At 44.2% G+C, this 144,179-nt stretch overlaps 1 protein-coding gene across 1 annotated transcript; it reads right to left on the bottom strand.

Moving 5' to 3' along the window:
* Nucleotides 1-6,425: 6,425 nt before the first annotated feature.
* On the bottom strand, nucleotides 6,426-68,817 carry BBIP1 (BBSome interacting protein 1). The gene is made up of 3 exons (XM_078643770.1): nucleotides 68,607-68,817; nucleotides 45,854-45,926; nucleotides 6,426-8,506 (listed from the first exon to the last, which is right to left on the bottom strand). Exons 2-3 carry the CDS (start codon nucleotides 45,897-45,899, stop codon nucleotides 8,337-8,339), a joined length of 216 nt encoding a protein of 71 aa, XP_078499896.1. The 5' UTR covers nucleotides 45,900-45,926; nucleotides 68,607-68,817; the 3' UTR covers nucleotides 6,426-8,336.
* Nucleotides 68,818-144,179: the final 75,362 nt, after the last annotated feature.

Here is a 144,179-nt window from a genome sequence, read left to right on the forward strand (position 1 = left end):
ACAGATATTTGTATTTCTTTTAAACACGAACAACATTTGAGGCCACTGTTTCTCTGCTCCATTCAAAATGTGGCAATTTTTTCGCACTATAGTTTGGACCTTGTTGGAAATAGGGGTGTATGTAGTGATACACACCATTCTGTCCTCTTGTTTTTCATGGTTTTCAAGCAGGGCATCCGGGTTAATATTCCTTGCTCCCGTCACTAGTTTTTTAGGGTAGTGGCATGTGACCAATTTGTCCTCCTGGATTTGTGCTTGTGTATCATAGACGTCCAGGGAGGAGCATTTTCTCCTGATGTGAAGGAACTGGCCTACGGGCAGGTTCTGTCTGAGTCCCTTAGGATGAAAGCTTTCGAACATGAGGAGACTGTTTTTGTCTGTTGTCTTATTGTGGACTCTTGTTTTCATTCCATCGTGATGCAGTGTTATAACTAGTTGCAAGAAAACTGCTTTGTTTTTATTTGGAGTATATGTGAATTTCAAATGTTCATCCTTTGAGTTCACCCACTCCGCAAATTCTATTGCTTGTTGTTCGTTGCCGCGCCATACTATCAGGACATCGTTGATGCATCTGCGCCAAAGTCTCAGTTTTTGTCTGTAGGGGTTTCCTGGGTTGTAGATGTGGTCAACCTCGAACTGGTGCACATAGAGGCATGCCATACTTGGGGCAAAAGTGCTCTCCATAGACGTGCCCCATATCTGATGTTATATTGTGTTCTCGTACTCAAAGAAGTTTTCTGTGAATGCCATTTCTGCGCATTCCAGAATAAAATGCCTTGGGGTCAAGAATCGCCAATCCCACTCCTGTAGGATGTGTTCAACCACCATCAAGGTCCGCCTTTGTGTGATTCTCGTGTAGAGAGCCTCAATGTCCATCATGAAGATTCAAATCTACATCGGGTTGATTTCCATGTCTCTAAGTAAGCATAGGACATCTTTCAGATATGAAGCTGATGCCTTCATGATGGGTTTGAGGAACCAATCACAAAACTGTGAAAGTGGTTCTAGTACTGAGCCAATGCCCAACACTATCGGCCTACCTGGTGGTGAATCTTTGTTCATGTGTATCTTTGGTAGCATATAGAATCTTGGTGTGCGTGGGGTGTCACCCACGAGAAACTCTGCTTAGTTTTTTGTGATCCAGTCACTCAGCAGGCCCTCCTCCACTAAGGGTTTGATCTTGTTGGTAAGTCTTGGTGTTGGGTCGGTCTTGGTGATTTCGTAGTTGTTACTATCGGACAGGAGTCGGATGCATTCGGTGTGGTACTTATGTAGCATCCACTTCTTACTTCTTGTTCAAAGCCCATAACATGGGATGGACTGTGTAAGGGGTATGAAGGTAGACTTTTTTCTGAGACCAGTGTTGTTGACTCACTGATCCAGTTGGATTCTTGGTTTCCAAAAAAGCTTTTCAATTTAAGCCTTCGAAAAAATTGTGCCAACTCTATATGTAGTGAAAAATGGTCACTTCTTGGTACGAATCCCAATCCTTTTGAGGGAACCGCATCTTTATCTGGTGAGTGTATGGCTGCTCAGATATGTTGGTGGCTACCTGCTCGTTGTCAGTCTTTGGTCCTTCCCTTTGCTCCTCGTCACCACTAAGTTTGGTGTTTGGTTCCCCCAATGGACTTTGGCTGGTCGTCTGGGATTTTTTTTCGTCTTCCTCTGCCTCTGTATAAAAAAGGAGGTGGACCCTGTTGGAATAAAAAACCTTGTGGGTAAAAGGGTTGTTGGTATTAGCCGAATGGTGGCGGTACTGATTGTTCCTGATAAGGTTCCTGTGGTCTCCGTGTGACCCCCTCATCACTTCTGTCACTGCTGCTCACCGGGCCAATGTGGCAGAAACAGGTTGACGACACTGGTGGTGATGGGGTACTAACTCCCCACATCCCTACTCTTGATTTTTAATATCAAGTAAGCACCTAATAAATACATGTATTTTGGTATTTACATTGGTTTTTAACCTTTCACTTCTTCACGGGCCCCCAATTAGCTTTTAGAAGTGCCTCCCTATCTCCAGGTGTAAGCCCGCTCTCTACCAAACTCAGTTCTATAGATCGAGGGCTGCCAATGATGAAGCATGACACCGGTGGTGTGCGAGGACAGTCCTTCACATTTTTTGAGATTCTCAGCACCCCACTTAATCAAGTGTAGAGCATTTGCCTTTGTGTATAGAATTAGAGATTTATTTAGGGTGGCTTCTTTTGTGTGTGCATAGTGGGCGATATTAGCCATATTGTTGTGGTCATCTAGAGACTTCTTCAGTAGAGGAGTGATAGTTCCTGTTTTGAGGGTGTTGGGGAAGACACCTACATTTGGGGAAACATTTATCAGACTGCAACATATACTGGTCAACAGTTTAAAATTGCTTATAATGAAATAAGCAGGGAAAAGGTCTTTCCAATACAAAGTTGGCTTCAAATCACTTCTAATCTTTCAAAGAAAATCCTCAGTAATTGATAAAGGCACATATTGCTGACTTTCCTGGTGGTATTTAAAGAAGCCCATTGAATTTTCAGGCTGAAATGTATTTGATTTAAGAAGAGTATAGCATAGACGGCATACTATGAAATAATGTTGCTTATGCGAAGTTGCAGCCCTTGAGGTGTATATTATTACATCTTTGTCCTGCTTCCTTGTCCCTGTCCTAAGTAATGAGATGCCACCTCATTACTTAGGACAGGGACAAGGAAAAGCGGAACTCAGCTTAATTAAGTGTATTGGAAGTATGCTGAGCATTAAACTCCCGTGTCTCAGAACTGATAGTCAACTTGAATTCTTCTTTATTTCAACAGGTTCTAGAGGCAGTAAGGCAGTGATTCTCACAGCAATAGGTCTTTTCATTCAATCTGGTATGGTCAACATGCTTAAAAGGGTAAAGACAGACCCCTTGTCGCTGATCGAGTAATTTTTCCTCTACTGGGGTACAGATCTTATTGCAGTAGAAATGCGTTCATACAAGCTTACCTCACAGACCAGGCCAGCTTTTATGCAAAAGAAACGTCAGGTGGGTGCTCAATTTGAATTCAATATTGCATTAAAACTTTGAAAGACTCCAATAGGTAAAAGGGGCACAAGCACCCAACTGTAAACCTACATTACAAAAGGTGCAGTGATTGGTTTCCTTGGTGATGGTAAGAGTCCCAATTCTGTCAGCTGGATCATTATATCAGATCCTGATAGCCTCTAACCAGTTGGAGGTTATTGCAGAGTTGATCTCTTCTTGCCAGAGCGGAACATAGGATTGAGGAATGGGTAGACACTTCATCTCGTCGTGAAGGATTTTCACAATGTCCTTACCCTTGGTCCCAGATCTCTGTTCAGATGTTCCCTCTTGTTGGCTGCAGGTTTACATATTGAAACTGGCTTCATCCAGGGAAGATGTACAAGAGGAAAACTTCATGTTCCATTGAAGGGGATGTGAATTCAACACCACGCAAGCCCTGACTTGTATTAACTGATGGAGGAAGGAGGAAGAGGAGTGACAACAGTAGAGTCACTTGTAAAAATAAAAACAAAGAAAACAACGCACCTCTGCCTCATTATTCATATGAAACACTCATGTACATTCAGGTATGCTTTCCCTCCTTCCCTACCGCTCCCTCGCCCCCTTTTCCAGGAATTGAGGATGCCCAGTCATGACGGACTACAAAGACCTTATCATTCAGAGCCAGTTAGAAGTATCTCCTTTTCGTGCTACAAGTATGACTGTTCATCAGGAGGCCCCAGCCATTAGTCGTGCAAGCCTCCATATTTGGTACTCCAAGGAGTACCACTTTAGATGGACGTTTACAGTCCAACAGTCTAGAATTCTGCTGGAGAGCAACACAAAATCCCTGACAACATTTGTTTGGGGAAACATGACATCTTACCTGCTCAGAAAAACATAGCGAGTCTGAGGAAACAAAAAACTAAGAGCAGGACGGCATATGGCTACGGCACTAGGACATTTCGGCCCTACAGGAGATCACTATAAGATGGATGATTCCAAAGTATACATTTGTGTTCTAAAACAAAATTTATTACAGAAGGGTAGGGGGTAAAAGCAAACTGGAAAGCAGTCAATTTTCCTGACCCGAACTCCTCCTCCTATTGGGGAGGACACTCTGAATATACGAGAAACAAATCACGTGAGGAGAACCACAACCTTGTAGAGATTATCAACAGTACAATATAAGCACATACATTTGAAGCAGTCACACTAGCTTGCAAAAAACCACCACCACTTCTACGAAGGTGATGCGCTTGCTAGAACAGCGTGCTCTATGGCACTCCTGTAGACATTATAACACACATTTACAAATAGCTGGGAGATGCACTGTACATGATGCTACAGATATCAGCAAAAACTCGACATAGGGCCGCTGAGAGGGATAGTTAGTGATACAACTAGGCAGAGTACCAAACAAGACTATATATAGCTGTATGCATGTATAGAGGTGTGTGTTCTAACAGCCTCATGCCCAGTTCCAGTTCTTAGAGCCAAGAGCATTTGGAAAGCACATAACCTATGTTACTGTAGGCAGGAAAGAAATGGCAGGATCGTAGAGATTTTTTTTTATAGCAAGATCAAGGACGAGTTTGTGAAAACTTTCGATTTTCTTTTTAATAACTGCTTTTTGTCGCAGTGGCCTGCTTTCCTTGCTCAGCAGGCATGGGTTTGTCTTCACCTTTTCCTAAGGACTTTGAACCATTGACATTTTGGATGGTCGAGCAACATCCGCAAGCCCTTGGCGACACTAAAGTGGAACGCAGATATTTGCAAATATACAAATGGTTTGCTCCTATATTTTTCTTTGTAAGTATGGCTCGACAGCGGAGCTGTCTGGACAGAATTTGTTACAAATTCTTTCAAATATACGATGGGTGATCTTTGGCTCCACTCACGCCAGACATATTGGAATTGCCAATGCTTCTTTCTTTCTGCTAAAATGGCATACCTACGCTCTCACACTCCACTCTGTGCTATGGTAGAGCTAGCCTGTCTGTGCCAAGGTTTCATGGCAGGGTTTGTGAGGGGGATTTTATGTTGTATTAGCATACAGTCAAATTGCCTAATCTAATACTCCACTCTGTGCTATTGTAGAACTAGCCTGTTTGTGCCCAGGTTTCACATTTTCATATCAGTGGTGGTAGGGGGGTGAGGTGGTGGGGGCGTTCTATGTTGTATTAGCATACAGTCGAATTGCCCAATCCAATAATGCTCCTGTGTTCATCAATGAGTATTTGTGTCCAATCGATAATTCTCTTTCACAGGGGTACATTAACACCTTATTGGAGTTTGTGTATTTTTTTCCATGGTGTGTTTAAATCCAGATATAAAATTTTAAAGTCAAGTAGGTTTACTTGCTTCACACGTCCAACATGGTTAGTACAATACGCAGAAAGGCTGTGTGCTATCTACAGTGCCAGTTTATTTGCTTGTCATTTGATTCTAGATTGCCTCTTGGTGATTCCTGGTAGCTCTGTCAATGAACTTATGACGGTAGGATGTATTTCCTTGAATTAAATGAAGGGAACACATTATTTCTCATTCACACAAAAAGCACATGCGATTTGACAAGCAATCTCTTTAAAGCCTTTCTTTTGTAAAGAGCTCAAGTGGTCTCTTGTCAAGCGCGAGTCTTGCTTTTTCTGTGCGCTCTGGTACGTTTGGTTTTGCTTTTCCCATTATAGATGAAGGACAACAAGTACCACAATGCACTGGAATAATGTAATATGGACTCATTAAGAACGGTGTGTGTTGTGTAAATGTGTAATGAAGGTTGTCTAGCCGACTTAGTGACACATAATCCTTAATTTGCAATATGCTAGTTGGGAATATTTGCGTTTTCTAAACGGTAGCCCCGCCAACAAATGAATGTATAGCAGCATTCGTTTCATTAGCTTTTCAAGTCTCTGGAATAGGGTTTTCCCATCAAGTAACACAAGTTGTCAGTGATACTCAAACATACAGAGTCCTGTTGATAAGGGGAGAGTGCATGAGTTTTTATTAGTAATGTGATGGTGTCAGGTGACCTTCCAGGAATTATTGTTGGTAGCGAAATCTAATGTGGTACATGTCACAATTTTTGCTGCTGGGGATTCTTGCTGCTAAAAGAGTCACTCGGCTAAGGATCTACTTTTACGCCTCTCGGGACATTTCTGCTATGGCTGGATGACATTTTTCTGCTTGGATCAATGACACATAAGACTGTCACACGTTGGTCCAATGTAAACAGTTGTAAACAATGTAAACAGGAACAGGACAAGAAACTGGGCAGTCCTTGAAAATCACCCTAAGGGGCAGTACTAAAGTGTACTTACACTGACTGAGGGCACTGCTGGGGTAAGTAAGCTACTACACCTTTAAGCCTTTGGTCTAGTGTACACAAAGCTTCAAATAAAAACATTTTTAAAAAGGAAAGCAAACACATACACAACTATCAGTTAAAAATCTATGCAATTTAATTTTAACTTTACATGCAAGACCACTTATGATCACGGACAAAAAATGAACATTGCCCCATGAGGAGGGAAACAATTTATATGTGGAATGAAGGAAAAAAGTCTGATTATTAAATTACATTCTAAATACATTTGAATGAACTAATGCATTAAGAAAGGACAACTTTTTCAAAGAGGTCCGAGATACATGGGTAAATAACAAATCTGTGAAGGAAATTCTGGACATGAAATACTCGCACTGTAGTTATGTACATTTTATTGACGTGTAAATCGGAAGTGTAAGCTAAAGAGCTTGAAAAAAATTGGCAAAACAGAAAAGTAAATTAAACAAACATGTTTCAATACCGATCTTATTGAGCATTATTTAAATTATTACATTGAGATTATATCAATCCATGCGAGGCTGTTGGTGAGTAAACTCTCCTAATTGGGCTCCAATTTCAAAGTACGCTGTCAATTTGTACAACTAAAAAGTGAAAAACAAGATGCCAGGGTCTGTCCGCATGCATATTAAATAAAAGTTTTAATAAATAATAAAACACTTTAAAGATGACATAAGGGATAGTACATGAACATTTTTTATGTAAACAACCAGGATAGTGAAACCGTTGTAACTAAAACATTGGAATGAGGGGGAAGACGGCCTAAACAGGCGTCGAGTAACTTGTGAGCTACCGCTAGCTCTCCAGCTACCTTTAAGTGGCTCTCCTATGTGCAGCGTAGTCAACTACATAGGAAGCTTATGCTCGGTTGAAATAATATTTGTATACCAAAATTTAAAAGCATGTGTTCGGGGCTGAGGGGTGGTGAAAAATGGTTGATTTTTCAAAATCGACTTAACCTCTTCAGCGCGACCGCGATTCCCCCTCCGGTGCTGGGCCGTAATAAAAACGGGCGTGGTCATGACGGAACGGTTCCGTCATGAGCACAGCTCAACCGTAGCTCATGACGGAACCGTTCCGTCATGAGCATGGAAGGGGTTAAAGCAGATATTGGAGTTTTAAAAAAAATGTAAACCGTGTTAGGAATATTTATGACTAATATTATTAACTTTGTGCCAGGGGCATTGCATCTATGTCTGTTATGTATTACCCATGTAGAGGCATTTCTTATTGAAAGAGCGTGTTTCAATACTACTAGCATCTTTGCCTGATACACTGAAGTGATCACTGCTGATAATCTTTGCCTATGGTGGCAACTAATGTCATCTTGTCTGGCGTGGTGGCTGTCACATTTCTAATAATATTTCTTACTCAAGAGGATATTCACTGAACATAAGAAGCTCTTATTACAGAAAAGGTTGGAGACCCCTGGCTAAAATATTAGTGGAATCTCAAAAGATAATGATACATTTTCATCCTCCAACCAACCTTCTTATTTCACTGACTGATTTAAAGTTGAACGTGTTTAGCATCATTTTAATTAGCTCGACAACTCTGCATCCTCTACAAACATATAAAACTCTGCAACTGTGATATGTAGCCTTTATTTGATCTTATCTGCAATATACATTTTCGCTGGGAATGTATATTTTCGAGCCCCATTGTACGTTGCCAGTTACATTGGAAGAGGTATATACGGGTGCATTAGTAACTCCCGATTGCGAGTTCTGCACCCACTAATACTCTAGGTTTTTCTCTACAAAGCTACGAAGGAACGTTCACATCCTAGCACGAATTCTGTCAGGTTCTGATGAAAAATGCGCAGAGAAAATAATGCAGCACTAGAGCACCAGTAACCTCAAATGATTTGCATTACCGGCGAACGTAGAATCAGGGGAGTGGCGTCTTTGCTTGCAGATAAAAAGTGCTTGCACAACATTCATGCATCTAAAAACCTGATACCACACAGCTGTCCCAATTTCATAACAGATGTTTTAAATTCGGAATCTATTGCTGAGTGAGCTGCAGCTGTTCCCTTTGAGCCAATTCTTGTTGACGAATGGTTTCCTGAGCTTCTCGTTGCATTTTCTCCAGTTTTTCTAGTGTGACCGATTTTAAGGGAAGCAGTTTGGGTTTACACAGCACCATGGCTGGCACGTCCTCCACACAGAGCTGCCCTGGAGTTTGAAGAAAACAGAATAAAACATTATTACCAGATGGAACGTATACATTTTCCTTAGGTGTACCTAAACTGGACATAGTTGACAAAAAGGTAAATGATCTGTTTCATTGTGGGACTAGTAGCAAAATTCAAGGTAAAGAGCTGAATATCTGAAAACTGGATTTTCTATTATCATTCTATTATCATAATCTTATGCAGCATCAATCACAAAGCGAATGTTCCTCCAACACAACCCATTAAACAACACGGTTCACAACCATTCATCACAGTTCCAAGATGCCAAGTATTTAACAATCACTAAACTCGCAACAGCACTCAGTATCCAACAATGGCATTATTCTGGCTGCATCTATCCTTCGCCTTACAGAACATACCATCTACACCACCACTGCCAAATAGAGTAAGCGCTGACACCTCAGCATCACTTTCATAAACCCACACCAATTTTCCTAACCGTCCATTAAGAATAAATTAACTTAAACATACCACACTTAGACGCGCACAAGGTTGCAACAAAGCCACAATAATCGACTGATGGCCCTTATTAGCAGAACAATCTCCTCAGGCTACGTAATGGATAACCTTCCAAAAAGTAGCATAACAAAACAAACGCAAAGTCTTTCAGCATACACATGACTACACATAAAAAAATACAAAGATCCGTAAAGGGATGGGACAAATCTTACACATGCTTACACAAAATAAAATACAAGGCTCCGTAAAGGGATGGGGCAATCTTGATCACCCCTGTACCAGTAAGAATGTTACTAAACAGTAAATTAGGGTGGGGGCGTGGCCAAGCTGCCGGCCAAGATGGCTGCGTAGCTTTGCAGCTCTGGCAGCATCCCCACCATCCTGGCCACATACTGACCCTCGTGGTACAGCCACATAATCAGACTAAAACAACACCAGGGAGTGGATTGATATGATGAAAAAGGCGAGGGCACTGTAATACTTGCCAGAATGCACATCTGCGCCACTGTGGCCTGCCTGAGGCCTGGTCCGGCCCAAAAACAATTGAGCAGGAAGGCACCAACAAATCTGCCCTCCTGGAACTACGCCACATGCCCGGGCTGCCCTGGAGGAGGTGGCGGCTCAGGTACTTGAGGACCAAGACCTTTAGAGGAGCAGGCTTCTGGCGGACCGGGCCTGCTGCTGCTGGGGAGCCCGGAGGAGCGGAGGCTTGCGGTGTGAGAGGGCAGCTAGGGAACACGACTGCGGAATGACGGGACGGAGTCCTCTGAAGGAGCTGCAAGTGTGCGGGAGGAATTGTGTGGCTCGCCGAGTAACCCGGAGTGGAACTGCACCACAGACGACAAACATAGGCCGAGTTAAGACTGGCCTGTGCTCTTCCCGGAGGCTCCGCAGTGACAGGGACAGTGGGTGAGCCAGGTAACGGGTCGTGACCGGCCTGCTTGCCTTTTGGCTACCTGTGCCTCGCCTTCCCCCCTCCCCCCAATGCACTAGCCCTGCATTGTGCCTGCGGCCTGAGCTGGCGAGTTCACAGCCGTGATCAAGTGGGATAGGCCCTGAAACTTGGACACAATCAACAAAGAGAGAGAGAGGGTTCAAGGGCACTCTTAGTCCCCAGTCAGTAAGCAAATAAACAAAGGAAGAGTGTCCGTTGGAGAAGCATTTAGAACTGATTGTAGCACATAAAATATGAGGCCAGATGAAAGTGGTCAGATGACTGGACCAAATTTCAAGAAAAAATGCTGGATTTTTTCAGGAAACCCTCACTCACCCTAGTGGTGACATGCTTCATCATCGGGTCCACCGGGAGAGATCGAATACCTCCCCGGTGTGCTGCGACGCCAGGAGACTGCGGAGCAGGTTGTGTGAGAGTGAAGAGTGAAAAAAGTTAAGTGTGGTTAAAAATGTCTAAAGTTGTACCAAAAAATCATTTATTAACTGGTCAACCCGACATAATAAAATTGACTATGTGCAGGGAAAACTAGCCAAATAAAATATACTGGTGTTTCCCTGTTAGGGGAAGGTCAACATGTTTCTGCCCTTTGTATGTGTGAATTTACAGGGCTTTCTTCAGGACCAATAAGCGAGTGTGTACCTTGACAGGTGTGGGCGCGCTAAGGCCCACCCTGCCAAAGGTTGTGAAAGTTAAAAATAGCACTATGTGTAAAATTGGTGCATAAAAATTACAAACCAGTAGGCTTGGGGAATTACCTCTGTTGCGAGGAACCTAGAAGTCTGTGAACAGATAATTAGACAGACAAACAAAAACACACAAAACATAGAAACATAGAAATCAATCAATATTGATCCTTTATCATGGCCATTATTCCAATATAGTGGCGTGATACGTGCTAGCAAACCTATCAATGGCCGTGGCCGAGATGGATGAATTACAAAGTAATGGTTGTGCCCAAAGCCGGAGTGATGGGCCTCAACTAGCGCAAAGAAGTGTCATCCAGCGCGATATGTTGCACATTGGTGAGGCAACAAGTGTGTAAATGGAGACTTACAGTGTTAAGTCCAACCGTGTGGGAAGACGGGCGGCTGCCCGTGATTAAAAGACTACTTGTAGTAGGGCGACGGAGAAAAAATCCCCGAGGTGTAACGCGGAAAAGCAGGGCTACAGTCTAAATACCAGTAGCGCTGCTGGCCGTGATCTTGAGTACTAATTAAGCACACAAAATACCGGAGCGTAAAAGTGAAACAATCCTCACTTGTACATAAAGTGAACCACGCCCCATAGATTCAGGAGGGGGGTGGGAGCGACAATGGCACACCCTAATCAGGGGAGGAAAACAAAACACAGAAGGAGGATTAGGAGACCTGGCAGGATCTCAAACACATAAACTTATCTTTAGGAAGATGTCCAAAGAAGAGATCTTACGCCCGCAACGCTCTGCACCCTCTCGGCACCTAGCTGTCCCCCGCTGGATCTCGTGGATCCTGAGCGAAGGGCGAGCCCGGCGTTAAGAGGGAGGGGGCAGTGCGTCTGCCAATCAGAAGCGCTGAGACTAGAACGAGGCTTGGAGTGCAAGCCCCGTGGTCTCGCGAGCAGACCGCTCAAGGCGGGATTCTGTTAGGGAATGAAGACGAGGCTTGACCAGCAAGCTTATCAGATGCATGTGAAAAAGAGGCTGAGAGAGCGAGAGACCGTCTCTATTTCTATTTCACAAAGATCCACGAGATCCAGCGGGGGACAGCTAGGTGCCGAGAGGGTGCAGAGCGTTGCGGGCGTAAGATCTCTTCTTTGGACATCTTCCTAAAGATAAGTTTATGTGTTTGAGATCCTGCCAGGTCTCCTAATCCTCCTTCTGTGTTTTGTTTTCCTCCCCTGATTAGGGTGTGCCATTGTCGCTCCCACCCCCCTCCTTAATCTATGGGGCGTGGTTCACTTTATGTACAAGTGAGGATTGTTTCACTTTTACGCTCCGGTATTTTGTGTGCTTAATTAGTACTCAAGATCACGGCCAGCAGCGCTACTGGTATTTAGACTGTAGCCCTGCTTTTCCGCGTTACACCTCGGGGATTTTTTCTCCGTCGCCCTACTACAGGTAGTCTTTTAATCACGGGCAGCCGCCCGTCTTCCCACACGGTTGGACTTAACACTGTAAGTCTCCATTTACACACTTGTTGCCTCACCAATGTGCAACATATCGCGCTGGATGACACTTCTTTGCGCTAGTTGAGGCCCATCACTCCGGCTTTGGGCACAACCATTACTTTGTAATTCATCCATCTCGGCCACGGCCATTGATAGGTTTGCTAGCACGTATCACGCCACTATATTGGAATAATGGCCATGATAAAGGATCAATATTGATTGATTTCTATGTTTCTATGTTTTGTGTGTTTTTGTTTGTCTGTCTAATTATCTGTTCACAGACTTCTAGGTTCCTCGCAACAGAGGTAATTCCCCAAGCCTACTGGTTTGTACTTTTTATGCACCAATTTTACACATAGTGCTATTTTTAACTTTCACAACCTTTGGCAGGGTGGGCCTTAGCGCGCCCACACCTGTCGAGGTACACACTCGCTTATTGGTCCTGAAGAAAGCCCTGTAAATTCACACATACAAAGGGCAGAAACATGTTGACCTTCCCCTAACAGGGAAACACCAGTATATTTTATTTGGCTAGTTTTCCCTGCACATAGTCAATTTTATTATGTCGGGTTGACCAGTTAATAAATGATTTTTTGGTACAACTTTAGACATTTTTAACCACACTTAACTTTTTTCACTCTTCACTCTCACACAACCTGCTCCGCAGTCTCCTGGCGTCGCAGCACACCGGGGAGGTATTCGATCTCTCCCGGTGGACCCGATGATGAAGCATGTCACCACTAGGGTGAGTGAGGGTTTCCTGAAAAAATCCAGCATTTTTTCTTGAAATTTGGTCCAGTCATCTGACCACTTTCATCTGGCCTCATATTTTACGTGCTACAATCAGTTCTAAATGCTTCTCCAACGGACACTCTTCCTTTGTTTACCTGAAACTTGGACACCAGAGACCATCTTTGTTATTGCATGGGGCCGTAATTATTCCAGATGCCACAGCCTGGTCGCACGCCTCAATCCCCCAGTGGTATCCTAGGACCCGCTACTTGGTATCTCTGAAGATGCGAGGTGGCCGGCGTACACCACTCCCTACATGCCCTTTCATTGCAACACTACCTACAGTGCTTCGGGTAGTCTGACCCGGACCTCCACTGAACCCTGTCCTAGGCCCAGCTTATGGTTCACGGAGACCCTCCTAAACAGCGCTGGCTGACTTTTGACAAAACCTAATGCCATCTCGGAGGGAGGGGATGTGCCTGATGCCACTATGGCGGCAGCACCTGGCACAGATGCCATTATGGCTGAATTAAGATCAGGGTTCAGAGCCATGGATACCTGCTTTGACACCTTAGACAAAAGGCAATTGGCGAGAGTCTAGATCAACATGAAAGGAGGCTAAACGTCGCTGAAGGCAGGATCTCAGACCTGGAGGATGGAGCGGCACAGTCGGCCAAGAAGCTGGACTCTTTCTGGAAAAATTAATGAAAACAATTGCTTTGAAGAAGAGAGACTTGGAGGCCAGAAGCAGGTGAAACAATAGCTGTACATTGGGAATATCCGAATACTGGTCACCTAGATCGGTTTATTGAGAGACTATTGAAGGAACTGTTTGGTAAAGACTCCTTCACGTCTTCCTCCGTGGTCAAGAGAGCCCAATGCTCCCTTGGACCGTGACCAAATCCGGGGTGCCCACCGAGACCGCTTATTGCCTGCCTGTTGAATTTCAGAGACCGTGGTATGGCCTTGCATTGGGTGAGAGAGAAGGGCAGGAGAAGGGCCAGTTCAAGTGGCAGGGTACTCTTTATCTCAATTTCTTGACTCACAGGTATCAAGCCCGCAGGCTCGCCGTCAGACATCCACTCCAGTGCTAGGGTAGATCTCTTTTCTACTGTCAGAGATACTAAGTCATGGTGAAGACACTGCTATGTATAGACTGCGACTGATCATAGGAGTATACTGAACGTCCACTATTGGCTGGGTCTACAACACTTGGTATACTATAATGGTTTTTTCCTGTTATTCCTAAAAGAAGTTGAGACCCGACGTGGTATTGACACACCTCTTGTGTGGTACACACATGAGCAGATCTGATACCGCTTTCTGTTGTGAGGGATAATGTCTTTCTTATTTCTGTTGGGGTGGGGTTTTCCCCGGGGTAAAGAGAACGGGGATGGGTGGGGGTAGGGGACAATGTTGTTTGTTGGGAATGTCTGTACTTATACCATTCACAGATAGTACCATACACCTACCACAACCACATATACCTTTACACCTATCACTTAATGACTACATACAATGAGGTACACCCCTTTGCAGACATCACTTTAGTAACATGGTACATTCTGGGGCTTAATAACCAGCACAAGGAAAAACAGTTTAACACCTACCGGTACAATATCTGCAACAACATCAGGCAGACATCGCCTTCTTACAAGCGAGGCACTAACCCCCACCCCACCCAGTCATCGCCCAGTTTTGCATCCACATTGGGTCAACAGTTATAGTTCATATGCCAGGGTAGTGTCTATACTGATACATAAACAATTGCCCTTCCAGCGGTCTCAGCTTCGCACTGACACAGAGGGAAGGTACCTATTGGTAACAGGACAGCAACCGGGGCACTGCATCCTATTAGTAAATGTACACGTTTCTAACCCTGATACCCTGGACTTTTACCTACACCACAGGCACAGACTGATATGGTTGAAGCGAACCATATATGTATGGGGGACTTTAACATATTACTCAACCAAGGATGGGATAGCACCGCACATGCTCCATACACGAAGCCTCACGCATGGCGTACTCTACAGGAACTTTGTGATGTATACACACTAGTGGACGCCTGGCACCAGCAAAACCCTCTCCAACCTGCAAACACATATCTCTATGTAACATAACACATGGACCCGCCTCGACTACTAGCTGCATACGTCTACCCTCCCCCCTAGGTGAGCTCCATACCGCATTTCCTTCATGCACTCTTCGACCATTCCCCTGTCATGCTAAAGCTACACATCCCCATGGTGGGAGGTGTCGAGAGACAGTGGAGATTCCCTGGGCAGGCACTTCAGGACGATTTACTCCATTCGGAACTCCGTATTGCTATTTTAGAATGTTTTGCAATCAACAAGGGAACTCTAAAATCTTGCGCCACCCTGTGGGAAGCCTTCAAGGCATATTTGAGGGGGAGTCTTCTTTGTTGCCTGCCTTTTACCTGCCAGAATCAAATGCCTGAAATAAATCCCTGGTGAGACGAGGGTCCCAGGTACACGCCACTCAGCTACACAGCCTGCATTGTCACTTACACTCTGGGGAAGACTGCAACCCCCAGAGTGCACCACTTCCTGACCCAGGTGCCGCAAGTGCCGTGAGTGAGGAGGAGGCGGGGTCATCGCGCTTATAGCGCTGCCTCCCCCCCCGTGACACGGGAGTCTTCTTTGTTGCCTGCCTTTTACCTGCCAGAATCAAACGCCTGAAATAAATCCCTGGTGGGACGAGGGTCCCAGGTAAACGTCACTCAGCTGCACAGCCTGCATCATCACTTACACTCTGGGAGAGGACTGCAACACCCAGAGTGCACCACTTCCTGACCCAGCTGCCATGAGTTGGTCCTTTCTCTATTTTCGATATTGGTAACCTGTGCAGTCCGTCTTTCAAATTACTACGAACCTAGGGCTGTTCCACCTTTAAGTCCTCTATCTAGCTTACCTAGAGTTCCAGGTGTATCCATTTATCATCCACGGACATAGTATATATACCGTCGGAGTTTTTTCGGACTCCGACCATCTTTCCGCTGCTTCGACTGTGCGGCGGACTCGTACGCTGCAACATCGGACGTCTGAGGGCATTATCCTGCCTTTACTCGGTTTTTAAAGGTAAGCCTCGCTCGAATAACTATCGTCTATTCTTAGGCTTGCAGACCAAAACCATCTTTTGCCGTTATATATTGCGTGAACAAACATTTATATTTTCACTATGTGTGCTTTGACTCTCCAGTTTCCTATCATCATAAGGAGGCTCCGATGATGAGACATTACTAAACAACTTCTGAGTAATCCATACACTGTTACCACCGAGTCGGATTCACTAAACGGCTTCACCGCTTAAGGTAGATATTTTGTATACTAGAATTTCGACGTCTTGGCCATATAATTTCTTTCGATCCCCATATGAATTCATTTTAACATAGTTGTTCCTTTTTTACTTTTGCTTTTAGAATCCCACATTTGCAAATTATTTCCCGTCACTGTTGATATTTTACAATATACAGTTTCTCTGCAGCCTTTGGGCGACTGATACAACAGGTTTGTATATCTTGAACTTTGAATCGCCTTGTTTACATCTTCTACCCGTTCTTTCACTTCTCTATTTCGTTGTTAACCGACCTCATTGACAATATAGATACGAACGCCATTATTAGGGGCTGACATCGTTGGGTTAACAGCCTCTCTAATTTAGTATATTAGGGATTAACAAATCGGGACTGACCGCTTGGGAGTCCAAAAGTTTTATTGCTGGCCAAAGATAGAATGAGTGTTCTTCGTCATGTAATATGATACTTTTGACTACGATTACATTATACTTATAAAGCCCCCCCTTTGCCATGCCTTCCGGTTTCACGTTCCGGATGTCTGTGTTTATCAATGGAATGTCCACCTTTTTATAACATTAGTTCTTTGCTCATATATCCCAGAATTTGCTTACTACAGGATCTGAGTTTCTGTTTTTTATTATTTTATATATCCTAGGAAAACAACTGTTGTGGCGATTTAGGTATTTTTCGAAACGCCCAAGAACTGATCGTTTGCATCCTGCATACAGTTTTGGTCAAACCTCTAATAATAGTGAGTAATTTGACTGGCATTTTATATGTGTAGCTCTAATAAGCATTTATGTAAAAAAAAGAAAAGAGTTCTCACAACCATTATGAATGTCAACTTACTACAGTCATCAATATTATATCTGTGAATATCGATTTTAATTATTTCAACGTCATAAATTATATATTTTTTCATTATATTGTGTATCAGCTTTGGCTTATTTGACTAATTTGTGTTTATTTTTTCAATTAATTCATGTAACCTTGAATTCATCATCTCCTCCCTTAGTTTTTGAGTATGGCACAATCTCCATGTTTATGTTTTTATCAAATTGGTTATGGCAACAAGATATCGGATTTGATATTTTGACAGTGATTACTTAGACCTTGGTTTATTCTTGTTTATGAATACACATTTTAGTGTCTTTTATATGAAATGTATAAACAGTGTAACATGAAGTATAACAGACTGTCTTTCCTTTTTTTATATGTGTGTTTCAGATATCACTACTCCTTGTGACTCCTGAAGAAGGCGTTTTTACGCCGAAACGCGCGTTGAGTCTCACTCCTTTGACTTTCACTCGCCACAGTGTGCATTGTTATAAAAATTTGTGATATGAATTTGTATTTGTGTATTTTGAATAATAATGTATGATATGCATGTTTTTTAAGCCCTTTGTTTACATCGTGCGGTGATGGTTATGCCATCTACTTGTATGATTTTTAACTGTTGTCATTAAAAATATGATCATTTTTAAATCTATTTTCTCTTACTTTAAGTTTTTGCTGTCATTATATATTACTTGTTTGCCATTTGTGTTGACTGCCTAGGGTTTTTGTTCACACACCAGCTGCCATGAGTGCCATGAGTGAGGGGGAGGCGGGGTCATCGCGCTTATAGTGCTGTCTCTCCCACCGCAGCACGGAACAAACGCAGGAAGACGCACGGACCAAGGGCGGGCCCGTCTGTGCCAGTCAGAGCCTGAAAGGGACTGGGCTGGGCCAGCCCTCTAACATCTGTATTTTCCAGGTACTCCATCTGTAATGAGTTCAGTAAATTTCAAGTTAATCGTGACTGTACTTGCATAAATAAATAGTCGCAAATTAGGGGTGGGCTCCGGGGTGCGCGCTGAGTCTGCCCTGATGCATGAAATTGCACTAACTGAACGGAGGCTATCCTTGGACCAGCAATCCCTTTATGCACGACAGCCTGACAATTGTACAGACATTGCCTCAAGTAACGGTCCGGAAATTTATACTGTTCCTCGACCGATTGATAACGTTGCTGATTTACCGGGCCTTATCACTAACAATAACCCATATCTGTTGGCTCAGGACATGAGTCTTAATACAGAGCAAGAGCCGGAGATACAGAGCACCGGTGTTAGTACTAGAGGACAGCAAGCAACGAGAGACCAGTGATAAGAAGGGACCAGACCAGGGAACTAGAAAGAAAATGTGTGGCACAGAAACAAAATCAACGAGCAACACACAAAACAGTTTCCAGACTAACCTCCCCGATTGTGAATAACAAAGCTTGTTCCTCTATGTCATTATTCCCTAGTAACGCCAAGGCTAATAATGGCGGGAATGGTTATGCTGCTTGGTCAAATGAGGATGATTTTTGTTAATGTTTGGGATTATTGATTACTGACCTCCTTGCTCCCTTGGTACAGAAGTTGGGCAGTATTGAAGAAAGATTAATTTCACTTGAAGATATAGCAGCATCTCCTCAATTAACTAGCTCTGCCGTTGGCGATAATAATGGTATAGGTCAGGGCCTATGCTCCTCAGGGGGAATGGTCCTACGGATAAGGGTACAGCTACTTTAACTTATTGCCCAAATCTTAAATGTAGTCAGATTTGTAGCCAAGACCTGAACACTCAATTGCCTTCTAACACAAGCATTGATCCTCTGACAAGTGCACATTCTCAGACCATTCAGAATGACCGGGGCCATAACTTCTCAACGATACAGTTAGTAACATAAAAAAATCCCATCCCGCCCAATATATTGGGGGGGGGGGAGAGAAGATCTCAGGGAAACATGAAAGCAGATTTAGGTTCTTTAGCACACAAGCAGTGTAAGGCGTACCAAGCCTCGCCATTGGGGTCTTAAGCCTCCCGCCTGAAGCGACCCCGTACACAGTGGTTTTAGCAAACATCCCCCCAAGTGCTAGGTAATGATTTTGAACACTGGTCAACTCTAGGAAAAAAAGCTGGTCACTTTCTTAGTACTAGAATAGGGCTAAATAATGCTCCTTTTGGTGAATTCAAAATGTCACGAAGTGTTTCATGGATTGGTAAGTCAAACAAACGATTGCAAGGCGATTGCATCGTTTTATCAATTTGATCTCCAAATGTAGTGCGGCACATTCTTGATAGAGCAGGAACTGGGGAGATCAATGTAAACGATATTAATATCCTCACTTTGGGGCTTTTCTATCACCCCATGACTGATGAACAGTGCTATCACCAGCAGCCTTTACTTTTCAATAGCAGATCTTCTCATTATACTGTGCCAACCAGCAATCACTTTGAAGCATTTAAGTCCTTAGATGCAATTGACTGACTAACCAATCAAGAATTCAGTGCATCGTATAAAGAGTATTTGCCCAGCCTAGCCCAAGGGTCTATATGCAGTATGCCTGAACCATCTATTCCTGACAATGATGTCAATCCCACTATTGCAAAGAGCTGGCTTAACAGTGACACCACACCTAGACATGGAGAACCTCGGCATGGGCCGTTAGATAGTGATCACCATCAGTTATCATTGCCATGTGCCACTCAGTTAACTATAATAGAAGGAGTTACAAGCGTAAAAGTAATGCAGCCTGTAATGCACCATGATATCAATCTTGCTTTGCCGAAATTACCAATGTATATCCAGGATAACCTAGGAGAGGAATCCCTTCGTAAACTTGTATCCTGGAACATAGCAGGATTACTCTAAAAATTGACAAATCCAATTTGGTGCGATTTTATTCGATGTCAGGATATCCTCTGCCTCCAGGAGACATGGGCTAGAAACCCGCTACATATTAACAGGTATAGAACTTTACACACCGAGGCAAGAGAAAGTAAAGGCGATAGGTTAAAGGGAGGTCTCTGTACATACATCGCAAAAACACTCTGAAATTTAGCAAAATTGAATCTAGGCTAGATAATGATTATTATCAAATTATTAATATTAAGATCGACAGCAAGTGATCAATAAATCTGATTAATCTGTACAATAACATTGCCACGCTTGATGTAGAAGGTGTTTTAATGAGTTAGTAATTGAAGTTCAATCTCTATGGCGTAAAAGTGTCCATGATACTAGGATTCTGTTTGGAGGAGATTTTAACTGTGGTTTATTGATGACTGTGGCTTATTGATGACTCAAATGTGTGTGGATTCGATGAGGAGGAAGGGCTCAGTTGCACGCATTTTACTCATTTAAAAGTTAGGGAGCGGTTAAACGAGCTGTTATGCACCCTGGACTTAGGATTTGTAAATGAAATGTGCTTGGAACCAGTATCAATGGGTTACACTTTTAGTGGGCGGGGTTTATATTCTACAATTGACTTTTTATTGCTGTCCAATCATATTCAAATTCATATTCATCTTTATTTCGGCACAACTTGGCCAGAAAAGATTTGCAAAACAACGATACATTCATAGAATACATATCATGAACCGTTTTTGATACAGAGTGAATAAACATGGTTAAAAATACAGTGCTAATGAGGGATAAACATTTTGATTAAAAGTTACAGAACTAATCCTAGGGAGGCATTTAGACGGGAAACTGGGAGATAAAAAAGTCGTATATATACAATAAAATTAGCCTATCTATCAGTCTTCCGTTAAACATACAGAATAAGAAACACTTAAAAACAAGTTTAGACAAATAGGGTTACAGTGTGAATTGGATCATTTGAAGATTTTCCTTATAATTTTAAGCCTTTATTCATGCGTACAAAGTAGATAGAGAGCAGAAATCTACTGACACCGAATACTATTGTTCTAGTCGTATCAGATTTAATGATTCTCAATGCCTCATTACATGATCTTATGCCCAAAAGAATGCATAGGGGTTTGATCCACTTTCTCCTAGCCTTCACATAGGCCGTACAGAAGAAAAGGATATGCTGGTCGTCCTCTTTGAAAGTTCCTTGGCACATAGTGCAGATTTCGCTAGTCATTTGGTCATCTCTGGCCAATCGCTATGCCTCTCAAATTAGCTCATTTCACATCGGAGATATATCTCCGAGTGACCATTTTCCACTGTGTGTAACTCATAAGGGTTGTTTAAAAAGTACAAAAAGGGTTAATATGGTTCCACAGCCTTTGGAGTTACTTGTATTGGATCGAACGAATGGTTATGCATTGAAATGGGCTATGGTTGATCCGGATTGTGTTTTAAAAACTGTGGTGACTAAGTGTAAAGATGAATTTGATATTTGTACAAGCGACCTAGCTGGCCCAAGTAGCATTTTAGAGGCTTTTGAGTCAATATCTAACACTGTGAGGGAGGCCCTTTTTTCATAAGTCCAAGAAAGCAAAACAAACGGGCTAGTTTGATTACCAATGTACGAAAGCACACACACATTTAAAAAAGATTCTCCACACTATCCCAAGAGATCAGGAGTCCACTAGGGTGGCAAGTAGAACGTATAATCTAGCTATTAAGGTGAGAAGAGATAGCCTGAAAAGGGAAGCCTGGGAGTCCCTCCATTTGGCTGCTATAAGTAGGGACAGCAGTGCTTTCTGGAAGGTAGTAAAAGCACTTTTTTGAAACCAGGCGGGGGAGATTGCCATTCCAGAGGAACAGTGGGTTGAGCACTTGACAGAGGTTTTTAGGGGGATAGGTTGGCTTGAAAACAAATCGAATTACACTTTATTAATTAATAAATCACTTAGTTCTGACCTTAAATTCACCCTAGATGAGGTGGTGACGGCAATCTCCAACACTTGTGGAGGAAAGGCGCCCGGACCAGATGGTGTCCCCAGCGATCACTTTAAATCAAACCTATCTCTTTGGGACCCAATCGTTACGCAAGTAGCGAATGCTAGTTGTCACATTCCATTTCCAGCAACCTAGACAGTCAATTATAGTCCCAGTTTTAAAAAAAGGAAACCACCAAGACCCTAGATGTTACAGGCCCATTTCGTTACTTGACTCAATGACAAAAATCCTAGGTCGTGTAATTTTAGTAAGACTAAAAGCCTGGGCATCAGATAATGATATTCTTTCCGATTTGCAGTATGGATTTCGTGAAGGAGTGAGCACTATTGAGCAGTCTCTTAACCTTGCCTTATTGGTGGGAAAATATGTTTGTGTGATAAATGGTAATTTGTTTTTAGCCTCTGTAGACCGGACAGCTGCTTTTGATTCTGTACGACACATCAAACTGAGGGGGATTTTAGAAAAGATGTGTGGACCATCAAATTATTCACTTTTTAAGGCCGTTTTATTGTAAAGCTTAAACTAGAGTCCGCTTTGATGTTAAGGGTGGGACCACAACTCCAATCCCAATTCGTAGGGGAGTCCGTCAAAGATGTGTCCTCGCACCATTCCTTTTTAATTTGTACATAAATGATCTGGAGGGCGCATTACTTGAGCAAAACGTCGACTACCCTAAGATTAACGGTTGTTCAATCCCTGCTCTTTTATATGCAGACAATGCAGTTTTAATGTCCAGAACCCAAGTCGGTCTACAGAGAGTTTTGAATGCTTTTAATGATTTTATGCAGAACCTAGGACTATCAGTGAACACGTCCAAGACTTATAAGATGTGGTGTTGGGAGAAAAACATTTCGGGAAATGTTTATTGCGGATCAAAAGAAAGAAACAACAAAATCCTTCTCATATTTGGGTGTTATGTTCCACCATATGCTCCACCAAGACGACATGTGGGCACAGGAAATGAGATCTAAAAAACTTAGTTATATTAACACTATATCCTCACTCACCCAGTTTTCGAAAAGTTTAGGGAAAAGACCACCAGTGGAACTTTTACAAAATTATCGGGCTAAATGTATTTCTACCGCAACCTATGGGTCCGGGTTCTGGGGTATTGCAAATATCAACTCTTTACAAGTAGTGGAAAATATATTTTTAAGATATCTAATGTCTGTACCCAGAACAACACCTACCTACATTTTTCATGCCGAAATGGGATTATCGTATCTGACTGACATCATTAAACTTGAGCCAGTCTTATTGTGGCATCGTGTTTGGACTAAAGAAGAACCCACATTTAACAGGGATATTTTACAAGATATTTTAAAATTGGAAAAAGTTTTAAGGATCCCTTGGATTTATTATGTTGCAGAATCTGGATCATCCCAAGTATTTTACTGTCCCTGAATCCCTGCAATCAGTAAGCAGGAAGGAATTAAAAAAAATAAGGTACTGCGATGTTGGAAATGAAAAGGTTGACAAATAAAATATTCAAGCCCTCTTTATTGGATAATCAAATGATTTTAAGTGTTTTCAAAATACAGCCCTATTGGGCCATAGTTCCAGCAGGGTATGATAGGTTTTTACTAACAAGATTTTGACTCTGTATATTTCACAGACTCACCAGCATTCCTAATATGAATAATTGGAGTCGCACTTTGATAGCCTGTCCTTGTGATGAATGCTCATGTCAATCCACTATCCATGTTATCTTTTTTTGCGGTTTCTACTCTGAGATTAGGAAAGTGTGGATTGGACCAATATTAAAAATGATGGGACTTAGGACTTGCCGACCTGCGTATATTGCACTGCAATCCCTGGATAATGCGGATATGATCTGGAAAGTTGCGATGTTTTTGCAAAGGGCGGTCGTCTTCAGGAAGAGCATAGTGTTTTAATTACATTTGTTTTTTAAATCTGTTATCCCCGATCATATCCATGTCTTTTTAACTTTCATGTATGACTGATACTAATGGAGTTATATTATTTATATATTGTCATTTTGGTTATACTGGTTATGTACTGCTTTTATGACTGCACAGTTTTACAATCGAGTAAAGCTTTGTTTGAATGGGGGGCGGAGCTCGCTCGCAACCAGGATGGCTGCTTGAGCCTAGAGCTCCCCGTCTCGACAACAATCCTACAATTATCTTGCATGCTGACCTGCATTTGAAGATCCCTGGTCGCGACCTGGCAACGCTGACTTCCTGCGGACTCTGGTGGGAGCGAGTCTGATACCCGCGTTCCCTCCGTTGGCTGAGCTGCGGCCTCTGGGGCCTGCGGGCGTGTTCGGCGATTGTGGGAGGCGGGCCGACGTCAGTGGCGCGGCTGCCCGAGATCACCGGAGGAGGCCCTGTCGCCTGGGGAGTCCAGAGAGGCACGCACACACTGCGCCTGCTGGCGGTGCCTCCCCTGCATTGGAGGCGTACTGGTTCCCTGACGCCTGGTCCTTATGGACCGCGAGACCGGGAGCGAGCTGCAGAGTGCGCCGCTGCGGCGTCTGCGGGGACCGGAGAACGGACGGCTTGCCCCTAGGGCCCAGGGTGCCGCGCCAGCCATTGAGGTGTGGGCTGTGATGGAGCCCGGAGGGTAGCAACATCCTGCGCACCCCTGCCCGTACGCCGCAGACTGGGAGAGCAGGCCTGAGAGTGAGAGCGGAGGTAGGGGACTACGCTACGCGTCCCGTGGTCCTGGAGGTGGCGTCGTGACACCGGCTGCGGCCTTCACGTCTTCCCCGCGACCTGGAAAGCCCTGAGTCTGCTGTGGAGGCTGCAGTGGGTATCGCTGGGCCTACCGTGTGCAGGTAGGGCCCCGGTCTGGGGCGTGGAGAGCTGGAGGAGCTGTGGCAGGCTGGGCCAACGTGGAAGTCCTCGGCGGCGCTGGGTGCCTAACACGGCGGCCCCACTTGGGAAGAGTGGAGGGCTAGCACCGGTGGCCACGCGGATGGTGGTGTGACACGGTGGAGTGTTGTCCACGCATGAGTGCACTGCGAAGGCGGCTGGGAGGCGCCCTGCGTGACCTAGGTGCACTGTTGCAGGGCCAGTGACTTTTTGTGGCCTTGGGAGTGACCGACTACCCCCCCTCATCCCCCCCATGCAAAAGGGTCTTGGCGTTCTATCCTTGAGGGACCTTGATGCTCTGAAGGCCTAATAACGAAGTGGTACTGCGCCCACATGTTGCCCCGGCAGGCTTGGATGGGGACAGCAATATCCTGAAGAGCTGAGGGGCGATCCTGCTGGTTGGTGCCTTGGGGCAGGAGAGTACTGCAAGACGGCCAGATCGATCTAGAGAATTGCCACTTTGAGTTGGTGCCCGCGATCCGGACGCGTGGCGCAGCGGCTGGCCTCGGAGCTGCACATCTAAGTTTTGGACTACAACGCATAGAGTGGCTCTGCCTGCGCCGGAAGGAAATTGAACACTGGGCCTGGTCAGGATGGGGCGCACTGATAGGACATAGACCAAGTTGTCCTTCGATACTAAAGCACCAAGCCTGGTGATACTGCGTCGGGGAAAGACCAGGGAGAGCGGGAGCCGAAGGAGGAACTCCCCCCAGCAAGATATCCGCGGCCTACTAATAGCAATGGAGAAGACCCTGCAGGGGGGAATAGCTTCATTGGGCACCAAAATGGATGCGCTCACCTACCGCATGGACCGCATGGCAGAGAGGCTCGACAAGCATGCGGAGCGCCTGGACATGTCTGAGCGCAGGCTCACCGAGGTGGAGGAAGCCCAGACCACCTTAGACACTGATAATAAACAACTGAGTAGAGCGATGCATATGCTCCAGGACAAGACGGAGGATTTGGAGGCCCGCTCTCGGCGGTGCAACCTTCGCATCACGGGTCTTACGGAGACCACGCAGACCAGAAATATGGAAATCTTCATTGAAAATCTCCTAAAGTCCCTCCTTGGCGATTCCGCCTTCTCAGCCATGTTTGTGGTCGAACGAGCCCACCGTTCTCTCGGCCCGAGACCAAAGCCAGGGGCGCCACCGAGGCCTATCATTGCCAAGTTGCTCAACTATAGGGACCGTGACGTGGCATTACGACTAGCGAGGGAAAAACAGCCACTTCAATACGAGGGCTCGACCTTCTCACTGTTCCCTGACTTCACTGCGCGGGTGCAAGAGGCGCGGCGCCAGTTTATACCGATGAAACGACAGCTACGTGAAATGGGCGCGGATTATACAAAGCTGTATCCTGCGAAGTTGAGAATAAACAAACAGGGGAAATCCATGATCTTTACGGACCCTAAGGCCCTACAAAGGGCCCTGAAGGATTGGCGGAAGGAGAGCTCCTCCCCGTATAGGGCGGATGAAGCTGTGGGAGGCTCAATGGATGACCAGGACTAGCTGTGACTCTTGCAGATAAGAAACATGCTTTGCATAGTATTGTGCGGGGCGGTGGGGGGATGCGGATGCGGGGGTGGGATGTGGTCAGAATGCTTCTTTGCTCTATCAGAGGGTTTAAGCCATTAGGATTGTGAATTGCGGGGGGGATGGGGGTTGTGCAGCTGGGTGCTAGGGACGCTGTCTAGACATAGGTGCGCACCAGCGGGAGAGCCAGGAATCACAGATGTACATTATTTTTTTCCCCAAGATTGGGTATGGCCTGCTACACTTACATACAGTAATGTTCGGCTGTTATAGATTCTTGAGGTCTGCAGGTCATTTTTTTGGCGCACTATGATGTTTATTGGTGTCTGAAATGAGTGCAAAGTTAATATTGACCAGCTTGGAGTGCTCCATGATAGTACTTTTGGTTACACGCATAAGGTTTTTTCATGGAGACGGGGGTGGGGCGGGCAGCTTTTTGATTTGGCCTTACAGAGAGCTTGCATATTGTTGGCTACCTTTGTCCCTGTGTGTATCCCACTGAGTTTGGAAAAGGTTTTGTTTAGTTTTCAAGGGGTTTTGAATTTTTGGGGAGGAACTGGGAGACTACGGAGGCTATGATGGGGAGAGGGGTTGCTCGCGGCCTAGTTGGGGATGGGCAGGCGTGGGTGGGAGTGGTGGGGGAGGGGATGGGATGGCGCTGTGGAGTTCTATTGACGCGCCGAGGGGAATGTTTGCAGTTGGAGGGCGTTTTTTGCAGATTACCTCACATGACTAAGGCACGATACAATGTTAGGATGTTTGTGCAGGCATTTTTACTGGAACAAGCACACAGACCGCCGTAGATAGGATGACCACACCAGGGGACAATTTGGACACTTTGACGCTGATAATCTGGAATGTTCGGGGTCTTAACGACCACAGGAAGGTCTGGAAGGTGTTGCAATACTTTGCGAGACATGGTTTTGATGTTGCATTATTACAGGAGACGCATTTACACCCAGACAGCCACATTCGTTACAGGGGTCTTGCGGGGAATATTCATGCAGCTGGGTTTACATCACATGCCAGGGGAGTGCTCACGTGGGTCAACCCGAAGACACTCTTGAGGATGACGCCTCTAGAGACTGACAGAGACGGACGCTACACGATAACGAGGTGCTGTGGCAGGGGCATGGAACTCTGTATAGTGAACACCTATGGCCCCAATTACGACCACCCGGACTTCTACTCAGAATTAGCAGCCAAGGGAGGGGATGTACTCTGGGGGGGCGACTTCCACATGACCAGACAACCACACATTGATAGATCAGATGGTCCCGATCGTCGTCCCTCGTGTTCTGCTAGAGTAGCAAATGGTTAGGCTGGACTTATATGACGTGTGGAGGCACAGACACCCTTCCCAAGGTGGTTACACACATTACTCGGCCCCACATAACATGCACACCAGGATAGACTACTGGCTTGCCACAGCACATCTAACCAGGGCCATCCAGGCCTGCACTATACTACCACGTACATATTCAGATCACTCTCCTATATTACTGACGATAGTTGCTCTGGCGAGGCGTATCCCGCCATTTGCCTGGCGCTTCCTCCCATACTTATTGCTGGATGTCTCTTTCAGGGAAGAGCTGGCGACGGCCATTGAGACATTCTTTGAAATCAATGTGGGCTCTGTCGATTCGTTTCAGACTATATGGGAGACGTTCCAGGTGTATGTCAGGGGGATCACCATCTCAAAACATTCGGGCGTCCTCAAATAGATTAGGGGCAGGCTTCGCACTTTCGAATCCAAACTAGCGGAACTAGAACAGAAACACTTACACGATGGTAGCGAGACCCTCGCCCATGAATTAGCTCAAACGTTGCGTGAATATAACGACGAGGCCGACTCTGAAGTCAAACATTTAGGTAAATATGCAATAGCCAAATCGTACGGTGAGGGTGAACGCCCTGGCACGGTGCTTGTGCAATTGGCAAAGCGGAGCAGAGGCAGGATGACGACACCTGTAATGAGGTCCCCAATGACTGAGGAATTGCTTCCAGACACACGTTGCGGAGAGTTTCCGGGAGTATTACGCGACACTGTATGCCTCGAGAGGTTCGCCCCAGAGAAGCGCATCCTTGATTATCTTACCCACATAGAGCTTCCCTGGCTTACTAACACGCACCGCGAGTTCTTGGCACGCCCGATAGAGCGGGAGGAAATCGTGTGGGCATTATCGGCAATGAGGGCTGGAGGCGCGCCGGGAAGTGACGGCCTCACAGCCGCCTTCTACAAGGCTTACTCGGAATTACTGATTCCACATCTGCTCACCCTTTGCGAGGATATGGCAGACACGGGCACGATGCCGCCTACTCTGCGTGAGGCTATACTGGTAGCAATTCTCAAACCCGGAAAGGATCCGGGGGACTGTGCTTCATACCGTCCCCTGTCGCTATTGAACGTTGATGCGAAGATATTTGCTAAACTAATCTCCAATCGCCTCGCTCCCATGGTAGCCGCACTGGTGGCCCCGTACCAGGCTGGCTTTGTCCCCACTCGTAATCTCCCGTATAACCGTAGGACGGTTTTTGCGGCGTTCCAGCATACACGCCCGGAGGTTCCTGCGATTGCGGTCTTTCTCGACATGCAGAAGGCCTTTGACTCTGTTGAATGGCCTCTTCTAAGACAGGTCTTAAGCCGCATGGGTGTAGGAGAGCTGTTCCTACAGCTGTTTGCCATGCTGTACACCTCCCCGACTGCTGGAATACGCATAGGCTCTCTCACCACGGACCCCATACAGATAGGGAGAGGCACGAGGCAGGGATGTCCCCTTTCCCCTATATTATATGCGCTGGTTGCCGAACCGCTTGCCTGCGCCCATACCACAGTCATAGAGGCATCCGATTCCCCACATATAACTTGATCGTGTCCACGTATGCGGACGACACCCTCTTATATATCAGAGATCCGGAGGTGCACTTGTTGGCGGTGCTCCACGAAGTGGTCCTCTTTAGCTCTCTCTCGGGCATCCATGTGTAAGGATTCACGAGCTGTTTCTGCAGGAGTGTCAGGAACCGTTGACAAGCCCAACCCTTCCCCCTACACCTCTTGCGTCTATCAAACCCTAGAACGCAATGGTGATATGGAGGGAAAGGAGGGAACAAAACAAGGAAAGCAAAAGGGAAGAACGGACTCCACGGACAGTTCTCCAAAACGGTTGGAAACAGGAACTAAAAGAAAGAAAAGGGTCAATGTACAGCAGGAATCACATACAGTAATATCTTGGCCTTTCTATATGTGTGGTTACGGATTTGGGCTTCTGGAATCCCCGAACTATGTCAATGTCAACAAGGTATGTACAGGAATCGGTTGGCCTCTTCTTCGGGAAATTTCTATTGATGTGCCTGTGTAATGAAGATACATGTATGTCACCTCTTGTTTCAGTTACAAGCAAAGTGTATGTGTAAAGGAGAAGTCGGGTCTTATCCTATCAGGTTCTCGGTAACTTAAAGGAAGTAAGTTAGTCTAGGAGCTGAATATTCCATATTATAGCATCTGCAAAAATAAGAATACCTACATAAGTACTCTAGTTCTCTATCTGACTAACTGTGAGAGGGATGTATGACGTTACAACGCAGGCTATTACAACGCGGTTTTTACATCGCATACCATTACAACGCATAGCGCTTTTGGGTGCTGGATAGTGAATAGTTTAATTTACTATTCCAACTCCAGTCCCCGTGGACACTAGGGAAGGTTATTGGATAGTAAATTAACCTATTCCCTATCCTAGAGCGCCCCCCAGCGCAATGCGTTGTAATAGTTTGAGTTGTAATGACCGCGTTGTAATGGTAGTGCGTTGTAAAAGTTTAGTTGTAAGTGATGTTTACCCTGTGAGAGATAGTAAGTAAAAGTGCGCAAAAGCGCGTTACCGTAATCTTCTCCTTCCCCAACCGTGACGGATGCCAGTCTCCAAAATCAGTGAAAGTCCAAAAATAAGTAAGGGGTAAATAAGAAAGGGCATAAAAAGGGTCACTGGGCGGACTTCGACTACCACAATGCCCCAGGACAGACCAAACACTAGCTCTGCCCTGGTCCGGCTGGCCGACGGAACAACAAGTCCGGCCGGCGGGCGGAACCGGGAGTAGCAGGTTGGTCTCCTGAGGAATAAGGGGCAGAAGACAGCCGGCACTAGGATGGATTTACTGGAAACTCCGAGTCCGATCCAATACGAAGTACGGAGATGGAGTGGGAGGGGCAACAAGCCTCTCTAACGCGAGCTTGATGCTTGCTCAGAAAACAGAAGTACCTCTGTGAAATAGAACGAGGTTCCAGCACCTCGTTACTCCCAAAGCACCGGCGCAGGCAGCAGGAAAGGTAGCAAACAGAACCCAAGTACAAACACCGGGGTAAATGGCCAGAACGGAAGTGACGCGACGCAAGGATCACGGTGCACTAGAACGCGAAGCACTGGTGCGAGGGGGAAGTCAGACTTTAATTCCGGCCTGACCACCTTGCACATGCGTGTTACCCGGCGTCCATCTTTGTTTTACCTGCGCGAACCGATCTGAAAACTGGCAGGCGTGACACCATGTTAACTGGAAGAAGTCCCTTATGTTCCCGCTCACGCAAGCTACACGGCCCTTTGACCCGGAATACGCCATCTAATGGACTACGGACGCGGTACGGTACTTGGGGACCCGCTTACACACGGATTCGGAAGTGGTCCTACGGGAGAATTATGGGGCGGCTGTCTCGAAACTAGAGGAGGATGTTGAAAAGTGGATATCTCTACCACTATCGCTGCTGGGGCGGATCTCGCTAATGAAAACGGTCGTGCTGCTGCGTTTTTTGTTCTTATTTAGCAATATTCCAATGGTGTTGTCGAGCCACTTCTTCCGACAGCTACAATCGTTAATGGTACGGCTGGCATAGGCGGGGAAACAGCCTAGAGTAGCATGGAAAATACTGGTGCGTCCGTACGTGACGGGAGGACTGAATGCCCCTCATTTGGAGCTTTATTATCGCGCGGCGCAAAGCGCACACGCTTACCACTGGATATATGTCCCAGCGGATATCCCACACATACGTATTGAATCGATAGTAGCGGACCCGACGCCCTTGCCAGCGCTGTTGTCCAAACCTCGTGACTGAAAAACAGGTCTCCTCGATTCCCTGAATGCAGTTACCCACGTGTGGCATCACATGATGGACATCCAGGCGTGCAGTCTACTATACGCCCCTAAGGCGCCCATGGATTGGTGCACCTGGCTGTCTCCATGTAGGGATAAGGGAGATGTGGAGGCTCTGAGAGGGCTACATATACACACCATGGGCGATCCGTTAGCTGCGGGAAGAGCTTGCAGCTGGAGTAAGATTGAGACAGATGACAATCCCCATTCCCTGCTATCGCGCTTCCAGTTCCACAGAGTGAGACACGCTCTCAGGGACCTGCTAGGGGAAGATATGGAGGAACCCACGGTAGTTGCAGCTTTCGACTACATTATCTATGCTAAGACCCCTACTAAACTAATTACCTAATTGTACCGCATTGCCCTCTCTGAGAGAACGGCGGAATATGTCAAGCCGAGGCTAGCGGGGCAGGCTGACTTGCGTATAGAACTTGGGGAAGAGTTATAGCAGTACTGCTGCACGAGCACGAGAAGGATATTTCTGAATGGCGCCATAGGCTGCTGCACTTTAAATACCTAAGCAGAATTTACTACACCCCTGATAGATTACACAGATACGGATTGAGGGACAGCCCTAATTGTGAGAGATGTGGGGATCAACTTGCTGACTTTTTGCACGTAGCTTGGTCTTGCCCGGATATCCTAACATTTTGGCACTCAGTGTACAAAGAAGTAAACGAGATTACGCAGCTGGCACGGACTCCTGACCCATTATTAGCCATACTGGGATATCCCAAGCCCTTACACCCGAAAAATAGGAGACTGGTCGATAAGGCATTCCTTCTTGCTAGAAGATGTGTTGCCTATAACTGGATGTGAGGCCCGGGCCCCACACTAGCACAGTTGTCCAGGGAAATGACGTATTGCAGTACGCAGACGGAGCTTTATAGCAACTTACTACCTCCTCGTAATAGGCCCAAAAACTTTTGGTCCCTGTTTCTCGATAGAAGTCATGCACATGATGCTGCGGAGGAAGAGGACGATAATAGTCCGACGAATGGAGGTACCCTGACTGGGACAATGGACGCCAATTCACAGACTGACTAATACTGACTCACCATGGGTTGGGAGGAGGAATGGTCCTTGGTGGAGTGGCCCACAGGTGTCCCCCTGGACGGTTGGGAGGTTGGCAGCTCATTCACAATAACTGGGTCCCCCGATGCATGGTATTACGGTCTGGAACTTTTGTCATGTACTAGTGATGTTTTTTAACTATGTGCTCCTAACATTGTTTTTATGAACACAGTCTGTATATCTACTGCTGACGTTGAATGCCAATGATTGTGATGGTTGTTTATTTAAAAAAAAAAAAGATTCATTTGAATTTCAATTTTAGGGGGGTTTGCACTAGACCAGTATCCATCTTCTAGCCAACAATGTGCCTCCCTGATGTCCGACTTCAAGGAGTTGGCTGACAGGGAAGCCCACTACTTGGGGAAATAAGCAACAGCCCGGAGATACGGGGAAGGGGAAAGACTGGGACGCACACAGACCAGCCAATCCTATACATCCGCCCTTCGACAGCATGCTTATCTCAGATGCTCTAGGCATACAGAATGAAATACTTGCATACTATTCCGATCTCTATACGTCCTGGGCGTCGGAGGATGCCGCTGATAGAACTCAGTACCTGGAGGAAGTGGCTTACCAACACACATCAGCAGTTCCTTGCTGAGCCGTTCACAGTGGTGGAAATAAAACATCCATGAACGGCTCAAAAGCGGCGGACCTAGATGGATTCAATGGAATATTTTACAAAACATACAAACACCTGCATGCCCACACCTATTGGAATTATACAGGGAGGAGTTATAACATGGTATACTCCTGCCTACTCTTCGGGAAGTGGAGATTATTCTACTCAAACCTGGGAAGGACCCGCAACAATGTGAATTTAATCGGTCACTTTCTTTACTGAATCTCGATAATAACATATTAGCAAACGTGGTAGTGACCAGTCTTTCACTCCTCCTGGGGCAAATCAGATCACCTGCCCAGTCGGGATTTGTCCGGCATTGGTCGACAGATTTGAACAAGCACTCCCTTTTAGGGTATTACACAGAATAGATCATTTAGTAGCAGTAGCATTCGACTCGCTTGAATTGCCTTTTCTGTATGACTCATTACGAAAAATGGGGCTCCCCCTGGGTTTTACCTCCCTTATTAAACTGCTATATAAGCAGACCACAGCTCGCATACGCCGGAATGGAACGATAACTGCAGCGCATCCTTTATAGCGTGGAACGAAACAGGGGTGAACTCTATCACCAGTTATTCATTATAGCTCTAGATCCTTTGATACGTCATTTACAATGAACCATCTTCATAGGGGCCTGCAATTTAAACCTGGACAGCTTTTCGTCACGCTGTATGCGGACAATATCATTCTTTGTATACGACATACGAATGTCAATCTGACACAGATCCTCTGGGAGATAATTCAGTATGAAGCCCTGTTAGGCCTGCATATAAATTGGGGCAAGTCCGAGCTCTTCCCACCACATGGCGGCGGCGATGAATCCTGTAGACAGCGAATTTCCTTCTGCTGTAGTATGACACCTCTACAAAGTATTTGGGGATACATATACACTGAGATTGAGACCAAATCCTGTGTCTTAACTATGGACCCGCGTTTGACAGACTGACTGATCAGGTACCGGCTACCCCTCTCAATGGCAGGCAGTATAGCTGTTATCAAGGTGGTGGTAGTGCCCCAGTTTTATATCACTTTCACAACATCCCCATCCCATTGAAAAAAATATTCTCTGTGACGCTATGCACCACCCCCACGTGCCTAATATGGGGAGGAAGAAAACAATGGATTGGATGGACCACTTTAGTCCTTCCATATGAATGCAGAGGCTTTGAAATTACCAACCTCCACCTCTATTACCTGGTGGCACAGTGCTGCTTCGCTAGACACTGGTACCACCCAGATGCCTGCATACCATACGCTAAACCTGAGCGACCTGGCTGTCCCTATACCGCAAGCTGCAATACTACTGGGTGGTTTGCTGTGTGACCTGCACGACATTCAAACAGTGTCTCCAACAAACTGGGCTTGAACGCAGCTGCTTCGGATGACAGGCGGCCATTTGTTGTCCTCCCCGGCAATTTCACTGGCCGCTAGTCCTTGGATGCCTATCACACAGGAGGCTTTGGTCCAGTGAACGCTCTCTAAATACTCCTTAAATACATTTGGGGACTTTTTCTTCTCACACACTGAAGATGTACGTTTCCAATCTGCTCCTCCGATGGACCATTTTGTACTGAGGCGTCTGTCGGGGGCTTCTTAGAACCCATATGTCAACATACCCCCTAGAGCCAGATGTGTTTCTACCCCTGACAATTATCCTAAAAGACAGACAGGGGGGTGATCATCTCATCTCCACGCTATACCGCGCCGGCTTGGCCTCGCTTCCTACCCAAGTTGCCAAAATACGGGCTGCCTGGGAAACTACATCGAATAGACCCAACTCGCATGCCTGAGACCCCTAGGTGCGGTTTCCCTCTAGCAGACTTTGCCCGCATGACAGGGACCTGCAACAGAATTGCGTCGTACTGGCAGGACATTTTCACCGAACTTTCCCTTATGACACAGCTCAACACTGAACCTTCCACATTGCTGGCAATATTGGGTTATGTGCAGAATATTGCAAAAAACCTCAAGATGGCTTGTAGCAATTGCGCTGCTCATTGCCAATAGAGAAATCGCAATACACTGGAGCACCAAACACCCACCTACTAATTGTGTGAATCAGTAGCTTAATCTACTGCGACACAAATAGCAAGCTCTATGCAGCTCTACAGCCACCCACGTCTAGACCCTGCAACTTCTGACAACCAAGGCAGTCCTGCCTCCTCACTCTAGACACTGCTGCTGATGTGCAATCACAGAAAACACCACCACTCCATGCAACAGCACTGACACTGGCAGCGTGAATTAGGCGCCAGAAACTTCTCTGGGTACAGTAAGTTAGCCAGATACGTCTTCGCAAACCAAACACAATAAAACCACTACAACTTGACTGTGGTCCATGAGAACAGTAAAGGGGGCGGGGTGTCAATCTCTGAAAATGACACAGGACCCATAGAAATTATAGAAATGCGTATGATTTTGTATATATGTACACACACACACACACACACACACACACACACACCTATCCAAAGATTTTCTGAGGAGAGAGCATGCTACTTGGGCTCAAGCGCCTGGATACCCTCTCTAGTTATTAGTGCGCTATACAAATCAATGTAACATAATATACCAAGGATCCTGAGGGAGAAGAGTGTGGGCCAGGGTGGCAAGGTATACCTTCCTCTCACAGCTGACCACCCTTCTGTACTGTCTGCTTTACTATAAAACAGTGTGTATCTCTTCAATGAGGGAGAGCCACAGTATGCATGTATTTTTTGGGAATTTCTATAGACCAAACCTAGACAAAAGGCATCGGAGCACTGCACATAGTCAAAGACAAGCATAAGCATAACAATTAAGAGGAGATGGAAATAGGTTGAGGGTGATTAATAGATCTTGGTGAAGTTTTCTTTACAGAAGTGTGTCTTTACCTCTTTCCTAAATTGTACCATACTTGGGGCAGTCCTGATGGATACAGAGATGTTATTGTAGCTCCTAGCTGCATAGATAGAAAAGGACAGCAGTCTTGTTTTTTTTCTTGTTTACACTTTTTAGGCTGCAGTCTGATGTGGCCCAGCTGCGGGTGTGCCCAGATCCACCACAAATGGTTTGTAAATCATGCAACTGGTTTTAAAGATGGTGTGAATCAGTGAGAGGTGCCAATGGAGTGTCATTAGGATGGGGAGTGATGTTATCATATTTCTTCAGGACTTGGATGAGATGTGCTGCAACAGTCAGGGTGCCCCTACAAGGTGCCAGTATGGCGTCTGGAGGTCTTGAACTAGGGCATTACCAGTATCCAAGTGCAAGAGTAAGAGTCCTTGAGCAGCAGCTTTGAAGTGGCTTTCTGGAAGAATGATTGGATTTTCTTTAGAAGAGAGAGCTGATACCAGGCCATCTTTGTATTTTGGCAATGTGTTTCTGCAGAATGAGGTTGGTATTTATGTCCAGGGAGAATCCAAATGCCATCGGAATTCTGTGAAAGTTGGGGTTCGAAGCCACTAAGGTTCACACCATTGAGCCAGGTTTTTACTGGGTTTCATTCATTGTTCTTGGCACATAACAGAAATTCTGTCTTGTTTGGATTGAGCTTCAGGTACGCGCTGGATATACAGATGTGGATGATGCACAAGCAGTAATTAAGGCACTGATGTCTGACACAGAGAAGACTTTCAAGTAGAGTTGTGTATCATCTGCAGATTGGTGAATCTAGATGCTCTTATCTGCGAAGGGAGCACCAAGCAGCTCCATGTATAGGTTGACAATGGTAGAAGACAGGATGCAGGCCCAGAGGACTACAAAAATAGGGGGTTTTGTGACCTGGACATGCCACAGAAAGAACTTGTCTGATCAATAGAGGCCTACATCTGATATTTCCATAAGAATCCCATAAAAGTTCATGTTGCCCTTAATCTTTCTCTATATCACAACATAAAACTAAAACATAAAATACATGGTGGAGTGGCGTGGCTCAGTGGTTAGAGGCGGCAGACCCGGAAGGTGAGATCGGCCGCGGACCAGGGTTCGATTCCCTGCCTCGGCGGGTCTCGGGCTCAAAAATTCCACAGACTCGACAATTCTCGCTCCGGTGCCTACTCAACTCACGGGGTCACACTCTGCGACTCTGGGCAATAGCTTGCTTAATCTCCACTACGGCCCCTCGTGGCGGGATGCCTGGCTTTCACCTTGTGGATACCCTGCCGGGGTATCTCACAGGGGAATACCAGGACGGGTTCCCTAAGCAAGCGCTTAGATACCGGGTCGGTGATTTGCGCTATATAAATACATGTACATTCATGTATTTGTTATTTTTAAGGTAAGCAATAAGAATTCAATCATCTCAACATGCACAAATGTCCACACAAAGAACTGTGGATGGCACAAGCATAATTTATTTCACATAAACACAACACACAGAAAGTTGGCAGTTCATTAAGTGCAGTAACGATACAACTACACCTCAAAAAAATGGGCAGTAATACCATTAGTGACAAGTATTTGCTATGCAATAGGACTCGCATTTGCGAGAGTTTGAGCTATTGGCATTGTAATATGACAATGCCTTTTATTTATGTGTTGGTTTTTGAAACATACATCAAAGGCATTATCATTTACAATGCCATCAGCTGAAACTCTTGCAAATGCAAGACCTATTGCATTGCAAATGCTTGTTATGTAGGCATGCAGTTTGTGGTTATACATTTTAATAAGGGTGAACTGACCCACGTGGTCTCCTGGCACAACAAACAAAGCTCTTACTGAAAATACAATTGGCACCTTTGTTAAGTTTAAAAACAGATACTAGTATTATAAAATGGTCTAATGCCATTTTCGTCGCTAAGGAGGCAGGCACCGGTTGACCAGCCAAATGTCGCATGTGAAGCTTTTTGCTAACTAAAATAGTGACTTACAACCGCTTCTCTGGCACTCCACATGGCTTACGACTGAAGGGTCAGTAATGTGATGAAGGCTAGACAGAGAAACAAAATCAGTTACCCCGAGGTGCCAGCAGCTCGTGAGCCCTGCCCCCACCCCTTCCTTGGGCCCAGGGTGCTCAAGCCCAAATTTACAGTCCCCTCTGCTGACTGTGGCCAGAGAGACCCCACTAGAGATAAGTCTGGTTGGATGTTACTTTCTGTGACCATCAGCTGTAATGCCGTGGGTTTTCGGTCTGCTGTAAATATTGTGGAGGGGGTGTGGAGGTAGGGCCCGCTAGGGAGATTACCCTCATAGATCCTCCTTCTTGGTACCCTAGGATTCTGGTTCACAGATGGTAATCAACTGGACCCTGTGTAAAGAAGCCGAATATCCAAAGCAGAGCGTACCCACCTATTATCCACCACACCCATCCTTAGCACATAGCATGTCTGACTACAGCTCTGTAATAACAAATACTGAGAAAGGAGTGAACCTGTATTTCTGTGAAGCTGAGCGAGAAATACTAGGAGCAATAAGAGTCCGTCTTTGGATTTATTTGAAAACAAAATTGAAAATATATTCAAACCGACTTTCTCACCAAGTTCAGCAGGACAATAGCAAATTAATCAATGGTGAATTTACTATTACTTAATAGTAAATTATTTGGTTGAGGACTAAAAAAACAACTGTGCCTACATCAATTAGCAGCAAGTGATTAATCAACACAATGGAAAAACAGAAAATAACAAGGTCGCCACAAACGGATGGGCCTATGCGAGTAAATATGCGATCATCGGTGAAGGGATGTAGAAAACACAAGTGGGAAGAAAAAGTTCAGACTAGTCAAAGGAGTCAATTACCAGGCGACCTTCAAATTCATGTTTTGTCGAAACGTAGGCAAGTCGATATTTTGACCTCTTAAACAATACAGGGAGGGTTTTCATCAGAAAAGGGTCTGGTAAACTTGAAGTAGCACCCCTATAATGGTATTATCAAGGAGCCTGTAGGAAGCCATAATTAGGAGAACCCAAATGTAATCGAAATATTGCACTCACAGAAACGCAGAGACAATTTGACCAGTTAGGAGGTTTTGTTGTGAAAATCAGCAGCTCCAGTCAAATGAATGCTCTCTTCTGATAGCCCAGCATCCTGCGTTGCTGCAAATTTACGTTTAATTCCCAAGCCCTTGTTGATACAGTTCGATACACGTATAGGTGGTTTTTAAACAGAACAGGAGCTCAGCACTTCATTGGTGGATTGCAAGCTATTGCTTACGTCAGATAGTAAATACCCATACCAGAGTGGAACGTAAAATCCCTCTGCCAGCCCCTAATGTGTAACACTTATCAATAGCACAGAACTTTGAGCATTATGATTTAATTTGTTTGGTGCGTGAAAGGAAATTGCAACTAAGTATTACCTTTTCCTGCGAAACTTGAAACAGGATGAGATAAATGTTCCTGCGCCCAGTAATGTAGAGTCTTGGCACTGTGAGCTGTCCAGACCAGAAATTGCCACGCAGCTGAGTACATTTTAAGAAGGTCTGGGACTCCTCCATTTCAGGGATATTCGAGCACCAAAAGGCATATCACATTACAGTGCACCGATTTGGGAGACAGCACTGAGTTCCGGGAGACCAGTGCAACCTACCAGAAAAGGGCTGTCAACCACCTCTGAAAAAAGCCCAATTCTGTCTGGATTTAGTGCACACGTATACATTTGATGAATTGACAAGAAACATTATTTCAGTTTTCTACTCGAAGCATTGTGTAGGGCACACAGCAAGGAAATCCTTACTTGGGGGCACGAGGGGCTGTGCTGCTTCTCGGAGAGGGCAGCAGAGCGAAAAGTTATTTTACTTATCGGTCAGCTCACCAGAGATCTTGATGCTCTTCTCTTAAATCCTTTGTTTTTCTGTTCAAAGAAAGCCGATTTAGCAAACGCCTGGGGTCAAAACAGCAGAAGTGAACCTTCCCTATTCTCGCACATGCCACAGTTTTAAGCATTTAACACAGCCCCAAAAACTGAGGAATTAGCAACCATTCTAATAAGAACAAAAAACGCATTAGGAGAGAGCGTGTTCTACCTGCGGTTGCAGGCAGGAGAAAGCTATCTGAGAAAATAGTGCTCGGAGGCTGTAATTAATGCCTACCGAGCAACAACACACGTAACAGGGGGTCTCACCATGGGAGGTTACAAAATGAGACAAGGAGGGACTACTAAGCCTTTTCAGCAATGAACAGCCAAGTTTACAGTGGACAATGGCACCCCAAAAATGGGAAATTCTCTCTTAGACAATATGACTGGCTTATTGTTAAATAAATGATCCACCTCAAAGCATTCTGCTTTATCCACAGAGCCTGCATGGATTTTCTATCTTATGTAGTGACCAGAGAAGCCTTGCTCCTCTGTGGGTCCTATTACAAACTGGTGAGCTGTGGCAGCATAGCCTTCTTCTTTTTGGGCCCCTAGCTTTGGAATAGCCTGCCTCAAATTATACAAAATATCTCCACCTTTGGCTGCTATCTTGCTCTTGTCTGTCATGTTGTGTTTCATTTCCTAGTACCAAGATGGTTCAGTGAACACGAGCTCAAATAAATGAGAATGTAAAACTCATCAAACTAAGAAAACAGCATGGCATCAACTTTCACAGCAGTACCAAATCAAGATAGATCTTCAAATCATGCAAACATGATATTTTCTTCTTTTATTTTCCTGTCACGTGTTTTTCTGACGATGCTGCCCTGCAAGTTAAAATTGTCACCTTTCCTCATCCGTCAAGTTGTAGTCTTATCCCCTTCTATCCCTAGTTCAATCCCACCCTTTTTCTTACTCCATTTTGCCCTCAACCTTGTCATTTACGAACACCATTTGTGGTCCCCTCGCCTTCTGCCCCTGGCCTCTACCAAGGTGCACATAACCGTGACAGTGAATCCATTTGTTGTCTGGTGCACAGCCCTCAACCTGCCAAAACAAAAAATGGGAAAACATGCTTCACCAAAAGCAGCACACCAAAGATACTGAACGTAGCATGCCCAATGCCTTAAAAAAACTGTAATTTCCTATTAAAAGTGGACTATGGTACTTCGTTATTGCTGACACAAGCAACAAATAAATATTGGACACTACACTGGGAAATTCCTGGGGAAGGATTTAAAAATAAACTTTAACTATATAGAAAATGTTTCAGTATAGAAAAGTCAAATTGTCAACTAAATGTACATGCCTATAAAGTGATAAGTGGTCTTTTATAAATAGGTTCTTAACTTCCTGCTAAGAATAAAGACAAATTACAGGCATAATCAAGTGAGCGTAGGATCGGGAAACATATAGTTCAGACAAATGACGGGAGTCTTCCCCACAAGTGGAGGTATAGGTGAAGCTTGGATCTCTTGCTTGTGTATTGCTTTGTGATATTTCTCAAGGCCCCTCAGAGGGCCAGACTAGTATATCAGCTGCTGTGCCTTGCAACAAGAGTTTCTTATAGGCCTTTCCTGTGCTGCAGTACAGGTATGTAGAAGTAGGCAACCTGCAGATCGCCATCCAGCCTTCTGCTTCCAGCGTTAGCAGAACCTGAGCCAGGGACAGTATTTTTTACTTTTCTTTTTGAGGAACCATTTTTAAATCCAGCAGTATAGGATTTGGCAAAACACTGTTTTTTGGGATCACAAAAGTAGCATCTGTGACTACTTTCCTGCTCCTGAGCCAACTCTGCTGCACCCTTTCGAAACAAGGATTTTACTTTCTGTTGAAGGATATGCAGAATGGCCCATGCTGCAGTACTTCTGGTTGGGGGGGGGGTGATTGTTGGAAGGAAAAGGCTTACCCACTTTTCCACACTTTGCAAGACCCAAATTTCTGAAGTAATGGCCCTCCATGCTTGGAGAAAGTAGGAAACTACCGGGCTGAAAGTGTTGAGATAAGACTGAAGTAGGGTTACTTCTCTGCTGTGGCTGGGAATCAGGAGGAAGACGGAGGAGGGAAATAGGGTAGTGCACACTGCTTTCCTTTGTACCGCATCTCTCGTAGATGGGGTCTGATTACATCTGGTGAGTATACTGCTATTGTAATCGAAAGGTCTCAGCTAAATCCTCAAAACGTTTTAAATTGTCTGTTGTCGCTGGACTGATTGCAAACTTAGAGACCTTCCAGTTGCTTTGCTATATTTGAATCGTTCTAAAGCAGAATCAGCGTAAACCCCAATGAGTCTAGAGCAGACAAAGGGTATGTCCATCAGTATAGCTTGGACGTCTTGTGAAAACCCTGAGCTTTTTAACCAGGCAGGTCTATCCAGGAAGACAGACATGCCCATGGGTTATGTAACAGAGTCTGCAGAATAAAAGGCCAATTAGATTACTTACTTTGCTGCAGCCTGGCCAACACCTATCAGCCCTGAAAAATGTGTTTGGAAGTCTGATGGTAATTAGGGTACTGTATGTACCGACTCTAGTAGTGTATGGACGTATATGCCCAATATGTATGTTGCATTTATGGATGTAAGAGCCATACTCCCTGCTGAGAATCTCTTTTTTTGCAGATTGTTCCATCTCTTTTGATTCCCAGTCCCACGGAGTGGACAAGATGGATTCTGGAGTTCATTTGGAGGAACAGGATGCTTGTACAGCCAGACTCAAGACTAGGATGACAAAAGGATATGGTCTCCATGAGCTGGTTTATAGCAATGGGCGATGGATCTGTACACCGCAAAGCAAGTTGTTGGTTTCTCCCATATGGGTTCTGTTAAGGCCTCGATAAAGGGAAGCAATGGTTCCAACAACTGGGAGGTACTATGATACGAGGTGACCTCTGGAGGGGGAACACCAGTTGTGGATACAGTAGCTCTCAATTCGGGAAGTTTCAAATCAACTGCCATCTCTTAACCCTTCAAATTCTGGATCCTTTTTTCCTGTTTGATGATATTCTCTGCATTAAGATCCTCCTGAAGGTCAAAATCCCCAAGGAATTATGTGCCTTTTCTGTGCCTCTCTTCGAGAGTGGTGTACTGTAGGGAAAGTGTCTGACTGGAAAGGCTTCAATGAAGTGTCTTGCTGAGCTGACATATGTGGTGGCGAAGAAGTTGTTCGTGTGAGGTAGTAGCAGGAACAGAGTGAAGAGAGCAGACTGATCACGCATTGGGAAGTCACTCAAGGAGTAGGCCATCAGTCCCATGGTGTAACAGATGGGAGCAAAGCTCTATTAAATATCTGTAATTTCATGTTCAAAAAGTGAGACGGGTCCAAGAGACTTATCCGTCCCAGGTGTTCAGAATGTCAGATATGTATGACTTGACTGGAGCCTCGAAATCAGCGCAATAGATTATGCCTTGTGTCTTTTCTTTTTGTGCTCTCTCTTCATTGGCTTGGAAGATGGCATTAATGGAGACCTGGATCTTGGACTCGATTTTCAGCATCCCCAACGTTCTTCCCACACTCTGGCCATTAGCATTTTGGTTTCACATTCTTTGAGCGACTTTGGATTCATTTGCAGCCAGGAGCTGCAGGAGTTGATGTTGTGGTCGGATCCAAGGCACCAAAGGCAGACGGTGTGAAGATCCATCACATACATTTGGCTATCACAGTCTTTGCCCTGTTTGAATCCAGAAGGTTTATGCGGAGACATGATGAGGAAGAACTGCAACCATTATAAAATGAGAGAAAATTTTGAATAACAATGGTTATGTGAGGAGATGTGAAGAGTTCTGGATCTCATTGATGGCACAACGGAAACAAGGGAACTTATATCTGCACACTGACAGTGGCGCTTAATGGCTCCAGTGAACTCATGAGGGGACATGTGCAGTGCTGAGGTGGAGCCGGCACCCTCTACAGACGTGGGAAAGTTTACAGATCGACACTTAGCATATTCAAAAGGTGAGGAATCTGCAGGCAGAAATATCCACCAGAAGTATTTGTGTAACTGAGCCTGCATGACCGGACCGTTTTGCATTTAGCTGGGTCCAAACTGAGATGTCATGGTGGGCAAAAGAACGATGGGTTGGAATACCATCCCGAGTAATTGCCAGTGGTTAGACAAATTGCAAGCAATCCTACCTTCATCTTTTGTGTATTCTAATGCACATCCTGGTGTAATTTGCTCTGTGTGGCAAGACTGGACGATGCCTCCACATGTTGTATGACAAACATAGTAACAGTTACTAGCATTTCATATTGTCATGCCGTGATAGCTTAAATAGATGCCTAGGTATGTCCTCAAACTCCAAAATTGGAATACTGATATGCATGGATCCTGCTGAATTTTTGAAGTTGAATGGAATCTGTGTAGCTGACCTAGTATGCAAAAGTAGGCTACTGTTCACATGCTGAAAGCTGTGTATCTGAGAATACACATCTACTTTCCCTAGTCTGTGTGGCCCGACTACTTTTTTTGAGTGGCTCTTACGTTCAGATTGAATAGGAGACTGCCCTCCATTTTTGTAGATGGAGACGGTTTTAGATTTTGAGTCAAGTGTGTAAATCACTACATTTAAAATGTTACAAGGTATGAAACACATGTTTCTCTTACAATGTATACACTTGCCAAACTATGCAAATGCAACATATTACTCTGACAAACAAGTTGAAATTGGCTCCTAGACACCCCATAGAGAACTGGCTCTTCTTTAAACAAGATATTACTCCACCAGATCGCCATAATACCAGTTATCATGGGAGGCAAATGTCCTGGGACAATACCTTTGTGGAGAGACTCAGAGGACACAAAAACCAGATTGTTTGTCTGCTAAGGCTTGAAGACTCCTCTCTTCTGAGTGACCTACAGTTATTACTGTCTTCATCTATACTTAAAACCTTGCTATACATGTCTCATAAACAACTTCAGCTCATCGTCTTACACCTTGCCGTTAATGTGCCTAAAAGTGGCCTGTCACCTAAAAGCTGTCCTGAAGGCCTCATATCAAAAGGCTTTACTGACAACCTATTCAGGCACTTTAGAGACATCTAATCACCTGTAATTAGACTTGGTGTCATCCAATTTGTCCATCTGGTATGGTCAATATTAATTTTGTTACCATTCCTCACTGTAAATTTTTGCTTACATGAAAGGTTGGCAAAATACCCACCCAATGAGGTAACTGTTGTTACTTATAATGTGAGGAATCTTGACAATACCGACCACCAAAACCCTTAAAAGACATTATCAAAATCGCTGGGGTCTAAAAACTTGTGGAAGAGTTGTGGCGCAGTGGCCAGGTTACCAGACTACGGACCACGGGGTTCACAGTTTGGTTTCCGGTGCCAGCGGCAGGTTAGCCCAGCACCATGTGACTCTGGGCAATAGCTCGCTTAATCTTCCTGACGGCCCCCAGTGCCGGGACACCTCTCCGGAGGTAGCTGTGCGCTTTACCAATGCTGGTATTACCAATGCTAGTATTGTTGCTTTTACGAAATGGAGTGAAATGCATGCTTGTGGTTGAGTGCACGTGCTGCCTTGAGCTTAAAATATATGTTGCCAAATGATATGTTAAGTCCATCTAAAATAGAAATGAATATAGATACACTTCCATGGTGTTTATTCAGTTAAAGAAAAATATGTTTCCTCAGGTTGATGATGAGACATGTTTTGATTTTTTAGGAGTGGACTAGATCACTAAGAACCTGAACCAGCTTTGCATGTTTAGGTTTACTGACTAAGGTCTGCTGGCAGTGGAAAACCTACGCGATACCAAAGACAGGGCTTGGCTGGTCTGTCCGAAGGACGAAGCAGGGTAGGGGAGCGGAAAGAGTTATGTACCACTTTTTGGGTTTTCACTACTTTTGCAGGGCCAACTTGGAGACCAGTATATACCAAACATTGTGCGCCACTATGAGAAAGTGTGCAATTTTAGGCTGTCCATTATAGAAATCTGCTAATACAGTATTTGTGCATTCTATAAATTAAACAGTTATAAAGAAGGGTGCATGGTAAAGTGAACTGGGTCAAAATACTAAAAGCAAAAACACACCACTAACCCTGCTTGGGGAGAACCTCACGAAACATTGACTTCACTTCCGGCATCGTCAATCGTGTGCTGAGTTGATCTACCTTGAAATAAAGATACAAAATAATAATTAACTATATACAAAGCAACAAGCAGTTTCATCATTGGTTTCATACTTAAAGTTGATAATGATTTCAAGAGATCACGGTATAAAATTCATCTGTCCTTCTTACCATTAGCATATTGCTGCTATTTTTATCAGCACTATTAATTTCAGTGAAAGCGATTCCCCTGTGCCAAGGGATAGCTCTTATAACACCTGAAACTGGTTGCAATTCCACTGTGCCAAGGGATAGCACTTATAGGACGTGAAACTGGTTTTTGCCACAGTGTAGGAAATTCAGCAGCTTGGAGACGGTCTTACCTACATGCATTTTTTTGTTCTTTATGCTACGCAATAGAAACCAATGAGCAACCCTTGACCCTTTTTAGGCAGGTGGCTCCCCACGCCGCACAGCACCACCTGTGTGCCTGCGCCCTTAACCCAGCTGCCGCTGACAGAGTTCCAGGCCCTCAACCACCCGCAGGCTACCACCTGCGCCTCATCCTTGGTGGCCAGTGGTTGGCCGTAGGTTTGTCTTTTGCTCTAATTGTATTGCCTCTGCTGTTATTTGTCTATTTGTTCTTCCCCCCCTTGTTCCCTGCTTATTTTCTGTGCCCTTTTGCCGTGTGTCTCCTCTCGCCGTCCCTGCCCCCGTTTGTATTGCTTCTGTAGTATTGTTGATTTGTTCCAGTTTATTTGTTCTACCCCTCCTTTCTCCCTGCTTATTGTCTGTGCCCTTTTGCCTTCTGTCTCCTCTCGCCACCCCTGCCCCCGTCTTCGCCATAATTGTATTGCCTCTGTAGTATTGTTTACTTGTTCCTGTTTATTTGTTCTCCCCCCTTGTTCCCTGCTTATTTTCTGTGCCCTTTTACCTTCTGTTTCCTTTTGCCGTTCCTGCCCCAGTTTTTCCTGCCGCTGTATCACCGCCCCCGCTCGTCCATTCGTCTGCCCCCTCCTCCCTCCCACCTTTCCTTCTTATGGCGGCCGCACGCACCGGGCACGCCCAAGGCAAGCCCCTCCATGCCTGGACTGTGCCCAGCGCCAGAACCCCAGGCCCCCGCAGACGCCACGTTGCTCGTCTCCGCTACAACTCCAGCACCCTCCACGCACTCAACGCCGAAAGATCACGCACCTGCTGCCACGAAGCGCACCGAAGGACCCTTCTCCTGCCGTAACTGCAGCTTCACCAGCATCCGGCCCGCCAACTCACCGACCAGGAAGGAACCCAACTACCTCAGATGAATTTTTCTCAACACCCGCTCCGCCCGAAAACACACAGTTGAGCTCTGGGACCTACTCGACTCAACCTCCCCAGACGTCGCCTTCCTGACGGAGAGCTGGCTAAACCCCTCCTCAGCATCCGAAATCACCATAGCCATCCCGGAAGGCTACAAGATCACCAGCAGGAATCGGACCAATGGAGTAGGAGGAGGAATCGCCATCGTCCACAGGAACACTCTCAGAGTCTCGACCAACACCGACGACACCCTCAGCATCGCAGAACACCTGCACTTCCAGACCCACATTGAACCCAACACCACCCTCAGAGGAACCCTCGTCTACAGACCCCCCGGACCCCGACCACAGTTCAGTGACTCCATCGCCGACTTTGTCAGCTCACACGCCCTCGCCTCCACGGACTACAGCCTCCTCGGGGACCTGAACTTCCACCTCGAGAACAACAACGACACCAACTACACTACCCTGATCGACAACCTCGGACTCAGACAACTCGTCCCAACACAAACCCACTCCGCCGGCCACACGAATGACCCCATCTTCTCCGGAAGCACCCATCGCTGCATCCACTTCACCTTCCGGAAACCCACCACCGCACCCAAAAGATCCCCCTCAGCTGCTGGAGCACAGTCACCGAAGACCAGCTAACCACCACCTTCGCCCGAAGCCCCTCAGCCGACCCCAACGACCCCGCCACCGCAACCTCAGGCAGTGGATCAACGACTGCGCCAACACCCTTGCCCCGTTCAAGAAATCCTCCAACAGCCACACCAGCAAGAAAGCCAGCTGGTGCACTCAAGACCTCCAGGCTTCCAAGCAAACCTGCCGAAAGCTAGAGAAGAACTGGCACCGTGAACGAACAACGGACAGCTACGCAGCCCACAAGAATGCCACTCGCAGTCACCATCACCTCATCAGATCCACCAAAAGGGCCTCCTTCAAAGACCGCCTAGACAACAACGCACACAACAGCAAAGAGCTCTTCAACATCGTGAAGGAACTCTCCAACACCAACGCATCCCACCTTCGCAAGACCTGTGCGACTCGCTTGCCACCTTCTTCCATCGCAAGATCGCAGACATCCACAACAGCTTCTATGCCATGACCGCCCGACAACCACTGAGACCTCCGCCCCAACGACCACAATCTGCCTGCTCTTCTGGACCAACATAAACAACGACGACACCATCAAAATCATGAACACCACCCACTCCGGATCTCCGTCAGACCCATGCCCACACCACATCTTCAACAAAGCCAGCACCGCCATCGCACCCCATCTCCGGAAAGCCAACAACATTTCCTTCGAGGCTGCAACCTTCCCGGAGAGCTGGAAGCAGGCCGAGATCAACGCCTTACTCAAGAAACCCAAGGCGGACACCAAGGACCTCAGGAACTTCCGGCCCATCTCCCTGCTCCCGTTCCCGGCGAAGGTCATCGAGAAGACCGTCAACAAACAACTGAACCGCTACCTCGAGGAGAACAGCATCCTGGACCAGTCCTAGTCCAGATTCCGCAGCAACCACAGCGCCGAAACTGCCCTCATTGCCGCCACCGATGACATCAGGGCCCTGCTAGACAACGGAAAAACCGCGGCCCTCATCCTCCTGGACCGGTCAGCCACCTTCGACACAGTCTGCCAACGCACACTACGCCGGGATCCAAGAGAAGGCCATGGACTGGACCGCATCCTTCCTCTCCGGCAGAACACAGAGTGTCCGCCTCCCCCTTCCCCTCCAAAGCTACCGAGATCTGCGGTGTACCCAAAGGCTCTTACCTCAGCCCAACGTTGTTTAACATCTACATGGCACCGCTCGCCCTCGTTGCCCGACTGCACGACCTTAACATCATCTCTTACGCCGATGACACCAAGGACCCCCACACCGCCAAAACCAACCTCCACGCAGGAATGAAAGCAGTCGGAGAGAGGATGAAGAACAGCCGACTGAAGCTGAACTTAGACAAGACGGAGGTCCTCATCCTCGGATCCACCCCCTAGGCCTGGGACGACTCGTGGTGGCCGACCGCAATGAGAACAGCCCCCACACCCACCGACCACGCACGCAACCTAGGGGTCATCCTCGACTCCACCCTCTCCATGACAAAGCAGGTCAACGCCGTCTCCTCCTCCTGCTTCAACACTTCGCGTGCTCCGCAAGATCTACAAGTGGATCCCCACCGATACAAGAAGAACGGTCACCCAGGCCCTCGTCAGCAGAAGGTTGGACTACGGAAACGCCCTCTATGCAGGAGCCTCGGCCAAACTCCTGAAATGACTTCAACGCATCCAGAACGCCTCTGCACGCCTGATCCTCAACATCCCTCACTGCAGCCACATCACACTCCACCTGAGAGACCTGCACTGGCTCCCCGTCAACAAGAGGATAACCTCCAAGCTCCTCACCCACGCAAACAAGGCACTCCACAACACCAGACCAGTGTACCTCAACAGACAACTCAGCTTCTATACCCCCACCCGCCAGCAGATCGTTCTCCCACCTCGCCGCCAAGACCTGGAACACCCTCCCCATCTACCTACGGCAGACCCAAGACCTGCTGACCTGCAGAAGACCTGGCTTTTTGAGCAGTAGAAGCATTCCCCCTACTCCCCCCCCGCCAAGCGCCTTGAGACCCTCACAGGTAAGTAGTGCGCTTTATAAATGCTATCATTGATTGATTGATTGAGCTACAACTTCTAAGCGCCCTTTTTGTTTTCTCTCCCATCACACGTCTGTCACTCGAATTTTTAAGATGATCGACTCTGCCTTTCTCAATTCTCAACTAAACTAGAAACAAATGGTCCTTGACAAGAGAATTTCTAACCTTTATAATAATTATAGGCCACAATGAGCTCTATAACAAAGAAAAAGTCCAGTCGGACGTTGAAATTTATTCAATGTATTGTAGATATACTTAATCAGACGAACAAACAATAAAGCAGTGGGACACAGTCCTGCATCCACGATGCTATACATACAATCAAAACATACAAGTACTAGGGTATTTCAGGCATTTAGAAGGCATGAGCAAAGAGAGTATTTAGAATGCATTTGCTTCACATATGTGGGAAACATACACTTTTTGGCACATAATAGTACACTTATTGTTTAGCCCACATATTGTGTCGACGGCGTTTCGATCCAATTGTTAATAGTGGATCATCATCAGGACTTCCAATGTTAGCCTGAATGTAGAAAGCCTCAAGAGGTGAGTGTGTGGATGATACTGGGTGGGGTTGCTCCCAATGTAAAGAAAATTTTTCTTTTTGGGCAATTGTCCAGTATCGGTACGGTATTGGTGATTCAATTAGTCTATAATTAGGTCTTGTGTCGACCTACTTATCAGCAGGGTGAGGGGGACAGGTACGGGCAGTTTTCCGATCCCAAGGGAATCCGGTGATAGTCGCTGTAAGTGCCTAGGATTAGGTCTTGGACGGGAAGCCTTTAAGTAGGGCTCCTTAGGTTTACGATGGAACCAAGTACAAACGTCCCGGTGCACAGTCGCGCCGTGGAACCTGAAAGTTTCTCAATTCTCAGCCATGTGTTTGGCAATGACCATGAAGAGATGCGGAACGGTCTGACAAAAGGACTGGCAGTGTATTCTGTGTTGCTAAAATGGTCTCCCTTGCATGAACATCAGCTTGGTTCACTCTTCATTTACAAAGTGACACTGCAGAACTGTGAGCCTACCATAATCGCCAGGTTTTCCATTTTTAGTGGCGGCCTTCATGATTTATTCTTATCTTACAAAGACTAACTGCAAATTTAACAAATATTGATTTAAAAATGACAAGCACACAAAAATTAAAATGTACTAAAATACGTGAAAGGCAAACTCTAAAATCGCTCCTACAAAAAACGTTTAACCTTTCCGAATTAACATGACCATACACTAATTTTCTATTTAAGAATCTGTAGTCTGATTTTCGTATACTTTAATTCAGATAAATAATATCAATCAATTTGGGGGTTCCCAAAATGTGCATGCCAATGAAACTGATGTCTCATCACTAGCAAAGATAAGGCCCGAAACTAGGCTTTTATCTAGAATTTTTTACGTCACTTTTACTTTTCTTTCCAATACAGTACAGTCACAGGGTACAGTTCAATAGTGTTTCTCAATTCTGTTCATTCGGTGATGCACCGTTACATCGCAACTTTTACAACGGGAGTCTTTTACAACGGAACTTTTACAACGCAGGATCCATTACATCGGATGCCATTACAACGCATGGCATTACATAGCAGATGCTATTGCAACGCATGACATTACATCGTAAGTATAGGTAAGTATTTAATTTTTTTTAATTTTATTAATATTAATTATAATTAAATATATTTATTTATGTTTTTTAATATTATTAATTTATTATTTATTATATTAATTAAAGTAATTTTTAAAATAAGTACAGGTGTACAGGGGTGTTTTTAGGTTTCAGGGTAGGGTTTGGGTTTTGGGGTACAGGGGTGTTTTTAGGTTTCAGGGTAGGGTTTGGGTTTTGGGGTACAGGGGTGTTTTTAGGTTTCAGGGTAGGGTTTGCGTTTTGGGGTACAGGGGTGTTTTTAGGTTTCAGGGTAGGGTTTGGGTTTTGGGGTACAGGGGTGTTTTTAGGTTTCAGGGTAGGGTTTGGGTTTTGGGGTACAGGGGTGTTTTTAGGTTAAATTAATTTCATTATATTATATTAATTACATTTGTTAATTAAAATAATTAAATAAATTATTTTAATTAATTTAATTTAATTACAATTAAAAAAATATTTAAATTAAATTAATTTCATTATATTAATTAAATAAAATTAATTAAAATTTTTATTAAAATTAATTTAAATAAATAGATTTAAATTTATTAAATAAAATTAATTACTATTTTAAAATGTATTTTAATTAAATTAAATTAAATAAATTAACATAATTACATTTTTTATACTTACCTATACTTACGATGTAATGCCATGCGTTGTAATAGCATCTGCTATGTAATGCCATGCGTTGTAATGGCATCCGATGTAATGGATCCTGCGTTGTAAAAATTCCGATGTAACCGATGTAACGGAATGCGTTATAAAAAACCGCGATGTAGTGACACCAATCCGTTCATTAGTATTACAGTAAAAATATTCATGCCAGGGTCTGAACTTTTTAGGCCCCCCCCCCCCCATTTTCGGCGCCTGTCACACTATAGCCATGACCCCTTCAGAGGCGAGCTATTTAGTGCACTGCAACACCGCTGGAGCGAAGGTGCGCCAAAGGCAAGCCCACCCGTGCCTGGATTTCACAGCCATCTTAGCAAATTTACTGCCTTCGTTCTCTTTACGATATTACTAGTTATAGGTGACCTCAACTTTCATCAAGAGGCCGAAATGTGTTTGTCGGCTGCAGCGCTGGTCGCGGATTTAAAGCCCTTCAGTTTACTCAGTTGGTGAATGTCCCTACACATAAATTGGGACACACATTGGATCCCGTTTTTCCTAATTGTTGGATCCACCTATTCCTCTTTCATGGTATTACCACTGCACAATACCTTTCCAGATTTCTCAGACTAAACCAGTGCAAACTTCAAACATAGGCAAGCAGGTTAGGATGTAGAAATGGGCCATGGTTACCCCTGCCGTCTTTACAGAGGTGCTCGCAGCAAACTGCCCTATTTTGAGTGACTGTGTAGACACAGCCAATTCACAACATGAGGGGTGAATAACAGGGGCACTTGATCAAATTGCAGTCATTAAAGATTACACTGTAGGACGATCCAAAATGGCAGCGGATTGGTTCAATGAGGAGTTACTTTGAAAAAGATCTGCAAATGCCTAGAATGTGTACGGCGCAGAAACCTCAGCTCCAATGACAAAAATAATTATTGAGTGGCCTTGAAGGAATACCACAAACAGAACAGGGCTAAGCATCGCCCTTTTTAAGTTCGAAAAATTGAGCAAGCTCAAAACTTCTCTCAGGAACTTTTCTCTATTGTGAAGTTGAGACCTACTTAACAATTCTTTTGAGCTGGGTCCGGTTCCTTTGAGTCGGAAACATGCTACCATAGTATCACTATTAAAAAAAGCCATTACTGGATCCTATGACGTCGTAGAATTTCAGACTCATCTTCCTGCTCCCCTTCTTTAAACGGGCTGAGAAGCATATAAATAAACAGCTGGCGAGCTTCAGGCTAGAGAACTGTTCCATGGGACCCAGTTGGGTTTTTGCCCTAAGTTTAGCACAGAGTCTGCACTGTTGCTAGCCTCTGAATCCATCAGGCAGGTCCCTAACAGGAGTAATAATGTGGCTTTGATAATGCTGGATCTTAGATCTTCGATACCGTGTCCCACAGCCTTCTGCATGAACACCTGTGGAACTATGGAATCAGAGTCAAGGCCCTGCAGTGGCTAGCTTCTCTCTTACAGAACCGCACTTTACATGTGACTTTAAAATCTTTTTCATCTGAGGTTTTTCCGTTGCAGTAGAGGTATCCCAGGGCTCAGCGTTGAGCCCGACTCTAGTCAATCTCTGTATGCACTCCCAAGCTGAGATCATCAAGCGTTACAACTTCAACCTTGTGTCGTACGCCGAAGATACGCAGCTCATTACAACTCGGTCTTCTTGTTAAAAAAATACGGCGCCTCTTACAATCCTGCCTGTCATGATGGCTTAGTGGATGGACATCAGCTATCTTAAAGTAAATGTCAGAAAAAAACAGGAGGTCCTTACCCTAGGGAAGCACCAATCAATTTGGACCTCTGTCTGGGCACCAGATTCACATGGGCCACTACCCGATCCAAAGTCTAAAGTTAAGAATCTCAAAAACTGGTTTGATGTAAGTCTCTTGTTTGAAAGTCAAATCACCAGCCTGGCGAGAAAATGCTTTGGGATACTGAAACCTTAAAAAAGATCCTTGGACTTCTTCCAGAAGCCACTAGAAAGTCAGTAGGCCAAGCTCTTGTAATGAATAGACTGGACTAGTGCAATGTGTTGCACCTGGGAGTCTTACAATCCCGATTGTTGAGTCTTCAGAGAGTGCAGAATGCGGCAGCTCGACTGATGTTTAACCTCCCGAAGCGATCACCTATGGGTCCAGCTCTCGCCACATTGCATGAGCTGCCTCTAGAAAAGAGAGTGTCCTTTACAGCTATGTGCTACTACCACAGAAACCTTAATAGGAAATGGCCCCGCTGTCTGCACTCTTTTGTCAAACCTGATCTGCCAGGCAGAAGTCTCAGATTTGCAGGGGCCTCCTTAGCCTGTATTCCTACAGTGAAAAGAGCACACATGGTAGGATGCTCTTTTGGTTGTTTTTTAGCTGCAAAAATGTGGAATTGTCTGCCTTGGTCACTTTAAGACAGGAAAGCACTGAATTTGCCTTCCGGAAAAAAAAACCACAATAAACTTGGCTATTCAGACAGACCTAAATAATCTTAAGCTTGCATACTTGGTTCTGCACAGGAGAGTGAAACTTTAGCACAGGGACACTTCGGTAGTAACCAGGCCCTTTATAAATCGCTTTTTTATTATTACCCATCCATGGCGAGTACTTGGATCCTCATAAGTGCAGTTCTACTTTAGCACTCTGCCTTATCTTTTGCCTGGATTACATTCAGATTCCTTTTAGCACCTCACAGCTTCATGGTGCACATATGCTGCAGTGGAAATAGCACAGCCTTGAGTTTCTCAGTACCCACAGTTCTCAGGAGTACACATTCAGCACACTGCAGAGTTACTTTGGGGATTCTTGGGTCTCACACTCACAGAGCGATGCAGGTCCTCCTTTCGTACTGCAGGTGTCTTCAGCTCACCCCCTCCAGTCCGTTCATAGCTCCTCTCTTTCAGAGTAGGAAGTCCACACTGGCCCTCTGGCAAGTTGATCAGCTCTCTCCCTCACACCTGGGTGCAGGCAACTTCTCGTGGCAATCCTGGTTGAAAATCCTGCATTTCCTGTCCTGAACCTAAGAAGGGGAGTTTACGCTGAACACAGCAAAAGTGGCATAGAGAGGGATTCTGCACCATCTTTATTTTCAAGATGGACACAGTGGTTGAGTAATCCAACAGTCATCTCTGTGACTGGTTCTTGGCAGCTGTGTCCGCTATGCTTATTCCAATAAGACTGGACACTGTAGGTGTCTGCTAAATATTACCCATGTATGGCATTTCAAATTATGAAAGCCTTTGTGTTCCTGCTGGCAACTTTGCCTGATGACGAAGGTAATTACTCATATGGTGGCCACTAATGCAATTGTATGTGATATGATCTCTATTATTACGAACCTAATAAGATTATTAGCTACGGATGATTTTCATTGACTGTAGTTTATGACATAAAATGTTGAAGACTCCTGCCTAATGCAAACTCCATGAGATAACAGTGGAATAAGTTGACACCAGATTTTTGGGGCGATGTAATAGTTGATGAAAGGATAATGGGGGGGACTTTATAGTCTACGGTCTAGCGCCCTTGACCTCACCCAAATTTGCAACAGCCCTACACACGAAAAAGGCGACTCCATCCAACCCGAGTCAATACAACCCTGTGACTGGTCTGACCACCACATTATCACATTCTACATCAATGAAATAGTGAAATCTAACCCGGTTCAACCCACCAGATCTAAGGTCTGGAAGAGAGACTTGAAGAAACTCAATCCTAACTCACTACCCTCCCCCAGATACAATCTTCTCCTACCCCCCACCGGCACTACCGACGTACAGGTTCTCACCGACTACTACCTCAATTCGATGTCCTCTATTATCAACGAAGTTGCCCCCTTCAGTTAAAGAGAGTTTCTTCTAAGAATTCTAAACCATGGTACGATGGGCTGCTTAATGAAGATAGACAAGCCATCAGATTGGTGGAACGCAACTGGAGATCAGTCCCCTCAGCCATGCACCTCAAACGTTCAAAGGCATCCTTCTTCAGCCACCTACTTGACCAGGCAAGAAACCGACCAAAAAAGTTGTTCGAGTTAATCAAAACTCAATCCAGGGGGCGTGGTCTGGCCGCGCAGGAAGATGGCCGCCTGCTAAGACAGCTCCACCGAGGGATAGACCCCTGAAGAGCTTTCTGCACTTACCTGCTTGTGTGGGTCATTTCGAGAACGACTCCTGCACTCGGCATGGCATGAGCATTGCTCCGGTGGTTTCCTCTTCCAGCTGACGGCTCCCGCTCCCGAGATGGTGGAGAGACGGTGAGGAGGCTGGTCACAACGATGCGCACTGCGGTCTTCGCGCACTTATGACGCCGTGCCTCTCCTCAGCGAGGGCTGCGTCTTTATTACTACAGGGCCGCGCCTCCTTGGATTGTAGGCCGCGCCCCCCCCAGACGATGTGAGCGAGCTTTACCACAAACTGTTTCTCTGAATGCTCCTGTCTCTCTTTTTAAGCACACAGCGCCCTCGTCAGGATTTTGCCATAATGATTTTCTCGAAATTACCAGCGATTTATAATGAAAAAGACACCATAAGCAGGGAAAAGATTGGTCGTCTTTAGAACTGGCATACTCGTCATTATATTGAAGTGCTTTCTCATAGCTACCTGTGTTCTACTGTCCAAGTGCAATAGTAGGCTTGCAGGTCTCTAATAACATGACTTTTTATTCTATAATAATTCTTATCACCTGCAGAATCAGGCTATGACTGTCCCTTAAATGGCCAACAGCCAACGTTGCCGGTACGGGCAGAATTACTTGCAGCAGTACCGTTTCATCTTCTTTCTTGACTGTCACCACTTGGCTTTGGCGTTTTTCTTCAGTTGTATTAAGGGACATACATACTATTTGGGTCAGAGTAACTTGACGCCAACAGCTTTCTTACTCCTCTTTAATATGTCCTCTGGTTTTCCTACTGTGACACTGTGCCAGTTCCGCTTATAACAGAGGAAGCAGGCATTTGCTGTATGCTGCTGTACGCATACACCTTCTTATCTCCCTGTACTTTGATGCACCTCTGGCCTCATCATTGCTTCATATTCCAAATATTCCAATTTTTCCTCCATTCGCCATTGCAGACCACCGTTACAACGATACAGAGTCATGTCTAACAGTAGGAATGGTAATCGCGGGCCTAAACAACCACTTTTCAATGAAGTGGTAAAACAATCCTCTTCCTTGACAGCTAAAGGAAATGGTTCTACATCACCTCCTTCGTCGCAAGCTGCATTACCTCAGAGTGATAAGTCTCTTTCTGACACGATGCAACGCATTTTACAAGAACTTTCTGGGGTCAATCGACGGTTAGAGGGCCTAGATATTGCTATGACTTCATTAACTGCAGAAACTAAGTCTATCAGGGCAGAACTTACTACTTTTCACACCAGGATTGACGTCATTGACTCTAAAATAATGGACATAGAGGGTCGACTGGATTCTGTTCAGGGTTCAGATCAAGACCTACTCTTCCTCCACAGTAAGATCATCGATTTGGAAGATCGCAGTCGTAGAGACAATATCCGTTTTTTTTGGTTTTCCAGAAAATATTGAAAAACAAGACATGAAGTCCTTTCTTTGTGATGCCCTTCCTACTCTGACTGGCATTTCTTTTACTCCTCCTCTTGAGCTCCAACGCGCTCATAGACTGGGCCCACCACGTTCTGGATCTTCTGCAAGGCCTAGACCAATCATTGCCTGTTTCCTTCGGCATGCGCAAACCAGACAGATCCTATCAATGGCCCGTATACATGGCTCTTTTCTGTTTCAAGGTCATACCATTCATATGGCTGCAAACTTCTCTAAAGAAACAAATGACCGAAGGAAGGAGTTTCTTCCCATGCGACCCCAGTTGCGTCAAATGGACATCAAATATGGATTATTTGAACTTGCACGTTTTTGTATTACTAGGAATGGTGAGTCCAAAGACTTTTATGACCCTGTGCTTCTACAGCAGTTTCTGGATAGTATCAGGTCCGATGATATGGAAACTCAGTCCTCTTCCAATGCCCAATCTTCTCAATCCAAGCCTTCATCTACGAATCCATCAACGTCCCATTTATATACATCTCCTGACTCTAGACAACGTGGCAGAGATCTTACTCGCCTGCCTCGCTCTCAAGATGACAGGGACTCGGCTCTACGCTCTGTCTCTTCTCATACTAACACGCAGCAAAGAGACAAGTCTAGATCGCCTCTTAAGACACCATCCGATGCTGACTGAATTCTTTTAATGCTTTAATGCTTTATTAATTTTCTCCTTGTATAAGCTTATAACAGAGTTTACTGTCCACAATGCTTTTGTTGCTCGCTTAATACATTGAGATTTTATTGCATGGTATAATAAGGTTAGTTTTTCATTAATGTTTTATGTAGTGTTCTATGACCTGTTGCTCTTCTATATATTTACTGCTACTATGTGATTTTCATTTTTGTGGTTATTTAATCATTTTTCGGCTTTGCTTATTATACGTTATAAGGCTGTTCCCATTTCACAGGAGACCTTTATTTTTCCCAAGTTCATTCCCCTAGCTATGTTATTGTTATTGCGCTTATTGCTTAATGTTTCATTTTTTACTTACTCTGGTTTTATATATGATGTCACTTTGTTTCATTGTTTTCTATGTTTAAATCGTCTTTGACCATTTTCTTTTGTTTCTCTTCTGTTGTATGATTTTGTGGCTTTTCCTCCCTTCTTTCCCTCCTTTTCTATGACATTGTTGGTCTGTTACCTTTCCATGTTTGGTTCCTTTCATTAACTATGTCTTCTCATCCTATTGTTCTCGCCCGGGTTTTATATTAACGTTGTGTTCCCCTTTTTTGTAGTATGGTCACTTTTGTTCACAGTTTTCGTATTGTGGCTTATGCTTTCTTGCTCTTTTATATTTTTCCATTAGCGATTTAGCCTCCTTAGAGTCTATACCTGATCACAGGTTTCCTTCACAGCTGTTATCTTGTACATGGCAATCCTTTTCCGATGCATTCCTTTCCCTATGACGCTATACTTGCTGTTAAATTTGACATTATTTATTTCCTTCATCCTGCTTTGAATGCTAATGCGTTCTGCTGTTCTTCATGCTTCTATTCATATGCAAAAAGTCGGTGCGGGAGCACACTGCTTCACCTCCCAGCAGAGTCGCCCCTGAGCATCATGGTAGATGCAGTTCAAATCGACAAGCGAGTACACTTGGAAAGTCTTGAGTGTTTCACCAGGTGGGTGCAGATTAGTGCTGGCCATCTCTGGACACGTGTTTCTGAATTATTATTCGTCATCAGCAGAGATTAGGCAAAATTAATCGGGGTTGCTGAGCAGGCTGCCGTATCCTTGGAACGTAGTATCTCTCCCGGCGCGCAGGTGCCTCTCCACGAGCTCGTCAGCCCACAGCGGCTCATGGGAGCCTTTAAGTAAAAAGTCGGTGCGAGAGCACACTGCTTCACCTCCCAGCAGAGTCGCCCCTGAGCATCATGGTAGATGCAGTTCAAATCGACAAGCGAGTACACTTGGAAAGTCTTGAGTGTTTCACCAGGTGGGTGCAGATTAGTGCTGGCCATCTCTGGACACGTGTTTCTGAATTATTATTCGTCATCAGCAGAGATTAGGCAAAATTAATCGGGGTTGCTGAGCAGGCTGCCGTATCCTTGGAACGTAGTATCTCTCCCGGCGCGCAGGTGCCTCTCCACGAGCTCGTCAGCCCACAGCGGCTCATGGGAGCCTTTAAGTAAAAAGTCGGTGCGGGAGCACACTGCTTCACCTCCCAGCAGAGTCGCCCCTGAGCATCATGGTAGATGCAGTTCAAATCGACAAGCGAGTACACTTGGAAAGTCTTGAGTGTTTCACCAGGTGGGTGCAGATTAGTGCTGGCCATCTCTGGACACGTGTTTCTGAATTATTATTCGTCATCAGCAGAGATTAGGCAAAATTAATCGGGGTTGCTGAGCAGGCTGCCGTATCCTTGGAACGTAGTATCTCTCCCGGCGCGCAGGTGCCTCTCCACGAGCTCGTCAGCCCACAGCGGCTCATGGGAGCCTTTAAGTAAAAAGTCGGTGCGGGAGCACACTGCTTCACCTCCCAGCAGAGTCGCCCCTGAGCATCATGGTAGATGCAGTTCAAATCGACAAGCGAGTACACTTGGAAAGTCTTGAGTGTTTCACCAGGTGGGTGCAGATTAGTGCTGGCCATCTCTGGACACGTGTTTCTGAATTATTATTCGTCATCAGCAGAGATTAGGCAAAATTAATCGGGGTTGCTGAGCAGGCTGCCGTATCCTTGGAACGTAGTATCTCTCCCGGCGCGCAGGTGCCTCTCCACGAGCTCGTCAGCCCACAGCGGCTCATGGGAGCCTTTAAGTAAAAAGTCGGTGCGGGAGCACACTGCTTCACCTCCCAGCAGAGTCGCCCCTGAGCATCATGGTAGATGCAGTTCAAATCGACAAGCGAGTACACTTGGAAAGTCTTGAGTGTTTCACCAGGTGGGTGCAGATTAGTGCTGGCCATCTCTGGACACGTGTTTCTGAATTATTATTCGTCATCAGCAGAGATTAGGCAAAATTAATCGGGGTTGCTGAGCAGGCTGCCGTATCCTTGGAACGTAGTATCTGAACTGCATCTACCATGATGCTCAGGGGCGACTCTGCTGGGAGGTGAAGCAGTGTGCTCCCGCACCGACTCTTCTATTCATATGCATTTTTAACCCTCCTTATCATGGCACCGGACCTCTTTCTTCATCTTATTTAACTTTCATATTTCTTTTACTTCACTTCTCACACTTCTTATATTTCTTATTTCACTTTCCTTGTTTTCTTTCTCCTCATATTCTTCTCTTATTATATGATTCTCTTAGCATGTTCTAATAATTTTTATGCAATATTGACTACGTTCCATGAAAGTATTGTATGTTTTCCAACTTTAGTTGTTGCAAATTTGTTCTAAATACATTTTATAATATTTAGTATTAACAGTTACTCCCCCAGACCCCTATTCTTCTTTGCTTGAAGGGGGTCTGACCTCCCTTGGCGTTGTTGCTGTAGGGGCACCCAGACCCGTAGTTAACAGTTTAGGTTTCTTTTTCTTTCTTTCTCTTCTCTCTAGTGTTAATACGTCTTCTTTCTATTTCGATTCGCTTTGCTTTTTCCAGTTTTCACTCTGCCTTTTTAATCCTTTTTTCCTTTCCTTTTTCTTTTTCTCTTCTCCTTTCCTCTTCCATCCAGAGTAACAACTTTATTCTATTCCTTTTCTTTCTTTATTTTTTTTTCTTCTTTTTCTTATTATCTTCTTGTTTAATCCTATTGTCATGTCTTCTATTCATCCACTGTCGGTGATTTCCTGGAATGTTCATGGGCTCACCCACTATATCAAGCGCAAGAAAGTTCTTTCCTACTTGCATTCTAAACATGTAGATATCGCCTTACTACAGGAAACTCATTTGGACGATGTTGAATCTAGTAAGCTTAGCAGGGATTGGGTTGGTAAAGTCATTCATAGCAGTGTTTCCAAGCCTGATCCCACCAATCCTAACCCTGTTCCTAAGTGTGGGGGGCCATCCTGTTTCGGAATTCACTTCAGTTTACAATTATTAAGACATGGACTGATCCAGATGGCCGATATGTATTTGTCAAATTGAAAATTGGGAACTCTTTTTATTTGTCTTGGTTCTGTTTACGCTCCACTGGGTCCCAAAAACAATTCTTCCTTCGTCTTAATCGTCTTCTTACGGAAATGAATGCTTCTCAATTTCTCATTGCTGGTGATTGGAATTTGGCACCGGATCCTGCTCTTGACAGAACAGGTTGCATTGACACTATCAACGCTTCGGATGGAGCCATCCTCTGTGACATTCTTGCTGACACTGGTCTTGTTGACCACTGGAGACTAAGTCACCCGCAGGATAAAGAATACACGTTTTTTTCTTCTACCCATGGTCCTTTTTCGCGCCTTGACTATTTTCTTCTTTCGCAACATTCAGTTCGATTGGTTACTGATTCCAAGATTTTAGAAGCAGCTATATCTGATCACTCCCCTGTTCTTCTATCTCTAGATTTGGGTCTTATGAGTCCGGGGCGCAAATCGTGGCGTTTGAATGTCAACAAATATAAAACGCCAACGGGTAAACTTCTTTTGCAGTCCCACTTAAGTGATTATCTTCTCAATAATGAAGATTCTGTTTCCTCTAAAAGAATGATCTGGGCAGCTGCTAAGGCAACCATCAGAGGTCAACTTATGCGGGACGCTGCTCTTTATAATAAAAAGAACGCTGCCAAACAACTTGATCTGGAAAAGGATATTCGCCGACTCTCTCAATTTTATATCTCAAAACCAACTCTCCAAAACCGAAAGTTATTGGAACAGGCGCACATGTCCCTCAATACCCTTTTTACTTCTAAAGCGAAATATGCCTTACACAAGATGAAAGGTCGTCACTACGAACAGGGGGAAAAAGCTGGTCGGGTATTGGCTGCGCAGCTGCGACAAAGAGAAGCTGCTATGGCGATCCCAGCAATCAAATCGGGTGGTGGTGCTATCCTTACTCGACCACAAGAGATAGTTGAGGAGTTTGCCTCATTTTATAGATCTCTCTACTCCCCAAACACTCAGGTAGACACACTAGCGATGTCTAAATTTCTAGATGACGTACATCTTCCGCGACTCTCCGATGAGGGTAGGGCTCTACTTGAGGGAACTATTACGAAGGAGGAAATTTCCTCAGCTGTATCGGTCTTACCGTATCATAAAGCTCCAGGAGATGATGGTTTTCCTCCTGAGTTTTTTAAATGGACTGGTAAGATTATGATTGATACTCTTCATGCTGCCTTTGGGGAAGCCGAGGAGGAGTCTTCTCTTGGTTCTATTTCTAACAATGCCATCATAGCGGTCTTGCCAAAACCTGGCAAGGATCCTCTATTGTGTGGTAGTTATCGTCCTATATCTCTTTTAAATTCTGATGTTAAGATTCTTGCTACCATTCTCGCATCACGACTCTGCAAGGTATTATCTTCTTTAATCCATAATTCCCAAGTAGGTTTTGTTCCCGGTCGTTCCTCTCGAAACCACTTACGCACTCTTTCCCATGCCCTATGGTCAGCTAAGCATCTTGCCGATGATGCCCTACTTCTTTCTTTGGATGCTGAAAAAGCATTTGACCGCATTGAATGGGAATACCTTTTTACCATAATGCAAAGATTTGGATTAGGAGATCAGTTCATCGCTAAAGTGCGACTACTTTATGATGGCCCATCTGCTCAAGTTAACTGTGGAGGTTTTCTCTCTACTTCATTTCCTATCCGGAGGGGCACGCGTCAAGGCTGTCCACTCTCCCCTCTTCTTTTCGTTTTGGCTATGGAGCCTCTGGCTGCTGCAATTCGTCAATCGGTTGCTGTGGTGGGCGTTCCTCTTCCAATTGGTCACTCAAAAATGTATTTATATGCGGATGATATTCTTCTCACCCTCACTGATCTTCCACGTTCTCTCCCTGCTCTCCTCCGTGTCATTGATGATTTTTCTTCTTTCTCTGGCTAGAAGATAAACTGGGATAAGAGCGAAGCCTTACCTATGTCCATTGTTACTACAAAGGATGCAATCTCTGGTTTTCCATTTCATTGGCAACCTTCTCGGCTTAAATACTTAGGGATACTCCTCAATAGGGACTTGGATAACGTTGTCACGGACAATTTAACTCCTTTAATTGCGCAAATGCAAAGAGATTTCGATAAATGGAAGGCATTGGGTTTATCCCTTTGGGGACGGGTTCAGGCGATTAAGATGGTCATCCTACCACGTTTTCTTTATGTTCTGGGTATGCTCCCTTTGACTATCCCTTTGGCTACTCTTCGGTCCATTGATTCAAAAATATTTTTTTTTTATATGGGATACAGCTAAACCGCGTCTCACCTTAGCCAAATTAAAATCCCACCAATTGCAGGGTGGTTTGGGTCTTCCCTCTATCGAGCATTATTCCCTTGCCCTTCATCTTTACCATCTTTCTTTCTTTTTACCTAAGTCTAAAGACATCCCTCAATGGGTTCCACTTGAACGCCATTTATTGGCTTCTGGCCCTGGTTTGTCCCTTCTTTATGGCAAGGGTTCCAGTTCTCTTGACCCCAAAAATCCAATATTATCTGCTATGTATAAGTCTTGGCAAAAAAGTCATCGTATCCTTAAATCTAACTCGCGGCTTCGTTTTAACGCTCCTATATTGTCTAACTCGGCTATTCGGGTTCGAGGTCGCACTGTGTCCTGGCCTCTGTGGCAGGAAGCAGGTATTGTAAATGTAAATGTAGTTGAGCTTATATAGCGCACAGCTACCCGCAGTGGGTTTCCCGGCGCTTGCTTAGGGAACCCGTCCTGGTATTCCCCTGTGAGATAGCAGGGTATCCACAAGGTGAAAGTCAGGCATCCCGCCGCGAGGGGCCGTTGTGGAGATTAAGCAAGCTATTGCCCAGAGTCGCAGAGTGTGAACCCGTGACTCGAGAAGGAACCGGGCGAGAATTATCGAGTCTGTGGAATTTTAGCCCAAGACCCGCCGAGGCAGGGAATTGAACCCTGGTCCAGGACCGATCTCAGCTTCCGGGTCTGCCGCCTCTAACCCCTGAGCCACACTTCTCCACTCCTTGGAACAACTGTTCCTTGGTGACAATTTTAAATCCTTTCCCCAATTCAGTGAGGAATTCCATCTACCAACCACACAATCCTCCAACTATTCACATCTTCAACAAGCTATCACAAAACATCTAGGTTCCCCACCTGAGCTGTTGTCCGCTTCTCCTATTTTATCCTATCTGAATTTATGGGGGAATTTTAAGGGTGTCACTTCTGGTCTTTACAAGACTTTCTTACATCCTCTTTTTTCGCAACCCCTTTCAAAAGCTCTTCAACTAAAATGGCAATCACGCCTATCTGTGCTATACTCAGACACTCAATGGGATCTCATTTTGGAAGGTTTACATAAGGGTGTTCGAGAAGCTCGCCTCAAATTCTGTATTTTTAAAATTCTCCATGAATGGCACTGGTCCCCGGTCAAATTACATCATGCTAAGCTACTTTCGCATTCTTTGTGTTAGATATGTTCTGCTTCCGGTTGTGATATCACGCATATTATCTGTGAGTGTCCTCGTACTCGATCATTTTGGCTTTTTATACGAACGACTTTGGCTCATTCTATGTCATTGCCCTTGCCCTTTACCTCGGCAAATATAATTTTACATGACTTTCGTGGCCTTCCAAAGTTTACTAAACCACAGACTCGTCTCCTCCATACTGCTCTAGCCACGGCAAAAATGTGTATATTGCGTCATTGGAAGTCTTCATTATCTCCTTCTCAGGAGGAGTGGTTGGTGGCAATGGTCCAAACAGCTTCTTACAAACGTATAATTTATAATTTGCAGGATCAAGCTTCCATTTTTTTCCAAGTTTGGTCCCCATTCCTAGAAACCACAGTGGATGATGACTCTGTCTCTACTCCTTATTCTTCTACGGCCGCTCTTCCTTCTTAAGTCCACCTTCTTCGCACCATGTTCACTCTTTTTTATTTTTCCCTCCTACGCTTATTCTTATTTTTCTTCCTTCCATTTCACTTCTCAATTAGTTTCGTTACTCTGGGGCCTTTCTTCTTTTTTTTTTCTCTTTCTTCTAATCTATCTTTTTCTTTAGTTCCTTTTTCTTTTCTCTTTTTTTATTTCTATCCTTTTCTTTTATCCTTACTCTTGCCCTATGAATTCTAGAGGATTTGTTGTTTTTTACCTGCTTTGTTATATTTTATAACTTATTTCCTCAAAGTATGCTTTGTTTCACTTTATCCTCTGCATATGTATCTGCATTTGTGCTTTATCTAAAATGTTCTTAATAAAAAATGTCAACACAAAAAAAACTCAATCCAGGGACGAACCTCAAAGACTACAAAACACCTCTAGTACACTACCGTCCTGTGAAGAATTCTCTTCTTTCTTTAATCTAAAGACAGACACAATCAAGAAAGATCTGCTCTCTGATCTAAGACTTTATTCTAACCCCCACAGCAAAACGCCCCTTGATCTAAAAAACAATGCATCATGGGCATCTTTCAAAACTTACACGGAAGACACTATTGGCAAGATTCTAAGTACACTGAAGCCCTCCAATCACCTGACTGATCCTCTACCCGCTAACGCTGTAAAGGACTTTATCCCGTTGCTTCTCCCGCTTTGGACCAAAATCATTAATAGTTCTCTGCAACAAGGATGCATCCCTGACTCCCTCAAAGTAGGACAGGTATCGCCCATACAAAAGAAACCTACAGCGGACCCCACCGAGTTGATCAACTATCGTCCTATCACCAATATCCCTACTTTGGCCAAACTCTTAGAAAAATGTGTACACCTCCAACTGACAAAACACATCGAGCATTTTCACCTCCTCAATTCACACCAATCAGGCTTCCGAGCAGGCCACAGCACGGAATCAGCTATGACACACATAATTGATGACGCACTTCAAATTCTTGATCAGAACGGTACTTGCCTCCTCATCCTTCTCGACCTCTCATCAGCCTTTGATAAGGTCAAACACGAGAACTTACTCGATCTGCTGAATCTCCGAATGGGTATATCAGGGACAGTACTCAAATGGTTCACCTCCTTTCTGCATAACCGGACTCAGAAATTCAAGATTAACAATACTATGTCTACACCAGTTCCTGTAACACTAGGTGTCCCACAAGGATCCTCCCTATCCCCTACTCTGTTCAATCTAGTCATGGAACCTCTCACCGCTCTGCTTCAAGCATCTAGTGTACAATTTCACATGTACGCAGACGATACCCAGATCTACCTGAAAATACACACCCTCGAAGACATCAAACTTCTCAACACAACGCTCAGGAACACTCAGACTTGGCTAGCTGAGAACCATCTCAAACTTAATGCCCTAAAAACGGAATTCCTCCTAATAGCTCCTCCCTCCAAAGTCCCCATCACTCAGTCCTGGCTTAACCATCTCACTGCACTTAACGTTCAGCCTACTATCGTGGATTCAGCGAAATCTTTAGGAATAACCCTCAACTGCAATCTCAATATGCATCACCACATCAGCAATGCTACGAAAGAAGCTAATTTCCAAATCAACACATTGAGGAAGCTGAAACCTTTCCTCCCTGCAAATGACTTCAGAACTGCAGTCCAAGCCCTAGTAATCCCTCGAGTGGATTATGGAAGTGTTGCCCTCTGTGGCCTCCCCTTATTGACTACCGCACCATTAAATGCCTCTATTAATGCTGCAGCCAGACTTATCACAAGCTCAAAAAAACGGTCACACGTCTCACCCGACCTAAGATCCCTGAACTGGCTTCCATATGAAGCTAGAATACACCTGAAAATCGCATGCATGACACACAAGGCTATACACCACAACTCACCCTGCTACCTCGCTCAGAAACTGACAATTTCGGGTGGCTCAAGAGCTACAAGAAGCGCAGAAAACCTTCTCTTGAAACCCCAAAGATTCCACAAGAAAAAGACATATAAACGCTCCTTATCTGGGATGGCGCCCAGGATCTGGGATGGAGCCCAGGATCTGGAATGCCCTTCCTCCAGAAATCAGACTTATCTCATCCACCGCATCCTTAAAAAAAGAAGTAAAATCGCTCCTCTTAGCTAAAGTCACATGACTTTTGACTAATGTTCTCTCGTTCTCATTATGTTTCGTCCAAAAACTATGTACAGTTGACCACATATGCACCGCTGCTACTTCACCTTGTTTACATTTATTTAATCTATTGCTCATCTTAGCATGATTTGTTTCATTTTTATTCCTTTATCTTGTATAGTTGACCACCTTTATACCGTTGCTACTTCACCTTGTTGCCATTTGTTTAATTTGTTTGCTTATCTTTGTATTATATATTTGTTTAATTTCTTTATCTGTTTAACCCATCTGTATGTAAAGTGCTCTGATATACGCAAGGATCTTGTTCGCGCTCTATAAAACCTTCAAAATAAATAAAATAAAGTCTATTATTGGATTCCTGTGGTGATGTAACAGACTGTAGTCCAGTCTGTGACATCACTGTGTTTTCAGGAATAATGCCTGATTGTTTGACTTCAGTCTCATTATGAAATTACGGGCGGACATAATTTTCCTAGAGTAATGCCACAGATCACTGAAAGACTAAAAATCAATAAGCATTCACGTTTGTTCGACTCTCTTTTAACATGGTTGCCCTGTTGCTTCTTTTTTGGTTGCTGGTCTTTTAAGATGCAACAACATACAAAAATTGTACAAGTGGACCAGCTACCGGTACCTCCGCGACCCGTTGAAAGCATTCGCTGCACTGCACTAATATCACCTTCATTTTTGTCTTGAAACGATGACAAGCAGGAAGTTATAGCAAATTAGATATGGTTGAGTGAGAGTGGATGAAAGGCTGTGTGTAAGAGTATCGATGAAAGTGAGTGAGATAAGGCAAGTGTGGATAGAAAAATGGAAGGGAAGACTAGAGTATAGTTTAGGGATTTAGGGGGTCAGGACTGTTGTCACGGTACAAGACAAGTAATTAAAACGCGTCCAGATTACTTACAAAGGCTATCAGTGAATTCTGCCAAATGTCCGCTGTCCCTTGTTGATATTTTTACGGATAAATATAATCCCAAATCTTGACGACTTCCGGATCCCACCACAGCCAATCACACGGCAAAAGAAAATTGCCAGGGAGTGTGTGGGTCTCGTAATGTGTAAAGAATCCTGGGATTGGCCCATCCTCTGCATCTCAGCCAATCGTAGCGCGCAGCAGAGCATTACGAGGTACTCATTGGCTGTAGGTACGCACATGCGTCAACGGTGCATAATCACTGATCGTTAAATAGTATTGGGGACACAGTTAAGTGGTTAATTGAGGAGTGACGTTTGATGGGAAATCGGGTGGTAGTTGGCGTGTCAGTTTAAAACATCACTGACCCCAGGTGGAGAACATTAGTCATGGTCGGACTTTATGACGGGTCAGACATCCGAGGCTGCAGTCGGATTTGAAACGGAACTCCCGTCTGAAAGAGGTTGCAGCCCAATGGTGACGAGGAAGGTTCTGCTGGATGTTGCTTGCAGCTCGCCAACAGTTATGTGGCTTGGGTCAAGTCATTGGCTTTGATAAGGTGCTCAGCACGGTCCCACAGGTTTATGTGGCATGGTTAGTATCTAATTACACAGCGGCAGCGCCCACGTTTTTAAAAAACGGCTGGGGGGCTAAACCAAGTTAGGCAGTATTCACGTGTCATCTCAGGGAGGCGTATTATACGTCTATCCTGCCAAGTCCCACGCATCAGGAGTTAAGCTAAAGCATTTACTGCATCAACATTCATTGGCCATGCAAATATATCTCACTGACACACGTTGGGGGTCATGAGGCGCTTCAAAATTACCTTGTGGCAGCACTGAATAGCTGCACTGCATAGGAAGGAATTAAGAACGCTGCCCTCTCGTGTGCCACCGCTCATTCGATGTGAATCTAGACTTCGATGAAAAACAAATACATAAGTGTATACATACCAGGCCCGGTTCCAGGAATTTGTATTTGGGTGGGCCAAGGGTGCATTTGGGTGGGCCACTGCGAGCTCGATTTTTCGCATATATGTCTGGGCAGACCTGCTTCAGGGCCCTCCTTGATCTCTTCTTAGTCTTACAAGGCCCAATAAAACGCACTCTTTCCCAAATCTCTTTCTAAATGTGATCACTCTCAAAAAGTGTTATTTCCATGTAATGTCCCTTTGATGGGAAGAGGAGGTTTCTGAGGAGGGAGTATCAGGCAAGTGACACTTCTCGGGCTCCCTCTGTGCGTGCCGTCAGGGAGAATCCGTCTTCATTACTACCTCCACCTGACCCCAGACTCTGCAACGCACTCCCTTACAGGCTTGATTATCCACTACTCCTCCCCAGTGCACCTTATCTCACAGCTGACCTTGGGCCCCAGCCCCATATCAGGCACCATCGGGCTCCACTTTCATTTTTCCTGGTAAAAACATTAGTAAAATCACCTTCATACTTAAAACATTAAATATAGTAGTACATATAATTAGCACACACTTTAAAGTATGTTCCACAGTAGCCCTTATGACCCAACTGCTAATTAAATAAACAAAAACAGAAATGCCGGTTTCAGCACTGATGCGAAAGTCTTTTTTGGCGCCGCACCTGTAACCTCTTTTTCCGTAAATACCTTCACTCCCACCCTCCACCAGTGGCCCTCATCTTTCCCTAACTCCCCCCTCCACCCATGACCTCCTCCTCGGATTCCCTCACTGCCACCCTCCACCAGTGCCCCTCATCTCTCCGTAGCCCCTCCCACTACCTCCTCCTCGGACTCCCTCACTGCCACCCTCCACCAGTGCCCCTCATCGCTCCATAGCCCCTCCCACTACCTCCTCCTCGGATTCCCTCACTGCCACCCTCCACCAGTGCCCCTCATCTCTCCGTAGCCCCTCCCACTACCTCCTCCTCCGATTCCCTCACTGTCACCCTCCACCAGTGCCCCTCATCGCTCCATAGCCCCTCCCACTACCTCCTCCTCGGATTCCCTCACTGCCACCCTCCACCAGTGCCCCTCATCTCTCCGTAGCCCCTCCCACTACCTCCTCCTCAGATTCCCTCACTGCCACCCTCCACCAGTGCCCCTCATCTCTCCGTAGCCCCTCCCACTTCCTCCTCCTCTGATTCCCTCACTGCCACCCTCCACCAGTGCCCCTCATCTCTCCGTAGCCCCTCCCACTACCTCCTCCTTAGATTCCCTCACTGCCACTGTTCAACAGTGCCCCTTATCTTTACGTAGCCCCTCTCTCTTATGCATTCCATTTGTTGTATAGCTCTACTCATACCAGTGTAATGTGTGTCAGTACTTTACACCACGCACACATTGTACAGAGACAATGATTCATACTAGTATGTAAATCAGTCTACAGGGAATGTCACAAAAGCCAATGAGGATTACAAGGTGTATGAATCACATGTCATTCATACTGGTGGGCAGGATATTTTAAAAGGGTTAGGTCTGGGGAAACAACCTTAGGATTTAAAAAGTATTCCATGGGGTCAGCTTTACTGATGAAAATGTATATCCGCCCAAACATACTCATTTTAGCAACATTAGAATAATGAAAGACTTGGGAAGTTCTAACTATATCACAAAACAAAAAAAGTGAAGTTCTAACTCTACCATTCATGTTTGTAGGTAGCTCTTTGGTGACAGTTCATTGGTTACTGTCCTATGTTAGGATTGTAACTTCTGAACGGCAAGTAACACAAGGATCTCTGTGACAAAGGCAGTAACCCACTGAGCTATCCAGGGCTTTAAGTGGGCCGGGTCTCACTGGGTCTGAGCACCGGCAGTTTTTTTAAGGGGGTCTCGAAACGGGTCTCTATCGGGCTCTGTTTTGAGCCCGGGCACAGGTAGTCTGTTTTTTCCCGAACTGCAGTGACAGCAGTCTGCTGTCACTGCAGTCCAGATAAAAGTGCCAGGGCACCAAAACAGAGCCCGATAGAGACCCGTTTTGAGACAGCAGGCACATCGCTGTACCCTGTTCACACTACTCATGTGTAAAGTTACGGCATGACGTCATGCCAGGTGAGCATTGTAGGAGGAAGGGAAATCCTTTAAAGAGAGTCATTTTCTCCATGGATTTTCCTTTTCCTTTCCTTTTGAAACTTGGGAGCAGCAACATTGTTGTGATGTCACCAGTGCTTTAAGTGGAAGCATTTGCAATATTATATACAAGCTATAGTTGCTGTTATCTTATGCAACTAACAACCATTGACAAAGCCAATAGTCCTGACTTGTAGGTATGATGTTACTTGTTGTATCAAATACCTGGATGCAATGACAGAAACAGCAAAATACAAGTCGGGCCGCACACTGCTAAACACAGATTTTTAACGTACTGTTTTTAAGCCACGTCCTCAAATACATTGGCCACGCCCCTTTGAGAGACCCCCCCACCAGGTTTTTCATCCTGCTTAAAGCTCTGGTGTTATCCACATAAAATATAGTTCATCAGCATTTAAAAACTACCAACAGATAAATGATTGCTCTCCAGCAGGATCATTAATCACCAGCGTTATCTGGGCATTTTGTATTCTTATTGTTGTCCTGCATCGGCCATGATAAAAACTGTTTAAATGAAGCACACACGAAGTGTGTGTTCTGCTGGGCCTGTGCAGATTTAAAAAAAGAAAAAAATGTAGTAAGTATTCTCTTACCTACTCCATTAGTCAAACTTTGCAGGGGTCAGGAAAGGTGAATAGAATTAAACAAACTTCTTTGCTCCTGTGCTGCGTAGAAAAAGAAATATCACAGCAGCAGGACAGTAGGCAAAGGTTACCAAAGGTTACCTTTGTCAAATAAATGATTTGTTGCCTTTCGCCATGCAGAGAGGAAGGGGTGAAAAAAGTAAACAAAGCCTCCTTAACATATACATGGTCTTGTAAAGACCTGTGAAGTACTCTGATGCGGCTGCGATAATCTCTAAAACTGTCTCTGTGTGTGCGCGCCGGGAAGCTGTCTCGGCCCGAGCGCACACACGTTGGAGGAGGGTTGAATCACTTTGATCCCAAAGGCATTGCCCGCCTGCCTTCAAGCCCTCACTGCGAGGGCCAAGGATCCTGTTTGGGTGGGCCAGGCTCAAGTTTGGGTGGCCCTGGCCCACCCGGCCCACCCGCTAGAACCGGGCCTGATACATACACGTACATTCCCTCTTCGGTGGTTTTTTGCACAACATATAGTGGTATACAACTCTTTATTTCACAAGGTGTCGGGAGATAGGGAAAATATTTCACTGTTCCCTGTAGAATATGGGCTTTCATCATAATGAAAGTCCCGCGAGTTTTTCAGGTTGTCAGGGCTACTGGATTTAGGAGGAAGAAAGGACCAAATTATATAGCAAGATTTTCGAAATTATACAGCAAATAAAGCTATCTTTCAGCATATTTTCTGGTAGAATTTCCACCCATTGTAGAAATAAATAAAAATTTTGTGAAGTCTGTAAATGATGTGGCAAATATGATAAATTCAAAATTATCCGTTGAACCGGCAGCCACAGAATCACAAATCTACTTGCCCTCACAATTGCCCGTTGCTTTCTCTACATTTAATTCCTAAAAGGTAAACGCAACCTAAATATTACAGTTCCACTCAGTGCCCTTACTTGAGGTATGAAGAAAACAGCGTTTGCAATCTAACTAACCCAACGAAGGTCCTATATTGCCATCTGGCGGATCCGGCGAGATTTACAATCCGTTTAAGCAATTAGCTGATGAAATTAGAAAGCTCACACCGCGCAGGTTTTGACAACAAATGGGTTTTAGAACAAAGGATTCTTTGAGACGTTTTTTTTAATTTCAACCTTTTTAAAAACTGCGGCAACAATCAGATTCACATTTCCTGCTTTTCCTTCCAATACGTGTTTCAAGCCAGAAACTGTCCTTTCGTCACAGTTTTGCAGGATTGTAGATATCAAAAGCAGTCGAAACACAGTGTATGGTTTTCGCATCCTTTAAATAGTCAGATAAAACAAATCTTACAAGTTAATTAGTGATACCCTCCCAAATTGCAGTAATTTGAAACCAACCAATGCACGACCACCATAAAAAATAAACTATTTGAACGGTGCCCTCCTATTTTCTTTGGTTACCCTCTATACACTTACACAATCATTGGGAAACATAAACAAAAAAAAAATACGTATATGCAGGTTGCACGTGGAAACAGCATTCCATCAAATTAAGTAAATGGCACCATCTACGGATGAAAGCTTAGAATGATGAGTTTCTTATTGAAACATTCGGATTTACAACATAAACACATTTGAACAACTGTTATACAAAATCCAGAAGGGCACAAATAGAAGTCATGATCTTCATTTCATTTTGAAAAATATTGATAGCCCCAGCTCTTTGTTTATTATATTCTTGTATGCAAGGCTTAACCAAAAGATACATCTGGATTCTTTGCAACGGAATTCCTTCTCCCTATCACTTTGCCTTATGTTAGGTAAAACTTGGTCGATGGCTTTAACATTTAACCCTTCATTACTAGTATCTATCTTATGCTGTCTGAATCAGTAAAGCTGTAGTGAAGGTCAAATTGGCTTTTCCTATGGCACGAATTTGTTTTCAAATATGTGTCTTTAGACTACGTACTGTACTTCTGATATATTTCTTGCCCCATGCCAGTTTGATCAACAGTGCTTGATTAACTGTGATTGTGTATTGCAAACAATGGCCTTTTACATGTCTCCATGATTATTATATAGCCGAGTGAAGCCGGCTCTAATTGTAATGTATTTGATGTCACTACCTTTCTCTTTCATTTCCTCAATCCTCACAAAGTGCACCCTACTATTTCCCCTTTCTTTCCGCCACTTCCTTGGGCACTTGATATAATACGCTGTCCTAGATTTATTCTGATGCTTAATATGATTAAATAATATTGCATGCTTTATTGTGTTATGTAATTCGAATTAATGCCGGCTGGCATTTAATTACGTGTTTATTTTAATTGTAAGACTGGGACACTCCCTTTATGTACTGACACGTGACAGCAGTCATATTGACTCTCGTGTCTCCCAAAGTCTCCAGCTTCTGTCCATTGATGCTAAGCCACTGCCTGAACCTTTTCGTTTTATCGGGGACGTGGGTTTGGGAAACACCACCTAAGGATACTAAGGTAACCTCTGCACTGTCTCCAAAACGAACTTGAGTAATGTCCTCCCCAACAGAACACTAGCAATCCCTGGTGTAGGCCCACCAGTGGGGGGTTTCTTCTTGGGGCCAGTAGCATCACCCCTCTTGTGCCCTGACTAGAGACAATCATATCACCTGGGCTTGTAGTGCCCCTGTAGTTTCTTCCCACTTGCGGCCAACAGAGCTAGGACCAACACCCACCCTCACCACTCGTGGCAAGAACCTATGGGCATCATCAACAGCAAACTTGACATAACCACCCAAGTCAATGTGGTCACCGCTTCATGTTTCCATACCCTGAAATGCTGAGGAAGATTTAAAAATGGCTCCCAATCAGCACCCAGAAAACCATCAAACACAAACTAGTCACAAGTAAACTGGACTACAGGAACACCCTCTATGCCGGGATCAACAGAAAACTCACCTAAAGGCTGCAGCCTATTCAGAACTCTGCAGCCAGAATTACTCTCAACCACCCATGCTGCACTCACATCACACCATACCTGAAGGACCTCCACTGGCTCCACCTTCACAAACAAGCACCATTTAAGCTCCTCGCCCACACGTTCAAGGCACTACATAACACTGTCCAAGCAGGAGGAGGAGCTTGGCGGGCATCCGAGATGGCCGCGTGAGCACAGCGCTCCCCGGACCCCCGCCACTCCCGGCATGATATCCTGAACTTATCCTGATTTTTTACGAGGATTTGTATAGAGGACACTGGGCTGATTGCCCTGGACTTTTTGGAATTCGATTTGGACCCGGGGTTCCGGAGTTACGTCTGTTCGAACTTTCGCGCTCCACTCTCGAGGTACGCCCGGGACTGGGTGAGGCTCAGTGGCCGTCTTGAAGTTGAACAACAACGGCAGGGGGATTCGACCTGTGGGTCCCCCTCTTAAGTTTCGGTTTCGTTTCTGCCTCAGACTGAGACATCTGGCAGAGGAACCTGGCCTGGGCTGCAGTCGGGGCACGGAACGGCTGTCGGGCCTTTGGCTAGCTTATTCTCCTATCTGTTGGCCCTTCTAATAGTGGTGCCCTAGCTGTGGTTCTTTGGTCCCGAGGCCCTACTTTCCTGTGGCCACTCCATCCAGCCTGGTTGATTACCTGGTGACGCAGTTCTGATATGGCGGGCAGAGGGGTCCGAGAGACTCGGAAGACCTAGACGCCCCTGCGTGGGGGCCCGGTCCAGTCTAACGTGATGGACCGCTACACCCATTCCAAGGGGTCCCCCGGAGCCGCCCTGCCCGGAGCCAGTAATGCTGATCTCCCTGTGGACGCGTCAACGGAGCCTTCTTTGCAGGACATCATGGGCGCCATTTCTGCTATGAAGGAGTCGATAGGCCAACAATATGAAGCTTTGGCCCACAAAATCGACACCGTGGCCATCGAGGTCAACTTGATTCGTGCTGACCTGTCGAAAACCAATGAGAAGGTGAAGTCACTGGATCTTAAGTCGTCCAGTCTCACGGAGGACGTTTCGGAGATACAGACGGAGGTCGGCAACCTTCGCAGTGTGAACGACTTCATGACCCGGCGCTTGGAGGACTTTGAGAACAGGGCACGTCGCTGTAATGTACGAGTGGTCGGAGTTCCGGAGAATCCAGAACCCCATTCTGTTGACCTCCTTGTTGAGGATTTGATCCAGAACCACCTCTCTCCGTCTGGTCTGACGAAGTTTTTCGCTGTGGAACGTGCCCATCGTGTTCCGGGGGGCAAGGGTAAACCAGGTGCCCCGCCGAGGCCTATTGTTGCGAAACTCTTCCATTATAGGGATCGGGACGCTATCCTGCAAGCATCGCGTGTGAAGGGCCCGGTGGCCTTTGAGAACGCCACGGTGAACTTCTATCCGGACTTTTCTCAACAGGTCCAGAGACAGCGTATGGGCTTCCGTGATGTTAAGAAACGTCTCCGAGACATGGGGCTTCGCTACGCCATGCTTTTTCCGACCAGGCTGCGCGTAGAGTACAACGACCGAACCTTCTTCTTTGATCGGCCTGATTCTGTAAATGACTGGATGGACTCTCTGCCTGATCGATCTCCTGAGACTGAGTCCGCCGCCCACCCGGGTGGTGCTGAGGGTGGTGTGGAGAGCTGAACAATCCGCCTACGCGTGGGCCCTCGACTAGAGTAAACTCTTCAGGGATTTGCTGCCTCAGTGCCTCTGCTGTTTGTGTATTCTCCTTATTATCTGTCTTACTCGGGGTGGCGGGTGGGCCGGAGCCTTTCCTCCTCCGGGGTTCTTTTTGTAGAATGGGGGTTCCTGGGTGACAGGCACACTGCATGTTGGGGTGGCTATTTTGCAGGGGTGCAGGGTGGGGGGTGTTTTCTTGATTGGTGGTGGGTGGGTGGTTGGGATGTTCGATGTTTTTGTGTTATGTTTTCAAGGCGAATCAATCTGGCTTCTGCTCCTTTTTATGTCATGCTCATTGCGGGGGGGTTTCGGGGTTGCTGTGTGGGATGGGGGGTAGCGGGTTGAGGCTTGTTTCGTGGAATGTTAATGGTCTGGGAGATCGCATTAAGCGGAGTGTGGTGTTAAAATGTCTACGCCGTTTATCTCCCGATATTGTTTTCTTGCAGGAAACTCATTTGGTGGGCAATACTTGTCGTGCGATGAATAGGTGGGGGTATCGCCTTGCTGCACATTCGGGGTTTACCACGGGTTCCAGGGGGGTGGGTATCCTTGTTCGGGTTTCCCTCCCCCTAGCTATTGATGATGTGATCCTTGATGATCGGGGGCGTTATGCTGCCCTCGTGGGTCGCTATGAAGGTCGTACCCTCTCCTTGTTTACTGTTTATGTGCCCCCCGGCCTACAGACTTCTACCTTTGCCGATTTGGGCCGTGTGTTGTTGGACCTTCCTGATAGTACTCTCTTTCTTGCAGGCGATTTTAATTCTGTGATCTCCGGTCTGCAAGATCGCTACCCCCCTAGGGATACTCCTTTAGCCCAACAGTGGTTAGGAGGGTTTTTCGATACGTTTGGTTTGGTGGACTGCTGGAGGCTCCTACATCCTACCCAGCTTCAATATACTTTCCATTCGGGGGCCCACGGGAGTCTGTCTAGACTGGATTATTTCCTGATGCCCGCGGCGCAGACGCCGGCGGTGCGTGAGATCAGACACCTCCCCCGGGGTATCTCCGATCATTCTCTGCTCTGGCTTTGTTTTGAGTTGGGGGTGGAGGCGGTGGGCCGAGTGGCTCCAATTAACCCCTGGTATATTGCCTCCCCTGAGACCCGGAACCTTTTGACTAAGTCTTTAGATGCCTACTTTTTGGACAACAAGGGGTCGGTTTCCTCGGCGGTATCCCTGTGGGAGGCCTTTAAAACAGTGATTCGTGGGCAGGCCCTTTCTCTAATTGCTGAATCCAAGAAGGCTAGGAATCGGGAGGTGGTGGACCTTGAGATAGAGATTGCTGAGAGGGAGGCCGCCTTAGAGTCTGAGATCACCTCTGATAAACTCCACGCCCTGGGTCTGAAACAATTTGCTTATAAATCCTTGGTCACGGATGCGGCTAGACTGATGTTCCGGGAACAGCAGGGTCGTCTGTATGATGTGGGGGACAAAGCGGGTAAATTGTTGGCATGGTTGGATAAGAAAGAGAGAGCGAATCGTGTGGTGCCTGTGATTCAGTCGTCGAATGGTGTCGGAGTGACAGACCCGGTTGGAATAGTTGAATGTTTTGCTGAGTATTTTCGTGTGGTGTATACCCCTGTGTCTGGACGAGATGTGGCTGACTCTCGCCTTTTGTTGCGCGATATAGCTTTGCCCTGTGTTTCCGATCTGGACCGTGTCTTGTTGGAGTCCCCTTTTACTACGGATGAAATAGCGACTGCCATTCGTTCGCTCCGTTCGGGCAAGGCATTGGGCCCGAATGGGTTGCCAATTGAGCTGTACAAGCTACGCCCTGACAAGGTAGCGCCCTATCTTCGTGCCATGTTTTTGGAGTCCAGGGAACGGGGTATTCTCCCGTATGACCAGCGTCTTGCCACGATAGTCGTTATTCCCAAGGACGGGAAACCGCGGGACCTCTGTTCGTCTTATAGGCCCATTTCCCTGTTAAATGTTGAGCCTAAGGTCCTGGCTAAGCTCCTGGCAACCCGCCTGCTGACGGTCATTAGCGACTTGGTTCATCCGGATCAGTCCGGATTTATCCCGTATCGCAACACGGCTCTTAACCTACGTCGTCTTCACGGCGCTGTTGCGAGGGCGGGGCTTCTGACGGAGCCGGCCATTTTGGCCTCGTTAGACGCCTCGATGGCTTTTGACACGGTTGAGTGGCCCTATCTTTGGGCAGCTCTCGAAAAATTTGGTTTTGGACCTGAATTTATTGGATGGGTCAAGTTGTTGTATGTGGAACCCTTAGCACAAGTGGTGGTGAATGGTAGAGTTTCTGTCCCCTTTAGCCTTGGTAGAGGGACCCGTCAGGGTTGCCCCTTGTCTCCATTGCTTTTCGTGCTGGCCTTGGAACCGTTAGCTGCGTGCCTTCGATGGGAACCCTCCCTCAAAGGGATCCGTTGGTCACCGGACTTTGAAGACCGCGTCTCTCTTTACGCGGACGACATTCTTCTTTATTTGACATCTCCGCGTAAATCTTTGAACGTCTTATTTGATGTTCTTACTTCGTTCGGTGCTAACTAGGGCCTTGTTATTAATTGGGCTAAGTCATGTGTGTATGTTCTCTCGGGTGTTTTGCCCTCTTTGCCGGCCAGATTCCCTATCCAGGTGGTACAGTCTGGCTTCAAGTATTTAGGGATTTTTATTACCCGGGATTCCTCCCTCCGGTTTGAGCGTAATCTCCTCCCCCCGCTTCTTAGATTGCGACTGGATGTGGCCCGTTGGCGTAAGCTGCCCCTGTCTCCTCTGGGTAGGGCTGCTCTCTTTAAAATGATGTCTTTGCCGCGGTTCCTCTACGCCCTTCAGAATTCTTTCGACGATGTTCCTGCTACTTATTTCAGAGAAATCGAGAGTCTCCAAAGACAATTGATTTGGGATGGGCGTCCACGTATAGCCCTTGCGAAACTTACTATCCCTTGGTACGACGGGGGCATGGCACTCCCCGACATCAAGAGGTACTACTGGGCAGCCCAGCTATCGGCAATTAACCATGCGATGTACTCGCCAGGTCGCGATCCGGCGTTTGAGATGGATAAGCTCCAGTTGCCGGGAGGGCCATCTTGTGGGCCCGACCAGGGCAGCGGTCAACGTGTGGCGCGCAGCGAATGTGAGTTTGGGATGGGAGAATCGGCTGACGCTGGCGACTCCGCTTTATGCTTCTGAACGTTTGGGATGTCTCTGGTCTTCTAAGGGCTTTGACCGCTGGGATGTGATCGGGATTTGTAAAGTGGGTGACGTCTGTGTGAATGGTCGCGTGAAATCATTCCAGGCCCTTAAGGCGGAATACCACTTGAGTGATAGAGAGTTTTTCCGGTATCTGCAAGTCCGACATGCCTTGGCCTCGGTTCTGACTCCTGATGTGGCCCTGCCCGAGTCTTCCCCCCTTGAAGATCGTATACTAGATGGACACTTGCCCGACAGCACCATCTCTCTCATCTACAAGAAGCTGATTCATAATCGCGCTGATTTGTTGGTCCGACTTCGAGAAATGTGGGTAGGTGATGGCTTGGAACTAGATGACGAGGACTGGCAGTCGGCAGTCTGGTCGTGATGGGTTTTTCCCCGGATGGCTTGTGTAAGCGTGGCTGTGGGATGAGCGCTACCTTTATGCACATACTTTGGGAGTGTCCTGTGGTGGCAGCTTATTGGGTGGATGTGCTTGCGTTGATGACTGAGGTGACTGGTGTTGACCTGCGGCCTGAGGCCCGTCGATGTCTGCTGAATGTGTGGGAACCCTCCGATTACTCTGTGGCCCAGACTAGATGGGCGACCCTGGGTTACATGGTCGCGAAGCGTGACATTGCACAACTCTGGGGCGCATCCCGACCTCCTGATGTTTCAGCGTGGGAGGACAACATGGACTGGTCCATGTTCCGTGAGAAGACAGTCTACATGGCTAGGGGCAGGCCGGGGGCGTGGACGAAAATTTGGGGTCAATGGAATGCGTACCGTGGAGAAATTTGTACCCCTCCCTTGGTTGCCACCTCCGATGTTACCCTGTCTCCTTAGGCTGACGTTCCCGAAATTTTTCGCTCTGTTCTAGGATTTTCCTGTCCTCCCTGCTTCCCCCCCCCCTCACGGCCTTCCCGACTCTCATTGATGTATTTTTGTTCTCCTGTTTCGTGACCTCCCCCTCTGCTATTTGGGCTGACTTGATTATTGCACTCGCCTTATGTTTGTGTTGAGTATTTTTCATGTTTTATATAGAAAATTGCTGTATCCTGTTCTATGTCTGTAGCAATTTCGTTCTACGATTTGGCCTGACCTAGGAAATGATTCTTTATTTCATGTGTCGTACTATGCGACTTAGCGGCCAGCCCGTGTGGTTGTGGGCCCATCTATGTACTTTTACGTGATTGCTCAATAAAAGTTTTTAACCAAAAAAAAAAAAACACTGTCCAAGCATACTTCAGCAATCACATCTGCTTTCACAAACCTATCAGACACCTCCACTTGTCCGCATTCCTACTTTCACAATTCCCTCACATATGAATCACCAGGTCTGGTGGTTGAGTCTTCTCCTACATAGCTCATAGAGTGTGGAATGACCTGTTGCTACACATAAGTGCCTCCTCCTCATGTCTTGAATTTCACAAGATGCTGAAGATCTGGCTTTTTGAGTAGTCCCACCAGGCCATGAGTATGCCTAAATTCACACTTGCTCTGCGCCAGGATACCCTCCGGGTGATAATGGGCTCGACAAGTCTGAATAACATAGCATAACACAACCAAAACTCCCCTTCCTGTGGTCTACAGAGGAATTAGACTCCCTTCACTGTCAAATATTTTGGGAGCCTTTGGACAACTTCCTTTGATAATCTTTGCCTTCCTGTTCCTTTTTGCTGGTGGGTACTCTGTCCACCCTTATTGTGGTCCCTCCGGGTACTCTCTTTGACACTTGGTGCTGAGCCAAAGGTCAGCTTCCTTACCAAGCTTTATGTGCTTTGTATAATCTTCTCTTCTTCAGTTCTTGGCCCGGGCCCCTGTCTCTGTTCATTTATCACCAGAGTCCTGAAGGAACAGGTGGCTATCAGAATACTGATATCGTTCGGCTTTTTAATTGTAACGCAGTCCCTCAGATTGTAACTCCCCCTGCTGGAAGCGCCAAGACCCAGGAGTGACACTAAAGGTCTCACAATGGTGTAGAGATGAGATCCAAATAAGTAATCTTGTCTGGGCAAAGGATGTAAGTAAAACTCTCCAGAAAGTAACAGGGCGCCTTAATGTGAAATTCTCTCAGGACGCCTTGATAGCCGATTTTACTAAGAAAACTCTTAGGAAACAAGGCCAGTCACTCACTAGGGCGCAGGACCTAGTTTATATGTCAGAGAAAAAATCGGTCCAGTGGTTAAAAAAGTCATGGGTTAACGATGGCTGGTTCCCGTATTTGGACATACTGCCAACCAAGTGCTGAGATATGAAATTCTTAGAACCCGGGTTGGGGTTAACCCTTGGAAGATAGATGGAAAATTAAAGTCTGCACTGATTGGCCCAGAAGGTAACTGTAACTGTGGGCGTGGCCTAAGACTTGATATGCTGCACATTTTACTTGATTGCTTATTTGTACACGATATAAGGAAATTGTTTTTACTTCCTATATTCCTATCACATAAGATAACCTCACATGCCCAGGCGATCTGCCTACTTACCGATATGCCCACGTTAGAAATTGCAATTGGATTGGGTACATTTTTGAAGGGTTTAAAAGAATTTGGAAGGGAGATTTCGAAGGCGGGGTACTGATTTTTAAGTTCTCTTAAAGTTTTTATAAAATGCAAATTTTTGATTTTATCCTTTTAGCGATTTTGAGATTTCTGTAAAAATAGGGTGTATTGCATGTTGCGTTTCTGAGGGCCCCACCCTCTTTTAAGTTTTTAATAACAAGTATTGAATTTTATCTATTTAAGATGTAGTAGAATTTTGTCTGTTCGTACTCTTTTTGATCCTGATTGTGTGTGTTCTGTACTGTTTAAAAGACCAAGGTCTAAATAAACAAGTTTCTCTCTCAACTCCCCCTGCTGGAATCCTCTACTACCGTAGATCAAGTTTGTCTTTTCTCTGTGCCCCTGTTTCTTTTTACCTTCAGTTACAGGTTTTTCTTTAGAAGAACTCTCACTCTCACCCTTATGTTTGGGATGTAGTTTAAGGGCTTGCCTACCTAAAGTATAATGGCTCACAGCTGTATAAACTTCAGATATTATTTTTGGTAATTCTCGTTCACGATCTTGAACATGAACTTCTGCAAGCAACTGGCTTATAGCCAGAGCTGATGCTTCTCCACACCTTGACCTTAATTATGTTTAGCACAGTGCACCATGCCTAGTGCCTTGAATTGGACTCTTTTACATATTGGCAGCCAGTACAGAGTAGCAAGTGCTAGGCAGGCTGACTGGAATCTAGGTACGCTCAATAGCAAAGGGGCCACTGCATTCTGGATGATTTGCAGCCTATTATTCACTGAGATAGGGCTGCCTAGAAACATAAAATTGCCACAATCAAGGTGTGTAAAATTCAGTCTCTGTACTGCTGTTCTTCATAGCTCCATGGGGAGCCATTTGATAGTTTTCTTTAGGGCTTTAAGGATGCAAAAGCAAGTGGGTGCGACACTTTTCGCGTGTAGGGCCATAGAGAGGTGATTATCCAGAGTAACACCCAGATTTTTTACCTCTGAATTGTGGGAAGGGCAAATTCCTAAGGACGGAGGCCATATGAGTTAGTGCCATAATGATGGGTTATTACCAGCCACCATGACCTCTGTTTTCTCTCCATTTAATTTGAGGCAGCTCTCTGCCATCCACTTGGTGTATAGTCTGGCACAACCTATTGTGAGAATCTGGTGCAAAGGGCCTCTCTAATACAATGGTCAATTAAAGGAGTTTATGAAGAGTTGACCACTGACTTTCAGCCCACATAGTCAAATCTAGTACGGAATTTCCAATAATTGGAGATGTATCCAGTCTTAAACGGCATGCTGAAAACACGTCACAACTGGCAGGCCCTGTGACCTAGGCCCGAGAACACTGATTGAAGGGTCACGAGTGGGAGGGTGCAAAGCTGGCAGGCAAACACTCAGGAAGGAAACTCTTGATCCATTCCACAGATAGGCACATCAACATTATAATGGCCAGGGGAGATTGCCCCCAAGAAATCGCATGTAGCCCAAGGGGAGTATGAACACTCCTAAAAACACCATTAAGTCCGATGCCAAATGAGTTGGGAACACATAGCCAATCAGGACCTAGCACACATAGTAAGTACAAACTCCTCATGCTGGACATCTGGACACATTCACCACAGGCTACACTGTATCCACACAAGGTCAAGACCCACCTTCAGTAAACATTTGACCATTAATTCATGACTCTAAGGCAGCAACTAACATTCCTTACCATATATGGTACGCTGGAAACTTTTATGTCTTGTTGTAGAATTGAAAATAAGATCCACACAAACCCAATGTAAATTGAGACAGTCCACAGACCTCATGCCTGTAACTGTTCTCCGTGCCGCACTGTTTAATTAAACAAACTGTCCTGTTTTGACAAACTGCTCTCGTCTTCTGTTTTTCCTAAGGAATTTGAACCCGAGCAACATTTTGGTGAGCAAGCCCGGAGGGATTGGGACCTCGTACCCGACTGCAGCCGAGGGTAGATGACCCTGCCTGGACAGATTTATGCTTGCTCAACGACAAAGATGGGTTGACACCGCACTTGATTGGAAGTTCTGCTGAATCCACGGGGGAAGGCCTGTTCTGAAGCAGCCATCACAGAGGGCAAGAGGGTGTACAGTCATAATATCGAGTCAATTATTTCGACTGGACAGAATATCGAGTAAAAAATATAGAATGGACATAATATCGACTAGACATAATATAGACAACAAAAATATCGACTAGAGAAAATTAATATCGAATAGAATGGACATAATATCGAATCAAAAATATAGAATGGACATAATATCGACTAGACATAATATAGACAACAAAAATATCGAATTTAAGGTAAGTTAATAATAATTTTTATTTTTTGTGTAATATAAGTCTGTAGCGGGTTGTGGGTTTATAGGGGAATAGGGTGGGAAGTAATTTAATTCTAATTAATTAAATATGTTAATTTATTTATTGATATATATTTAGAATTAATTGTTAATTAATTATTAATTGGTAATTAATTAAAATATAATTGGTAATTAATTATAATTGATTAATTGATAAATATTTTAATTTTAGTAATTTATTTTCTGTAGCGGGTTGTGGGTTTATAGGGGAATAGGGTGGGAAGTAATTTAATTATAATTAATTAAATATGTTAATTTATTTATTGATAATAATTTAGAATTAATTGTTAATTAATTATTAATTGTTAATTAATTAAAATATAATTGGTAATTAATTATAATTGATTAATTGATAAATATTTTAATTTTAGTAATTTATTTTCTGTAGCGGGTTGTGGGTTTATAGGGGAATAGGGTGGGAAGTAATTTAATTATAATTAATTAAATATGTTAATTTATTTATTGATATTTTTTAAAAATTAATTGTTAATTAATTATTAATTGGTAATTAATTAAAATATAATTGGTAATTAATTATAATTGATTAATTGATAAATATTTTAATTTTAGGGTTCAGGGTCAGTTTTCAGTTTTTGGGTAAAGGGGTATTTTTAGGGTTCAGGGTCAGTTTTCAGTTTTTGGGTAAAGGGGTATTTTTAGGGTTCAGGGTCAGTTTTCAGTTTTTGGGGTAAAGGGGTATTTTTAGGGTTCAGGGTCAGTTTTCAGTTTGTAGGTAAAGGGGTATTTTTAGGGTTCAGGGTCAGTTTTCAGTTTTTGGGTAAAGGGGTATTTTTAGGGTTCAGGGTCAGTTTTCAGTTTTTGGGTAAAGGGGTATTTTTAGGGTTCAGGGTCAGTTTTCAGTTTTTGGGTAAAGGGGTATTTTTAGGGTTCAGGGTCAGTTTTCAGTTTTTGGGGTAAAGGGGTATTTTTAGGGTTCAGGGTCAGTTTTCAGTTTGTAGGTAAAGGGGTATTTTTAGGGTTCAGGGTCAGTTTTCAGTTTTTGGGTAAAGGGGTATTTTTAGGGTTCAGGGTCAGTTTTCAGTTTTTGGGGTTAAGGGGTATTTTTAGGGTTCAGGGTCAGTTTTCAGTTTGTAGGTAAAGGGGTATTTTTAGGGTTCAGGGTCAGTTTTCAGTTTTTGGGTAAAGGGGTATTTTTAGGGTTCAGGGTCAGTTTTCAGTTTTCGGGTAAAGGGGTATTTTTAGGGTTCAGGGTCAGTTTTCAGTTTATGGGTAAAGGGGTATTTTTAGGGTTCAGGGTCAGTTTTGGGTTTTTGGGGTACAGGGGTACTTTGTAAAAATAAAGTAAAATTACATTTAAATTACATTTATTTAATAAAATAAAATTATATTAAATTATATTATAATATTTTTTATTAATTTATATTCAAAAAATTATTATATACTTACCAATACTTATGTTGTAATGGTATGCGTTGTAAAGGTATATGCGTTGTAAAATCTTGCGTTGTAAATGTATGCGTTGTAAAAGTTTTTGCGTTGTAAAAGTTTTGTTGTAATGGTAGGCGTTGTAAAAGTATGAGTTGTAACGTCATACATCCCTGGAGTGGGAATAGTAATTTTAACCTCTACGCTATCCAGCGCTTTCCCTACTGTTGCACCCACTGGAGTGGGAGTAGTAAATTTTACCTCTACGCTATCCAACACTTTTGCTAATGTTGAACTCACTATAGTTGTAACAATAAATTTTAAACATTTTCTAAAATGTTATATATGTTTATTTAATAATATGTTTAAATATATATATATATATATATATATATATATATATATATATATGTGTGTGTGTGTAATTTTTGGTGATATAATTTTTTTAATTATATAAATTATTTATTAAAATTATATTTTTTTAATAATTATTTCTAAGTTTATATTAAATATAGGTATTACTATATTAGTTTTAACTTAATTTTAAGACATTTTAAAAAATCGATATTTTGACAGTCTATATTTTTGTAAGTCGATATTTTGGAGTCGATATTTTGGTACTTACCTGTTTGAAGATAGGGAGTCGATATTTTGTCAATCGATATTTTTGACTCGATATTTGTGTATCTCGATATTTGTGTCGTCGATATTATGTCAGTGATCCGGGCAAGAGACCACATAGGAACCTGAAACATTGTCTTTTAAAGCATTTGGCTAATGACAAACAAGGGAGAAGTGTAAAAAGATAACCATAGTGCCCTGCCACTTACAAGGTGTGGCATATTACCTATTTTAAAGGTACCAAATGTATTAGTCCTAAGGCGGCCTCGAAGGCGATCCCGCGGAAGTCAACTTATTTCGTTAGCTAGCACCCTAGGAAAGGTGAGTTGGCACCTTAGTCTCATTGTTTTTTTAGCTAAAAGGATTTCTCAGTGCCAAACAGGTTTATTTACACAGCTGGTATCTGACAGAAGTGAGAGGTGTTGGTTGGTTGGACATCTGGGCCTGACACAGAGTGTACGCTTGACCTCTGGGTGTGACCCATGGTGTAATTCAGACATTAAGGAAAACTTGGGCCCAGAAAACTGGGTGTAAATTGTGTGCTGCCATGAAGGGCCGGTGTTTCCCAAGTCATTAAGTTTGGTATGTGTGACTGCCACCTTTGTCTAGGAGCAGATAGTGGCAGACTATCCAACTGACATAGGAACCTGTTCTAGTTCTCTCTTGCTAGAGGTTAATGTAATGAAATGTATCAATTTTTGACAAAGTAATTTTTTTTCTGTCGACCATTGTTGAAATATATTTATTATTGCATGTGATGTTATTACATCGATTGTCATTGAAAACTGTATTGTGCTCAAATTAAGTTCATGCACGTTTTGCTGTAACCTATTGCATATTTGCCCTGTGTTACTATGCTAGTATGCAGTCTTCATTTTTGTTTAAATGATCATTTGATCTGTTTTATGTAAGAAATTGCAAGTGTTGCGATTATAATACGTAAAACTGTGAGAGTGTACCATGTACAAATTACCCCCATGATTCGACAAACCAAACTAGGAAAATGTAATTTCAATTGTATGAGCCAAATTACAAAAATTGCCATGGATTCCTCACTGAAGCACTTGGAAACTAAGTTCCCCACACAGGTAAAAAGGCTTAATAAGTTTTTTCCAACAGTGGCATTTACACACGAAGGCACACATTTCCCTGGCCTAAGGAAGGAACATTTGACATGAACATAATTGGCCCACTAAAACACATATACAACCAAATATACAGGTCAAAAGAGGCAAGAGAGAGACATTATTAGATTTAGGGGCCAGCCTCGAAGAGGCCAAAAATGAGACCTCGGCAATGCTGTTAGCAAATAAATCGCCAGCACCTCCCCACCATACGCAGGGATGGACATGCTCACACCCGCTCCCCCTCATTAGGTTACTCAAACCCAGCAGTGATAGAAGCCGACGAGCTCCCCACCAAAGAAGATCAGTTAGATCTAAGCCTGAGAGAACCAAAAGCAAGCGAGCCCAGACACCTCCAGTACAGCTCATGTCCCGATGAAAGGTTCCCAAAAGCTTGACACTCTGTCCTCATGCAACACCTCAAAAGCAGATAGGATGTGCATTCCCACTGAGTCAGGCGAACATAAGGGGTCATCAGGAAAAGTTTATGGTGGCTCTCGACAGTGATTCAGTGATATCAGGAGAGGACCTAGTCCCCTGGTAACAGATGACAAGGGTGGGGCTACAGGATTGGGCCAGGTAGCTGAGGAGGAAACGGATTGCGAACTGGAAAGCAAAGCCAGGTCAACGTAAACAGCAATTCGTTTGGAGCACGAGACAGGCCAGCCGGCATGAGAAAGAGAGGACTGAGCTCCTGCTCAAGAGAGATAGGGCACACAACCAGGAATTAGACCAAAAGCACAGAATGTTGTGCTCCCCGCATGGGAAAGTGGAGATAGGTACAGGGAGCAGCATTGGGACACAACAGAGGTAAATGAAGAGCTACTTGCAGAATTCAGAGTCACACTGTCTGATCATCAAAGGGGAAGGGCTGACCAAGAAATCAGGTATCAAGGCACTCTGGTGTTTACCCATCCGCGACACAGAACAAACAAGATGGCACCTTTACATGCACACAAGGAGAGCAGTGACAAGGACACATGCTGCTCCACATGGGTGCATGACAAAGACAGATCTACCCCAAGGAGATAATCGCAAAAGAGGAAGGCAGGAGCTTTAAATACACATTTTGTGACCTGTTAGCCAACTCAAGTGAGAAGAGGGACCAATATGACCAGTCTTGGCTTATGGAAGGATTGTTTGACCCAAGGACATGGCAGTAGTGGAGGATTGCATCAGACAAGACGGAGGAAATCCCAACTGTAACTTCCCACACATGCAGCAATGCCTCACAAGGTGGGAACTCTATGTTGAGGATAAACCCGTAGGGCCATCCCAGTCGAGAATGTGCCTGCTACGGCAGAAGGGCGTGGCGGGGACGTCCAGATGGACAAAGAGGGACTTAGAAAAAAGTTACAGTTGTTGCTGAGTGGGGCAACAAAATGTATTACATGCTTCAAGAAGAACACCACAGGTATTAACCTAGGGATAGGCGACATTAAGCATTTGTTAAGCAGCCTAATTGGGGGACAGACAAACACTGTCTTCGCCCAAGCCCACATTCAAGCAATAATGCTAACAGAGACCCTGCATGACGGGCCGCATTTAATTTGTACCGGCACCAGATATGGACCTCTCTGATTGAAATATTCCCTGACTGCCCAGATGTAGGAGGGCTAATGGCAGAGACCATGAAGCCAGAGGAAAGCATAAGCGAGTTCCAGAATAGAATGAGGGAAAGATGAGGACAAGGAACAGGACAGCCGTGGACCGATACCGGCCCACAAGTCATATTCTTCTACAATGTTCTTAAACAAGGTTACCCACGGAGATTCAAAGCAGGCTGGACAGGGTGGTTGGTCTAGATACCAAGCCCTGGCAGGAGATACAAGCTCATATACTCCATTACCACAAAAAGAAGCGACAAAAAGATAGAGAGAAGCAGGAGCGGGCCCAAAGAGACACCGCAAAACTGGTTCAACAAAAGTTGAAAAAGACTGCCCTCAAGGAGGTAGCAATGTCAGCAGCCGTGCAGATGGCACCAGTCTCAATGGGGGCTCCACCGCAAAACTCCAGAGGGTTCCAAATAGGCTATGGCAGTAGAAAACCGAGAACATACCCAAACATACCCAACAGGGGTCAACTTCTGGTGCCTCACTGGATCGCGACTGGGGGAGTGTGGAGATCATACCCCTAGGGTAAATAAGCAGGGATGCCAAAAACCACTAATTACAGAGCATGTGTAATGTTTCCGAGTTAACTATCAACCCAGTTCGTTGAAATCAGGTAACAGAGCAGACAACAAAGCGCATCAACTTAATGTGACGTCAACTTTCACTAACAAAGAAAGAGAAAAAAAAATAATTTCCAAACTTACACCAATGGAAGGAGAACAAACCCATGGCTTGCTTAACACCTGAGTGGGTGCAACGTTCTTTCATGTATTCGAGCCCTTCCATGATGATGACACCCATGAATTAAATACTGCGAACATTTTCAAAATGGTCAGAAGCAACACAGCCACTGGAACTGTTCAGGTGGCTCCGAAGGGGTTCACACCTCTTATTATAACATCACAACAAAAGTTATGTATACTAGTATGGTTGGGTATGATCTTCCTCCTATGAATAACTCTACACTTGAGTACTACCAAGGAACTGCTGAGCCAAAAGGGGGTCACTAATGGAATACTACAGTGCCTGCGCAGGGACCTGTCATATGTCACTTATAATTACACTAAACAGAACTCTAGCATCCCCCATGCACTACACAGCGCCCTTTTACATAACACCTGGCATCAACACATGACCACAGTCGGTTCCGAAGCATAAGCCAAGTCATGTTACCTCTGCTCACTAATCCCACATGTGGTAGGCACAAAGAGGCTTTACCTGTCCCAAGAGGTAGCCCCCAAGAAAGGAAAGGTTAATTCATCTCCACATATGTAGGATACGGGCAAAAATCCAACCCAAGGAGATAAAACCACGCAGGCAAGTTGTAAACCTGTCTGATACGACCCTGGCGCGACAGTGTTATACCTCTTCACTGAGAACCAAACCGAGCTGGACATGATGCGTGGGATAGGTAACATTGGGGAAGATACCATGTGGCCCTGAGATTTCCCAAAGAAAATATTTTTGAAGGTAGCTAAACTTTCAACTAAGAGCACAAATGTGTCCGCTCTAACATCCACTTGTGGACCAAGAGTGGCTCTTAGTGAGTCCGGGGCAGTCTTTTTAAACAACAAGTGGTCTCCCAATATGAAATTCCTGTGTAGGGCCATCCAGCTAGGGGATAAAAAGGGGAATGGGTCTCATGGGGGAGAGTTGAATGAGAGTATAGCTAACCCATGCCATGAAACCTGAGACACCAAAGTGGGTCGATACACTTTGTTAGAAGGGAAAGGTCAACCCTGAGTTATGGAAACTTACACTGTATGCTTTATGTTTCAAAGGAAAGGGAACACTCTCGATGGGCACCAATGCTAAGTGCAGAGGGATTTTGCACATTCTTTTATGCAATGAGGCATCTCCACACAATGAGGCATGCCTACAGCTCAGCTGGTTCCCTGATGGGGAGGTTTGTGCTCCCTGGTGACGCTGCATACGCTGAACCTGGTTCTTCCTTGGAGATGAGCTAACAGACTTGTACCAGCACCTGTTAAGAAAAAAGACCACCTTGCTGCACCAAGCTTGTTAACAGAGAGCGGCAGACTATTTTGGCTGGGCTCAGTTCAAGAACATCCCAAGGACATCCCAGATGAGTTTAGACTGTTCACAAAAGAACAGCTGGTTAAAGGGGGTTGATACCCTTCTTCACCCTGCAGACAAAAACTAATGCCTGCTGGATACAAATCACCCTGTGGGAGATACTCAAAATACTGTACAGCACTGAGCTTGGCCTCAATTTGACCAAGGATTAAATGCGAGCCATCTGCTGCATGGTAATGCAGCACTGATATGTGCAGGACTTAATGACTGCAATGGAGGGAGGGATCTGCAGTAAGTTTGGCACTGCCTGCTGCGCCGTCATCCCAGTGTATGATATGGACAATGAAACCCTCACCATAAAATCACTGGATGGAATGGAACACTTGATCCATTCCACAGATAGATGCAGTGACATTGTAATGGTAAGGGGAGATTGCCCCCAATAAAGCACACATGCCCGAGGGTGTGGGGTATGTGTGCTTCTAAAAACACCATACAGTCAGATGCCACATCAGTTAGAACATGTAGCCAATCAGGACCTAGCACACATAGTGATCATGCATTTCTCATGCTGAACATCTGGACACATTCCCCACTGACCACACTCTGTCCATGAAAGGTCGAGACCCACCTGCAGCAACCATTTGACCATTAATGTATGCCTCTTAGGCAGCAACCAACATTTCTCACCATATATGGTACGCCAGAAACCTTTATGTCACCAAATTAACCTGAGTTCAAACTCCTGTTGCTATGGCACAAAACAACCAGGCTTAACCTAGAGGCAATGTGTAAAATATTTATCAGGCACTCACCGAATGTTCCCACAGAAGTAAGCTGGACACACGTTGCTGAGTCCCAACTCCACCACCAGGCTCAAGTCGCCCATTCAAGATAAAGATAACAAGGCAACCAGAACCCAATGGGGGAAAGGGGAGTGGGAGAAAAATGCTCTGGATCCTTGGAAGCTCCTTGGAAGACTGCTGCCTGGATATACTCTGGTACATCACTCCTTGGTGGATGAGATTTAGATTAGTGTTGTAAAATGTACTGATATCGAATTTCATGTTTTAAAAGTTATTCCTGGTTCATCTCCTTTCCCCGCCTTTCTGAATTTGCTTAAGAGACGACTATTGGCAAGGATAAGAATGAACACAAACTCCTGGAGCTTGACAACCTGTAGGTACATGTACAAGTAGTAAGTAGTTATTCTATCTATCAAATACATATGAACTATACATTTACTAAGGAGATATGGAACTATGCACTTACCACAAGATACACCAGAAAACCTCTTGTGCCTAATAACTGATATCTTGTAGAAAATTAGGGTATGTTACCAAAAACATGAATAAAACCTAAACATATTCTCTCATGTTTTAAGGTGTACATGCATACTGCAAAGCTTTAACCTTCGGCTGGGCAAGTTAACTTCACTCATAGGTCACACAGTATAGCACATCATAACCATTCGTGTAGACAATGTATTCATGGCAACAAATGTCTTGCCAGGAATGCATGTGAACCTTTTAAATGCAGTAATTATATCATAAACAATGTCACAATATCTTTGTTTGTTGGAAAAATGTAATTGTCTAATTTCTATTTACCCCTTTAATACAGAGCGTAAATATTATAGTGGTACCCACATAAAGAAACACTAAAGCTTGTCAGAAGCTTGGGAGCAAAGACATTCCACCAGCACAGATAAATATCTTGTGTGTGAGAACGCTGTTACTGCCTTCAATGTTTTGAAGTAGTTGGCTCTTGTTTTTTTTCCAAGGTATCAGGATCGCGGAATATTGCTGCGATAAAATGTGGGTCAAGCCACTGGAAAACTACAACCAGAAACACCGAGGATTCTGTTAGCACATGTGAGGGCAATTCGGAAGGCAAGCACAGTGGAAGAATGGAACGACAAGCGTAGTTTCTGTCTTCCTCTGTGGTTTAATAATACCCCGAAACAAGATGGTTGCTATCTCATGAGACTAAGTGAGACTTTGGGGTCCATTAGGATGTCGGGCGGATTTCCTCCGCCAGGCTGGCGGTGGCTACCGCCAGCCTGGCGGAGGAAATCCGCCCGACATCCACAGCCCAAATCCCCCCGCCATATTAGTATGGCGGGGTGGACCGCGGCGGTGAGAAACACCGCCCGCATGTTTACCGCCCCGGTCGCCTGGCGGCCGGGGCGGAAAACGAGTAACATGGTGGCGGTGTCTGTTAGACACCGCCCGCCATATTACAATGGGCTTACACCAATGCATTTCCGTGGCGGCATTGCCGCCACGGAAAGGCATGCGGAGACTCCCTGCGGGGGCCCGTTGCGGGCCCCCTGGGAGTCCCTGGCTTGGGGGGTTGCACATGGGGGGTACCTATGGTACCCCCCGCATTTCAAAGTGCATCATGGCAGGCACCGCGCGGTGCCTGTCATGTTGCACTTAGAAATGCACAACGTGCACGTTTAACAAGGCGACGGGCGGAGATTACTGCTCCGCCCTCCGCAATGGCAACAATACAGGATGCGCCCGCCTGTGTGGCGGGCGCATCCTAATGCACATTTCGGGACCCCCGCCCTCGAGGCGGGCGGTCCCGTTTCCCGATAGGGTGGCGGGCGGGCAAAGCCCGCCCGCCATCCTAATGGCCCCCTTTGTCTCTTGAGTGCAAAAGGGTTTGCGTGTTCTCCCGCATTTCTGAGACCCCTTATAGGCGTGCACCACTCATTGGTCTTGGACTGAATTCCGCAGTCACCCTCCAACAGACCACAGGTAGGTAGGTAGGGTCACCCAAGGCTCCTCATAGACAGACATGACAGTATTTATGCAGTACTAAATAGTAAAAAAGTCAAAACACAACACAAGAACAATACCAAACTAACTCAGAAAAATACAAAGTACATTTGAATAAACGAAATGTCTTCAAAACAATAAAACTCCAATACTGTGACCCAGAGATAGGAAGTTTTAAAGATTGAGGTAAAAAATATCACCAAACAACGTTAAGCTACTGTGGTAAACTGGTTGGGGTAGACCGGGACCTACGTGCAATTTGAGGCTGACTGGGATGGAGCGCAGGCTAGCTAGACAAACCAGGGTCATTCCCATCTGAAGTTTTAACTTCAGAGTTAGGGACTGATCTAATTCTTGCCAGCAAGGATGCTCCTTTGCAATGGCAACAGAGCTTCCTTACTGCCTAAAATGCAATCTGCTTGTCGAATTTAGATTTGGGTGGACCTTGGTTTAATCATGACAGAGAATACTCCGTCTTTGCCGTTAATAAACCCCACTGACGACCCAATGGAGTATGGGCTGTCAGAGGCAGAACTCTAATTTTGCCCACTTAATTTAGATGGGCGGAATTAGAGGTCAGTTTTTACTGCCCATCACCACCAGGAAAACCCTGACCAATGAGAGACAGAGAAAAACTGCTAATGCTCCACTTGCCATCGGAGAGGATTCCCATGGCGATGAAAGCCTGTTATATTATATTTTCAAAAAGGCAATTTAGCTTCAGGATTTTCTTTTTGAAAATAAAAAAGAAAACAGTTTGGTGCAAGGCTTTGTTATGTTGACGGAGCCTTGCACCAAATTGCAAAAAGCATTGACAGGAACCTCCATGACGGCAGTCATTCGTAAATTAGGCAGGCAGCACCTCTGCACGAGCAACAGAGTAATTTATTCTGTCTCCCTGACGGAGAAATGGGCTACTCACCAATGTCTAAATTGAGCCCTTAGTCTCTGAAATGGAAGTCAAAAATCTTCAGTGTGGCAAGGCAGCAATCTTTGGCTGATAAAGGCTTCAGTAGGTTGTATAGATGTCGGAAAGGTCCCGGTAACGCCACTACCTTTCGACACAAAAACTCCTAGTAGGAGAAATCTGAAGTTCATGCCCCAGGCCCCTCACCAGCCAGATACATTCACTCAGTGAAATTTCTACGTTCTTGGAGCTTAGAGTCTTTCAGAGAGGCTGCAGACTGTAGCTGAAGAGGGCTCTGCGAGGCTGGATGTTGTCTCTGCAAGGTCCTGCTTGAATCTGATCTACTGCTGCAGAAAAGCTCAGAGTTGGTGAAACCTGAATCGTCAGCCCAGCGGCAACGCATCTTCGTTAGATCTCTTTGCAGGTTTGTTCTTGTCCTCCTGAGGTCTGTGGAGCCAAAATATTTCTAACTCCCAGGCTTATCATGATGTTCAGAGGAGTACAATTTGGTACAGCCCAGAGTTCCAGGACATCAGCAAAAGCACCTAGGAATCAGACTCACTCCAGTAGAAGCCATCTGTAGGGTCCAGGGCAGGTCCAGTTGGAAAGGGGCAGCCAGACAATTGCCAGAAAGACCTCTTGTAACTTGTGTCTTTGCAGTTTGAACAGAAAGTCGGCTTTATGACTCTTAGAGTCCACTTCTTTGTCCTGGGTACAAGAGGGAGAGCAGGTTAGGGTCCTTCAAGGCTCTTCTGAGGTCTCAGACAGCAGGTTCAGTCCTCTTCTGATCTTCCTCAGTCCATAAATGGTTCTATTGACGGTAATCTTGGTGTCACATTTATTCCTGGTACCCGCATTTGGTTGGGAGTGACTCCTGGCTCCTCCCTAACCTGTGGAATAAACGTTCCTTATGGTTACCCTAACAACCTTTGCAGCATTTCCTGTGTGCCCTATTGCAAACAATCCCACCATGCCACCCAGCCTAAATCCAAGATGATGAAACCCTTCTCCCCATTTGCACAGCCTATGTGCCCATCCTAGAACTGTGGCCAGGGAAATGAGAAACCCCCCTCTGTGGTTACTTCATACCGGAGTCTCCCTACTTTGATTGGAGCCTGGCTGGCTGGGAGGGGACAAAGAAGGGTCTTGTGCAGGCGTCACCTTTGAGGATTAATTCTGCCACAGGAAAAGAAACACCTCTCTGCACTCACGCCTTTGTCTCGTACTCTGGAAGCAGTTTTCATACCTCATTCAGGGGAAAGCACTCAGATAGCTGCATCTGGAGTCTAATGCAAAATAGCTTCCAGAGGCCATAGGGAAGGAAAAAGTAACTTTCTAAAAGTACCTTTTCAGTAATATTTATTAAAGATCAGGCTTCACCAGTGAATTGGGCCTTTAATAGATATTACAAGGAGTCCATGAGAGACATTTATAGCTGTTTTCTAGCCACAGATAGCATTATAAAATGTAACATTATATCCCAGTGTTTTCCTATGGAAAAGACAGCCTTGTTACTGTGGAGAAACTTTGAGGGCTTTTTGACCGTAAGGACAGGATTAACATTAAATGTCTACATGTCCTATTTTTAAATGCCAGGCAACCTGCCTTATGGACAGTAACACAAACTTAGGGGTAACTTCTTAATATTTAAAAGGAAGGGTAAGGCCTGTCAGATGGCTTCATTCTGACAAGTCAAACTGCAGTTTTATAAGCTTCTTTAGTCAGGCTACCGTGGTAGGCCTGAAGCTATGGGTTACACTGTCACTGTAGTGAATGTCACAATGTTATATTATTTTATAACTTATTTATAAAGAGCGCAGCTACTCAAAAAGAGTGTCCCGGCGCTAGCGAGGCACAGCGATTTAATGGAAGCAAAAAAAAGTCAGCTCATGGAAGGGGAGAGAATTCCTGCTGAAACAGCCACGTTTTAAGTTGTTTCCTAAAATGGGTGCCACAGTCCACTAGAGATATTTAACTTTCTTACTCTGGGTACATTTTGTAGGGAGTTAAATATGCCAATTTGGTGTATACCAATTTCATCATGTTAAATGGAGGAGCTGTAGGAAAGTGGGTTTCTGTTGCAGTACCCCCCCCACATATTTTACCAGATTTCTGATGCACCTTGACAGGATGTGCCCTAGTTCCCTTCCAATTAGGTTCCCAGGGCCTGTGTTCTTTCCCAAAACTGTACCTTGCCACCCCCAATTGGTACCTGTCTGGCCACATATAAGTCCCTTGAAAAAGTTACCATGGGTACCAAGGGCACCATGACCAAGTAAGGCCTCTAAGGGCTGCCTCATATTGTGCCACCCTTTGAGGTCCTGTACCTTAACACACACACACTATTATTGCAGGCAGTGTGTTTTGGTGCAGAGAAAAGTGAAGTGTCGACATGGCACACATACCTGTGTGCCATGCCATCAAACTACTGCCTAAGGTGTAGGTAAAACTCCCCGCCAGCTGGGTGGACATTACCACTGTTGAGGGTACAGGTGCATGAGCACTGTGCCCCTACAGTGTCTACGTCCATTCTTAGACATTGTAAGTGCAGTAAAGCCATAAAGAGTATATGGTCTGGGAGTTTGTCATTCGAACTCCACAGCACCATAATGGCTTTACTGAATTCTGGGAAGTTTGGTAGGAAACCTCTGAGCATAATAAACCCACACTGATGCCAGTGGGGGATTTATTATACAATGCACTCATAGGACATCTCAGAGATGCCCCTTGAAAAACAACCAGCCTCCGGTGGGTTCCCTGACTGGTAGACACCAGCCTGCCACCACAGACAGGTTTCTGGACCCCTGGGGTGGGAGCCTTCGCTCCCTGGGCCCAGAAACACAGCCTTTCCTGGGCGGAGGTGTTCACACCTCCCTTAAGTCAGGAAAAGCCATCTGTGGCAGGGGAGCTTAAAATGACTTGCCACCTTTGTAACGTGATCCCCAGCATCTCCTGCTATTAGGAGCAGGCCGACTTCCTGTCTCACCCCTATTTTGGCTGGAGGACAGACGGGAAAAATTAGGGGAGCTAGGAGGCGAATCTCACTCTTCAGTGCCCACCATCTTGCAGATGGCAAGCCCTCTCCAACCAGGATAAAGGATTGTGCCCACTCCCCCACGTAAGGTTAGCACACTAAGGGTGTAGTCACCCTAAGGTTAGTAGCCCATTGGCTACTGACCTCGAGACCACTAAATGCCCTCTAAATACAGTATTTAGTGGGCAGCCCTGAACTCAGAAGGCAGATTACCGCAACCTATGAAGTAGGACGAAAGAAGACACAAAGCAGAGGAGACTGCAGAGAAGAACCGACTTGGCTCAAGCCCTACCGGCCCGTCTGCAGTTTCCAGAGATCCTGCACCAAAAGTTCCCTTGTCCTGCAGCCAGCAACCTCTAGAACCCCTGGGAGGACTGGCTGCCTTCAACAGAGGCCAGATCTCCAGTGAACAGCAGCTCTGTTCAAAAGAATCTCCAAAGAAAGACTCTGAGTCTGCTGAAGACAAAGAAACCTGACGCCTGGAACCACCACTGCACCCATCGTCTGCGGCCCGAGCTCAAGTGGCCCACCCATCCCAGTGAGGCCCCCCAGCACTCCAGAGTGCAAGTCCACCATGGGTTGACCCCTTCAGGACTCCCAGATGTCGACTGCAACCTATGCACGGAGTCCCCCTTCCAACTGCAAGTGGTCTGGTAAGGTGAAATCTGATCTCAAAAGTCACCCCTGTATCCAGCTGCCCTGTGCCCTGGAGAAGAGGATCTGAGGTGCACCTACGTACCTGAGCCCTCCAACTTACCTGCCCAACTGTTGGTTCCTCCCGGAAGACTTCCTGGACCGTGCCTGCAGCCAAAACCCCAAACTGTCAACTCCCATTGAAAACAACAGGGCACCCCATGCCAAATCAGCACCCTGCACCCGGCTGCTCTTGTGCCACTGTGGGTGCACCTTGTGTACTAACTCGGATGCTCTTTGCCCTGAGCTTAACCCTAGGAGCTTTGCTCCCTCAACTCTGTTGCATGCCAGAGAGCAGCCACCAACCAACGGCCCCTAGCCTCATAGGCTAACATGGGGCCTCAGCACTCAGAACCCGGACACCCTAGTGCCGCTGAGAGTGCTTCTTGAGTGCATTCTTAACCCTGGGGGAACCCTTGTTTTAAGCACAAAATCTCAACCCCAAAGACTGATTGCTTACCTGCAAACCGATAACCTCATTTTCCTCTATAGGATGGCATTGACTGTTTTCGTCTGAAAAAGTTGTGTGGAGCTGAATTAGTATAGAAACCTAAGCAATTGTGTTTTTATGAAAAACTGTTTTACTAACATTTACCTAGGAAATGTCCCAGTGTGATATCTAGGCATATCACACTGAGTAGAAAAAGTAATCCAAAAAGTACTCAAAAGTTATTTCAAAGTAATTCCAACTGTTTTGAAATATTTTACCAACCTGTAACAAAAGTCATTTTTATCCAGCTTGCTTGGCGATCAATCTGTCTTGAAAAGTACAATTTTACTTACCTGTACCAAGTCCTGCTTGATTCTAAAAATAAAATACAACAAAAGAAGTATTTGTATACAAACAATTGGTCTGAGTTCAGTCTTTCAGTGTGTGAGATCATTTCTTGAGTATGTACAATAAATGTGTAACACTACCCTCTGATACAGCATTACTGCTTGCCCAAACTACCGCAAATTGAGAGTAAGGCATTATCTACTTTTACCTCTGTAAGCCTTTTGGGATCCACTGGACTCTGTGCACACTATACCTTACTTTGGTATAGTATATACAGAGCCAGCTTCCTACTGGAGTGCATCCACTTTGCTACTGATTAACAGGGCTGTAAGTGCACAGAGTTCCATAGTTAGCAATAACAGTTTAGGCAAAAATCAGGGGATCACCATGCAAAAGATGGTAACTTCCTTAAGGCGCATTTCGACAAACTTTCCATTAAAACAGGCCATCCAACTTTGGCGTGGAAAATTAATGCAGATCCATTAAACAGGTGTCAAAAAAAGGGATAGTCAGAAGAATGACAGTTTTTTTTGTTTTTTTAATTTTTTTAAAACCTTTATTAGCGTCAAAAGGATATACAAGTCTAGGCCTACAACCAAGTCGGCCGGCCTGAATACGTAAAGCAAGCAAAGGTTCCAAGGCAAACATTACAGAGTCAATCAGCAAGAAGCATAGGCAATACAATCGTAAAAAGGGGAGAATATACCTAGGAACCAAAGGGCCAAGACACAGGAGCAAAAAAGGTTAATTTTATAATATGGGGATAAGGCGTACGACAGGCTCACTTTCAATGTAGAGACGTCCGAAGTCCCAGAACCAGCCTCAGTGACAATAAGGGGGTTTGGGGCCGCAATACAGGAAAGGCAACACAATGCACACAGGAAGATCAGGATAATATAGACATAATCAACACTTGAGCATTATCATCGTTACATGCCCACCACCCAAACCACAGCTAAGTCAAAACAGAGGGATCGGAGAAATATTACATCAAAACTAACCCGTCATAGTGACCTCTAGGAAAAAGGAGGGAGGGGGGGGGGAAAGGAGAGAGGGGGAAGAGGGGGGAAGAGGGGGAGGGGAGGAGGACAAGGCGAAACCATGAGAAAAAGAAATAAAACACAAAAGAATGACAGTTTTAATTCCCACTGAATTCCTTCCTCTCTGATACAGACAAAAATAGGTGTACATACCCAATCCAAACTTGGCATGAAAGCAGTACTTAACTCAAGTAAGTAAATGCCTTTGCTTGGTGTAATATAAGTACTTTCCATATGTTTTGAGAATTGAGTGTAATTCTTTTTTTAAATGGTTACATTTTAGAGGTATTTGGACTGTTAATGCATGGTGGTCGGCAAACCTGGGTTTGTGGACCTTCATCGGATGCAAATTTGAAAATATTATTGAAATACGATTGGACAAGTGAGCTTTTTCTCCTGTTGTGCATTTTGAGGTCAACCAACCATAGCCTGGTCTGCGGAGGTAAAACAGCCTAATTGGCTGGCTGCAACCTGGAAAAAAAATTGTTATTGCCATTACAGGACACAGTGACTACGTGTGTGCATACCATTGGTTTAAAAAAAAAAAAAAAGCTGTAAAAGGGCAGGAGCAGCATCTCATGATTCCTAACTCAGGTGGTGGTGTCTAAAAGGAGAGCCACCCCGAGTCAAAAGGGGCATCTCTCGGAACCTCAATTCCCTTGTTAGCCATAATTGTGAGTTATGGCTCAAGCATTTTGTCAACGATTGGACGTTTATATTTAATAACTTTATGAACTCTGCCAGGCCATGGTGGAGTTAAAATGTGTTGACCCCTTTTCTCAAAGCAATGTATACATGTATGTTTGACTTACACACACAAAAGTTGATTTTGTTCCTATAAAAGGATTTACTTGTTTATTTCAGGTGTAAATCTATTGGAGAGTGATAGAAGCAGGTAAAAAAAAGTGGTAGCGTCAGGTTATAATGCCGTATGAGTTCGTGCACACCTACAAAGTTAAATGATTAATTTAGATGTGGTCACTGACTCTAGACTGAGCTATAGGCTTGAAAGAATTAAGGCCTGCAGGACTTTTGGCTCACACTGTCTGCATCCTGCATTATTTGTATTTTGTTTGGCCACCTGCCTCCTTCTGTCCTCGCAGTAGTGTTTGAAAAGCTGGCAGGTGTTGGCTGTCTACCTATGAATTATGCAAAGGTTATTGTGCTTGGTGACTTTCATCTGTGGCATGACACTGCTTCTAAAAGTCTCCAAACGAATCGAGAGGAAACACATATCCCAAGGTTATGGTCCCCATCAATTCAACACTGTGATTCATTAATAATGATGGCTGTGATTCATTAATAACAATCGGTACCAATGACTGGAGATATAACAACCACATTCTGATTTTAAACAGTCATGGATGATTTATCTGGAATAATTGCAAATAATCTGGAATAATTCAAATAATTATCATACAGTGAATACATGAGCTTCACGTTATTATTCTTGAACTTTCTTTGGGTAGGTGCTTGACGCTGTAGCACTGACTTATTTTCAATTTCTAATTGCAGAAAAGTAGTTGCAACCACATAAGTCCTTCACAGATCCACTTTATATACCTTTTTGATTGACGCACACTACCAGTCATCTCCTCCACAGTAATCAGCTAGTCTTAACTTAAACTCTGTTTGAGGCTTCCTCTTTTCATTGAACTCAGTTATTGACCACTGACTCACCTGCCACTTTTACTATCTGCCACTTATGCTCTCGGCTGCCATTCACCTACATTCCAAGGCACATAGCCTCTTTGACTGTTCTTATGTGCTGAGTGCCTTTTTGCACTTTTTTAAAGTGTAAAACACTGTTTACCAAGGCAGAATGCACTGAACCTGTAACTTTCTCCTGATTACATCAGGCCCAGATTTGGCTTGCTGTTGAACTGGCAGACTCTGACAATTACTTTGGTCTGAACTTTTGTATTCTGGCAAGCAGTCGCCTATCTACGTTTGATTTTGCTGTTGCACAGCATTAACTATTTTCTTGATAATTAATTGGAGATGTTGAGAACGTATTACGTTAACTAGTATGCTTTCTTTTTAAACTTAGGACACAGCTACAGAGACAGAACTGTCACACATCACATGTCCTACTGCACTCTGAACTGTGCTGTCAAGTGATCCAGGTGTATTTACCTTCACCCATCTATATATATATATATATATTCACTGGAAAAACACAAAAAGTAAAGTGACATTATAGTTAGGTGGAAGTTTCAGTGACAACATAACATTTTAAACAAAAAAAACACTAAACTTCCGCAGTTAGAGCTGTCTCTAGTAACTATACCTCGTGCCTTAAGCTAACTATAACTCACCCCAGCCATGCACAGCCTTTTCAACAATGATGTTATTTCAAATGTTGCAGTGATGCTACCAATTATGTTACAGAACATGTCATTAGAGATGTAATATGTGCGGTAATTAGCTGTGCATGGGAGGGTGCCAGTTATAATTACTTTAGGGCACGAGTTATAGTTACTATGGTGGCATGGGGTCCCTGGGGCTATTATACGGCTCGGGGAGAGGCAGTCCCACACCACCTCCCCAAATAAACTCAATGCGTCTGACCCCCGGGACCAATGGGTGGCTCAGTGAGGGGGGCCCTTCCCATTTTGTAAAATAATAAATGTGCCAACCCCCTCAGTACTGGCCCAGCCTGGGTGGATTGTACTTCAAAAGGGCAAACCCCTCTCTGGGCCTACGTGGCCAGAGTATCCATACTTTTGCTAATGTTCTTTTTAATTTTTATTATTACAACACAGGGACTGACTCCCTGAGTTGTAAAATGGCTCCCAAACATTTTTGGAGGTGTTGACGACAGCCAACCAGATGCTTATCTTTTGATCTGCCGGTACCACGTAAGTTCCATGTTGCTAGGTATCTATACATTTTGAACCTTAGTTTCTCAAAAATATCTGAATAAATTTACAGCAAATTACAAAAAGCACACTTTCTGGGTATAGATCTAACTTTCTAACAAATTTGGTGTAATTCTATTGAGTCGTTTTGGCTGTAGCACTGTACAAAATTCCTAAGGAAAATTGTACTTTGGGATAGCCTTTTTCTCAGCACCATCACTCCAAAACTTTCCAATACGGAGCTGACGTAGATTAACCTTTTTTTAGAGGATTTAATGAAGATTCATCAAAATACCAAGGGGCTGTTTCACAGAACTAATCTGAGACAAAATCCTAAACTTACTACTTCTGGTATTCACAGAAGTCACTTATGATTTTTGGCATTCACAAAAATTAATTACGACTCCTAACTTTACGTCGATATTCAGGCCGGAATCACTGCACCCGGACCATACTCTCCACACCCAGACCGTACTCTTCAGCTAAGGCCGTACTCTCCGCCTCAAGCCGTAATCTCTGGCTCGGGCCGGATAAAGTGTAATCAATGGGCTGGAAAGCAAGTTTTACAAAAAGGAACTTTAGGAATGTGTGTTAAATGGTAGAGGAGGTCATAAAAAATAGTCTGTGAGGGGAAAATGGTATGGCCAGACACTACATCATAACCCTGAAAAGTGTGCTCCTTTGTATCATGGTCCAATTTGCTCTCCCTTCAGTGTTGACTGTAGTGTCAACACCACAAGCAACACTAAGGGTTCTCCCCTTAGTATTGACTGTAGTGTTGACACCAAAGTCAACACCGAGAGGAGTGTAAATTGTGCACTGCATGTACCATGATGCATAGGAGCAACGGTCCGATGCAGAGAGTACAGTCCGGGTGCAGAGATACCCGCCCGACTGCAGACGTAAAGTTAGAAGTCGTAAGTGACTTCAGTGAATACCAAAAATCGGAAGTGCCTTCTGTGAATACAAGAAGTAGTAAGTTTAGGATTTTGTCTCAGATTAGTTCTGTGAATCGGCGCCCAAGTTATTGGCAAAACAAAAAATCTATTTCCTATAGAAACTCAGTCCTAACTATAACCATACAGTGGCGACTGTATATATCGTCACACAACGAAGATTAAAAGCACACATATGTACTTACACAGAATGTATTTACGTTACAGGTGCAATGTGGGAGTTGTATTTCTTAAAAGATGGTCATGTGTCTAATGGGATTTAAGGCCTACGGCACCGTGCACTATTACTCAGCTCACCTGTGAACAAGGCTAATTATACAGCTGAACCGTGTCAGAGAAAGAAATGCTGTGAGTCTGATAGAAATAAATACCAGTATTCCTTAGATTGGAGCTTCAGGATTCAATCTTCATTGTGTGGTTGTTTGAATGACAGGACACTCCTTATCTACCTTGATGAAGCTGCCCTGCAGGGATGGGGGCTCCCAGCAAATGGAGATATTTGTTTGTGCACAGCACATGAATTAAATAAAACGATTTGCACAAAGAAAGTGGGGTCTGTTCCATTTCTGGTTCCAGGGAATCGGTGGAGTAAATGACTGTTTGTATGTATATATATATATATCTATATATATATATATATATATCTATATATATATATATATATATATATCTATATATATATGTATTTACTGTAAAAACAAACGTTTAGGTAATATTATAGTTAAGTTTTGCAATGAGCTAAAATCTAACGCTTAACCGCTTAACAAAGAAAAGTTCCATTGAAATTCGCCACTTATAGTTCGGTGAGCCAACTATAACTTGTGCCCCTGCTATGCACTGCTTATGACCTCACATATTACGTCCCTCATGAAATGTTAAATGACATCACTGATAACATCATCCAATGAATTTTACATTATGCTATACATTTTTCATACTAGAAGGTATTCAGCAAGGTTTACCTCGATCCAGTTTTCTATAACATTTGTGGTGCTAATGGGTGTAAGATTTTGCAACCTGCAGGACATAAAGGATATCTGTGAAAGCACCCATATTTAGTAGAAAATTTGCTCCTTTTTTTATTACTGGTATTCAGGTGTGTAAGACACATAATGTCTCTGTAGACATTGATGAAATCTGCAATTTATTAGTCTTTAAATTCCATTCAATAGAGTGTTTGGTAATTATTTACCATAGTGATATGTACCTGTTAAATACCTCATCCGACTTAAACTCCTGTGTCAATGGCTTCATATTTATGCCTTACCCACTGATAAGACATGTTTGCAAAAATACCGTACACATATTCTTGAAATTGAGAAGTAACCCAATACAGAAAAGCTTACAATCTTTTACTACCGGAATCGTTTGTGAGTATACTGTCTCTGAATTTTCATTGCAATTCTGTAAATAAATAACTATTCCTTCAAAATCTCCAATTTATACAGAAATTATCGGTAGCACTGCCTGAAAAATCTTGAATGTCAACATGTGCATAGAATCTCACAGGTGAATAATGTATTGTAAAGATCAACTTTAGTTTTTCTCACATATTTTGGTAACAGGACTTTGATTTAAGCCACAACGTATTGGTGACAACGTATTGGTGACATCTACAGCTCACACTAGTTGCACTCAGTCTCTACCTTGTTTAGAGGAAGTACAGTTTGCACTTAACATCTTACTAGTAGTTAAACTGTGCACCATGTACATGTTATCATGCCGAATCAGAATTATCTCCAAGACCACACTATTTATATTTCATAGATAAACACATGTACATGCAGTCAATGTATGCAGTATATGTTTGAGGGTCCTTTCTTACTCACTTTCGTTTCTAAATTGATGGAGCAATGTGTAGAATAATTTGAGGAGCAGTACTTGGATTATATCTGATGTCTTTTGAGATATCCTCAGTGCTATCATCGATGTTATTTTACATGTCACAAGTTATGTAATATCTGAGGTCGTAAGCAGAACGTTGGGGCATAAGTTAAAGTTAGTTGACCGATCAATAACCAGCAAATTTCATTTCTTTTGCTTTTAGCATTGATTTTGAACTCATTTCAACCCCTAACTATAACATTACTTTAAACTTCGGTTTTTGTCAGAGAATATCAATATCATGTGTTTTTAACGTAAACTAAGAACTTATTGCCTTTCCTAACTATAATGTTACTTTAAAATGTGTTTTTTTTCAGTGAGTTCATGTTTTTTAATCATATTGAAGATCATATTACCATACTATAGTGTTTATTTAACTTTTTTTTCCATTGAATTTCTATTTTTTTTTAACATATTGAACCAACACCTCCACTGAGCAACTGAGCATGGCCTTCAGTTATTCACAGCAGGGGGATTGGCACAAGCACTCCCCTGTGAGTGGCCAACTCACCACAGCCTGCCATCTGTAGTCAGATTGCTGCCCCTGCTCCCCTCCCGCTTGCCCTCTGTTCTCTGTCTTCAAACCCCAGACTCCTCCCACCTGCCCTCCAATTTCAGCTTGTTACCGCTGCCCATGCCCGCCTGCACTATGTGGTCAGGTTGCTGCTCCCTGCCCCTCCCTCCTGCATTCCAGGGTCTATTTGCTGGCCCTGGCCATGCAGGCCACTCACTATGGTGAAGTTGCTGACCCTGCCCTCCTTATGCCTGCCCTCTAGTCACACTGTGTACCCATTCACCGTCCCGCTAGCCCTATGTGGACAGTTTGCTACCCCTGCCTGCCCTATGTGGTCAACTTGCTACCCCTACTCCTACCTCCACTTCCCTGCCATTGTTCTCTGTGTGTGTGTGCCCTCTGCACCCTCCCTCCTGTCCTATCTGGTCCATTGTGGTGCCCATGCTGGCCTTTCCATTGTGGTCAGCTTTCTGCCCCTGCCCATACCTCCCTGCATTCCATTGTCTGAGTCTATGCCCTGCCCCTCCTTCCTATCATAAGTGGTCTTTTGCACTGCTGCTGCCTCGCCCGCTTGCCCTCTGTGGTTACTTTCCTGCCCCTGCTCTCTCCATCCCTTGCTCTCTGCGTTCTGAATCCATACCCTTGGCCCCTCCTGCCTGCCTGCATGGTCTGTTATGCTGCCCCTGCCCATCCAGCCTGCCCAAAATCTTCTGCTTGCAGCCTTTGCTCTTGTTCCCTCCCTGTTACCCTTCGTGCCCAAGTCCATGATTATGCAGCAGGCAATGAATTATGTGGCAAATGCAGCATATCCATAATTATGCAAAGAAAATGTAGGGAACTGTAGCTGCAGTATCTCATATTCCAGTGGCCCTGTTCATAATGAAGCCCTTGGGTAGCACTGTAAGTGGACCAAGGCAAGACCCTGGAAAGCACAACTAAGGGGCCCCCTGTTTCTGTCATTCACCAACTGAAAAAAATAAACATATCTTCCTGCCTGTCACATGCATGTGCTGCAACAGTAAATCACAAGATTCACATTTTGCGACACAGGGACTAAGAAGTGGCAGATGGCTACTGTTGGTTACCATTGGTGCTCCAGGTCTTACAGCATTACCTCATTTCAACTGCATACCAAATTCATTGGGACTTACTTTCAAGCTTATCTGGTCAAGTTTTTTAATTGCTTTTAGCCATGGATAAAGTTGCTATATAAAAAATATGCTGCTTTTAATTGTGCTTTGTTACAACCAGGTTCCTGGGGCACCATGGCAGCCAGTTGCATCAATTGCAGTTGTTTACAGTTGGTGTCCTGGCGCCAGAGTACTACTGGACCCCAAACTGGATAATCAAGTAATAACAACTATTTAATTAATGATTAATTATGTTGGTTGTGTATTGGACTGCTAGGTCTGTGGGGATATAGTGTGGTAAGTCGATTAAGCAATAAATAAAAATATTTTAATTGATTATTAATTATTAAATTGTTTAATATTCACATACATAGTTAATTTGGTTGATTACCAATGTTCACATTAAGAGTTTTACATTTATTTAAATTAATAGGGTTATTCAAGAATGTTATGTGCTTGAAGTGAAGTACTCTCCCTACTGTTGTACAGACTTGAGAGAGAATAGTAAATTTACCCCTCCAAAGTACAACATAAGTTACCTCAATCACATTGAGTCAAGTGATGTCATCAGTGATGTCACTGACCATGTCATGAATGATGTAATATGTGACTTCATCAGTAGTGCATTGCGGAGAGCGAGTTATAGTTAGCTGAACTAACTATAACGGGAATTTCTATCGTTTTGTATGAGTGAAATGTCCAACTAACTATAACGTCCCTGAAACCTATGGATTTTTTTTGTGAATTTCTAAGGTTTTTTAAATGTTAATTTCATATTTTAATATTTATAAAACCTTTATTTATTTATTTTTACAATATTTTGGAACTCTATTATCCTTTTTTAGCTTTTAAAATCATGTAATATTTTATATCTTCCCCCCAAAAATGTATATCATTTTTTCTTTTTTTTTTTAGAAAACTAAAGTCCTGTACCGGTTGTGAAGCCCAGCTCTGCAGGATTCAGTCGCCGTAGAATAAAAGGTCCACCTCCTGATATTACCAATTCCCTGAAATATAAATATCCACAGGGCATTCGAGCTATCAGGCGAGGGAAAGGAAGGGGAAGAGACAGAATGGGAATAGAACCTGAAACAACAAATACACAGGGTTAACAAAGGGATATAGTCTACTCTCATTTATTTCTCGCTAAAAGCTGCATATGTCTACCTGGATATAACTACAGCCGGTGGTACTGTACATGGGCATCACTAAACGTTGTAAATGAAATGAAAGTATTCAAAAGCATTAACTCTAGCACATTCACTCTCTCTCTTCTATAGGTATATATGTCCAATGTTAATACATACCCAAAAACAGTTAATAATCTGTCACTTAAGACTGCCTTAGAAAGAAAGGGTTTATCAGTGAACAACCTAGCAATTAGATTCAAAGCTAAAGAGTATTCATAGTATTCACTCTCTCTCTTCTTAGGTGGCCAGGAACACCAAAAAGAATGTTGCCATACAGGGTTGCCTTCACCTCCGTATAGGTTGTATATAGTTCCCAAAGATAAATGCTGAGGCAATGTATTTTCAATGTTGGTAAGTGATAAAAAACGTATCGGCTAGATTCCACCGATTTGTGGCACAGTTATCCAGAGAAAAAGAACAAAGTAAATACCCAGCATACAACGTTAATACGCGGTTGTGACCACCGCCGTATTCCGCTGTTTAAATGAAAGCAAACAAGGAAGAACTGAACCCAAACGGTAATACGCGGTTGTGACTACCGCCGTATTCCGCTGTCTAAATGAGAACAAACAAGGAAATTCTGAATGCAAACGGTAATATGCGGTATCTCCCACCACTGTATTCCCCTGCATCAGACATACCCTGCCAACCAGAAATAGTGCATGAGCCCACTGTAAAAGGAAACGGCAACACGCGGTTATCCCACTGTAGTATTCCTGAGTACTCACAGACTTCTTTGCCACGGATGAGATTCAAAAATGGATCTCTGGAACACGAGACCCTCCATCAACGTCTTCCTGCAGCCTTCCTCTCTCAGCCAAGAGAGAAACTCCAAACAGAACAGATTACGCGCAACTTCCTGTGCGACTCCTGCGCCAAAATTCCCCATCGCGAGCATGCCTTCTGGGAAATGGAGTTCTTAAAATGTTAGGTAGGCGCAGCTCGCGTGTACCCTGACATCGGTAGTCTACCAAGCTCCATCGCAAATCCTATCCACCATATTGAAATGATACGCATTTCGTATCCGACGGGTTTGCGGCACCGCATCTCGCGTAACAACATATATGTACGAGGTTGCGCCAGCTGCTAGTTTGGTATGCGACGAGTACACAGTACCAAGCCTCGCATTATGTCATGTATGTATGGGGTCGCGCCCGCTGCACGTTGCGTATGCGACGAGTGCACGCTGACAGGCCCTGTCTTACATCATAGACGTATGGTGTGGCACCGGGGACACCATTCCCTCATTTTTTTTGTCTCAAAAGTATATGTAAATAACTTTAAACTATATATGAGAGCAAGCGATAATTTAAAATATTTTAAACATTTATATATTTCTAACTGTAATGAACTTATATAATAGTAAATATATTGTCTCAAAATTGCATTGGGTGCGGTCTTCCTGCGCGCTGCGTGCGCGATTGCCATGTGACCTTAAAAAAAGCATTTGATTACTTCATTACATTTCCCATTGTAGCAGTTGGAGAACGCCACCCATTTTAGTCATTCTCTCTACAGCATTTGATGAGACATACCTCTTCTGCTCAGAGAACTTTTTTGAATCTTTTTGCTGTGTACACCTATCTTACACTACACACAACATGCAACCACCATCTTCATCAATATTTATTGTCGGTAAAGTATCCTTCCACCTGTGATAGCCATACACCTAAAAGTTACATAACCGAAGTTTTCCACACTACCAGAGGTAACATAGTTGCATGCGCTGCCCACATCACAATGTAATGTTATACGGCCCAGGGGCAGTGTCATGCATAGATAATGATGAACACACGGACACAGATAGATAGTGGAAGTGGGAACGGGCACGTGCGCTTGACACCTTTTTATTACCAGGGTCACATATCCAGTGACTTCTGTGGTGGATGCGTGTGGAGTGAGTGTAAATTAGCCCTCAGGGAATGGTTGCTGCTATCATCAACTACAACAGTAATCATTGGATCACACACAGACATTCAATAATAAAAGAATCAATAGTTTGTGCTGCAGTAAGGTAGGGGCAGTAGATGTGAAATAATACAGAAAAATATTCTATCGTAAAAGAATCACAACTTGTGGTATACTGAGACACAATCAATAGATCTGAAATCATACACAAAAAGATTGTATCATAATGGGTCCATCAGTTCTAGTGCACTCAGATAGCCACATCAAAAGCATTCAGCATGTGCACAGCCAGCGATGATGCGTGCTGCGGGTGGGCCGTACTAGGAGTAATATCTGTTGCCATCAACACAGCATCATCTGCAATAGCGACTCAATCTAAATTGCAAACACTTCTGTCTGCAGTGTAGGCTAGAAAAAGCGGTCAGCAAGGGCCCACAGCTATGTAACGTGGACTTGAGCTGTCCAGTTTGTCATACGCGAAGCAAAAAAAAGCATGTGCGGAGCCTGTAATGATAAGTATGAATGGTGCAGACAGTGCGCACTAGAGCAATGTCTTTTCCTACAGGACTGCGTCATCTACAATAGAAACTCGATCTGAATTGTGAACACTGCTGTCTGCAGTGTTAATTGAAGGCAGTACTCACACAGACATCCATGAATACTTTTTTTTACTTCCTCTTCACAAAATACAACATAAATTACAGAAAACTGCAATAAATAAATCAAAACAATTCGAATTGCGATTTCTGCTGTCCACAATGTAGACTATTCAGTGTTCCTTTGCACTTGCAAGATAAATTTGGTCATTGTAGTGAACCTATAAGCCATCTAAAAAAATGTAGCAAGTATACTAAAAGGATATTGTGTATATTTCAATAGACGTTGTAGTTACTTGACTACTGGATTCTGTAATTAAACAATCACCACTTGATCTGAATTGCGAACACTTCTGTCTGCAGTGTAGGCCAGAGAGAGCGGTCAGCAAGGGCCCACAGCTACGTAACGTAGACTTGAGCTGCCCCGTTTGTCATACGCGAAGCAAAAAAAGCATGTGCGGAGCCTGTAATGATACGTATGCATGGTGCAGACAGTGCTCACTGGAGCAATTTCTTTTCCTACAGCACTGCGTCATCTACAATAGCGACTCCATCTGAATTGTGAACACTGCTGTCTGCAGTGTTAATTGAAGGCAGTACTCACAGAGACAACCATTAATACTTTTTCTCACTTCTTCTTCACAAAATACAACAACATAAATTACAGAAAAGTCTGCAAAACATTAATCTAAACAATTCGAATTGCGATTTCTGCTGTCCACAGTGTAGACTATTCAGTGTTCCTTTGGACTTGCAAGATGAATTTGGTCATTGTAGTAAACCTATAAGTCATCTAAAAAATGTTCTTCAAGCAATAATACTAAAAGGATATTGTGTATATTTCAATAGACGTTGTAGTTACTTGATTACTGGATTCTGTAATTAAACAATCACCACTCGATCTGAATTGTGAGCCCTGCTGGCCGCAGGCCAGAAGCTGTATTCATTAACGCCTCACAGCCACGTACCGTTGAATTGAAAAGCATGGAGTTGGTTGCACCATGTCGGAGGGGGTACACAGAAATCATCACAGACTTTAAGTTCTGACATCCTCAATCATAGAATCAAGACCCTATTTCACTGTTCGGACCTGCTGTACCGCGGTGTACTCCACCGACTGGTATCAACCAAGCACAATAATCATGTGCAACAGTTAGCTATGCAAGCACAGAGTCTGATGCACCTCAACGGAGGGAGTTCTATGAAAACCAAGCAGCAAGTCATATCGGACATCTTCCATTGTGGAATCAAGACACCCTTCCACTGTTGGGACCTAGAGTTGGTGGCACCTGATCGGAGGTGGTACACAGAAATCATCAAAGACTTTAACTTCTGACATCCTCAATCATAGAATCAAGACCCCGTTTCACTGTTCGGACCTGCTGTACTGCGGTGTACTCCACCGACTGGTGTCAACCAAGCACAATAATCATGTGCAACAGTTAGCTACGCAAGCACAGAGTCTGATGCACCTCAACGGAGGGAGTTCTCCGAAAACAAAGTAGCTGGTAATTTTGGACATCGTCCATTGTAGGATCAAGACACCGTTTCACTGTTGGGACCTAGAGTAGGTTGCATTTGTTCGGAGGTGGTACACAGAAATAATCACAGACTTTAACTTCTGACATCCTCAATCATAGAATCCAGACCCTGTTTCACTGTTCGGACCTGCTGTACCGCGGTGTAGTCCACCGACTACCGTCACCCAAGCCCAATAATCCTGTACATCAGTTAGCTACGGAAGCACAGAGTCTGATGTACCTCAATAGAGGGAGTTCTGTGAAAAGCAAGCAGCAGGTAATATCGGACATCGTCCATTCTGGGATCAAGACGCCGTTCCACTGTTGGGACCTGGAGTTCATTGCACCTGGTCGAAGGGAGTACCTTCATCTCCACTCTCAGAAACAGTTCTAACATCGTCCATTGTGGAATCAAGACACCGTTCCACTGTTGGGACCTAGAGTTGGTTGCACTTGGTCGGGGGGGGGGGGTACACAGAAATTATCACAGAGTTTAACTTCTGACATCCTCAGTCATAGAATCAAGACCCCGTTTCACTGTTCGGACCTGCTGTTCCACGGTGTAGTCCAGCAAATACCGTAAACCAATCCAAATAATCCTGTACAGCAGTTAGCTACGAAAGCACAGAGTCTGATGCACCTCAACAGAGGCAGTTGTGTGAAAACCAAGCAGCAGGTAGTATCGGACATCATCCATGGTGGGATCAAGACACCGTTCCACTGTTGGGACCTAGAGTTGGTTGCACCTGGTCGAAGGGAGTACCTTCATCTCCACTCTCAGATGCAGTTCTAACATCGTCCATTGTGGGATCAAGACACCGTTCCACTGTTGGTACCTGTTCAATTACTCTGTCAGTAGTATACATACCACTCCACGCTGCTGGGCCTCCGGCTGGGCGCTGTGTGCCTGTGTTGTGGTAGCCAGCGTTGATCTCAGGAGCCTTCCGAGCTCACCGACCTCGGCCCAGGAGCTTCCGCCGGCACGTGGTGGGCCCTCTTTCACATATGGCAGTGTCGAAAGGTGAACTGTGTGGCATATATGCGTCACAGCAGCCATGATGGTTTCTCCGTACCAGCACGCTGAGAGCATCATTCACGCAGCCACCTTCGCTCACGTGGGCAACCTTGTGGCAGTGTAAGCTGCACAGACCTGGCAGACACGTTCGCCATTCTGCAAGAGAATCACACCCTGAGAAACTTGCCTTTTATTCATAGCCCTACGCTAGCCTTGCGTACGACGAGCCAGCCCACTACGCTAAAGATTTGGGGGGAGGGGGCACGTACGCGCTACGTTTCCATAATCTTCCCTACTGACTGTACTATCATGCTAGCGTCCACTATCCACTTCATTTAATACACCATCAGTGTATGTTGACATGTACATGTCTGTACTCTGCATACTCAAGTCTCTCCGGCACATCCCCTCAACACTTTGCATTGTATACTTTTATAATTCAGAATCACTTGCCACCTTCGCACATACTTTGCTCCCATCTCTTCCCGCATTCTGCATTGTGTAACAGAGGTGCCATGCCATGTTTGGTATGTATACATGGCTAGCCATGGTTCTCACAGTACGTAGTGTCGTTTTGTCTGCTAGGTGTAAATGCTGTTTGTCATGTTGTATGTGATTATACAAGATAGCATGTTTATACACGAGCAGTGGTTTCTCCCATTTACATATGGCTGTCTTAAAGAACATACAGAAGTTTTTTCTCACAGGTGAAAACTGCAACCACAATGGCAGTCATTCATTACTGTGCAAGAATGTCCAACTGCACGACGCATCTAATCTTACAGCCCCTAATCTTGCGGGCGTTCTTAAGAGCACGCCAACCCCCACAATTAGACCAACATTCACACAGATTTCTGACGGCAGTTATCTGCTTCTCAATAACATTCAATCCTACGAAATGTGAGCTGACATACCGTATGTCCTTACTGTTTCAAACAGAGTAACTTCCTGTGGCAATGTCTATTCCCACCCACACAAAGTAACTCCCAAACTTCAACTTGGCCTTCAATCCCTACTTTGAAAACAGATTTCATTAAACTAACTGTAACCTGAAGGGTGTACAAGGAGGGAAGGAGCCCAGTCTGGAGTGAAGCTTTAAAGGATTTTATTAAAGAAACAACAATGTCCCGAAATGACCAAGGCACAACTCGTATCCTTAGGGTAGAGGGAACCGTCTTGACAGGGCTGGACGTCTCTTCCAGGGATTGGCGCAGCCTTCTTCTTGGCCTCTCAGTCGCACGCCCCAAAACAAAAGAAAAGACACGTGGCTGTTAGTTCACAGCACGACTCTATACAATTCAAGGGAAGGGAGTGAGGGCAACACGCGTGAGGAAGTAACCAACACCAAAAGAGCCTACCCGGAAGGGTGAATGTGAAGTGCTCAAGGCTCGCTATCAGTGCCCCGTCCAACCTCCCTCCTCCCGTTGTTACCCGTTCCCTGCTCGCTTAAAGGTCAATAGGGTACTCAGCCGTTCACGTACCTGGTGTAGCCACGTGTCTTCCTGCGCGTGGCTGGGCGATACACGGGAACGTTGGCCTCCAGGCTTCTCCTGCGTCCCTACTTCCGGTCCGTACTCTTGGTCAGGAAGGCGAACGTTGGCTTCTCCGTCATCTTCTTGCTCCGACTCTCCAGGGCCTTGTCTCACTCTGGTTTCCTTCGGTCCTCCGCGGTGGGTGGTTTCTCTACGGGTCCTCGGCTCCAGAGTGTTCCGCGCCATCCACAACTCGGCGTCTTCCTGGTCTGCCTTTGTTCGTCCTGAGCCGCGCTCTGATTGGCTCGACGGTGTCCACGTCACAGGGGGGAAGTCTTCCTCGTAGGAATCCCGGCCGTCCTTAAAGGGCCCGAACCACTCCTGAAAGGGAGACGGAGAGTCCGTTACGGGGTAGGACTGGACACCGTGACACATCCTCCCCCCTGACTTTTCCCGTTCGGGGGAAAGTGGATAACGGGAGAGAAAGTCAGCGTTTGTGTGTTCGGAACCTTTCCTATGTAGGACTTTGAAGTCGAAGGGTTGGAGGGAAAGGAACCACCTTAGAATGCGGTCGTTCCGACCTTTGTTCTGTTGTAGCCACGTCAAAGGGGCATGGTCGGTAATTAACGTGAAGTGACGGCCATCTAGATAGTACCTAAGCTTCTCAATGCTCCATTTCACAGCAAGACACTCCTTTTCTATTGTGGGATACACCACCTCACGAGGAAAGAGTTTCCTGCTTAAGTACAAAATGGGTTTCTCCCGGCCTTCCTTATCCCGTTGTGACAGGACAGCCCCGATCCCAACACCTGATGCATCGGTTTGTAGAAGAAATGGTTTATCAAAGTCAGGGGTTGCCAGGACAGGGGCTGAGGACAGGACATCTTTGAGGTTTTGGAAGGCTGCACAGACTTGGGGAGAGGGCCTCCTAAAGTGTGATGAACTGGCTGTTTTCTTCAGTAAGTCAGTTAAAGGGGCTGAAACAGATGCAAAGTGGGGAATGAAACGTCGGTAGTAACCGACAAGGCCGAGAAAAGCTCGGAGATCCCTTCTAGTGGCTGGAAAGAGTTGCGATTGTATGGCTACTACTATATCGTCCAAATAAGCAGCCGCAAACTTGGTGTAGGGAGCAAGGAGAGTGTCCATGAGACGTTGAGACATCCCGGGAGCCCCGTGTAAACCAAACGGCAACACAGTGAAGTGGAATAACCCGTCTGGTGTGGTGAATGCTGTCTTTTCCTGATCTTGTGGTGACAGAGGCACCTGCCAATATCCCTTGGTGAGGTCAATCGTTGTTATATATTGAGCCTCACCAAGGCGCTCGATTAACTCATCTACCCTGGGCAATGGGTACCCGTCTTGTTTGGACACTTTATTGACGGCCCGAAAATTGATGCAAAATCGGGTACTGCCGTCAGGTTTCGGGACTAAGACCACCGGAGATGACCAGTTACTTTTGGAGGGAGCTATGATACCTGCTTCCAACATTTTCTCGACTTCTGTCTTCAGTAACAACCGGCGAGCCTCCGGAACTCTGTAGGGTTTTTGTTTGACGATAACACCCTCTGGAGTGGGAATGTGGTGTGTAGCTAAAGTTGTTCTACCTGGCTGGTCAGAGAATATCGATTGATGTCCTAACATTACCTTTGACAGTTCCTTCTTTCTTGTCTTGGTAAGATCAGGGTTCACTACTATCTGCTCTAAGGTTTTCGGGGCAGTCGTGGCGAGGGATACAGAGGTAGTGTTTCGGGATGGGGGTCCCAGCCACTTTTTCAGTATGTTGATGTGGTATGTCTGGGTTCTAGTAGGGGATAATTTTAGGGCGTAGGTGGTTCTTCCTATTTTCTTGGTTACGGGAAAGGGTCCCTGCCACTCCTGTTTGTGGGGAGAAGGACAAGGGCCCAATCTCCTACGGACAATTCTCTCCACTTTTTCCCCTTGTCATAGAAGGTCTTTTGTTTGGGCTTTTTCCAGAGTATCATAGGACAGAGTTCTTAGTTTATGTAACCGACTCTTTAGCTGTTGGGAATAGTCCAGTAGGTCTTGGGCATCCTGGGCCCCTTCCTTTTCCCAACTGTCTCTGGTTATTTCTAATAGAGTACGTGGTTTGCATCCAAAAAGGAGCTCAAAGGGTGAGGCCCCCATGCTGCTCTGATGTTGACTCCTTAGGACGAACAGGGCTAAAGGAAGTAACTGGTCCCAGTGCTTCCCATCTCCAGTTAACAACTTCCTCAAAGTTGTTTTTATCAGACCGTTATAGCGCTCAACTAGCCCATCGGTTTGCGGGTGGTAAACCGAGGTACGCAGGTGTTTCACGTGTAAGAGAGCACAAACTTGTTTCATCAAGCGAGAAACAAATGGGGTTCCCTGGTCTGTTATAATATCCTTGGGGAAACCCATTCTCGAAAATAATTTAATAAGTTTCTGGGAGATGGCATTAGACGTGGCTGCACGCAGAGGAAAAGCCTCGGGATACCGGGTAGCGTAGTCCACTATAACCATGACATACTGATAACCCCGATGGGATTTAGGTAGAGGGCGGATGATATCTACCCCTATCCGCTCAAAAGGTTTTCCTATGATAGGAAGAGGGACAAGAGGAACTTTGGGTGGTACATAAGGATTGCGTTTTTGGCAGATCTGGCACTCTTGGCAATACTTCTTTACTTGTGCGTACACCCCTGGCCAATAGAAATGTTGGGTAATGGACTGGGTGGTTTTCTCTGCCCCTGAGTGACCAGCCAGGAGGTGAGCATGGGCAAAAAACATGACTTGGTCACGGAACGAAGAGGGTACGATCAACTGTGGGGTTGCCTGTGCATCAGCCATTCTATATAAGAGCCCTTTCTTTTCCACAAATCAGGGGTAATGTAACGGATCTCGACCTTGATTTTCCTGGGAATTCTGCCATGCTGAGTTTAAAGAGGCATCGTTTAGTTGGGCAGCACGGAAGTTGGTGTCGGTGGCCCACGGTTCCGCCACTAGGAGACCATGATTACAAACAGGTTGGGTACTGTTTTTTTATAGGGCTTCGGTCATAAGGGTGTGGAAACACTTATTGTCTGTCCCTATAATTAGGGCTTCAGGTAGCCTTGGGAGCACCCCTACCTCACATCTTACTTGAGTACCTTTTTCAGTGACTATGTTCACGCTGGCTAAGGGATAGGTACGTATGTCCCCGTGCACGCATTTGATCCTGACAGAACATTTTAACATCGTAGAGGAGTCGGACAGGGAATCGGCTCTAACCACTGAATGACGACACCCTGAATCCAACAAAGCTCGGGTTTTCTTTTTGTCTAGGAGGACACTTACGTAAAAGGCTGGACCCGTTTCCTGTGCATACAAGATGGCACGAGGCATGTATCCAACCTCCATAGGTTCTTCTTCCTTCTCCTTCTTTTTGCGACAGAACCTGGCGATATTCCCCACTCACCACACTCGTAGCATTGAGGACTAGTTGGAATAGGGGGTTCAGGTTTTACTGGCCGTGACTTGGTGAGGGGTTCCGGCAGGCTTTTGTATGGTTTCCTGTCGGGCTTTCCTGGCGTTTTACTGATGTTGGGTTTTTCTGGTTCTCGCAAAACCGGACGGCTTTGAGCCCGAGCATATGAATTAGCCATTTCAATGGCGTGTTCTAGCGTAAGTCCGACATGCTGCCTAAGCCATCTTTGAGTCCCAAATGGTAGGGCTTCAATAAATTGTTCAAGATATATTTTGTTCATCACTTCTTCTAGGTTCCCTTCTTGCGGTTTCAGCCAACTGTCGGCAGCGTCCTTCAGTTTGTAGAAGAGGGATTTTGGAACATCATTAGGTTGCCCTCTTTCCTGCCGGAATCGTATTCTATGACTTTCGTCATCGACCCCTAGCCTGTCTAGGACAATTTGTTGGCGAGTTGGTACGCGGCCTGCGCTTCCCCTGTTAAAAGGGGGGCCAAATAGAAAGGCCATCTCTCACCAGGCCAGGCACTAGCTCGGGCAGCTTGTTCAAAATTCAAAAAGAATGAGATAGGGTCGTCGCCTGCCACGTATTTCTGCAAGGGGACCACAGCCCCAGGGGGTGCGGCAGCGCGATGTTGTCCTAACGTAGCCAGGAGTTGCGTCTGTCCTTCGGCTAGTTTGGTTAGGTGATCAGCCTGTTGTTGAATAGCAGCGGTAAACGTGGCTCGATCATTTTCGGCCTGCTCTGTGGATTGTCCGATAGCCCACTCCAATTTGGACTGTCCCTCACTCATTTGGGTGATTAAGGCCTCCATCTTAACAGACGGAAACTCCTATCTGGCTCGCCACTTGTAACCTGAAGGGTGTACAAGGAGGGAAGGAGCCCAGTCTGGAGTGAAGCTTTAAAGGATTTTATTAAAGAAACAACAATGTCCCGAAATGACCAAGGCACAACTCGTATCCTTAGGGTAGAGGGAACCGTCTTGACAGGGCTGGACGTCTCTTCCAGGGGTTGGCGCAGCCTTCTTCTTGGCCTCTCAGTCGCACGCCCCAAAATAAAAGAAAAGACACGTGGCTGTTAGTTCACAGCACGACTCTATACAATTCAAGGGAAGGGAGTGAGGGCAACACACGTGAGGAAGTAACCGACACCAAAAGAGCCTACCCGGAAGGGTGAATGTGAAGTGCTCAAGGCTCTCTATCAGTGCCCCGTCCGACCTCCCTCCTCCCGTTGTTACCCGTTCCCTGCTCACTTAAAGGTCAATAGGGTACGCAGCCGTTCACGTACCTGGTGTAGCCACGTGTCTTCCTGCACGTGGCTGGGCGATACACGAGAACGTTGGCCTCCAGGCTTCTCCTGCGTCCCTACTTCCCGTCCGTCCTCTTGGTCAGGAAGGCGAACGTTGGCTTCTCCGTCGTCTTCTTGCTCCGACTCTCCAGGGCCTTGTCTCGCTCCGGTTTCCTTCGGTCCTCCGCGGTGGGTGGTTTCTCAATGGGTCCTCGGCTCCAGAGTGTTCCGCACCATCCACAACTCGGCGTCTTCCTGGTCTGCCTTTGTTCGTCCTGAGCCGCGCTCGACGGTGTCCACGTCACAGGAGGGAAGTCTTCCTCGTAGGAATCCCGGCCGTCCTTAAAGGGCCCGGACCACTCCTGCAAGGGAGACGGAGAGTCCGTTACGGGGTAGGACTGGACCCCGTGACACTAACCAAATTGAAAGCGCTTTTGTTCAGAACAGAAGCGTCCCTCACGTCTGCAAAAGAAATTTATCGATTGCACATAGCAAAAACTTCAAGTATAAAACAGTCCCTTTTAAATAGAGCCTCCCATTACAGTTTGTGAATTGTTACACAATTTTCAACACATCTCACACTCAAGGTCTGGCACACTTTTTTAACATGTCTCCTCCGGCCTCCTCACAGCAGTTCAAACTGTTTTTGGTATAATACCAGACTTCATTCATTCAATCATCTCTGGAATACCAGCAACAGTGCCCATAATTCTCGCTCTGTTTGCGGCCATCCTACTACTATTTTTGCTTGTAAAAAATGGCTGTGCTCCCTATGGTAACAACCATGTCCGACAGAATACGCCTCTACGCAAAGCTACTTTTTGGCTGCCTGCCACTATCTATTATCGAAGCCTGCTACAACATGACATTTATTTACACATATACAATCTGCGTGCAACCATCTTTTTATTGCAAAACTTTCCCATTCGACTGGCGAATGGATCTATGGCTTGCCAACATGTCAACAATCGCTCCCGATATCCACCAGGTAATGGAGTATCTTGAAAACCATGAACTTGATTGTTCGGGCACTGGAGAAATGTCGGATGCAACGCAAAAAGGTATCATAGCGGAATGGGATTACTGCGCAGCCGCGAAAGATCTCCTGCAACGTGCGACCTTTGACAACATCGCAGATTGCCTGCCAATTCAAATTGCCGCTCCAACATTTGAGGAACATTACTGTCCCTTCGAGGATATGAATTAGATCGCTTCACTTTTCTCACACGATGGCAACAATGACCTCTTGGAACATTACGCGTCTCAAGCCACTGAAGAACTTCCAGACTGCAATCTCCAAGACTTGTAAGAAATTCATGTTATTCTTGGATTGATTTTTTCCAACTGTTTTGACTTTTTCCTTTAAAAATTTTTAATACACTTCAATTGAATTATTTTCATATAATAACTTTCTAAGTATGCTAACGCATTTGAACTCTGTTTTCATTATTGCCCCTTAGGTCTCCACTTTAACCCGGGATCAGTGATGTATGGCCTATGCAAATACGCTATTTACTTGCTAAATTAGCCTAAACCCGACATCCATCTTGAAACCATGTCTATTCTTTGTGCACACGTCTCTCTGCCTGCCTGTTATTCACAAAGCCCTTTCACACAAATGTACTCTTCCTCAACCTGTGCTCACAAGCTGGCGATCAAGATAAAAAAACACCGACATTGTTTAGGAACTGGTTGCCACAGTGTGGTAATCGTATCCTATCTTTATTTTCATTATACAATTTAGTCATTCATGTCTAATATCTATTGTTCATGTCACATGGAACTGTGACATGTAATGTGGAATTCACTGATACAGGAGCTTCGGTTTCAATACAGCAGAAGTGGTTGGAGTTTGCCTCAGCCCAATGCCTTAGCTCTCTGCACAAAAATGTTTTTTTGAAACAGCTGAAGACAATAATGTATGGTTAGACCAGAAGGGTAGCGAATGTGATTCTCAGAAGCGCAATGTTTGTATTCCTCCTCAAAGTTCCAGTGTGGTAGAACTATTACTAATTCTGACATGCACCAGAATGAATCTACTGTGCAACAGATTACTGACTGTTCTACTGTTGATAATTTTGTGTTACAAAAAAGCAGTATCAGGGTACCTAAAAAGTTTGATGATTACATTTTGCAATTTCTTTTTTTTCTTCTTTGTTTTCTTAAAAGATACATGTGGTAATCGTATCCTACCTTTATTTTCCTTTTAGAATTCAGAGTCATTCAAGTCTAATACGTATTGTTTATTTCACATGAAACTGTAACATGTAATGTGGAATGCACTAATACAGGAGCTTACGTTTGAATCCAGCAGAACAGGTTGGAGTTTGCCTCAGCTGGATGCCTTAGCTCTTGCACCAGTGGGTCCATTTATGTCACTTAAATTAAGACTCTTTTTATATAGCTGTCTAACTCCATTGCTTTATTAGACACAGCCACTTTCTTAGACACACCTGATTTCACCATTTGTCTTCTGTGGCATTGAAACATTCTGCATTATATTCTTCACAATTATTTCTTTATTCCTGCTTGCTAAAACACTGCATTCGAGTGTTCAGACCGGGAGAGGTGAGTAGTTCGCTTCGCACTCCCTGTATAGTATAAACGCATACTAACACTACTTACACAGGTATGCTACAGCGGCCAGTATACTACAGCGCCCACAGCACATCACTTTACAGCAATCAGCTCACGACTTAGGCTCACGGTTTCATCCCAGAGTCTTCAGACCGGTACCAGTGAGTAGTTTGCTTCCCACTCCCGCTATACTCTAAACGCATACTAACACCACCTACACACCTATGCTACAGCGCCCAGTATGCTACAGCACCCAGAGCACATCAGTTTACAGCACTCACTCACGGTTTAGGTGCACGCTTTCATCCCCGAATGTACCAGCACCTCACCTCAGCACCATCTCACAGTGTGCAAAATAGCACTTTCACACCGGTAGGCGTAAATACTTTGCTTTGGCCAGTACGCTACAGCGCCCATACCACATGAGTTTACAGCACTCAACTCACGGTATACGTGCACGCTTTCATCCCCGAGTGTACCAGCACCTCACCTCAGCACCATCTCACTGTGGGCAAAACGGCACTTTCACACTGGTAGGGGTAAATACTTCACTTCATACTCCCTGTATAGCACACCCTAAACACCCCACAGAGGTTACAGTGCTCCTACCCTCCGCTTTCCTACTTTTTTTGGCCTTTTTTCCCCTTACTCGCTTCAACGGAAACACAAAATGGCGGCCAACACTTCCTAGTTGCAACCGTTCGCAGTCAATAAACAGCAAGCTTGTGCTCGAAACGCCTCAGTTAATCAGATGACAGAATTCCCAAATATCGATATCTGTAAATTTTGATATTTCTCAAAAACTACTAAACGAATTTACACCAAATAACAAAAGTGTGCTTTCTAGACCAAGACCATTCCCCCTGCCAAATTTGGGATAATTCTGTTCACCCTTTCGACCTGTAGCCTTGTCTATAGTTTCCTATGGAAGTTTACATGTTTTGGGACCCCCCTTTTATCTCGGCCCTCCCTTGATGAATCACCCCAAAACTTTCAACATTGGAGCTGATATGAACAAAGAATTAGGGGTCCATTAGGATGCCGGACGGATCGCCACCGCCCTGCAGGCGGTGGCGATACGTCCGCCATCCCTGCCCGTCCGCCACCTTTCTTCCCCCGCCATATTACGATGGCGGGGGGACTGTGGCGGAGGGGAAGACCGTCCCCCGCGGTCGGCTTGCGACTGCAGCAGAAAAGGCCTGATATGGTGGCGGTGTCTATCAGACACCGCCAGCCATATTAGGATGGCCTGTGAGGAATGCCTTTCCGTGGCAAAGGCATACGGTCTTTGCTTTGGGGGCCCGTTGCGGGCCCCCAGGGTGAAGGGGGTTGGGGGGTGCACATGGGGTGTACCTATGGTACCCCCCAGCATTTCAATGTACACCATGACAGGCACCGCGCGGTGCCTGTCATGTTGTGCATTGAAATGTACAACTTGCATTTTTTGCATTGCGGCGGCCGGTGCTTCAAGCACCGTACGCCGCAATGTAAAAAATGCAGGATGCACCCGCCACTGTGGCGGATGCATCCTAATTGGGGGCACGGTTCCTCCGCCCTTGTGGCGGACGGTACCGGCCCCGACAGGATGGTGGACGGACTTTGTCCGTCCGCCATCCTAATGGACCTCTACATTTGGAAAATTTCATGAAGATTCATCAAATGACGCCAAAGTTATAAGCAAAACCTATGGAAACTTGGTCCTAACTATAACTACCTACTGGCGACCGCCAGTAGGATATATATATATATATATATATATATATATATATATATATATGAAGAAAGCAGTCCAGATTCCGAAAATATGTCGGAATCAACGGTCGGGACCTCAAAATGCCTCGTAACCAGCAGTAAACAGCAGCCTCTAGGAAAATAAATCCATCAATGGAAACAGGGAAGACGTAGTTTTATTTAGGGTGACGCGTTTCACTCTACAAGAGAGCTTGTTCACACAGCGCGCCAGAAACAAAGAAAGTGTTTATATAGTAGCCACAAACAAAGGACTCAAATGAAAAACACTAATGCTACACGCCTTCTCAGAATAATAGGCACAAAGGATGGACTACAAAAAAGACCGTGATGTACAAACAAAATAACAAAAAGCATAACCAGTAAAATACTGAAAGGCTCACTGTCACAAATATTTACACAGTGTTTAAATATACTAGAATGTAGCAAGTATTAATATATACACAGGAATAATTTACAAAAGGGAACAATGTATTTACAATACATGATGACGGCCAATGCCATAATGACCCTTTCTAAGGCAAGGCTGTTCAAATATACAAGAACAAGAAAATGATGACATAGTGCCAAAATAACCTTGCCAAACTGAACTTAAAATGAACAGCTGAGAAAAAGATCCTGTGCAAAGAATTACAAACATACTACCAAAGTGTAAATGGGACCTCAGCAGAGATAAGAAAAATAAATTATAAAAAAATCTAATGAGCAATAAAATGAGAGAAAGCAAAAAAACACAAAAATGGAATGATAAATGGGTGATAACGAAAAAGACAATATATACAAGATATATATAATGAGCTACAGCTTAGAGGAAAATGCTTGACAGGACCCCACATAATTACATTGCATACAATACTTTACCAATAGATGTCAAATATAACAAGAAAAATCTTTTCAATATCAGAAAAAAACACCTAAATCAAATATATACAAATGAAGGTTAACCAGCCGGCCAACCACTCTGTGATAATCTACGTCACATCAGAAAACATGAATCAAGGTGAGAATGATTTCATATATCAAAACCTGTCACCATACAGTTTACAAGAAATTACTCACATCTTCGGTCAAGTTTAAACCATTTGGGGCCTTGGTATCTAAGGCAAGAATTAAATGAGATTCTTTCTGCCGGAGAAGTTTCATCCTGTCCCCTCCCCGTCCGGGTTGAGGTACAGAGCACAAAACTGTATATTCCAGATCCCTTAATTTTTTATCATGGACAGCTCGAAAATGTCTCGCGACAGGATAGTTATTGTCGCTATTGACAATAGCACGGATGTGTTGCAAGATCCGTTGGTGTACCGGAAGTTTAGTACTTCCGATGTACTCCAAGTTGCATGTGCATCTGAGTTTGTACACAACATATTCCGATCTGCATGTAAGGTGTTCACGAATAGGGACAGGTGTGGAGCAAAATGCGGTGCAATAGTAGGTACTATTTTTGGCAAAAGTGCAGGCTCGGCACGAAGAGCATCGGAAAAACCCAGTTTTCATGGTCAAACTTTTTTTAGACGGGACCTCCGGACTGGCTCTGTCAAGAGCATCTCGCATGCTGGGAGCTCTTCTAAAAGTAATGTTAGGTCTAGTGGGCAATATAGGTCCAAGAATGACATCCGTGAGGATTATAGGCCATTCTGAGGTAATGATACCCCTAATTTTGTGTTCCTGAGTGCTATAGTTGGTAATAAGGCGCACAGTGCTATCAGTGGTAGAGACCTTTGGAGCCTTGGGCATCAACAATGTTTTACGTTCAAAACTGCACGCTTTGTGGAGAGCCTTATCAAGAATAGAATCAGAGTAACCCCTATGAATGAACCGTTGTCTAGATTCATTGAGACATTTTTCCAGGGAGTCATTTTCACTGCATATTCTGCAGATACGAATGAACTCCCCATAGGGGATGCTCTGAATTGTGTGGCCAGGGTGAGAACTGTGAGCATGTAAAATTGAGTTGCCTGCAGTGGCCTTTCTGTGTAGGCAAGTTTCAATTTGGTTGTTTTTGATGAAAATATTTACATCTAGGAATTCAGCTGAATCGGTTGTGATGGTAGAGGTGAACTTAAGATTAAAAGAATTCATATTGACCTCTCTAACAAACATTTCAGCTTCGTTTACTGATCCCTGCCAGATGATACAGACGTCATCTATAAAACGCCAATAGTGCTTGATGTGAGGTAACCATCGGCGGTGTGTGGATTTGAGCTCGTGCTCCTCCCACCAGCCCACATGCAAACATGAGTAGCTGGGGGAGAAACACGAGCCCATCGCCACACCGCGAAGTTGTTGATATATCTGACCCTGGAACTTAAAAAAGTTAGTAGTCAAGCAGATATTTAACATTTCCATCAACATAATGTTATGCTCACGAAAACAAATGTCTCTTCTGTCCAAAAAATATTTACATGCTTGCATGCCATGTTGATGGTGTATCGACGTGTACAACGATTCGATATCCATTACCAAAAACAGTAAATTTGCATTCCATTCCACTTCCATGAGTTTGTCAAGAAAATCCGTAGTGTCCTTAACAAAAGATGGAAGATTCTGCATATGTATCTATATATTTGGAGATGTTTTCATTATTGCTTCCAATAGCAGCTATAATAGGACGACCTGGAGTAGGTGTAACTTGTTTGTGAATTTTCGGTAGAAAATACAATACCGGTGTAATGGGATGCTCTTTTACCAAAAAATTACATTCGTCTTTAGTGAGTAAACCTCCTCGCTTCCATGTGTGGATTTGTTTGCGTGTAGACTCATTACATTTATTCATCGCAAACTGGGAAGTTAAATGATAACAAGAGGAATCATTAAGGTGTCTCTGGGCTTCAGTGATTTAGTCCTTAGTCGACCATAGCACAGTATTTCCTCCCTTATCAGCATTTTTAATTATAATGTCTTTGTTCTTTTGAAGTTTACTCACCAATCTATGGTATTGCTTGTCATTATATTTAGATTGATTCTTTTGACTCAGAATATTCCTGTTTAATGCTTTCAATTCCACAATCACTCTGTCACTGAAAACATCCACCGAATCACGGGGCATGATTGGTAGAAAAGTAGATTTTGGACGAAAAGGAGTGTTCGCTGAGCAGCTTGTCACAATACTCTGACTCACAGTAGGAGTGGGTTGTGAATCATCCTCAAAAGCTAGATCCAGCAAGTTTTGTAGCCCCGCTACATCTTGGACTTTCAATCCCGGTGTCATCATATTAACTTTGGCTATAGACTCAGTTTGATTTCTTTTGGCTTCGAGTCTAAAGTATTTAATACGTTTAATTTTTCGGATAAACTTATAAATGTCAATCCTAGTCTGGTTATATGAAAACCTGTTTGGTGGACAATATGACAACCCCAGAGAGAGCAGTTGCTGTTCTTTTATAGTCAAAGGAAAATCAGTAAGATTGATGACAGTATTCTCTACCGTGGTCGTTAACTTCTCCAGTTCTTTTTTGCTTTTCCGCGTGTGGTATTTACGTTTGAAGAGGACCCTCCTTGCGTGCCTGCGCTGGCTGTTTGATAGCCTGGTTTGCTCTGAGGTTGCCGGGAGCGCAGGGAATAACGCCGGTCCTCGCTCACAAAATTAAGTTCATCTATTAATGTGAAGTTTTCACAGTTGGTAAGACCCTCAGCTGGTCTTACTTGTGTAACGTCGTCTTCACTGCCAGATGTGAGCGAGTTCAAAGAGAGATTATCACTACTATCAGATGGTATCGTGCTGGCAGAGGTTGATGGTTGATTGGCTTGAGCGATGCCTGCATTAGCCACTGCTTTACGTTTTAAATTGTCATATTTTCTCGAGAATGTAAAGATTCTCCCTGTGGCATAATCGTTTTTATCTCTGGCGAATTTTGTGATTTTACGCTCAATGATGGTTTCTTCCAATTTTCTTATCCTTATATCAATCTCTGCCTTGGTTTTAGTGATTAGATCGGTCTCTCCCGATGCTTCCAGTAGACCATTCACTCGGTCAATTTCAAGTAACAGTTTGTTTCTGTCAGATTCAGCATACTTGATCAAAATATGCACACTATTCATTGAGTATTTTAAGTTGTTTTCCGCCCATTCTTGAAGCATCTGGGGGTCCGGATTCTCATACGTGGGGACAATAAGTACTCTTAAGCCCCGCGGTATTCTGTTGGCATCCCTATACTTCTCAAGGGATTTCTTCTCCCACCATTTGGAAATTTCACCACGGAGTAGTTTTTCCAATGATTTTAGTAGACTTTTCACATTGTTATCAGCCGAGCCTGGTGCCTCGTTTGTTTGTTTAGGGGCAATAACAGGGAGACTGTCAAAGCGTGCCTCAGCTGTAGCTTCTCTGTTTCTTAGCGCGTCACTTGAAATCATAATCTTGTGTCTAAAATACACATACGTCTGACTCGGATGAAAAATAACAATCCGGGACCCTGTATTTTGATGAAGAGGCAGACTGCTGGTAGAAGTAAGAGGTAATCCCCACACCCACTACTGCGTGAATAACAACACAGCCCACGTGAAGCAGAGGAGAAAAGGAGAAACCTTACCGGAATCGGTGTCGGGTTGTCCTCCAGTCGGCCGACCGGCGGAACGAGCCTTCCACCACGCCTGAAAGGTTAACAGCTTCCTCACTCGCAACGCGTGGCAGTTGATGCAAAATTTCAACGCGTAGACAGGGGGCACAGCAAAGGCAGAATCCAACGATTCAAAAAACGGAGAGGCGATGCAACACCTCGGAAGCAGCGCCGACACTGTGCCTCACAAAACGGGGAGGGTCCAGAAACCGGGAGCAGCCAATCCCGGGAGAATTGAATGAAGAAAGCAGTCCAGATTCCGAAAATATGTCGGAATCAACGGTCGGGACCTCAAAATGCCTCGTAACCAGCAGTAAACAGCAGCCTCTAGGAAAATAAATCCATCAATGGAAACAGGGAAGACGTAGTTTTATTTAGGGTGACGCGTTTCACTCTACAAGAGAGCTTGTTCACACAGCGCGCCAGAAACAAAGAAAGTGTATATATAGTAGCCACAAACAAAGGACTCAAATGAAAAACACCAATGCTACACGCCTTCTCAGAATAATAGGCACAAAGGATGGACTACAAAAAAGAACGTGATGTACAAACAAAATAACAAAAAGCATAACCAGTAAAATACTGAAAGGCTCACGGTCACAAATATTTACACAGTGTTTAAATATACTAGAATGTAGCAAGTATTAATATATACACAGGAATAATTTACAAAAGGGAACAATGTATTTACAATACATGATGACGGCCAATGCCATAATGACCCTTTCTAAGGCAAGGCTGTTCAAATATACAAGAACAAGAAAATATATAACAGAACTCCTTTCTTGCGAAAATGAGCAGAAACCACACCCGGGAACATTAGGGAAGCTGCTTTTATTCTTGACATGGCGAATGCATTTCGGCAATTCTGTCTGCCTTCATCAGCGCCCAAGAGTCCAGGAAGCTTTCCACAACACAAGCTCAGATCCTGCCGCCCTCTTGAAGGTCAAGGGAAAACTCCGCCCCCAAGGATGTCTGCACACCTGTAGGCAGTTCACGCTGTATCAGTGGACTGCAATACCCAGAATGCGTCAGCTTCAGTCCAGGTAGGTATTGCACAGGGGTTCAGTTAGTATTGTGGGTTTGACAGGAAAGTTCGTGCACATAGAAAACCAGATTTTCCTGCTTGTAAATAGGACCAAACACTTCCCTAGGTCTCCTAACCGCCTCAGCCTTCAAATTTGGGTGAAATATTCAGCGGGGGCAGCAATGTGAATACACGCCTCCCAAGATGCAGTTAATAACCGCATCACCGCTTTTCTTCTCCCAAAGTCTGTGGCGGGCCCCGTCCTTCCAATAACTTGGATCCACAAACAGCTACAGACGCAGCAAGAGCCAGTGACGGTAGGGCCAGCAAATGAGGCGGGGGTCTCTGTATTGTGTCTCTGGCTGACACGCAAATACATAACAGAACTCCTTTCTTGCGAAAATGAGCAGAAACCACACCGCGGAACATTAGGGAAGCTGCTTTTATTCTTGCAATGGCGAATGCATTTCGGCAATACTGTCTGCCTTCATCAGCGCCCAAGAGTCCAGGAAGCTTTCCACAACACGAGCTCAGATCCTGCCGCCCTCTTGAAGGTCAAGGGCAAGCTCCGCCCCCAAGGATGTCTGCACACCTGTAGGCAGTTCACGCTGTATCAGTGGACTGCAATACCCAGAATGCGTCAGCTTCAGTCCAGGTAGGTATTGCACAGGGGTTCAGTTAGTATTGTGGGTTTGACAGGAAAGTTCGTGCACATAGAAAACCAGATTTTCCTGCTTGTAAATAGGACCAAACACTTCCCTAGGTCCCTGAACCGCCTCAGCCTTCGAATTTGGGTGAAATATTCAGCGGGGGCAGCAATGTGAATACACGCCTCCCAAGATGCAGTTAATAACCGCATCACCGCTTTTCTTCTCCCAAAGTCTGTGGCGGGCCCCGTCCTTCCACTAACTTGGATCCACAAACAGCTACAGACGCAGCAAGAGCCAGTGACGGTAGGGCCAGCAAATGAGGCGGGGGTCTCTGTATCGTGTCTCTGGCTGACACGCAAATACATAACAGAACTCCTTTCTTACGAAAATGAGCAGAAACCACACCGGGGAACATTAGGGAAGCTGCTTTTATTCTTGCAATGGCGAATGCATTTGAGCAATTCTGTCTGCCTTCATCAGCGCCCAAGAGTCCAGGAAGCTTTCTACAACACAAGCTCAGATCCTGCCGCCCTCTTGAAGGTCCAGGGCAAACTCCGCCCCCAAGGATGTCTGCACACCTGTAGGCAGTTCACGCTGTATCAGTGGACTGCAATACCCAGAATGCGTCAGCTTCAGTCCAGGTAGGTATTGCACAGGGGTTCAGTTAGTATTGTGGGTTTGACAGGAAAGTTCGTGCACATAGAAAACCAGATTTTCCTGCTTGTAAATAGGACCAAACACTTCCCTAGGTCCCCGAACCGCCTCAGCCTTTGAATTCGGGTGAAATATTCAGCGGGGGCACCAATGTGAATACACGCTCCCAAGATGCAGTTAATAACCGCATCACCGCTTTTCTTCTCCCAAAGTCTGTGGCGGGCAGGGGCGTAGCTAGAGCTTGTGGCGCCCGGGGCTATCCTTCAGATTGCCCCCCCCTGTGGGGGTGCTGGGGAAAAAGGACGGTGAGCACCTGAAAGAGGTCCGAGAGACATGTAGTATCGCCGCTAATAGTTACCTCGATCATGCAAGTTACATGCACATACATGACACGGTCCAGAGCTAGACAGCCACCATCTGCAAAATAGTACCTCCTGGGGCAGACCACCCCCACCTAGCTACGCCGCTGAAGGAAAAGCAGTAGAAGGAAACCCAAAACTTACATCAGTTCTACCTACCCTGTTTGTGACATCTCACTCATAACATCACAGCTTGTGCAGGGCCCTTGTCCCCTGTCCCCTATCTGCTTAGGTTGGCGTGCATGCAAATCCTGCATTGCAGACCCCTGGTCAGTTGCTGCTACTGCTGCTGAAACAAGCCCAATGGAGTAACCAATGGGTGAGGCGGACTGGCCTCAAGGGCAAGGACGGCTTTATCGCTGGTGGACCCCTGTGCCCCCAGCGACTTCCTCCACCACAGATTCCCTCACTACCACCCTTTAACAGTGCCCCTCAAGTCTCCGTAACCACACTCTGGCTCAGACGCATTTAATTTGATTTACAGCACCACTGATACCAGTGTAGGGTGTCAGAGCACTTTACATCACACACATTACACAGAGACAATCAAACGTACGTGTGTAAATCACTGTATAGGAAATGTTACATTAGACAAAGGACTACAAGGTGTAGGAGTCACATAACAACCATACTAGTAGTTGATGGAGCGAGATAGAAAACAAAATTTTGTTTAAACTCGTGAAGTCACATTTCCATAACATGAATAATAATATTAATGATTTGTGATATGTCGTGCTAATACAACTTAGATTAAACTTTACACATGGGGGGACTAACATGTGTGCTCATAAACGTGCATAATTGTTGCATCTTTTTGTTCGTGCAAAATAATAAAATAATTTATTGTTTTCGTTTTTGTCATTACTAACTGCTGCAAACTTAAGAGAAGCATGTGCTTGTTTTGCTTTTCCTTGTCTGTGTGATGTCATTTCTACTATTCTAGGTGCATTTAAGTCTCATGGAATAACGGAGACTGGTAGATATAAACGCTGCTTTATTTGTTTGCTTTGGCTAGGTAACATTTTGATTAATTGGGTGGGTTAATTAATTAGTAAATCTTGGGGTGGATACAGAATCTACATTATTTCTTACATTAATACTTTTCTTGTGTTTGTTTTATATTAGAAATCATAAGTTGTCTGCTTTTGGGCCTTGTCTGCCCGAACTACAATATGCTGAATTTTACTTCTGCAAAAGTGCTGAGACGCCCATTCTGAAATAAATTATTCGTCAAAAGCTGCGTTCACAAAGCAAAAACTAACGTGCTATCGTCATTCTGTCGGACATGGCCAAGGTCGAAAAAGAACATTTTGTCAGTCCTTAACTTGGCATCCGCGGAAGTCAATTGAAAGTCAATGGACGCTGCGAGAATGACTTTATACAATTGTTGCAATATAAGGAAGCTCCTGGTTGCACTCGGAAGGGACAATGGTCTCTAAGAAATATGACTTAATGGAAGTTTTGAAAAGTGGGTGACATGTCACTTGTCACTCTCAGCCAATGGGACGTCGAAGATTTCTGAAAACTTTCCTTTGCGTAGTTTAGTTAGCGTAGAAAGGTATAAAAAGTCATGCCCCTAGGGATGGGCTGGCTGCTGCTTTCTAACTTTCCGATGAGGGTGATGTGCTGACGGACTTTGCGTGGAGCACGTAAGAATCCTCAAAGAACTTTTCTTTAATTTCTATCTATTTAGCTCAGTTAGGGAATTAGGTTTTAGAAATGCTAAACTTTAAATATTCACCTTGATTTTGATTCACTTGCTTAAATTGTATTTTTCTCATAATTCTTTACAATCATGCTTGCTTTATTGCAAATAAAATTCATTTATAAAACAATCAACTTATATACCATAATTTAGTAAATAAAATCTTACTTTTGACAAACAAGCTGGTCTTGGTTATTCAGGAGTGTAGGTTACTATTAGCTAGATCACGTCGCCAATGGTGGTCATCTAAATGGTTAAGTTTTATTCTAATGATAATATTCCTTTCGCAGATGTATAAAATGTATATAGTTTGTAGATAATATGTATATAGATTTAATCTGACCACCTGATTCAGTAGGCCCAAAATATGTCAGGTTTATAAATGGGTCCATATTTAGTATAGAATTTTGTTTATAGGTTATGAAGTTGGGTAGCGTTGTTTATGATATATTTTCTATAGGCCGCTGGATCAATTCTCTGGTAGCAGAAATTGATGGTTGCTAAGAGTAACCAAGGTAATATGGTGGTTGCTAAGGGTTACTAAAACGTTATGGTATGGAAATAGGATCGATGTTTTAACACATGTTGAGTTCGTTTTTCGTGCTATCTGTAAGCTATACCGGTATAGATTGTGTGGCAAGAAATTAGTCACGCAAGCCATCTGTTCTGTTTGTAGTGATATCGCCGAGTATCACAAGAGGTATCGCCGTGTACCATAGTGTTGTCGCCGAGCAGCACAGTTTTAGGGCTAGGTGTGAATCTTGTATAGTGAGGGTTTTCTAAGAAATTAGAGCAGCATGAGAATAGGGACAAAGCGCCTTCCATAAAACTCACTGTGATAAGAGTATTAGTTATATCCAAGCTTGAGTGAAGGGTAAATTAGCGTCGGTGCATGATTATCTATAAACAGGTTAGAGTCCTGTACGGGTACATGTTTCATATCTATAAACAGGTGAGAGCCCTGTACGGATAACGTCGTTATTTTGCTAACGGTGCATGATCTCTATAAACAGGTGAGAGTCCTGTACGGATTTCATGTATGTTTGAAATTAGGGAAATTTCAGTGTGAAAGTGCGAGTTTGAATTGTATTTTATGTTCAAGTGGAACTCTTAGAACTTTCACTTCGCGGTGGGTTCAGAGCAAAGCGAGTTCATAATTATACGTGTTAGAAGGGTGGGGTAAGGGTTACTCTACTGACAATTGAATATTATCCTTAGTGTGAATAGCGCCGTCTATTCCGAAGTGTGGATACTTGAATGTATGTAAAACTATCCTAAATAGTGAAACGAACAGATGTTGTCTTTATAGTCATTGTTAAGAATTAATTTACACTGAAAAGTGTTCTTAAAATGGCGCTGTGAAAAGATTTTGTGAAGGAGGGGTAAGCACCAGGAGTGAGAAACGAAAAACCGCAGCTGCTGTGTACGTCACAGAGCCGCGCTGGGATTGGGCAACCTACGTCACAAGCTATATTCTGATTGGCTCTTGAGTCTCTGACGACTTGTGAGCTGATTGGTCTTTCGGAAAAACTCCAAATTTATTGGTTGAGCAGAAAAGTGACGTAGCTCAACTGTCATTGGCTTGTTGGTGTGTTTCGCGCACGGATTGGTTGTTTTTCGGAACATCCCGGAAATATTTTACGAACGATTTTGTGAATTAGTTTTAACTCTTAAAAATGAGTTATCATTTTAAACATGTTGAGAAAAAGCCAACATTACTTCAGAAGTTTAAGAATTTATTTTCACCTGACAAGAAAATCGAAACGCGAGGTGGTAAACTACTTCATAAGTATAAAACACCTGCAGCGTATATGGAAGGTGAATATGGATATCATACTGTCTTATGGTTCGACAGTTGGAAACGCTATACTAAGAACGACGGTGTTTTAACTTGGCCTGATGATGGTTCATTTAATGTAAAAGTTTTAAGAAATTTACGAGAGAAAATGAATGCTCTTGTTCCGAAACCGAGACCAACTCAATTTGAAGCTTTAGTTGAGTGGGAAGACGAGATGTATCAATTACAAAGAGAAGCTAGTGGAATTAAAAGACCTTCTAAAAATCCACCTTGGAGAAGAGAAACTCATGAAGATAGATTGCGAATGTGGAGACAGGGAAACATGAGTGAAGGATTGTATTTAATTCATGAAATGGTAATGGGTACTCCTACAGGGAAATCTATGGAAAGTGAATCTGAGGATGCAGTAATGGAAGAAATATATACAACTGCTAGAAAGAATCAGCCTTTGAGACCTCCTAGATCATGGTCTACTCCGGTGGTTTCTACTGAATCTTCACCGAGTGCACCTCCAATTAATGAAGCTCCTAAACTTTATCCTAATAATTGTGAAATCATTGAAACTCCTAGAAGACCAGAATTCGAGAATGCTCGAAATGAAGGTAGACATTTTACAATGGCTCCAAGAGCAAGAGAACCTCCAAAAGATTATACAAGAGAGGCAAGAAATGTTGAAGATGTTGATTATAATGAATATTTAAGATCTAAAGAAGAATTAATAAAAAGAATGACAAAAGGCATGGAAGCTGTGACAGTTCCAGTAACAATTGGTCCTGTTCAACCCGTATTTGACCAAAAGGAAACAAACAAAACTGGATTAACTATTCCTTTAAATACAGAAATTCAAAAGGCTGCTGAAAAATTTTATTCAGACTTATCTGAAATAAACTCTTCTAAATCGAGAATGCCTGATTTAACCTTTAATGAGGATTTATCTCCAAAAACACCAATGGGTGCTATATCAGATATAGGGAGTCCTGAAGTCAGGGTAACCACACCAAAACTTGATGTGGCCAAATTAAAAGCGAATATCGAAGAATTAATAATTGGAACAATTGGTCCAGATAGTTTAAATTACTATCGAGATGATGAACTACTGTTCATTTGTAAAAGCATACAGTGGAAAACGAAAAACAAATATGATCAACTAGAGGATCTAGCAGCAGAACTTGAAATTGATGTGAGTAAACAAAAGAATTTTGCGAAACATTACAGATTAGACTTTTCAGAAAGTGACATTGAGAGTTTGAACTCAATGGGAAGAATAGTTCATATTAAAGATTTGATTGTCTATATCAAAAAGCTAGGAGAACTGAATAAATGGAGAGTAAAATGGACGAAAAAGAAGGAAGATGAAAGATTGGAAAAATTGTCAAAACAATTTCCAATGAGAGAAATTGCAGGTGGAGGATATGTTCATGTCCCTTGGTCGAGACAGGACATTCTGTTATTTACAAATGACTTTCCAAAATTGAGGGAAAAACCAGTTGAGTGGTACAGGCAAGTCGATAGATTTATTAAAGTGTCAAAAGTTCTGTGGATTGATTTAGATGGATTTTTTGATATTGTCGTTCCATCTGATCTTTGGACAGAATGCAAAATATCGATTAGTTGGCCAAAAACAGAACCTGAGCGAATCAAAGAAACAGGTGCTCCAAATCCACTTGTAATGGATTTTTATGAAAAAGTAATTGTTTGGATGAAAAACAAAATTCCACCCAAAGAAGTCGATTGGGTTAAAATAGAAAGAACAGAACAGGAAACAAAAGAATCAGTTCATTCTTTTTATGAAAGACTACTGTTAATTTTTAAACAATACAGTGGTTATGAAAAATTAGATGAAAAAGACATGAGCCATTTTGTCTATAGATTTGTTTATGGATTAAAACCTGAAATTGGAGAAATGATCAGAAATAGTATTGTCGGATGGCAATCACTATCTGTAGATGATATTCTAAGAAAAGCAAAGTATTGTAGCGATGAAATAGAAGTAAAACAGAAGAAGCTGAAGGAGAAAGCCATGTGGGCTCAGGTAAAGGTGGCTGAGCAACAGATTGCCAGCATGGGTAATAAGAACACTAATTTTGTTCAAACTGGAAATACAAACCAGATACAAGGAAAGTTTAAAAGTAATAATTTCCCAAAGAAATTTAGCCCAAAAATTGAGGAGTTGAAGCAAAGATTACCTTGTTTTAATTGTGGCGAAATTGGACATTGGAGAGACGAGTGTCCTCATCCTCCTAAAAACTTAAAGAATCCCTTATTGAATCCACAGATGCAGAATGGTGTTGACCTGCAGCGACAGCTACAGATACAACAGGGGTTAAACGAATTTAATATTCAGCGACAGTTACAGCAACAGCAACAACAACAGGTGAATAATCGTCAAGACCAATTGCCACAACCACCTTTTCCGAATTGTGGGGGAGTTCAAAAATATAATCCAAACGTGGGATTTCAGGGAAGTGAACAGGTAATAAAACCACAAAAACAGCAAAAGCAGCAAAGGGTTCAAATGCAAAATGCTTCACAACAATTTTTATTAGCAGAAAGTCAAGACAGCGATTCTGATGATTATTGTTGACGGTGCCCGAGAGAGGAGGAAGAGTGTGTTGTTGGAGCCACTCTTGAGGTTGACCAGTCTGGTCCTTTTGTAAACGGGAAAGTTAATGATGTAGACATCACTTTTCTAGTGGACACTGGTGCTACCCGTTCTACTGTTAGATCAGTGGAAATTGAAAACCTACCTCTCTCTGGGGATACCATCCAAGTTGTCGGAGTAAGTAATCAGCAAATTAAAACTGACTTAACTGATCCAGTACCAGTTGAAATTGGAAATTACAGAGACAAACACAGATTTGTGGTTTGTAATAGTAGTCCAGTAAATCTATTGGGCAGAGACATCCTATGTAAAATGAATTGTAGAATATATTGTTCTCCTGATGGAGTTGAGTTACAAACAATGGAGGAAGATGGTTTATACAGAATGACAATGATGATGATGGAAGCAGAAGAAACAAAATTGTTTCCTGCATTTGAAGAAAAAGATTTACCTGAAGAACTCAAAGAAACAGTGAAATCTGAAATATGGGATTTTACTGGAAATGAGATGGGTCTAATGAAAAACGTAGATCCAGTAAAAATTACATTGAAACAGGGAATAGAATTTCCAAACACTCCACAATATAAAATGAAAACAGAAACAATTGAAGGTATTACACCTATAATTGAAAAATTAATCAAGCAAGGTGTATTAAAGGAAATGGAGAGTAGCTCTTGTAATTCACCAATTATGGGAGTTAAAAAGTCTAACGGAACATTTAGAATCGTACAAGATTTGAGAAAAGTTAATCAAATTGTCGTTCCATGTTGTCCTGTGGTTCCAAATCCAGCAGTAATTTTATTTCAGATTCCACATGATGCTGAATGGTATACAGTCATTGACCTTTGTAATGCATTCTTTACTGTTCCCTTACATCCAGACAGTTATGAAATATTTGCTTTCAGATTCCAAGGTAAGACCCTCGGATGGTCAAGAATCCCTCAGGGCTATACAGAAAGTCCTTCAATTTTTAACGAACTGTTAAAAAGATCATTAGAAGACCTAGACTTACCTGGTAGGTCTACGCTAGTGCAGTATATTGATGATTTGTTAATAGCTGCAAAGACAAGAGAAAATTGTGTAACAGACACAATAATTCTGTTAAATCGCCTTGCAGAAGAAGGACATAAAGTGTCCCCAGCAAAACTACAGTTTTGCAAACAAGAAGTAAAATATCTTGGTCACAGAATTGCAAAGGGAAAAAGACAAGTAACAATAGAAAGAATAAAAATGATTCAAGCAATGTTACCACCAAGAACACAAAGACAGGTCAGAATGTTCTTGGGAATGGTTGGTTACTGTCGACAATGGATAAGTGGATTTTCAGTAATTGCAAAACCACTACAAAGACTGACAAAGTCGGATGTAAAAGATCCAATTATTCTCAATGATGCTGAGATGGATTCTTTTGAGAACCTGAAAAAGAGCTTATGCCAAGCTCCTGCTTTAGGTATGCCAAATTATGAGAAAGATTTTGAACTGTATTGCAGTGAGAGAGAAGGATGTGCATTATCTGTGTTAATTCAGAGACATGGAAATTTAAAGAAACCTATTGCATACTTTTCTGCAGTTCTTGATCCAATTGCAAAAGCATTACCAGGTTGTTTGAAAGCAGTTGCAGCTACAAGTATTAGCCTCGAACAAAGTGAGGGGATCATAATGGGATTTCCAGTGAAAGTTTTTGTGCCTCATTCAGTTGAAATATTACTGACAAGAGGTAAGACTCAACATTTAACAAGTAGCAGATTGACAAAGTATGAGAAAATCATACTGGGAGCAGATAATGTTTCGATTTCAAGATGTTTAAATCTGAATCCTTCTACATTATTGCCTGATTCTGAAATTGTTGATGACATTGAAACAGAACATGAATGTTTAGATGTCATGGAATTCTGCACTAAACCAAGAAAAGACATCAAAGACAGACCTTTGTCTGAATCGGATTTTGTCTACTTTGTAGATGGCTCATGTTTAAGATCCGAAGGAGGTGTCTTGAAAGCTTCATATTCAGTTTGTACAGTCGTAGATGTTGAAGAAGCATCATGTCTTGAAGGAGTTCGTTCAGCACAAGTGGCTGAATTGATTGCTTTAATTCGTGCATGTGAAATATCAAAGGATATAAGAGTTACCATCATTACTGATAGTCAATATGGATACGGAGTTGTGCATGATTATGGACAACTCTGGTCACAGAGAGGATACATGACATCAGCAGGATCACCAATTAAAAATGCAGTTTTCATTAGGAGATTAATCGAAGCAATACAATTGCCAAAATAAATCGCCATTGTTAAGTGTGCAGCGCACACTAGAGGAACTGATTATATTTCCAAGGGAAATGCCTTCGCAGATGAAACAGCTAAATACTGCGCAAGGAAAAATTATTCATACAATCGGGAGAGAAGTAAAGAAACTGATTCAAATTCATTAATGCTAACAACTGTTGTAGAAACATGGCATGAGATTAGAGGTTTACAAAATGAAGCAGAAGATGAAGAAAAAGACTTGTGGTTAAGATCAGATTGTAGACCACGTGAAGAAGATGGAGTGTGGGTTTACAAAGATGGCAGAGTAGTCTTACCAAATTGTTTGATTGCTGACATGGCCAGATTATATCATGGTCCAGCACATCTCGGAAGAGATTCTATGGTTAGACTTTTCAGAGAAACATGGTTCAATACCAAGTTTAGAACTATTGCTGAATCTTTTTGTCAAAGGTGTTTGTCATGCCAACAAATGAATCCAAACAGAAAATCAGTGGTGGGGACAGGAATAATTGGTCGAGAAGGTGGACCCTTTACCAGGTTACAAATGGATTTCATTGAAATGCCATTACACAATTGTTTGAAATATGTGCTTGTAATTGTGTGCTTATTTTCAAGATGGGTAGAGGCTTTCCCTACACGACATTGTGATTCAATTACAGTGGCAAAACTAATGCTCAGAGAAATCATCCCAAGGTACGGTTTTCCAGTCACTATTGAGAGTGATGGAGGAAGCCATTTTGATAACAAACTGATGAAGTTAATTTGCGAAGCTTTGAGTATTGAGCAGAAAATACACTGTGCATACAGACCAGAGGCATCAGGGGTAGTTGAACAAATAAATGGAACAATTAAAAACAGAATTGGAAAAATGTGTCTTGAAACAGGTATAAAATGGACTGATGCTCTTCCACTTGTTTTAATGTCATTAAGAAGTACACCAGATAAAAAGACAGGTTTGAGTCCTCATGAAATTTTAATGGGAAGAGTTATGAGGCAAGCTTTTGTACCTGTAGGTAAACTGTTGAGCATAAATGACAGTGCAATTTTGGATTACTGTAAAAGGTTATCTGATATGGTAACTTCTGTGTCTAATCAGGTGGGAACTGAAGCTCAGTCAGATGAAAAAGTTTTGACACATGATCTGAGACCTGGCGATTGGGTCAGAACGAAAGTACATCGGAGAAGGAATTGTCTAGCTCCTAGATGGCAGAAACCTAGGCAGATAATTTTGATCACTACTAATGCTGTAAAGTGCAGAGGATTGAAACGTTGGATTCATCCTAGTCATACTATTCCAGTACCAACTCCTGAGAGTTCTGACGTTGAAAGTGATACCACAGATGATTCTGATTCTGAAGCAGAAGGCGAAACAGAAAATGAAATAAATCCAGATTCCGAAGATCGACAAGAAAGTCGACATCTGGAAACTGTGCCAGTGAATGGAAATTTGACAAGAAAAGACTTGGAAATAATTGAAATAGATTCTGAAGGTGAAGAGAATCTGTTAAAAGGAAAGATAACTGAAGATTCGGTTGTCTCCATTGAAGACAAAGAAGCTGAACAAAAAGAAGTTTCAGACCAGGAGAGTATCGAAAGGCAGAGAACAAACTCTGAAGTAAGGAACAAAAATCCGAAATCTGGGAAGTTGGGGGTAATTGAGGAAGAGGAGGAGAACGAATTACCAAGTACCAGTGATGGAAGACAAAGTGAAGTTCCTGAAGGAGTGAAATTGCCGAATAGAGAAGTTCCTGAGTCAATTGAAATTTCAGACTACGAAACTGAAGAAAGTGACGTGGAAGGTGAAAGTGAAAACAGAAAGAAAAGGACTTGGAAGTCAGAATCAAATAATTCTGAACCAAAGAAGAAGTACGTGAGAAAAGCAGACTACTGGCCAGGTGGAAGATTGAGAGTCAGATTGATCAAAAAGCCAAAAGAACAAGTTGAAGAAATCAGTAGTCAAAAGAGTCCTGGAAAAGAAGTTGGAGTTGGAAGAAAAATTGAAGTGATATCGAGAAAAGGGAAGAGAATAATAAGACCAAACCAAAAATACAAGTCTCCTGAGTGGACTTACTTAGTAATTCCACCTGTTATTGACATATATGATAGTAGTGAAGAAGAAAACGAAATCCAAGAAATTAGTGACAATGATTGAGGTACAGAAATATTAAATTGGCAAAAGGCTGAAGAAAATTTGTTAGTTGACACAAGGTCGAAGAAAAACTGTTTAGTTGAAGAAAACTTATGTATGACATAAGGTCGAAGAAATCTTGTTTAGGGTTTTAAAAAAAAAAAAAAAAATTATTTTAAAAGGGGGGTGTAAATATAAATTTAGAAATTTAAAATTTATTTTTATTTTATTTTTAAGCTAAAATTAACCAAGAATGCCTTATGTTAAGGAGAGCACTTCAAAGTGTTCTGTTTTTAAAAGATGCTGTAAGATGACTCTGGTGTGTCTGCTCATTTTAGTTCTGCTCTGGTTGGTTCTAGCTGTAATTATCCCTTTGGAGATGAATAGAGAATTGCACAAAGTTAACTTAACAAGCAAAGCTCTGGTTAGCCAAACTAAACATAGTGCGTCTGCAAAAGTTATTGATCATCAGCCTAACATTCATCAAGATAAATCAATTGGTGATTTTTCAAGTAATACATTCACAAAGCTATTGAGTGAATATGTTAAGGTAATGGATGCAAAAGACTGCTACGTCTGTGTTAAGTTACCTGCTTCTGTTTCTGAGGGAGTAACATATAATATGCTTCCTCTCACTTATGCTGTAACATGTAGTGTATTAACTAGTTTATTTTATCAAACTGGACGTTTAGAATATTACTATTCAAATTATGATGAAATTTTTGCAAATATTAAGATTGATAATACTTTAAATAAGCATAAGAAAGCAAAACAAATGAGAGAATTTTTCCTTGTTACTAATGAACTCACTTACGAGTATGCTTACAAGAATAATCTAACATGTAAATTAAGTGCTGAAGGAAAGAAATTTTTGAACATGGTTGAGGAGAGAAGAGCAATTTATAAGAGGAATGAATTAGTTAAGCAGACTAAGTCAAGTTTCTGGCAGAAAGAGGATGAGAAATTAAATGGCAAAATGCTTGAAAATATTGCAATTCACATAGACAAACCAGTTAGTGGAAAACTTTGCATTAGAAGAGATAATACACTTTTTGATAATTATTTTGTAGGTGCAAGTAACTGTGAAGATACTTATCAGATTTTGGGAGGTTGGGGATTTAAAGGTGGAAAAGATCCTATCTTTCCTGGGATTTATTTTGTTTGTGGTGACAAAGCCTACTACAACCTTCCAGACCACTGGTATGGAACTTGTTATGTGGGAATTGTTTTTCCTAAAGTGTTTCATGTTGACAGAGATTCAGAAGGATTGTTTAAAATTCATAATTATGTAAATAGAGTTAAAAGAGAAACTTTTACTGAAGTTCTGGGAGATATTTTTCAAGCTGTAATACCTTTTGTTGGTATAACCCTAAATGCAGGGAGAATCAGAAAATTGTC

This window comes from Lissotriton helveticus, chromosome 5_1 (assembly GCF_964261635.1).
Source record: "Lissotriton helveticus chromosome 5_1, aLisHel1.1, whole genome shotgun sequence".
Lineage (NCBI taxonomy): Eukaryota > Metazoa > Chordata > Amphibia > Caudata > Salamandridae > Lissotriton > Lissotriton helveticus.

Bases quoted from the DNA above. Each gene is read 5' to 3' on its own strand.
- BBIP1 (XM_078643770.1), bottom strand. From the start codon at position 45,899: ATGCCGGAAGTGAAGTCAATGTTTCGTGAGGTTCTCCCCAAGCAGG. The intron at 8,507-45,853 runs GTTAGTGGTGTG...TTCAAACTCCAG, and splicing joins TGAGGTTCTCCCCAAGCAGG to GGCAGCTCTGTGTGGAGGAC.